The sequence below is a fragment of the Rana temporaria genome, chromosome 11, assembly GCF_905171775.1.
Source record: "Rana temporaria chromosome 11, aRanTem1.1, whole genome shotgun sequence".
NCBI lineage: Eukaryota > Metazoa > Chordata > Amphibia > Anura > Ranidae > Rana > Rana temporaria.
Window position 1 is genome coordinate 113859605 of NC_053499.1, and position 102885 is coordinate 113962489.

General features: G+C 45.5%; 1 protein-coding gene and 1 pseudogene across 1 annotated transcript; both read left to right on the forward strand.

The window, feature by feature from the left end:
- The first annotated feature begins 257 nt into the window (after positions 1–257).
- Positions 258–55646, forward strand: LOC120917512 (transmembrane protein 272-like). Its single transcript, XM_040328857.1, has 5 exons — positions 258–317; positions 1263–1322; positions 3978–4154; positions 19559–19706; positions 55379–55646. Exons 1-5 carry the CDS (start codon positions 278–280, stop codon positions 55386–55388), a joined length of 435 nt encoding a protein of 144 aa, XP_040184791.1. The 5' UTR covers positions 258–277; the 3' UTR covers positions 55389–55646.
- Positions 55647–87683: 32037 nt separating this feature from the next.
- LOC120918016 lies at positions 87684–87834 on the forward strand (annotated as a pseudogene).
- Positions 87835–102885: the final 15051 nt, after the last annotated feature.

Consider the following 102885-nt stretch of genomic DNA (forward strand, 5'->3'; position numbering starts at 1 on the left):
GGAAATGTAACATCTCAATGAAGCAACAAGCATTATTGTTCAAAGAGTGGAAGTCTACTTTGAATCAATATAAGCCCACTTTAATAATTGTCACTTCATAAAGACATCTACCTTTTAAACTATTGGTGCATTCAGTTCAGTATTGTATAAAACTCTATTTTTGATATTTTAATAAATTGTTATAAAATTTAATTATCTTACTACTTATTCTACTCAGCACCGCCAACATGCCATTCCCCCCATTGTTCTCATGCATTCAGTTAATTGTTTTGTTATTATGTTTAGGTGCAAAAAAACAGACTGCACAACTTTTGTATGTAAGTATCAAAAACAACAAATTTACTTCTTGATTGTAAAGTCTTTTTTTTAAGTCTTTTTTTTTTATTATTAAATTAATAAACATGTTATACTTAACTACTCTGTGCAGTGGTTTTGCACAGGGCAGACCGGATTCCCCTCTTCTCGGGTCCCTGGCTGTAGCTCTTGGCCCCTCCCCCCCAAGCAGCTTGCTAAGGGGGGCAACCGAGCAATGTATCCGTGCAGACACAGAACTGACGTTGGTGCCAATGGCACTGCTGCTGTCTAAGCCAATCAGGAGAGAGAGTCCTGTATGGCCAAGGCACTTGCAGACATCGCTGAAAAGAGAGGGGGCTCAGGTAAGTCTTAGAGGGGCTGAGGGGGGCTGCTGCACACAGAAGACTTTTTATATTAATGAATAGAATGCATTAGGCCTCTTGCACACTGCAGCTTGAAAAATCTCAGTACAGCTTTTTTTTCTTTCTGAGCCATTACAGTCCATTAATTGTAATGTGTCTATGCACACAGGCACGTAAATAAGCGTTGTGCATTCTTCGTGCTTTTTTGGTCAGTAATTTATGCCTCATACACACAAATGTGCGCAAATGCCCATTTACATTATGTGCAGAATGAGAAAGCAAGAATACGCTTTTGCTTATTTTTGCAAAAATGCGTAAACGCTTATACGTGAAAAAGAGCATTAAATACACACGAATACATAAAATTAAAAAAAGTCTGAAAAAAGTAGCTGCTCAAACAGCAGTATCATGTGCAATAGGCCTTAAGATAAATAAAAACCTTCTGCCTTTACAACTACTTTAAAGATATAACAATTGTATAACCTGCAATAAATTGCTCTTTATTTGCCTTGTATATTGTTGTATTTTCCCCTAATTTATTTACTATTCTACTTCATTATTAAAAATAATTGTTTCAACATATTTAAATAATGTATTGATTTTCAGATTTTCAGATCACAGGTCTAATATTCTGGTGTGGCATTGGCATAGTTATGATCATTATGGGTAAGTTGTGCACTGAAAATCAAAGAATTTTGAGCTATTTCTCATATTATTTCTCCCTGGTGATTAAATGTGGTAACAAGCACAGTGAGTAAGTGCTCTTATTGTGTCTGATTGTAATTTATCCCAGGAAGTCTTAGCTAGCAGAGCTGGCACTTGCTTGTCTGCAAGTTATTCATATGAGTTTGTAACCCAATTCACCCCAAAAAAATGGCAGATCCAAAAATTGTCAAAACATACATATATAGAAGCCTTTTCAAGCCATTTAGAATTGAATGTGATCAAAAATGAGATTTATATTTTATTCTGCAGTCAGTGTTTGTTAAAGTCATATGTTACTAGGCTAGTTTTCTGTGTGGGCACCAAAACACTTCTGAAAGTTTGGTAGACTGCAGATAGATTTAGCTATTAAAAAAGCATTTAAAGAAAGCTAATGCTGCTGCACTAGAGCATTAAAAAGTTTTGAATACCATTGATTTGGTACAATATTGGATAATTTTCATTCTTAAAATAAAATGAACTTGCATGTTATCACTACCATCACAAATAAAATAATAATAATACATATTTCTACTTCATATGAGTGTAGCACCCTCTAGTATCCTACTAGTGTGAGTGTAGAGAACGCTATATCCTGACTCATGCTTAAAGTGGAGTTCCACCCAAAAGTGGAACTTCCACTAATTTGTTGCCTTCTCCCCCTCCAGTGCCACATTTGACACCTTTCGGGGGGAGGAAGAGCAGATACCTGTCTCTGGTATACTGTCCCCACTTCTGGGTGTCACAGTCGCAGCGCATTACGTCAGCGCTGAGCTCCCTCCTCCTCCCGCAGCCAGGCCAGTGGGAGAGTGCAGTAGGGGGGGCGGTGCTCTGCCTCGGGCCAGCGCTCAGTTGCTGGCCTGAAAGAATTCTAACAGCAGGAAAAACTTGGAAGGAATCTTCCCTGCATGAGCAAGGAGGACAGGGTGAGTACTACAACACGGTGCATGGACTTACAAGGGGACAGACTGCCACATTGCATGTTTCTATAGAAGATAGAGTTGTGCTAGATAGAGGTATGGTGAGAGGAAGATAGGGAAGTACTGACGGTCACTGGCTTTCTGCCAACTGAATACCGACAACTGAGAGTTCAGTGGGTTTTAAACACTCAGTTCTCTATGTAGAGCCAGTGGGGGACAGCTGCAGCTAGGATCAGTTCTGCAGCCATCGAGGAGAGCGTGATTGTTTGTTTATTATTTGTGTATTCACAAACGTCTCTTTTAAGAATAAATTATAGCAAATTATAGCTTTAAAGTTTTGTATGCACAGTAGGGATGAGCCGAACACCCCTCGGTTCGGTTCGCAGCAGAACATGTGACCAGGCAAAAAATTTGTTCGAACACCCGAACACCGTTAAAGTCTATGGGACACAAACATGAAAAATCAAAAGTGCTAATTTTAAAGGTTAATATATGCAAGTTATTGTCAAAAAAAAGTGTTTGGGGACCTGGGTCCTGCCCCAGGGGACATGTATCAATGCAGATTTTTTTGAAAAAAACATCAGTTTTTTCAGGAGCAGTGATTTTAATAATGCTTAAAGTGAAACAATAAGAGTGAAATATTCCTTTAAATTTGGTACCTGAGGAGTGTCTATAGTATGCCTGTAAAGTAGTGCATGTTTCCCGTGTTTATAACAGTCTCTGCACAAAATGACATTTCTAAAAGGAAAAAAAGTCATTTAAAACTACTCGTGGCTATAATGAATTGTCGGGTCCCGGCAATGTGGATCAAAGTCATTGAAAAATAATAAAAAAAAATGCATGGGGGTCCACGTAAATTCCATTACCAGCCCCCAGATCTGGTATGGATATTAAGGGGAACCCTACATCAAATTATAAAAGAAATGGCGTGGGATTCCCCCCCAAAAATCCATACTAGACCCTTATCCGAGCACGCAACCTGGCAGGCACCAGGAAAAGATGGGGGCGAGAGAGTGCCCCCCCTCCTAAACTGTACCAGGCCACATGCACTTAACATGCACCTATGCACCTATAGCGTTAATGAGCATGTCAAATGTCCTGTGAGTTTTTTTTACATGGCCAAAATAGGAAATTATCACTTCTGACGCTTTAGGTGTTTACAGTGCATTTAAGGTGCAGTTGTGGTGCATTACAATAGAAGTGAATAAAGGCAGTTGCAAAACGTCCAACGCATGCCAAACTCTGCAGGCAGTGTTATTTTTGCATCGTCGCAACGCAAAGCAATGCAAACGCTGCAGTGTGAGCACCTCCAACTGCTCCTTATAGTAACAATTTTGCGTGGCATTAAAAACGCAACCGAACCACCTATTTTCAACACCTGTGTGAAAGAGCCCTCTGCCACAATGTATTTTCTGCCCCCTATTTGTTTTTTCTTTTTTTTTTTTTCTTTTTTTGGTTTAAGGAAAAACTTTTAACAATGTTTCTAATATTAGTAGTTTTACTGGTTCACATAATGAGCACACAAGCATTGTACATCGCTGAAATCAAAACAGAACAGTGGAATGATATGATCATGTTGTGCTTAAAATTACATTATTTTACATACAGACACACATATTGCACAGTTATAGTTTTATAGATAATACATTCTGGGGGGGGGAAATATGGTATCTAAATATGATATTTCTTTCATTAACAGGCGGCCTATACAAAGACGACTGTCCTATTCAGCCCATTATACCAGTATTTCTTATAATAACTGGTGTTGCACAAATAGTAGCTTCTGGCATTCTGCTTCTGAGGGTATTAAAGAAGTGTTATACTACCGTTTTGGACACAGCGATATTTTTATTCACATTTGGCTGGTTCATTACTGGTATGTTTCTTTTATGCATATCTAATATATGACAGCTTGTTTTTATTTGATTACTTAGATTTTCTTTAGTGTAATTACGGTATATATTTTAAAACACTTCCTGTTTTAATTATTTTCTAGCTCAATTATACTAATTATTAAATATATTGTAATAGTTTTAAAGCATTATTATTATTATTATTATTTAAACTAAATATAGTTGCAATAATTTTTAAACATTATTTATCTTTGTATTGTATTAAGTTCCATAGTTAGGTTGTTCAAAGTCCATCTAGTTCAACCAAAAGTTCTCTACTCTGCAGTTATTAAAGAAGTTTCAGGCAGCAATGAAATATACTACCCTGTACAAATATGCAATTATAAGTCAAGTATTAAGTCATGGATGCTCTATGGAAAGAAGCATGCAGTTCTGTAAATGTTGGCAGGTCCAGCATCTGTAAGGCCTCATTTACACCAGAAAGCTAATGCTGCTGTACTAGAGCATTAAAAAGTTTTGAATACCATTGATTTGGTACAATATTGGATAATTTTCATTCTTAAAATAAAATGAACTTGCATGTTATCACTACCATCACAAATAAAATAATAATACATATTTCTACTTTATATGAGTGTAGCACCCTCTAGTATCCTACTAGTGTGAGTGTAGAAAACTCTATATCCTGACTCATGCTTAAAGTCCTGGATCTCCTCTTGCCAAGTTTCTAAAAACCACTGAAGTCTTCCCCCACTCAATCAAGCGGGGGGGCACCACTTTTATAAGGAAGCCTTGGGATTCTGCTTTGTGGGCTTCTGACCCCAGGGATTTTTCTGGCTCTGTGCTTGGCCCTGAGGCTTACCCTTTGACCCTGACGGTGCAGGCCATCGTGACTGCCTGGAGGCTGTTGCCTCTGGCACTGGAGAGGAAGCATGTTTGAATGAAGGACGCCTACTCCTCCTCTTAACCGGCAGGAGGGTACTTTTACCACTCTGGATGTATTTATCCAAATCTTCCCCAAACAACCTCTCCCCATGAAAGGGAAAACCAGCCAAGAGCTTATTGCATGGCAACTCGGCTGACCAATTTTTTAGCCACAGAATCCTACGCATATGTACCAACATGAGCCCAAGGCATGATGCCTGATGGATAGAATCCTTGATAGTGTCTACCGCAGAGCATAATGCCCTAGGTAGCTCAGCTAAAACGTGGGTTTCGTCTCCTTAAGCAGGCACCTTCTTGATAACCTGCTTTATTTCGTCCCTGAGGGATTGACAAATGCCTATTGCTGCCACTGCAGACTGTGCTACTGCACCAGCTACAGCAAATGAGGCTTTAAGCAAAGATTCCAGCTTCTTATCGGCTGGATCACTAAACACCTGGACGTTGTCCACTGGACAAGTCAAACTCCTGTTTACAGAGGAGATAGCTGCATTTACTTCTAGCAAACCCACTCTTTTATAAACTTTCCTCCATAGGATAAGGAAGAGAAAATCTCTTAGGAGGAAGCTTATCTGGATGATCCCCCTATTTGCATAAATTAGTTGCTCCAGCAATGGGTGTACAGGCAAAGCATGTGAACCTTGTGGAGGTTTTAGCGAACCCAAAGAGGAGACGGAAACATCATCCACCTCTGCTGGGGGCAACTTGTATCCAGAACGGACCAATTTCCGTAAGGGGATTGAATCAGCAATTTTAGGGATTGCGAGGCTGAAAAAGGTTCCTCAGACGCTGAACCCTCAGAAGAGGAGTCACCTGTATGCCTTTCTGCCTGATCCCCCAAAGGTATTTCAATAACTTCTGCCCATTCTGGTTCTGATACAGGAAGGTCAAGGGCTGGAGACGGGGATCTGCCACGTTTTCTCCCATCCTGGGAGGAAGATGCGAGCATCTAAGCTATTTTCCCTTTCAAACCAGCCAGTGCTGAAGCCAAATCGTTCTTAGTGACATATGCAGAGGCTAAAAAGTTGGACAACACCTGAGAGTCTAGGTAACTCAGATTGACCAGTTGCTTCAGGTCCTTCAGGGGAGGATTGAACTGCGGATGTATGTCTTGGAGCCTCAGACCCTGACCACAGCGACCTTGCGATCCCCCTGCAATATTCCCCCTTTTACGGAAAGACATAATCCTAAGCACAAAAAGCAGAGGTATGAAAATGAATAATATGAATAATATGCCACTATAATTGCTCAGCCTGATGCTGAGTAGACGTGCCTAGGAATGCCTGTATACAACACCTATATAGCTTACATGCCCTTGTATGCTCTGTGTCCCACCGTCAGCTAACCAGACACTTCCAGAGTGAAAAGTTTTTAAAGCCAGTAAGCCTTGCGGCTGCGCTGTGTATCATGTGCACGCCCCCTTTTTTTTCTTTAAAGGTGACACTTCCCGCGCACACGTGGATAGGCTGGTCCCATGGCGGAGATGGCTCGCGGTCACACTAGGGGGATCTTGACCGCTGTGCTGGAGGCGGATGATCCCCCAAACCCCTACTGATTTGGCCTGACCGAGTGAAGAAGAAGCAATACTGTCCACAGAAGCGTTTGCGGACACTGGGCCTAAACACAGGGGAAGCATGGAATGTTAGACACCAGGTATGTTTACATTTGACACCCTCTAGTGGCAAAACACAGACAAGACACTGTCTACTCAAAAAGAAAAAATCCATAAGTGAATCATTATGCATTCCTTAGGACCTTTCTACATACCAGTCCCGCTGTCAGGATTCTTCTGAAAATCACAGACAGACCCAATCTTCACCCATCACGGCAGCCAAGTAATGACAGATCTTCAAGGACCGGGTCCCCTTTGTATATGGAGTCCACTCCCTTGGACCTGTACAGCACCCTGCCAGAGCAACTCTTTGGCATAGTATACACGTGATCCAAGGTGCTGGATCTCAGTGTCCAGCTCTCAAAGAGAACCATTACAGGCCAAAAACCTTGTTCCTCTTCCTTGAGGCTCGGGTACCATCCATTTGGCTCTTTCAGGCATTTTAAATGGATCCGGTTGCATAGCCCCTTGATCCCATCAGGGACTTCTTAGGGAAGCTCTTTTTAGCACAACAACAACCGTGAACCAACACCTTAGGCGCTGGCGAAAAAAACTGAGGTACTCCAAGTATGGGAGGGGTTATATAAAGGGGGACTTCCTGTCTTTTGGGTGTGGGGATACAAAGATGCCACCTAAGGTCTTTCCCCTACAGGACATCAGGTGTGGGCGTTTTTTTAGATGGATAGGAAAAAACTTCAATAGGTGACCTGCCTGGCTACAGTAAAGACACAAGCTTTCCCTCCTCCAGTCAGCATTAGAGCACAGGCAGAAGCATCCTTAAATAGTCTGTGTAGCGCCAACATACATTGTGCATGTGCCCATTTGTGCGTTCGTGTACGCATTTGTGACTTCCTGATAGCCATTCTGTGGAGATTCATGATGACATGCGCAATTCTTTTAGACAAACATCTTCATGCATTCACATTTCTAATAGCCAAATGGCTGGTTGGTATTTTCTAACATGAGCAGTTTGAATCAGGAGCCTCTGTAACACTATGGTAAACCAATACATGCAGAGACAGAAAATGCAGTTAAAATTGTAATTGTAATAGCAAAAATAACAACAGTTCAAAAATGTCATCAAAACCAGAAGTGGATAATCAGACGAGCCAGGATCAGGGAACCAGAAGTCTGCATTGTCAGGAGTCAAAAATCAGTAGCAGGAATAAGAAGAGAAGTCAGCGCAGGCCAAGTCATACACAGGATGGAACACAGTAGGAACACACTGGAGATGTTGACCATGGGAGACCATGGAGGGAATCAGCAAAGCTGTTTAAAAAGCCAAAAGGTACTGGCTGTAGGCTGGACTAATGAGTCAGGTAATGGTAACCAGGTGAGTCACTGTGGAAACTATGAGTGGCTGGTAATTAACTGACAGCTGAGCAGCCTCTGTGCACTGAAGAAAGTGCTGCTAGTAAATAGCAGGAGCCCAGCCCTGACAGGAAGAAATGTTCAGGGTAAAAAATACGCTGAAAACTAAGCATGTGCAATAGCTGCCAACACTGCTCTGCAAAATCCCCAACTGCAGTGGGGACATGGCAGAAGGGGGAGGTTGAGAACAGCAGGATCAAGGGGGGAGGGGGTGGTTGAGAACAGCAGGATCAACCAGATTTTTTGTAAAATACAAAAAGGGAATCCCATAGCGACTGTGTGAGTATGAACAGCATGTCATAGCTTAATGACACTTTAAGTAAAACATTTTTTGTAAATACAGTTGTCCTACTCGGAAATCTATGCTGCAGTCATTCTAAAAATAAGTTATGTCCCCCTTTTTTCATTTTATAAGACAAGTGGCCAGGGCTGTCTTAATGAGAGGGCACACATGGGCACTGCCCAGGGGCCCCAGCTGCATGGGGGGCCCCTGCATTTTCCCAAAAGCAGCTGGTCCTTTAGCCCAAAAGGTGCCTCCTACCTATCTGATGTCTGTTTACCCGCACTCTGTCCATTGTAGGGGCCCCAGAGCATTACTTTGCCCAGGGGCTCATGATGCTATTAAGACGGCCTTGCAAGTGGCTGTCATCCCCTTTTGTTCTTCTTGACCACTGGTCTTATAACTTTCCTTCTGTAGTTTATTTTTCAGTGAGCAGGGACATATTTAAATATTCACTGCTTACTGTAATGTGCAGTTTCTGGCATCTCAGATTCCCAGTCAGACTAATGCTCTCAGATTGCAGGGTTTTAATGAACATTGTAAAAAGGAGAATGAACCGCGCTTAGGACCCACCAAGGCTAGTACAGGTGCAGTGAACTGTAGTGTGGGGCCAATAGGTACCAATGAGATAAATATATAAAAAATGTACGATAAATAAATTAAAATTGTTAGGCTGCAGCCCCCCAAAAACGATTCCCCGAGGGGAAGGGTAGAAGTAAATTGGGAGTGGGATGGGGTAGTGGCGCTGCCCTACTTATAAACTGTGTCAAGTAATAATTGTGGACAGTGACCCTGAGGGGTGCGTAAATAAGTATAGTATTAGTAAAACCAACATAAATAGTGAAACACAACAACTGGATACCAGCTAAATACTAAGTGTAATGACAGTGACCAGATACTGGCATATAAAAACTAAACTAAACCAAATACACGTAATGTGATATAACAAACGGATAAACCAAACTGTGCTGTCACTGGTAGGCTGTGAACTAGCCTGTGTGTGTGTTTCCACTGAGTGAGTGCGGTACACTCGTAGAAACCATAGACATATGGAAAATAATATAATGCAAGAAATTAATAAAGTGCAGTGAGGCAATCAGTCTTCATAGGGTAATAAATAAACAAAAATAAAAATAGTAATAGTCCAATGGTGTAATGCAATAAGGAAAACAGTCTTCATAAAAAATAAATTAACAAAGTACAAAGTCCATCCAAGGAATGGAGGAATCCGTGCTTGCAAAGGTGCACCTAAAAAGGTGAGTGCTCAAATGAACATTGGTGAAAATTCCACGCAGTGATCACGGTGCTCCCCCTTTGGGTCCCCACTCACCAGAGGCACTAACCCCTGCAGGGGTAAAGTGCAAGAAGTATGCCTCCAACGGCTCTGGAATCTCCCACGGCTCCTCTGTTGTCCTTGGGGCCTCCTTTGCTTCTTAATGGTGGTATACCGAATTCAGGGGTGAAGGTTGTATTTATTGGTCCACAGTCCTCCAAAAAAACAAATAAACTGGCATAGCGTGGTATGTTTGATCAAACGCTGGTTTATTGACACTAGCAATACCATGCACAGTGTGTAAAATAATAAAAAATACTGGGCAATAGAGCAAGGGAAATGCTCTATGTGGTGATAAAAACTAAAAACAAAAGTTGCAGGTGGAGTGGCTAACAGCTGCTAGCATAACTCCTATCGCCGCACTGCGTGTACCAGGAAGTGTCGGCAATAGCCTGGAAACGGCGTGCGTTCCACCAACGACCAACTGGAAACCGGAAGTGCGTGCGTGTGTGCGTGTATCCGCTTTACGCACGTTTCGTTCAGATACGTCTTCAGAAGCCGCTTCTGAAGACGTATCTGAACGAAACGTGCGTAAAGCGGATACACGCACACACGCACGCACTTCCGGTTTCCAGTTGGTCGTTGGTGGAACGCACGCCGTTTCCAGGCTATTGCCGACACTTCCTGGTACACGCAGTGCGGCGATAGGAGTTATGCTAGCAGCTGTTAGCCACTCCACCTGCAACTTTTGTTTTTAGTTTTTATCACCACATAGAGCATTTCCCTTGCTCTATTGTTTTTATTGCCCAGTATTTTTTATTATTTTACACACTGTGCATGGTATTGCTAGTGTCAATAAACCAGCGTTTGATCAAACATACCACGCTATGCCAGTTTATTTGTTTTTTTGGAGGACTGTGGACCAATAAATACAACCTTCACCCCTGAATTCGGTATACCACCATTAAGAAGCAAAGGAGGCCCCAAGGACAACAGAGGAGCCGTGGGAGATTCCAGAGCCGTTGGAGGCATACTTCTTGCACTTTACCCCTGCAGGGGTTAGTGCCTCTGGTGAGTGGGGACCCAAAGGGGGAGCACCGTGATCACTGCGTGGAATTTTCACCAATGTTCATTTGAGCACTCACCTTTTTAGGTGCACCTTTGCAAGCACGGATTCCTCCATTCCTTGGATGGACTTTGTACTTTGTTAATTTATTTTTTATGAAGACTGTTTTCCTTATTGCATTACACCATTGGACTATTACTATTTTTATTTTTGTTTATTTATTACCCTATGAAGACTGATTGCCTCACTGCACTTTATTAATTTCTTGCATTATATTATTTTCCATATGTCTATGGTTTCTACGAGTGTACCGCACTCACTCAGTGGAAACACACACACAGGCTAGTTCACAGCCTACCAGTGACAGCACAGTTTGGTTTATCCGTTTGTTATATCACATTACGTGTATTTGGTTTAGTTTAGTTTTTATATGCCAGTATCTGGTCACTGTCATTACACTTAGTATTTAGCTGGTATCCAGTTGTTGTGTTTCACTATTTATGTTGGTTTTACTAATACTATACTTATTTACGCACCCCTCAGGGTCACTGTCCACAATTATTACTTGACACAGTTTATAAGTAGGGCAGCGCCACTACCCCATCCCACTCCCAATTTTAATGAACATTGCCTGCCAATGTCTACAGTACATACTTGTCCACATCCTGCCCATTAGTACAATTTCCATTGCATGATGGGAATTGTATGTTTTTAGTTTCTACTTACGGAGCCTCACCTTTTTATCAATGGAATGATGACGTCACAAGGCATTGTTCATTCCTGTTAAATGGTGAAGCATTGTAAAAAATATAGACACTTTATAATTTACATACATAACAGATCTTCTTTAGCATGTTTATTTTAAAATGACACATTTAATGTAATAGCAAAAATAACAACAGTTCAAAAATTTCATCAAAACCAGAAGACAGAGTGGATAATCAGATGAGCCAGGATCAGGGAACTAGAAGTCAGCATTGTCAGAAGTCAAAAATCAGTAGCAGGAATAAGAAGAGAAGTCAGCGCAGGCCAAGTCATACACAGGAACACAGTAGGAGCACACTGGAGATGTTGGCCATGGGAGACCATGGAGGGAATCAGCAAAGCTGTTTAAAAAGCCAAAAGGTACTGGCTGTAGGCTGGACTAATGAAAACTAAGCATGTGCAATAGCTGCCAACACTTCTCTGCAAAATCCCCAACTGCAGTGGGGACATTGACAGAAGGGGGAGGTTGAGAACAGCAGGATCAACCAGATTTTTTGCAAAATACAAAAAGGGAATCCCATAGCGACTGTGTGAGTATGAACAGCATGTAATAGCTTAATGACACTTTAACCACTTCCCATCCTGCGGCTGACTATTTACGGCCGCAAGATGGCTCTGATCTGCCAGGAGGCCGTCAATATACGGCCTATGGCCGTGCGCCACTGGGGGGCGCGTGCACGCCCGCCGCATCACACAGGTGTCGATGCATGTGCCTGGCGGCCGCGATGTCCACCACGCACCCACGATCGGCAGTCACAGAGCCAGGGATGTGGAGCTCTGTGTGTAAACACAGAGCTCCACGTCCTGTTAGGGAGAGGAGACCAATGGTGCGTCCCCCAGTTAGTCCCCTTCCCCCACAGTAAGAATCACTCCCAGGGCACATATTAAACCCCTTGATGCCCCCTAGTGTTAACCCCTTCCCTGCCAGTCACATACAGGTGTACGTTTAATAAACCGTGATAAGCCGAGATCATGATGATCACGGCTGATCACTGCTTATCACAGAGCATTGCCGGTTTAATAAACTGTGATGAGGAGCAGAGAACACATTCTTCACTTCACATCACATCACATGGATGTTTTGTCACAAACGGCCAGTTTAATAAACCGTGATCTGAAGATTTCACAGCTCTTCACCTGAAATATCTCCCTTCCAGATTCACCAGCTCAGAGGTGGAGAATCTGGGAGAGAAGCTGGTGTGATAAGAGGAAGAAGGCTTATTTCTTCCTAATTTCAACACCAGTGGGTTAAAAATGAATATTAACAACAATATACGTGTGTGTGTGTGTATATGTGTGTGTGTGTGTGTATATATATATATATATATATATATATATATATATATATACACATACAGTATCTATATAACACGTGTGTGTGTGTGTGTGTGTATATATATATATATATATATATATACACACACACACACACACATATATACCGTATTTATCGGCGTATACGCGCACTTTTTTTCCCTTAAAATCAGGGCAAAATTGTGTGTGCGCGATATACGCCGATACTTGCTTCCCGAACTGTGTTTGAACTTTGCCGCCGATCCCTGCTTCCCGCGCTGTGTTTGAACGCTGCCGCAGACATATACCGAGCGCAGTATACTCGGGTACAGTCGGCCAGGCTCGGCTCCCTTCTAGGTTATGCGAGAGGAGCCGAGCGTGCCCAAGTGTACTGTGCTCGGTATATGTCGGCGGCGGCGGCGTTCAAACACAGCGCGGGAAGCAGGGATCGGCTCAGAGACAGCGCAGGAGCAGCGGGGAGGACACCACGAAGGTCGCAGACGGACGCCAGACCAGACAAAGCCGCCGATGGACGCCAGGCAAGACACCAAAACTGTAAGTAATAAAAAATAAATAAAATTCAGTAAATAAATAAAATATATATATACATACACACACATATACACACACACACACACATACATATACATACAGTATTTATATATATATGTAATTTTATATATATATATATATGTTATCACATGTCTGAAAACATTAATTACATGTTCTTTTAAACGTTAGTTTCACTGTTTGAATTCGGCTGCACCATAATCTCACAATATCTCACGAGATTACAGGCAGTCCACCAAGTTTTACACAGATCTCGGCTGTTTTCAGAGAAAAAACTTCACCTCTGTTCACCATCTGAGAACTGAAGTTCTCTGTTTATTAAACCGGCTGCAGAGGAGATAATTCTCCTCATGAGAACTGCTGTGAACTGAACGGAGAAAAAACTTCACAGTTTATTAAACGGACACCTTATACAGGTATCAGTGCATTTTTATAGCACTGTTCACTGTATAAATGTGAATGGTCCCAAAAATGTGTCAAAAGTGTCCGATGTAATATCGCAGTCGTGACAAAAATTGCAGATCTCCGCCATTACTAGTAAAAAAAATAAATAAATAAACAAATAAAAAAGTAATAATTGACAGTGCCGGTGCCGAAAGCTGAAATTTCGCCTGGGCAGGAAGGGGGTATATGTGCCCAGTAGGCAAGTGGTTAAGTAAAAGTCTTTTTTGTAAATACAGTTGTCCTCCTACTCAGAAATCTATGCTGCAGTCATTCTAAAAAGAGGTTATGTCCTCCTTTTTTTTATTTTATAAGACAAGTGGCTGTTATTCCTTTTTGTATGTATTGTATGTTTTTAGTTTCTACTTACGGAGCCTCACCTTTTTATCAATGGAATGATGACGTCACAAGGCACTGTTCATTCCTGTTAAATGGTGAAGCATTGTAAAAATATAGACACTTTATAATGTACATACATAACAGAACTTCTTTAGCATGTTTATTTTGTACCCCCTGATTCAGATTTAAAGTAGATCTAAAGATACATTAAGGGACTTAGGGTGGGTCTGCTAGAAGAGAGGGTGGCCTTATACGCTGACGACATGTTGCTTTTCCTAAACGATGCTGGCCCCTCCCTGCAGGGCGCTCTGTCTGTTCTGGACACATTCGCCCCGGTCACTGGACTCAGAGTGAACTGGTCCAAATCTCTCCTATTCCCGATAGACCAGGCGGCCAGATCTACCTCCCCCCAGGACAACCCCCTTTGCTGGGTGGACACGTTTAAATACTTGGGAGTACATGTTTCTACCTCGGCCTCTGACTTTATCCCCCTTAATCTTTCCCGTTTTGGTAGACGCCCAATCCAAATTCAAGGCATGGGGCAACCTTCCTCTGTCGATATGGGGGAGGGTGAATCTTCTTAAAATGAAAATAGTCCCCAGACTTCTTTACCTCTTCTGCCATTCGCCGCAGTGGGTACCTAAGTCCTTTTTTGCTAAATTAAATCGACTTTTTTCCTCCTTTATCTGGGGGACCTCTGCGCCAAGGTATAAACTATCTACCTTAATAAGGCCGCGAACGCAGGGAGGGATGGCATTTCCTGACTGCTACAAGTACTACCTCGCCACCCAGCTGGTAACGGCGGCCTGGTGGCTGAAGCCGGATGGTACAAACACCTCCACTGCTCTTGAGGCCTCGGTGGTTGGCTCGTTGGAGGCCCTTCAGTTTTTGCTTTTTCGGGGCCCCCGTGCTCCATACTCTCTGACCCCCTCTATGACCACCACCCTGCGGGCGTGGCGAACCGGCCTGGCCATTGAAAAATGTAAGCCCACTGAAATTTCAACCAACGCCCCGATCTGGAAAAACCCTACCTTAGACCATTTTTACAGACTGATAGATCCCTTTGCGTGGTCAAAGTACGGCGTGAAACTGGTATCTCATATTATTTCGCAGAACGCACTGAAACCCTTTACCGAGCTTTCGTCTGAATTTAATCTGCCCTCTCACTATCGTTTTAGGTACCTCCAACTATCGCATGCTTTCTCGGCGCAGTTTCCTTTGTCCTCCTGTATTGTGGCCCAGTTGGAGTTGGAGAGGACGCTTAGATTTGATTGTGGCGTGAAGCAAACCTCACACTTATACTCCTTTCTACTCTTTGTGTCCCTCCCTCCCCTTGACGGGCTGCGAGCCAGGTGGCAAACTGACATCCCCACATTAGATACAGATGACTGGGATGACATATGGGACCTTCCCTTCTCTACGTTGGTGTCAGTTCGTGACAGACTGGTGCAATACAAAATAGTGCATAGGGCATACTTCACCCCCTACAGGTTACACAAAATGAACCCCACACATTCACAGGAGTGCTGGCGATGTCGCGCCTCCCCAGGTGATTTCTCGCACATTTTCTGGCGTTGCCCAGAGGTGGTACATTATTGGGAGGCTGTGTTGGAACTGACCAACAAAATTGCTGGGACTCACTTGCCCTTAACTATGGAGATATGCCTTCTGGGCATCGTAGACAACGTTGTCCGAACCTCAGCCAAATGCACACTAGTAAGCGTACTGCTCTTCTATGCCCGTAAGAATGTGGCCATGCATTGGAAAAAACCCTCACCCCCATCTCTGGTACAGTGGCGGCGCCTGGTGAACACCAGCCTTCCCTTATATAAAGACACATATGCCAATCGCGGATGTCCGCAGAAATATGATAAGATATGGCGGGTTTGGGTGGAGGAACCGGAGACTGCTGGTTAAGGCATGCTTTTTTGATATGACATTTCCGTTCCCCCCCCCCCCCCTCTTTCCTTGAGTATGTCGGTTGTTGCAGACCTCAGCCTGTTACCATGTCTATTTTGCGGAGGTTACTGTCTTTCTGATGTATCAGCTGCCTCTCATGGAGAGTTGTAAGACTTTGAGCTGTCTATGTCTAGTCTTGTCTAAATGTGTTGTGTATTGTGTTTGAAATTCTTCAATAAAAATATATAAAAAAAAAAAAAAAAAGTAGATCTAAAGATGGAAAAAAAAACTGCTGTAAAGAGGAGACTAATTTTTGTTTACAATCTGTTTATTGGAAAAAAATATTAATTCAATACAGAGTCATCATGACAGTGCTAATGTACAGAAATATGAAAATTGAATGAGCATATAAAAATTGTTACAGAATAACAAAGAAGCACAATGAGGATATCAATATAGTGCACAGTAGAACATAGTATCAAAAAACGCAAACAAATACAATAAGCAAGAATATATTGGATCATCATGACCAACCATAGTGGGTAAGGCACTTGCACATAGGGCAAACCTTATGTTATATCAAAAAAGCGTGATGTTTAGAAATCCAGATGTCCTACTTAAAGTGGAAGTAAACCCTCCTATTGTTTTCAGCCAAGGAAGTGGCCATCTTGGCCTCTGTTTAATCTGCAACTGCCACAATGCTGCACATGTGATCAGCTATGAAACCAGCCATTGGATGGTTTGACAGTTTGGTTGAGAGCACAAGCAAATGTGACATCTAGCATTTCCGGCATGCCGGGAATGTTAACTGTTTTTTTAAACTATCAAATAGATGGGTTTACTTCCACTTTAAGCAAAGAACTGCAACATATTATTCTGTAAGGTATAAAAAAATCCTTTCCATTAGTGTAACAGTATCAATCCTCTCCATAAGCAAAGAGAATGGGGTTTATATTGCAAAGCAATAGCCCACAGTGTTGCAACCCAATATAGTATGGATGAGTCTTTCCTCCCAGGATAAAGCACCTGGAATAGGCACACAAAGAAGGCACACAAGCAGTGTTTAGGTAAGTGATTGAACCAAGATTTTGGAGTCTATTGTCGAGATTTTATGCCACACTGAGTCAATTTCTCGCAGTCCCAGAAAATATGTTTTAGAGACCCATAAACTGGGAATCAATGGAAGCACAACTCTGAGACTCCCGTGTATATAACCTGAAGTTTGGAGAGTGCATTAAACCATCTGGTGAGTAGTTTAAGAGCAGTTGTCATGACCTTGCAGTAATATCTTCATGACTTGTCTGTCTCTTACCTTGTCTGTGTATCAGCCTTAGGGCTTGCCTTCTCACACCTGCATGGTTAAGTAATCTAACCTCAGTGTGGCTCCACCCTAGCCTCAACAGGAACCACTATTTAACACTGTGTTCTCCAAGCCTGCCTTGCCGTGCAATATTATGTGTTTGGTTTCCTGTTTTCTGCTTGCCGTGTGCTCTACGTTTGTCTCTGTTACCAATCTTGGCATGTTCCCGACCATCCCTGCTTGCTTGTGACCCTGACCTTTGGCACGTTCTCGACTATCCTTGCCTGCTTTTGACCCTTGACCTTTGGCTTGTTTATCGTTTATCCTTGTCTACTTGTCGCCCCGACCTTTAACTTATCCTCCTATAGCCTACCGTGAGCATGAGCTGGGAGACTCCAGGGGCCACGACCTGGAGTCAGCTGCAGCGAAGTCCATCCTCACCACTAGAGGCTCTGGTGAACACCAACTGGCTCTTAGACTCTGGGGAATCTCACGTTCTAGCTCCCTGTGGGATCCGTGTTGGCACCCCAGTGCACCTGCCTACCTGCACCACCCAGGGTTCCAACTGCAGCAGTCAGCCGTAGGGTCCGCTATCATAGCGGTGCACTCCTGACGTAACAGTGTGCATCTGTCATCTGGCCTCATGTGACCTGACAGCAGTCTCCCTAACCGATAATAACCTTTTGCATTTGCATATATTATCCAACATTGTGTCCCAGTTTTTAGAGGAGAGTTAAGTCGAGTCTACTTGGAAGGAGGAGAGGGTAATAAAGTTATTAGCATGACACCAAGAAAAAGCTTCTGGCAAAGAAAAACCTGAGATAAAAGTTGGTGTTGCCAAAAAAAGAGGTTCTAAGAGGGATGGGAGAGGCAAGGCAAAATTTAGATTTGTAGAGTGACCACAGTTGGTGCGATTGAGCAATCAATTAGTCAAGAGACATAAAGCTACGACTGGATATAGAGTAAGATGCCTGGGAGATAATATGGCCGTATGGGGAAAGTGGAGTAATTTGGCAGAAGATACTTACAAATTATCTTCTTAAAAAAAAAAAAAAAAAGAAGCTTTCTCTTGCTTCTAGCAGTTTTTTATTTGGTGTACACTTAAGCTGGATACACACTATACAATTTTCTGTAGATTTTTTTCCTTCAGATGTACCAAAATCATATAATATGAGTTTCAATTTGTACGCAATCGGGCAGCCCCTTGCACTACATGGTTTTGGAAAATCTAAAGGAAATCAGACAACAAACGTACAGTGTGTATGGAGTGTTACTTTGGCACATGTGCAGGGCAGAGTATACCACATCTGATTCTAATTTTACAGATTCCGGGAACAATGTAAATCATGTGCGCATGCACTGGAATAACATCATTAGCCTTTGTCCATTGTTAAAGTGGTCAAGTTTGCTTTAAATAACGTTTGGAAAAAATTGTTCAGTAAGGATTCTTGGGATTCTGGAAACAGTTGGTGCTCATGGCACTCAGGACCCTCAAAAGAAGATTGGGCACCCAATACCTTTAGAATATTGGGTGATTTAATTTCATCTATTTTTATTTAATTTTTTAGTGATGGGATGATATATGAATTTTATTAAAAATGGCAATAATAATCTTGGTCTCAGATCTTATCCAAAGAGGATTTTTTGTGTAACACCATTTCCAAGTATTCGCTTGTTTGTATATGGCCTAATAAAAAAATGTGCTATGTAAGGTGTAGTGTGATGTGCTTTAGGTGTCATTTGAGCGTTTCCCTTGCTTGGGGCCACTGTCATCACAGAGCACTAGTAGTTCAACTATATAGAAATGCAGCTGGAAAGGGGCCACAGAAAAAAAAAGTTAACACTTGGGGACAAGAAAGAAGTTCACCCACCTTTTCTTATAGAATGTTACAGGCCACATAGTAATTCAGACTAGGTGCCAAGGGGTGTCCCTGGTCTTTTTGGACCCCCCACTCAAAAAAAAAAAAACCTCTGCAAAAAAATTAACTGTAAGTGCATACCATACTGTGAAGTTTTAAGTCACAATGTGCAAAGCTGTAACAATTTTTTTTTTTATTGTATAAAGCTTTGAATGTTGTGTTGTCAGGTGACCATTACCATCAGCACCATGATATTATATACCTAGCTGTATGCAGGAGAAATCAGCAAGGTACAACTTGCAATTAAGAAGGCAAATTTGATTAATGCAGCAAAGAACATTTGCTGCTGTTTGTTTTTCACGTAACATAAACCATTGTAAGCATTATTTAATCTATACCTGTTTAAACTTTTTCCAGGAAGCTTTTGGGTTTTTAGTATGTTTGATCAAAAAGATGGAAAGTGTGCTCAAAACCTTTACTTGTTTGCATATGGCATTATGACATTTGAATGGATTATATTATGGGTGGCATGTATCAATTACTTCTGTTACTCTAACTCCGAAAGGTGAGTACCATATCTATATCTATAGTCTATTTTATACTGGAAATGCTTTATCCGAGAACCTATTTCAATGTTTACTCTGATTCTGACTAAAAAATGTGGGCCAGATCCACAAAGCAGATGCGCCGACTTAACTCGAGATACGCGGCGTAATTGAAATTTGCGTCGCGCGTATATTTGCGCCTGATCCTCAAAATGAGATCCGCCTGAAATTCCGGTATTTCCGTCCTACCTAAAAGAATTACACCGACGCTTCTTCGCACGCAAAATACGCTAGACACGCCGCTGTTTTGATAGGCAAAGATGCAAATGAGCGAGATAGGGCGATCCACAAAATTAAGTGTGTGCGCCGTAGATTACGCCCTGTGCGCTTCTGTTAGTTTCCCGGCGGGAAGTTACACTTTATAAAAGCAGCCCTAATTTTACACCTGCCGTGTAAAGGTCTGCTAAAGCAACACCATTAAGGAAGAGCTGAGCACACACACTTGCAGGACAACAATCTGTATGCCAACATGCCAGGGCCATCCATGATCATAACTGCACTAGTGAATTTAGAGGCGCTAAGAAGGAGGAGGGAACAGAGGAGGAGGAGGGCACAGGAGAGGGTATACCGCAGACGCCTAGATGTGTTTGGCATGACTGCTTCTGAGGCCCCGTACACACGACCAAACATGTATGCTGAAACTGGTCCGCGGACCAGTTTCAGCATACATGTTCGGTCGCGTGTAGGCGCGAGCGGGCCGAATTCCAGCAAACATTTGCCCGCCGGGCCTTTTCCCAGCAGACAAATATTCCTGGACGTGTTTTAAAACCGTCCGCTGGAATCCTGCCCGCTCGGACATGTACGGTCGTCAGTACAGACCTACCGTACATGTCCGAGCGCCCGCCGTCCCTCGCATGCGTCGAATGACTTCGACGCATGCGTGGAAGCCTTTAAATGGCTTTAAATGTCGCCACGTCATCGGCGCATCATCGTCGCGGCGACGACGCGGACACACCCCGCGTATTGTTTACACGCGGACTTCTGTACGATGGTTAGTACAGCCATCGTACAGAAGCCCTCTGGCAGGCATGTACGGTGAAAACGGTCCGACGGACCGGTTTCATCGTACATGTTTGCCCGTGTGTACCGGGCCTGAGATGTATCGCACCTTCAGATTCAACCGTGAAGCCATTCTGGAATTAACCACAATCCTGCACCAGCCCAACACAACGCTCACATGCAGTGTAGCCACTGATCAAGGTAATGGCAACACTCCATTTCCTGGCCACTGGCTCTTTTCAGCGCACAAGTGGACGTGTGGCTGGGATGGCACAATCCTCCATGAGCAGATGTGTGCACCAGGTTGTCCCTGCAATCCTGAGACGCATGGCCAATCAATTCATCAAACCCTCCCAGGAGGTCCAGCGAATGGACACAATGACTGATTTTTTCCAAATTGCTGGATTCCCACGCACCATCGGGGCAATTGATTGCACACATGTGGCACTACAGCCCCCCCATGAGACAGAGCACATGTACCGGAATAGGAAGCACTGGCATTCAATCAATGTACAGGTGATTGTGGATGTCAAATACCTCATATGGCACGTCTGTGCCAAATTCCCAGGATCCAGCCATGACAGCTACATATTCCGTCACAGCAACATCTTCAGAGAATTGGAACAGAACGTGTATGGGGACAGCTGGCTGGTTGGTGAGTGACATGGGTGTCAGGTATGACTGTCCCCCCCATGATGCAGACATCACGAGGGGCACATGCATGACTAACATCCTCCTGTCTTTTCCCTTCCAGGTGACTCTGCATATGCACTGGGACCCCATCTTATGACTCCATACCGGAACCCCCAAACCCCAGGAGAGGAAAACTACAATGCTGCACACATACGCACCCGTGCAGTGGTGGAACGCACATTTGGCCTCCTGAAGTCACGTTTCCGATGCCTGGATAAGTCTGGGGGTACCCTGTTGTATTCCCCAGACTTTGTGTGCCAGATCATCGGTGCATGTTGTATTCTGCACAACTTCGCAGTGAGAAGGGGCCTGGAGATTGACATATGTGATGACCTGACCCCCGAACCAGACAATCCCCCCCCCAACCAACTCTACCCGGTCTGCTGAGGGAACAGCAGCCAGGAGACGCCTCGCAGAAGGCATCTTTGCACAGTAAACACACACATTAATTATGTCACAATGAGAATGCATGCATGCACACCCACTGTGGTCCCTAGCACAGACACATCACATGCACATCTAATTGGATTAGATCCAAGTACCCCCCCAATGGTACTTGGGAGCAGTAACGCCCCGCCACGGCTCCAATTATGTCACTGTGCATTCATACACCATTCAGGGACCTGTGATCACTTCTCCCTGGTCCTGGGGATCCCTACTCCACCAAAACTGAGGGTGACACCCTTATTTCATCAGGAATGCCACCCCCACATTCACACACATTAAACAAATCATAAGTACAGTATACCAAACAAAATCATAAAAATAAAAAAACAAAAGTACCCTGCAAAATTAATGGCGGTGGCGCTTGCTACGCCTGGGCCGCCCACGGGCACGGCCACGGCCAACCAGAGGAGCCTCCTGGGGGGGGGGTGTGAGCAGGGGAAGAGGGATCTTCATGGGGGGGTGTGAGCAGGGGAAGGAGGATCATCCTGGGGGGGTGTGTGAGCAGGGGAAGGAGGATCATCCTGGGGGGGTGGGTGAGCACGGGAAGGAGGAGCCTCCCCTGGTGACTGTCCTCTTGCTGGCCTGCCCTCCAAGGCCACTGCTATCCTGGTCAGACAGTTTGTGAGGGCAGCCGTATTGGCCTGGCCAGCCCGGGTATTGTCCTGGACAGCCTGGGTCAGGGCAGTCACCTCCTGGGCCACGCCTGTTGTGGCGGTCTGCAGGTCACACAAGCATGTGATGACCGCCAAGGAGTTTGTGGCCCTATCAGTGATTGCCTCCCTCATTGCACCCAGGCTGACCTCCATCTGGCTCAGAGTCTCTTTTATCTGAGCCAGATTGCGGGTCTGCCGGGCATTGTCCCTCTGCAGACTGGTCGGCAGACGCTCGGCCACCCCCCTGGTCTCCTGGGTCGCCATCCTGCCTGCCGCTGAGGCTTGTGGCCCTGGAGGAGGGGAGAGAGAGACCCTTGTGGGTTGAGGCTTGTTGGGGGAGGAGTGGGAGGGGCTACCCCTGATGGTGGCCTGACTGCTGCCAGCCTCAGGGTTAGCCTCAGGGGTAAACAAATCAGAGGCCAAAAGGACTTCCTTGCCAATCTGCATATCTTCTTCCTCAGCCTCCACCCCTCATCCTCCTCCCCCTCAACCTCCTCATGAGGGGAGGTGTGGCCACTCCCCTCCCCTGGGGAATCCTGCCCTTCTTGGGACTCCTCAGCAGCCTTTTGTCCTGGGGATGGTGCAGCAGCCTGGCCTGATGGGCATGCAATCTCCTGGCTATTTGTGGAGGACAAAAAACAATCACAGGTTTGAGGATCCACACACTTGGCACATCTTCCCTTCCCCCACCCACACATGCTAATCACCAGATAGAAAAACACAAAAACTTACCTGTCCTCACAGGAACATCTGATTGATAGCCACGCAGGCCCACCACCTGCTGTGGGTGGAAACACCGGGCCACTGCCCATTCCTCCTCAGTCAGCCTGATGGGGCAGGGTCCGCCTCCTCCAGTGCCCGTGGCATGGGCATTGATCCTGGCCATCTTGTCACGGACCAGGCTCCTAAGATCGTTGATCTTCTTTTGTATGCCACTGGTGGTCCTCGTCTCCCCCCCCCCGCCGCATTGATCTGATCCGTTATTTTTTTAATCATCTCCTTCCTCTGGGCCGGGGAGGTGTTCCGGCTCTCAGGGCCATGTAAATAACGCCCATATTGGACGATGGCCCGAGCAAGTATTTGCTTCTCTACCACAGAAAAATTTAACTTTCTGCGCTTGGGTGCCATCACAGCCACCACTCAGCACCAACAAAACACAACAAACAAACAAAAATACTCACACACAAACAAACAAAAAAACTCACAGAAGAAACACACACACAAATCTAAACACACAAGCAGACAGCTACTACAAATTCAAAAACAAACACGCAAAAAACAAACAGAAAATACACTCAGAAAAAAAACAAACAGAAAATACACTCAGAAAAAAAACAATCAGAAAATACACTTAGGAAAAAAAAACACCAACTACACTCTACTACTCCTCCAAAACTTTTATCTCACACACAACTCACCAACACACACCAACAAACGACAGAGCAGAAGCAACTTGCTCTAGGAAAGGGGAACACAGGGATATACTTTTGCAAGGGAAGTGTGTTTGTCTGGGGCTATTTATACACAGGGCGATCCTCAAACTAAGTACACTTGGCCTTTTTCCTATCTCACTGATTGCGCCGAGCAAAGTTCTGCACATGCCCAGTGAGGAGCAGATTCGTGCGCGCATGCGCAGTACGGCCGGCCCTTCATTTGCATGGGGTCACGGCTCATTACAATGAAGCACGCCCACTTCCTTCCCACTTGCAATAACCCCGCCTTACGTCTCGGAATTTAAGTTACACTTGCGCAATTTTGGACGCAAATGCGCTGTGGATACGCCACTTACGACACAAAATTAGGGCGCCTTAACTTAAATGACATAAGTTTTGAGTAACTTAATTTGCGCCGCTGTTTGTGGATCTGGCCCAAAATGTGTATTTGTAAGATAAAAAAGGAAAAAATCTAAAATAAAAAATGAATAAAAATAAACAAAATAACTGTACCGTTCTGAAGTTCGTACCTTTTGTGGCCTGTGAAAGAAGTTGGACCCCTTTGTAGTGTCTGTACCTAGGATCCAAAAGGGCCCGGATTAAGAGCATTATTATTTTCTGTCAGGGCCAGTGTAAACATCATATTATTATCATTATTGCATATATATGTATTAATATATTATTATACAGTGCCTTGCAAAATTATTCACAACCCTTGGCTTTTTACCCATTTTGTTACATTACAGCCTTTAGTTCAATGTTTTTTTTTAATCTGAATTATATGTGATGGATCAGAATGCAATAGTTTATCTTGGTGAAGTAAAATTAGAAAAATATATACATAAAACAATTTTTCAAAAAAACAACAACTGATAATTGGCATGTGTGTATGTATTCACCACCTTTGTTATGAAGCCCATAAAAAGTCACATACTTAGTGAAATGATGTCCACCTGTGTGCAATCTAAGGCCGGGTACTAACGAGCAAACATGTACGATGAAACCGGTCCGTCGGACCGTTTTCACCGTACATGTCTGCCAGAGGGCTTCTGTACGATGGCTGTACTAACCATCGTACAGAAGTCCGCGCGTAAACAATACGCGGGGCGTGTCCGCGTCGTCCACGCGGCGACGTGGGCGGGCCTGCCATTTAAAGGCTTCCACGCATGCGTCAAAGTCATTCAAAGCATGCAAGGGGCGGCGGGCGCTCGGACATGTACGGTAGGTCTGTACTGACGACCGTACATGTCCGAGCGGGCAGGATTCCAGCGGACGGTTTTAAAACACGTCCAGGAATATTTGTCTGCTGGGAAAAGGCCCGGCGGGCAAATGTTTGCTGGAATTCGGCCCGCTCGCGCCTACACACGACCGAACATGTATGCTGAAACTGGTCCGTGGGCCAGTTTCAGCATACATGTTTGGTCGTGTGTACGGGGCCTTAGTGTCACATGATCTGTCATTACATATACACACCTTTTTGAAAGGCCCCAGAGGCTGCAACACCTAAGAGGCACCACTAACCAAACACTGCGATGAAGACCAAGGAACTCTCCAAACAAGTAAGGTACAATGTTGTTGAGAAGTACAAGTCAGGGTTAGGTTATAAAAAAAAAATATCCAAATCTTTGATAATCCCTAGGAGCACCATCAAATCTATCATAACCAAATGGAAAGAACATGGCACAACAGTAAACCGCGAAACCAGGGCCAGACTGGGAGTAAAAACCAGCCCTGGAAAAAAAGTCATACCAGCCCCATAGCATCATTATACCAGCCCAACATAATAACGTCATTATTTTCTTGTTCATGAAAGGGAAAACCATACATTTTAAAGCACATTTGAAGAGTGTATTATATATACTGTATTTATTGGTGTATAACACTCACTTTTTTACCCTGAAAAAAGAGGGTAAACTGTGGCTGCGTCTTATACGCAGGGGGCAGTGAAACTTCCCTCTTAAAGTTAGGATGCGTGTTATACACCTGTGCGTGTTATACGCCGATAAATACGGTAGATAAGACAGATATGAAAGCACATAGGGCTAGGGATAGATAGATAGACAGATATCTCTATCATTCTTTTAGAAAATTCCAGTTAAAACCATGCCAGGGGCTGCGGGCATGGTACAGGAGATGCCAGGGGCTGCAGGCATGGTACAGGAGATGCCAGGGGCTGCGGGCATGGTACAGGAGATGCCAGGGGCTGCAGGCATGGTACAGGAGATACCAGGGGCTGCGGGCATGGTACAGGAGATGGCAGGGGCTGCAGGCATGGTACAGGAGATGCCAGGGGCTGTGGGCATGGTACAGGAGATGCCAGGGGCTGCAGGCATGATACAGGAGATGCCAGGGCCTGTGGGCATGATACAGGAGATGCCAGGGGCTGCGGGCATGGTACAGGAGATGTCAGAGGATTCAGGCATGGTACAGAAGATGTCAGAGGTTGTGGGGATGGTACAGGAGATAGTTAGAGCCTGAGGACATGATACTAAAGATGGTAAGATATGTAGACATGATACATGAGATGGTCAGAGAATGCAGACATGGTACAAGAGATCAATGCAGCTTCAACAGTGCCCATCAAATGTAGCCTCACTGTACCCAGCATTGCAGCCTCACTGTGCCCATCATCGCAGCCTGACCGTGCCCATCTTTGCAGCCTGACCGTGCCCATCATCGCAGCCTGACCGTGCCCATCATCGCAGCCTCACCGTGCCCATAATGCAGTCTCACAGTGCCCATAATCACAGCCTCACAGTGCCCATAATCACAGCCTCACAGTGCCCAAAATCTCAGCCTTACCGTGCCCATAATGCAGTCTCACCCTGCCCATAATGCAGTTTCACCATGCCCATAATCGCAGCCTTACTGCAGTCAATGCCTGTGCCCAGAGGCGTAACTAGAACTCTCAGGGCCCCCAAGAAACCATGAAAAAAACATGAAGGGCCCCTGAGACCTCTGGTCCCGGGGGCCATTTCTAATGATCCTGGTGTCCTTTTCTCCCATCACGTGGGGGCCTTGATCTTGGTCCTGCAGCAGGACCCCTTTTACACATTTGAACTGATTGGACTACCCATTGTTTTGTATGGGGAGGCGGATGTAAACAGACATGTCCATTTATACCTGCCTGCATCCGCTCTAGCAGATTGGATGACAGTCAGACCGGTCCATAGACTAGTCCATAGAGAACAGCAGTCTGTGACCGTGTCAGCGGAGAGTTCCCCCACTGAGCAGGTGGATTTGCTTGGCAGAGTCTGCCCATGTGAAAGGGCTCTAAGGGAGAGCTCTGTGGACTGTAATGTAAAGGGAAACTGATGTAAGGGCCAGTTCACATCAGACGCAGTTCCGTACAGTTTTGTGCGTATTTTTTCTGCGGTAAAAAATGCATGCACAGTGTTTTCCATGTACTCCAATGGCTCTAGTTCACACCATGCAGTCAGTTTATGGTGCAGAAACTGACTGCATGGTGTGAACTAGAGCCAACAAAAGCCATTGGAATACATGGAAAAAACTGTGCATGCATTTTGTGCATGAAAAAAGCAGACTGAACTGCTTCTGGCGTGAACTGGCCTAAAGAGGTACTCTTGGAATCCTGATGTAAGGGGGTCTTTGATCAGCAAAGCCTCCACGTACATCAGAGTCACTCTTTATATCACAGTACACAGAGGTGTGCTCAGAGGCTGGTGAGATGAGAGGAGGGGGGGGGGGCGGGGACATTTCCCTTACCATAGATGAAGGCTTGGGCCCTGGATTGGTCAGCAAACAAGGCCTACTAGTCTGTACTATACATATACATAGGCTGGCAGAGCATGTTGGGGCTTGTAGTGCACCACACTAGGGAAACTCTAGTGGGCTGCTGTGTTGGTTGAGGGACTCTGGAGGTGACAACACACTCTGTTCAGCCCCATCAATGACTGACCCACTTGTGTGCTGCTTTCTTGTCATTCACTGAGAAGTTTCATTAGAAAACAAGGTCGATTGGCTGACCTGGAGAGCTGTGGATCCTCTGTGGAGGGTTGCAGCATCCATAATACAAGCTGGCCTTTCCTCCACTATCTATCTGCAGGCTGCTGGAGTTTCTCTTTGGGAAGCATGGAGGAGCTGCCGAGGATTGGAATGTGGAAGGGGCCATGGGGAAACACAAGAGGGGGGTGAGAGGAGAAGATCCTGCTATCTGTATCCTTTTTTTCTCTCCTGTCCGACGTCCGTGCGAGAAGGAGGGAGGGCGGGCTGTCAGTGCGGGGTCCAAGCATAACTGAAGCCAGCAAAACTGAAGCCACATTACTAGCTTTTGCCGCCCCCACAGCAGACACAAACAGGTCTAGGAGGAGGGGGTGACTTTTCAAACAGCAGCGCGGCCAAAGTTTTCACACAACAGACACAGGCAGCTCGCAGACACACAGCGGTGGATGCCCGCTGACTCTGAGTGTGACGTGTAGTGGAGGAGGAGGAGAGAGCGGATCGCTGCGCTGCAGCCACAGCTTAGCCCAAAGCAGCCTCAGGGCAGGCAGCCTACTGGGAGATCTCCCGGGATCCCGGTAGGCCAGTCCAGCCCTGCGCAAAACTCACGGACCGGGCAAGGAGGGCATTAATCAGAGAGGCAGCACAGAGACCTAAGATAACCCTGGAGGAGCTGCAGAGTTCCACAGCAGAGACTGGAGTATCTTTACACAAGACGACAATAAGCCGTACGCTCCACAGAGTTGGGCTTTATGGTAGAGTGGCCAGAAGAAAGCCATTACTTTCAGCAAAAAACAAAATGGCACGTTTTGAGTTTGCAAAAAGGCATGATGGAGACTCCCAAAATGTATGGAGGAAGGTGCTCTAGTCTGATGAGACTAAAATTGAACCTTTTGGCGCAAACCCAACACACATCACCCAAAGAACACCAACCCAACGGTGAATTGGTTAATTCTTTCCTTTAGAATCACTTTAATTAACTAGTAGCCGACCAGCCACCGTCATTATACGGCGGCAGGTCGGCTCTCCTGGGCGAGAGCCCGTAGCTATACGTCCTATCGTATAGCCGCCACTAGGGGGCGCGTGCGCGCCGCCGACTCCCGCGCGATCGCTCGGTACAGAGCGGGGAACGGGAGCTGTGTGTGTAAACACACAGCTCTCGTTCCTGTCAGCAGGGGAAATGCTGATTTTCTGTTCATACAATGTATGAACAGAAAATCAGTGTTTCCCCTAGTGAGGCCACCCCCCCCCCCACAGTAAGAACACACCCAGGCATACTTAACCCCTTCCCCGCCCCCTAGTGTTAACCCCTTCACTGCCAGTGGCATTTTTATAGTAATCTAATGCATTTTTATAGCACTGATCGCTATAAAAATGCCAATGGTCCCAAAAATGTGTCAAAAATGTCCGAAGTGTCCGCCATAATGTCGCAATACCGAAAAAAAAATCGCTGATCGCCGCCATTACTAGTAAAAAAAATATTAATAAAAATGCCATAAAAATACCCCCTATTTTGTAAACGCTATAACTTTTGCGCAAACCAATCAATAAACGCTTATTGCGATTTTTTTTACGAAAAATATGTAGAAGAATACGTATCGGCCTAAACTGAGGAAAAAAAATGTTTTTTTATATATTTTTGGGGGATATTTATTACAGCAAAAAGTAAAAAATATTCATTTTTTTCAAAATTGTCGCTCTATTTTTGTTTATAGCGCAAAAAATAAAAAACGCAGAGGTGATCAAATACCACCAAAAGAAAGCTCTATTTGTGGGAAAAAAAGGACGCCAATTTTGTTTGGGAGCCACGTCGCACGACCGCGCAATTGTCTGTTAAAGCGACGCAGTCCCGAATCGCAAAAAGTACTCTGGTCTTTAGGCAGCAATATGTTCCGGGGGGTAAGTGGTTAACAATGCTATTAGTAATATGCAGCATGAAGGGCTTAATGTACTGCCACTGGTCACTGATACATTACTGATCAGTGGCAGTTAATTAACCCCTTGTATTAGTGATGCTGCAGCATAAAGGGGTTATTTAACACTGAAACAGGTGAAACTAATGCAGCAAAAAGAGGTTATTTAACTGTCAATGGTCACTAATGCATCAGTGACCAGTGGCAGTACATTAACCCCCTTCATGCTACATAATACTAATAGCTTTGACAATCAAACCCCGCCCCCCCTCCCCCCAAAGAGTTAACCAGTCCACAGGAAAAGACACACATGTTTAAACTGTCAATGTAGTGCGTTTTGCTCAGCTGGGTCAAGTTCAGGACATTTTCATTCCACCTGCACAGTTCATGGACCAGTGGGAAGTCTCTCCTCTCCTGTGATGGGGACACCACTAGTTTGAGGCAGACAGTTCCACTACTGGTTTTGAAAGTTGCCAGTACAGTGGGATACTCAAATAACAGTTTTATTAGTTATCTCCGCACGTAAAAGAACAAAGACAGAAGTTTCGGGTAGTACTAAAACAGGAATATAGCAAGTACAGACATTGTAGCAGTAATTGGTGAAAGATCATTGCTAAATCATACTATGAACTGTTAGATAATAATTGAAATTTGCCATAGGCTAGGTGAGAGCCTATGGAATGTGAGAAAGAAGAAATAGAAAAGAGAGAGGGGGTAAAGAGAGTTGAATGAGTAAGATAAGAAAGGAGAGATGGGAAAGTAAAGTAGTATCACAACCATCGGCTCAGGGCGGATTCTCTTTGCGATGCCACTCATCCCAGACCTTATCGTGCATTTTCAGCCTATCCTGTAATCTAGCTGTATTTTTTTCCATTAGCTCCACATCTTTTATTCTGGCATACTAGGTGTCTTGGGAGGGTGGGGAGCGCCGCTTCAAGTTGAGGACAACCAGACATCGTGCAGCTGTCAGGACATGTCTAAGGATGGTTCTTGGATGGTTTGGCGATTTGTAATGGTGACACACCAAGCAGAAAGAATTTTGGCATCATAGGGACCTGTACCCCAAAGAGGCAGGGCAACAAGTGCTGTGTCGCAGTCCAGAAGAGCACTATCATGGGGCAACTCCAGTAAATATGGTAGAGGGTAGCTTTGTCCCCTTGGCTTTTGCCAGCACCGATCAGAGCTAGAGGGGTAGATAACGTGGAGTACGTCTGGCATCAGGTGCCAAATGTAAAGGATTTTATAAGCATTCTCTTTGTAGAGCGTACAAAAGGAGCTTTTAGCCGCCTGGGACCAGATTGTTTGCCACGTCATCTCTGGGATTTCTTCTCCCAATTACATTTCCCAGCGGAGCATGTAGGCATGTTTACCCTGATATGGTATAGAATAGGAATTAAGTAGCCAGTATATGTCGGACTCGGAGATCAGACCCCGGCGTACGGATCCCTCTAATTTTAAGCTCTCAAAGGGGGATGGAGCTGAGAATTGGAGATTTGGGGCAAACGATTGAGCATAGTGGTGTATTTGCTTATATCCATAAAACACCTGGCATGGTACTGGAGGCACCTATTTATTTGGGGTAACGCCTTTCCACACCTCACCTTTGGACCAATTAGAGTATTTGGGTCTATTTAGACCCAAACAGGGATTCAAGTAGCGCCGAGTCTTTGGAATTGGGCAGGACGTGACCCGGCTAGCTACACACCGGAAGGTTCTGGACGCGCATGCTCAGAATCACGTCTTATTTACGCCCTAAGATACGATGGCTCAATGGCAACGACGTGAATGTAACCTACGCCCAGCCCCATTCACGTACGACTTTCGCCCAGCCCCATTCACGCATGGGTTGCGCCACCTATAGAGGTGTTTTTACTTTACGCCGGACGTACGCTTAACGTAAATGGCGTAGCTTACTGCAACGGGTGCAAGTACGTTTGTGAATCGGCGTATCTAGGTCATTTACATATTCGAAGTGTAAATCAACAGAAGCGCCCCTTGCGGCCAGCGTAAACATGCACCCAAGATACGACGGCGTAGGAGACTTACGTCGGTCGTATCTTGCCACAATTCAGGTGTATCTGATTTAGATAATCAGCGCATAGATACGAGGGCGCACATTTGGACTTACGACGGCGTATCAGTAGATACGTTGGCGTAAGTCTTTGTGAATCCGGGCCATTTTTTTGTATTTGTACACTTGTTGCTTTCACATGCACCGTAGGTGCCTACTGTGTGCTTCAACATCAAGTGCCAGTTTTTGTACGAATTTCCCATCAAAGATAGTTTTTTACCTTTACATTTTGTTTGGCCTTTAAAATCCCACTTAGGGGGAGATACTCTCTTTTTTGTTATATGTGACCAAGGGATGTGGCCACTACAAATGTTACTGGATCAGTGAGTACCTCTTCCTCTATATCTCACCTGGCGAGGTAAGTCATATTCTTCCTGTAGTTCAGTAAATGTCAGTAATTTACGTGATCTAGGGCCTATAAGTGGCCAAAGTGGAATAAGTTCCATGTTGCCATCAAATACTCAGCTGACACCCTCCGCAGCCTAATAAATACCGCCACAACACTAGCAACCACCACCCAAACAATACTACGAAAATAACAACTTCTAAGAACTAAGCTGCAACTAACCACCCAAAACAGGACTGTATCACTTCCAGTACAACACCTATCATGCGCTCTGATCAACACCAGATCAGCAGTCAAGCACAAACACGAAATCCATGACTTCATCACTCAATACAACACAGACTGTCTCTTTATCACGGAAAGCTGGCTAACACCTGACTGTATCCTTGCAGAATTAGTGCCTGAGAACTACTGCATCCTAACTGAGCACAGTCGGTCAAAGAGGAGGCGGCCAAGCAGTGATCTACAAATCTCACCTCACTTTCACCAAACCAACTATGCAGAGCTCATTGCCATTCATGGAAACACTCACACTTCAATTTCAAACAACACCCCAAGGACACCACACACATACTATTATGCTACAGACCAGCGGGACCAAAAACACACATCCTCACACCCTTCACCAAATTCATCTCTACATACACCTTAAAAAACAAAAACCTACTGCTACTCTGGGACTTCAACCTCTGGGCTAACTCCTCCCTGGACCCCATCGCCACTGCATGCATCAACCAATTGGAAGCACTAGGTCTGCAGCAACTGATAAATGCTTCCACGCACGTTTTGGGCCACACCCTCGACCTCATCTTCAAACAAAACATTGACATTAACACACTGGACAACACACCACTGTCATGGACTGACTTCCACGCCATCAAATTCAAAATAACCACCAACACCATTTGCTAAAAACCAACACTGTCAACAGCAACACACTGGACAAGATCAAAGAAGAAACTACACTCTCAACTCTTCAAAACCACACTATCCAACAAAATAGCGATGCTAACTCAAAACTACTTAACTGAAGACACACTCAACTCCCTTAACTACAGACAGCAGACACGGTCGCACCAATACGCAGAGCACCCACCCACAAAAACAATTTGGGATGGTTCAACGACTCTCTTACATTACTGAAACAAGAACGCAGAAGAGTTGAAGGAGCCTGGAGAAGGAATTCAACAACGGAAAACCAAACAAACTATAAATCACTCACCACAAAATACCACAAAGCCATCTTCATAGGAAAAAAAGAACACTTCTCCAACACCATCTCAAAAGCCATAAACCGCCCCCACGGACTCTTCAAACTAGACTACGAACCCCATCTTTCTAGATCCTCCAGCAGACGAAACACAAAAATTCTGAAATGAGCTATCTGATTTTTTTCATTGACAAAATTACAAACATTCGTGAAATAATTCAGCAGAACATAGCAAATAAACCCACTCGGCCAGAGCCAGAAGACAAAGATCATACAAATATTCAACAAACACAGAGACACCACCAAAACCATCATCAGAAGCCTCCGAGACAGCACATCATCAAACGACATTATTCCCACAAAACTTCTGAAAGAATGTACCGACATCTTGGCACCCACCATAACACACCTCATAAACCAATCATTCAAAGAAGGAATCGTTCCAATCTCCCTCAAGCAAGGCATAATTAAACCCCTCCTAAAGAAGCCCAACCTCGACCCCAAAGACCCAAACTACCGCAGACCTGTCACAAGCCATAACACCATCTCCAAGATTGTCGAAAAAGCAGTAGTACAACAGCTACAACCCCATTTGGACACCCACAAACTCTTGAATCCACTACAAACTGGTTTCCGCCCTGGCCACAGGACAGAAACTGCACTTCTCAAAGTCTGGGATGACGCCCTCAAAGCAGCAGATAAAGGAGAATCGTGTCTCCTGGTGCTGCTGGACCTAAGCGCAGACTCAGATCTACTCTGGTTCGCATCCTTCCTAGAGAACCGTAAATGTGGAAAAGCTTTTGCGCTACTAGTGTGTAAAAAGATAATGTGAACGAGGTGAATGATGATATGTTCTAAAGCTGCAGAATCTAGCAGTGTTCACTGTACACATTAAATTGAATAAATAAAAAAGAGTGATTAGCGCTGAAGAAAATCCCTAAAAGGGATACAATATGTGACCATATACACAAAATAATATATGGATGTGATGACACAAAATGCAAAAAAGTGTATGGGCACCGTGTGACCAATAACCAATGTGGGAATGTCTGTGTAAAAAAAGGGGGGATAAACAAACTGATAATATGAAAAAAGGGGGGTGAAAGTCCTAGATGGGGAGAGATCCTCCTATGTGGCTTGTGGTTCTCAAAGTCATGGAGTGATGATAACTAAATGTCTCCCCTGGAGATATCCATGTTTTGAGCGATTTGAGCAATCACACAACTTTATCCATGCCCAGTCTCCCAGAACTCTCACCTTGGTAGCGTAATAGATCGCATGTAGCATAAATTATAAGGGCCTTAAGAAATTATATCTCACATTTCTCTCCAAATCCTTTCGAATGGTGCGTGTAATGTGGCATCCCGTAGTAGTCCCACTGGTCCCAGAGGTTCCTATTTACCTGTCAGGGATTCCAAGTCTTTTCACACTTCTAAAAACCAAGAGAGTATTTGCTACATGACGATAATTAAACCAGAATCGAGAGGTACAGACACTGCCCAGTTATTTGTGTGTCCACTTCTGAAGAAGTGTTCAGCCTTGTTCTCTGCATACTGAGATGTGGCTCCCAATGCCAGAAACACAACACAAAACACCATGCCGGCCGAAATAAAAAAACAATCCTGGCTTCAATCGTAGCGGTGAGTCGGTAGAAGCACCGGAGGGCGGCGGGAGTGGGGGAGTCCCCTCTCGCCTCCCGTAAGAATGATCAAGCGGTGGAACAGTTGCTATGATTGTTCCTATGGTGTAGGGAATCGCTGGCTGAAAAAGCTGATATCTGAATGATGACCCCCCCCCCCAGTAATGAAACAAGATTAGGGAGGAAAGTGAAAAACTCCTCCCTTCCCCCATTTTTCCTGTTCCCCATATGTTCTTCCATTCCCTCCTGTTCCTCTGGTCCCCCCGTGCTCCTCTGGTACCCTCCTGCTCCTCTGGTACCCCCCATGCTCCTATGTTACCACACATGCTCATCTAGTGCCCTGTGCTCCTCTGTTCCCCCCATGCTCTTCTGTATCCCTGTGCTCCTCTGGCCCCCCACGTGCTCCTCTGGTCCCCCTGTGTTCTCTGGTCCCCCACATGCGCCTCTGGTCCCCCACATGTGCCTCTGGTCCCCCCTGTGCTCCTCTGGTCCCCCCATATTCCTGTGGTCCCCCATGCTCCTCTGGTCCCCCCATGCTCTTCTGGTCCCCCACATGCTCCTCTGATCCCCACACACACCTTTGGTCCCCGACATGCTACTCTGGTCCCCCACATGCTCCTATGGTACCCCATGCTCCTCTATTCCCCTATGTGCTCCTCTGGTTCCCTACATGCTCCTCTGGTTCCTCACATACTCCTCCGTTCCCCCACATGCTTCTCTGTTTCCCCCATTCTCCTCTGTTCCCCCACATGCTCCTCTATTCCCCCCATTCTCCTCTGTTTCCCCCACTCTCCTCTATTCCCCACATGCTCCTCTGCCCCCCCCCCCATTCTCCTCCGTTCCCTCACATGCTCCTCTATTCCCCCCCTCCTCTGTTCCCTCACATGCTCCTCTCTTCCTCCCATTCACCTCTGTTCTCCCACATTCTCCTCTGATCCACTGAGCTTTGAGTAACAGTCCTAGCTCAGCAGAGGAATTCCTCTACAATAACTCAAGTTAAGATAATTTGGTTGTAACAGTATATTATATACATGTATGTACAAAGGAATACCACTGGAACATGACCTGCAAGAATAAGCAAGAGTTAAGCATTCATTCTGGCAAAACCCAGGTCGGCCTATATAACCTTGAGGTGGGTCTCTGGCTTCTTTTATAGCTCCTCCCAGCAATCTCTCTGATGGTAGAAAAGATCCCTGGAATATGTAATCCAGGTGTATAGTCATGCAGAGCAATTGCCATTCTGAGTAACTACTAATCCCACAATCCCTTTTGGTTTGGCTCACAAATATGATGTCAATTAGTGATACTGGGCACTAGAGGGACAACACGATATACAGAAACAACAGAGAATCACTGTACTATACAATTGTAGTTCACATTGCTACATCTATGTTTTTTAGACATGTACCTTCAGCTATGACTAAGCACAGTAAGGGGTGTGAAAGGGGTGATTTGTCCACTGTCCTTGATTGTTGTATGGACAGATTTTATTCAATAAATAAATTTTTCACTGGAGTGCGGCTATACAGATTTCCTCTATTGCGTGTGCTCTACACACAGAGCCAGCACTCAGGCTGTGCACGGAAGGTGAAGTCTTGGTATCTGTACCTACAGCGGTTTACATCTTTCTCTATTTCCGGATCTTGTGCCCTTTACATGCTCGGTTACCATACCACCGCCTTGGAATTATTATTGCCACATTTCCAGTTTCCTGCACTTGTTTTTTTATCATGGATGATTCTACATCAGTGACAGCAGCATCAGAGACTGGATTCAGAAGAACATTAATGGGCCGTACACACGACCGAAAATGTCTGCTGAAACTGGTCCGCGGACCAATTCCAGCATCCAGGTCCGATTCCAGCATACATTTGCCCGCCGGGCCTTTTTCCAGCGGGCAAATATTTCTGGACTTGTTTTAAAACAGCCCGCTGAAATCCTGCCCGCTCGGACATGTTCGGTCGTCTGTACAGACCTACCGTACATGTCCGAGCGCCCGCCATCCCTCGCATGCGTCGAATGACTTCGACGCATGCGTGGAAGCATTGAACTGGCAGGGCCGCCCACGTCGCCACGTCGACGGCGCGGACACGCCCCGCGTATTGTTTACGCGCGGATTTCTGTATGATGGTGAGTACAGCCACCATACAGAAATCCCCGGGCAGACATGTACGGTGAAAACGGTCCGGCGGACCGGTTTCATCGTACATGTATGCTCGTCTGTACGCGGCCTTACAGCACCATCAGACAATCCTCTCCAATCAGGCAAACAAGCCCACACCTTGCAATCATTGGACAATGAACATGCAATGTTAACAATGACTTTTTCGGAGATTAGAAAACCTGATGGCTAAAGAAATACAAAGCTTTTTGAAATATGAGTACCTTTTCAAAATATCTTACCTTAGAACACATATCTCATGGCTTAAGGATTAAAAACTTTCCGACATTTGATCTATTTGATGATAATCTTAAAAAGGAATAGACAGATACTCTATCCATCTGTTCATCTAAATTGATGCAGATTATTATCGTTTATAAAAATAAAGAGTTGGAACAACTAGAGGGAGAAATGTCCATTAACCAGAAAGATTTAACCACATTGCAAATTCATAGTGAATCTCTGAGTTGGACAGTCGTTTAAATAAGAAGCTTGATAAATTGGAGAGAGATGTTATTGCTGGAAAGAAAGAAAAAATGACTAAAGACCATATTGACTATGAAAGCAAAAATGTATATACATGGAGAAAACGTTTCTTTCCACGACGTTCCTCTCAACGATACTTTGGCAGTTACAGCATCTGAATCATCCCCTGAGACCACTAGTCAGTCGACCAGCGGTAATCGCACCTTATACATAAACCAAGGTTTAAACAGGAACGCCCGAGGATTCAACAAAAAGAAAAAACAGGCAGCAAAACAAGGAGAGATGGGAGAAGACAAAAACATAGCCAACAGGACTCATTATCAACTGAGGGGTCGCTCCAACTGTAATTGCTAATGTTTTGAATCTATCACAGCGCTCACTTAGCGATGAACAGGTGTCTTTGCTGTCTAAAGGACTGTACTTTTGTCCCACTGCACACTTCGATCTATTTGGCACTATACTTGATGTGAATAAATTTGTACGTTTATTGACTTTAAAGAAACATTATTTTGCTGATAATCAAGATAAGGTAACATCATCTAGTGTTGTGTTTACAGAGGATGAGTCTCCTCCCTCTCCACGTATGTTTTCTGAGGTATGTGCCTTAAATGATCTTGTTGATCTAGCAATTGAGTCCGATCCTTGCCCCGTTGAGCTGCCGGTTGGTTGTATGGGTATACTATTTAAGTTAAGATCAGATTTGTACCGTGCGGCTCACGAGGCAAGGATATGGACATTTTCCAAAAACTTGTTGAGAGGGACTCGACCCATCTTGACCATAGATCACTTAGTATCTCTGCTTCAGACAATCTTACAGCTGCTGAGAAAACGGTGATTAAAACCCTGAGAGATGATGATAGCATTATCATTAAAAATGCTGATAAAGGGGGCTCAGTTGTTGTCTTGAAGCTGAAGCTCTAAGCTGTAACACAGGGGTGGCCAACCAGTGGCCCGGGGGCCACATGTGGCTCACGGAGCCCTCTGATATGGCCCACGACCTCCTGCTCTGGAATGGCGGTTTGGCAAGCCCAGATCGCAGGTTGCCGACTCGCCATACTGCAGCATCAGTGTTGTGAATGAAGCTGGTGGTAGAGGAAGGAAGCGGCTGTGGAGCAGAGCCCCAAAAGGCGATTCTTCCTCTACAGCGCCGGCTTTTGCCACAGGCAGAGGCTATGGCAAAGTTCAGCTACCCCGTAGGATAGACACGGGAGCACTACGCTGTACCCGCAGTGTGGGTAAACTGCAGCACATCAGTGTGAAAGCAGTCTTAGGCCTTTTTCACACGATCAGCCTGACCAAATGGGACCCTCCATTCACCTCAACAGAGCAGCAGATGTACGTTTGCGCTCGCCTACCTCCAATCTGATAAACAGAAGGGACTTCGTCCCCTTCCATCTGGGTGGATCGGAGGGCCTATAGAGTAGCCGTGACCCTTCATCTGTCCACTCCGCTCATTGTAGCCCGCGACTGGTTACCAAGTTGCTTAAGTGGCCCTCGCTCTCCAAAAGGTTGCTGTAACACAAGGTATTTGGTTAACATCATCACTTGTGAATTGTGTCAAATACAGTACTAATACAGTCAGCCATCACATTTAAGAACTAGTAAGGTGCAAAATAATGTTTTAATTTTGGGTTTAATACTGCTTTAAGGCATTGCCAGCTACTGGATTATCTCAAGATGAACTTGGAATTTTATGGTAAAGCAAACAGTGCACTTCTGGAAGACCACATTTTTCCACTAGTGAGCTGCAATTCTTTGGAAGTTAAAACCAGTAGTTATCAATCCATTGTCTACATAAAGCATTGGCTATGATCTTTGTGTTCCTGGTAATTTGGACTGAGTCCCTGTCATATTTGGGGAGACTTGGGAGAACTAGGTTTTCCTGAATTTTTTTCCTGGCCTTTAATTTCTTGCCTTTTTGATTTGTTCTGGGGGTGGGCAGTGGTATTGTAATCTACTTTATTTTACCAGATTTACTGCCACGGGTAAAAAGATCACAAATACTGAAGATCTTTTGAGTAGAATTTATAAAGCTATGTGCTGTGTTACTTACTTTCAGTGCTCTGGATCCAGCTGCTATTCTTCCAGGTGTGTTGGGCAGCAGGTCTCCCATTAGGTACTGTGGTTCCTCCTGCCAACCCCTTGGCTACTACAGGCAGAACATAGTAGTGATGTAGGATTTAATGGGAGGAAGTACAGTGGCTTCTGGGAGACTCTGGCCCAGATTCAAGAAGCACTTGCGCCCGCGCAACCATAGGTTACGCAGCGCAAGTGCTTACTTGCTCCGGTGTAACGAGTGCTCCTGATTCAGGAACCTCGTTACACCGACTGCAGGCTAAAATCTGCGCGGCATAAGGCTCTTATGCCTCGCAGATTTTAGGCTGCATTCTTGCGGGGGCCGCTAGGGGGCGCTCCCATTGTGTATCAGCGTGTAGTATGCAAATTGCATACTACCACTGATTCACAAGCTTGCGCGGGCCCCGCGCAAGCCAGGTACGGAGTTTCCGTACGGCTACTTTTAGCGCAAGGCTGCCCCTTCTAATAGTAGGGGCAGCCAATGCTAAAGTATAGCCGGCCTTCCCGCGCCGTGAAATTTGAATTTCACGGCGTTTGCGTAAGTGAAACGTGAATGGCGCTGCACGCCATTCACGTTCACTTAGAAGCAAATGACGTCCTTGCGACGTCATTTGCCGCAATGCACGTCGGGAAAGTTTCCCGACGGAGCATGCGCTGTACGCTCGGCGCAGGAGCGCGCCTAATTTAAATGATTCCCGCCCCCGGCGGGATCATTTAACTTGCGCGCGCTTACGCCGGGCAAATTTGCCGGCGTGCCCTCGCAATTCACGGAGCTACTGCTCCATGAATCGAGGGCAGCGCAAAATATTTGCGGGGGCGCAGGGCAAAATCGTTGCCCTGCTCCCCCGCAAATATCGCGCAATTCTACTTGAATCTGGGCCTCTGTATCCAATGGCATCAAAGATATACAGGGTCCTTTTCGTTTTTTTTTTTGTTTGTTTTTTTTATCCTTAAAGGGTATCTTTAAAGTTTATTTATTCCACCTTCTTGTCTCCCCTTGCCCTGCCCTTTTCCCTTTCTTTGGACGAATAAATGAAATTTCTACTTAATGGTTATTTGTTTTTGTTTAGGCACTTGATGCAAGTACAGCAGCAGGCGCGAATGTCGAATAAGAGAGATGACCTCATTAAAACCGGCTCTTTCCTGTAACATTGTAGCAATTGTTGAGATGTAAAGTATTTGTTAGGGCAAAAAGGTAAAAAAACAAAAAAATGCAGTACAACTCACTGAAATACATGCACATTTTATAATTTTATCTTTTTTTTTTTTTTTTTACTTTAATAAAAAAATAATTTTCCATATATGAGGTTACAGAATTGAATGCGAAGAAAAACATATTATACTGTCTTCATCAACATCAAAATTGGTGTTCATACAATAGGTGTATCCAAGTTATAATAATAAAAAATAACCGATAGAAGCCAGCAAGTATAGTCAAAATTCTTGATTGAGGTGGCATGTGACTGCCATATTTACCCCTATGGGGTCTTACTGTAAACAGGGCATATAGAAGTGGAGAACATGTATCATATCATATAGGTGAATAGGTAAGTATTCCCACGCTTTCATGAAGATAGTAATAAACAATCTTAACTGCTGCGAACACAGAAAAAAGGGTCAGTCCATACCCATAGGTAAAATAGATTTAAAGGAGTGGTGCTGTGCTGTTAAAAATAAGATCAGACTATAATACTATGATATGATATCAATCAATAACTAAGTGAGAAAGATATGTGAATGTAATAATAACTACATACCTAATGTGAATATATTCTATAAAGAGGTATCAAATAAATTATACCTATAGTGGAACAAATATACAATAGATTGTCCCCGTGAAAATATGTGCGACCTAATTTAAGGCTGCCAAAATATAGACGTGACAAAAAATGTATATAAAATGACAAAATTTCAAAAAAAGGAGGAAAAATATAAAGAATAAATAAAAATAAAATAAAATAAAAATGTGTGCCTGTTAATGCATGTCTGTCAGGCTAGGAGCAGATAACAGTTCAGGTGTGCTAACTATGTAAACAGTTCAAGAACAAGAGCATATACCATGAGCAGGTCTGAGATGAGCAGGTCAGCTGGCACCACTGCAGATGAAGGTGGACGTTTAAAGTGTTTGTTTGTAATTTACCGCTGCAGATGGATGTTTGCTGGTGTTTTTAGTTCACCTCTGCAGATGGATGTACTACAGGAGAATCAGGAAAAGCGTAGTCTAGGCAATAGTGGGTCATACACAGGTAGATCAGAGTTCAAGCGGTACCGAATCAGAAGCGAACAAACAGGGTCAGCCAAATCATACACGAAATACACAGAGCAGAATGTCGGGCTGATTTAAACAGTGGCAAACAAAGTTAACTCTATCACGAGCACTGATTGGATGATGATACAGGTGATTTAAAGGTGAGCTGGCCAATCACTGTTGTTTCCCAGGCAAAGGCTGTGTCAGGTGAGTTGTGCTGGGTCCTAAAGGGATCCTAGTACTGACAGTACCCCCCCTTTCTCGAGGGGTTGCTCCTGCACCCCCAGGCTTACTTGGATAATGAAGATGGAATTAGCATTCGGCTGTAACCCAGCAGCAGCCTTTAACCTCCGGGGGAAGAAGACACTGAAATGGACTCACACAGGATAGAAGTTCCGGGCGCTAGGCTCCTTCCGTGCTCATGCGATCCATAAAATCAAGTAAATGCAGAAAGAAGGGGAACCATAGCGTAACTCCGCAACAAGTAACATTTATTATAAAGGTAAGTTATACTACAACAGTTCAAGTTAAAATCACGTATAAAAAAGAAGATGCCGGCTGGCAAAATGAGCCCTTCCTCCCTTACATCAGCGTGGTGACGTCACTGCGTGTCCTCCCATATGCGTTTTGTCATCAACAGACGTTCTCAATGGGAATAGGGCACCACAGTGACTCACCACTTAAATATAGCCAGACCTCGTTGTGAGATGCGAGAAAACAGTCATCAGGGCCATGTTAACTATGGGCAAAAATGCCAGTACCATAAGCTACAACATCATGGCATATGGTACACTAAATTTGACTAAATAAAAAATGTATTTTTTTAAAAAAACATTTAGACAAAGAAACAAATCTCTGTCTGAGCAAACCACGACCAAATTAAGTGTAAATTATATATGTAATAATTAGTCCCGAATCGCCCACAGCACAGAGCGGCGACCAACCTGGAACTAGTGACAACTACTGGAATCCTTCAGAATTGCCATCCCTCCTATATTCTATAAAGAGGTATCAAATAAATTATACCTATAGTGGAACAAATATATTTAATATTTATTTTTTGTCACGTTTATATTTTGGCAGCCTTAAATTAGGTCGCACATATTTTCACGGGGACAATCTATTAAATATATTTGTTCCACTATAGGTATAATTTGATACCTCTTTATAGAATATATTCACATTAGGTATGTAGTTATTATTACATTCACATATCTTTCTCACTTAGTTATTGATTGATACCAATAACTTCTTAGCATCTGGGTTCATTATCACATTTAATGATTATATTTAATCTATAAATGGATAACTTCCACCTTTCACTTTCCTTCTGGGTCCGTTCGGGATGGCAATTCTGAAGTGTTCCAGTAGTTGTCACTAGTTCCAGGTTGGTTGCCGCTCTGTGCTGTGGGCGATTCGCGACTAAATATTACATATATAATTTACACTTAATTTGGTCGTGGTTTGCTCAGACAGAGATTTGTTTCTTTGTCTAAATGTTTTTTTAAAAGTACATTTTTTATTTAGTCTAATTTAGTGTACCATATGCTGTGATGTTGTATCTTATGGCACTGGCATTTTTGCCTATAGTTAACATGGCGCTGATGGCCGTTTTCTCGCATCTCACAACAAGGTCTGGCTATATTTAAGTGGTGAGTCACTGTGGCGCCCCATTCCCATTGAGAACGTCTGTTGATGATGAAACACGTATGGGAAGACGTGCAGTGACATCACCACGCTGATGTGAGGAGGAAGGGCTCCTTTTCACCTGGAATAGTACGAAAATGAGGCAACTGTGCATTTCCGCACAACGGAGTGTGAGGGGACCAGCCATTGGGTTTCAGAACCTTGGTCCTAACTATCTCCCATACCCTTAGAGTAGTACTCATCGAGGAGGTGATATTGGGATTCGACCTCGGCCCTCGGTGCATTAAGTTCCACAATTCCAAATATGACCCCAGCAACACCACTTCCAATGTTTTTTATATGTGATTTTAACTTGAGCTGTTGTAAATATAACTTACCTTTATAATAAATGTTACCTGTTGCAGAGTTACGCTATGGTTCCCCTTCTTTCTGCATATACATGATTTTATGGATCGCATGAGCACGGAAGGAGTCTAGTGCCCGGAACCTCTATCCTGTGTGAGTCCTTTTCAGTGTCTTCTTTCCCCGGAGGTTAAAGGCCGCTGCTGGGTTACAGCCGAATGCTAATTCGGGCTTACCCTCTGGTAAGCGGCCTCTTTATTCGGTGGTGGGCTTCTCACTTATTTGTGGAGTATCTGTGGATTCACTGCGGTGTTGTTTCAATCAATGCTTATGGAACCATGCTATATATATAGACTGTTGTGTGGCGTCTCACCTTGAGTGTTATTTGCCTGGAGTACATCTATTACAGTTTTTATCCTCTTGTCATCTGAGGACCTTTTGTATACTTAATGTTTGGCGCAGCTTTATTTTTTCCTATAAGTATTATATCATCTGCAAAAAGTGTTGTGTTCTCTTTTACGATCATAATTCCTGTTATACTGCTGTTGGATCTTATTGTTGCCGCTAAAGGTTCAATTTCTAGAGAGAAGATTATTGGTGATAGGGAGCAGCCCTGTCTGTCTAGTTCTGTTTGTTAATTGAAAGTACTTTGATATAGCACATGTGGTAAATACCTTGGCTGATAGGTGGGTGTAGAGGGACATGATAGCCTCGTGGATGAATCCAGAGAAGCCAAATCTACCTAGGGTTTCTAAGAGTAACCCCAGTGAACTCTGTCAAATGCCTTCTCTGCATCCAATGTGAGGAGCAAAGAAGGCATTAAACTGTTCTCTACATGGTTGATCAAACTGACCATTCTACTTGTGCTGTTTGGTGCTTGTCGTTCTTTGACGAATCCATCCTGATCTGAGTTTTGGAATAGTAACGATTACTGCCTCTAGCATTTCTTTGGGAAATTTCTTATTAATTAGTAATCATCTGGCATAGGCTTTATGACTACACCATAAATTTGTAAAGGAAGTAGAGCTATTATCATTCAGTGAAAAAAAAAAAATCTGTAAGCTTTTCCTTTATTGCAGACACGTATCTCTCCTGAGAAAATAGCGATATATTATTCTTCCAGAGGTTAGAATTTGTACATTGTTGTCCTATTACTATCTCTATAGTGATAGGTGCATGATCAGACCAAGTAATGTTATGCATCTGAGCATCTGTAATTTTTTGCAAGAGGAGTCTGTCTGCAATGAAGTATTTAATTCTTGAGTGCCTTTTGTGTACATTATAAAAAAAAAGGTAAAGTTATTTTCAGTAGAATGTAGACATCTCCATTGATCATATAAGTCTTCCTGGAAAAAATATTGTTTAGGCCTAGTCTGACTGTATGGTTCTTTTTCGTAGTGTCCATTGGGGCGTTAAAATACCCAGAGATGACCGATTGTTCTAGGATCTGTAATTGTTTTCACGTTTCCACTTACGTGTATGGGGAGAGGCGGGGTAGTCAGCTCTTTGCAGTGGAGAGTGGTTTGCCAATGTTCTTTCAGACTGTTTTGTATATTATGTTGCGCTTATGTATGCTGAAACTTGCAGATCTTTTGTATTTGCTTTGCTCTGAACTATGTATGTGTGACTACCTTTTGTGCTCAATAAACACGTTTTTTTTGATAAAAAAAAAAAAATATACCCAGAGATGACTATATGTCCTTTCTGTATTTTCCTTCGTTTTTTCAAAATCCTTTTAATGAACTTGTGAAGTTGCTTATTTAGGGCATAGATGTTAGCGATTGTGTAGGTAATATTGTCAATTGTAGCAACCAAAATTATATATCTTCCTTGATTATCTATAACTCCAGGAGTTGGACTTATGCCTCGTACACAAGATCGGAATTTCCGATGGAAAGAGTCAGATGAAAAGTTGGATATTCCGACCATGTGTAAGCCCCATTGGACTTTTTCTGTCGGAAATTCCGATGGAGTTAGAAAGAGAACATCTTTCTATTGGAAATTCCGCTCGTCTGTATGGAACTCCGACAGAGAAAAAAACATGCATGCTCGGAAACAATTCGACACATGCTCGGAGGCATTGAACTTAATTTTTCTAGGCTTGTCGTAGTGTTGTATGTCACTGTGTTTTTGACGGTCGGAATTTGGTGTGTTCGTGTGTATGCAAGACAGCTTGAACAGAGTTCCGTCGGAAAAACCCATCTGAGTTTATTCCGACGGAAACTCCGATCGTGTGTACAGGGCATTACTAGTCCACTAGTTTTTTTTGGGACTATTGGAGCAAAATTCATGGGGAAATTTATGATGTGTAAATCTTGGAGTTTTGTCAGCAGCAAAATGAGATTCTTGTACGAATATTAGGTCACTCTTAAATTTCAGTGGGCTGTTCAACCCTTTTTCATTGAGTGATAGTAGTTTAAGTTAGTGACATGTTCCAAAGAGGCACTGATGGGTAGAAGCTTCATGTGTGGTGGCTTCCAAATGGTAGAATTGATAAATCCACTTTAGAGGTGGGTGATGAGGATGAGAGCATGTTAAACAAAGGGATGTAAAATACAATAAAAATAACTATAAAAAAGAATAATGAGTTGTAGAACAACATGAGTGTGCATCATTTTACACTTTAAACTTGGGGAGAAAATATTCATCGCTGTTCAGAGCAGCAAGTTCCCTGAATAAAGATAACCTGAGAAAATAGTTAATGATTTCCTGCGGGAGGTATAAGGCAATTAACCTGGTTTATGTTGCCATTTTGGGATCTTCTCTGGATGTGTTTTCCCCTGTGGGATATCCTCTTCTATCGGTAACAGCCCCCATATTTCCAGCAACTTTAGACCATCATCAATCATGTATATTAAGTATAATGTGTTATTTCATTTCATAAGTAACTTGGTGGGGAACCCTCATCTGAATGTAGTTTTGTGGTTCCATAGAATCTTTGTAATAGAGTTCAGGTTTTTCCTTGCTAATATTGTCGCTTGAGAGAGGTCCGAATACAGAATGATGCCTGAATACGGGTCAGGGAGTTCTGACGTGCATTTTGCAGTAGGAGATCCTTTACATGGTAGAAGTATATGTTTGCAATGAAGTCTCTAGGGAATCTTTCTTGCATGTGTGAGGGTTTGGGCAGTCTGTGGGCCCTGCCAATCACCAATTTCTGGCGAAAGTATTGTGGATATTAGGTCTGATATAATTTTTTTCAGGAATCGCTTTAGCTCAGAATTTTTGATATTTTTAGGAATTCCTCTAAATTGAACATTATTGCGTCTGGATCTATCCTTGATATCCGACACTTTTTTAATTTTGAGATTTTTTATTTCATCTTCTAGCTCAAAATGGCCATCCACCTGTTCATTGTGACCCTTTGTGAAGTCACCTATTTTATTTTCCACGTAATCCACTCTTTCCCCTAAGGCTTCTATTTCCACATTATTTTTGTTCATGTATGCTTGCATATCCTGTTGTATTGCACCTCTTAGGGACAGCAGCATTTCTTTAATGTCAGTGTCTATTGTGGGTTTTCCTGATGTAGGGAAAGCATTTAGCTTGTCAGCATATGGGTTTTTGGGAAGCATCATATCAGATTCATTAACTAATGATCCACCTACATGTTCCTCGGACAGTAAAATCCTCCTTCTTTGCATCACAGGGCTGTTGATTTCAGCTGAGGAAGATGTGCTGGTGTGTTTGGATGAGTCTGTGTGGCTGCTCTCTCCCCCTCTGGCTCGCGCTGCCTGTCTGCCAGCTTCTGTATACACTGATAATCCGGCACCATCTTGCTTTTCTGGAGTGTCAGCAGGGCTTCTAAATTCACCTAATCTGCAGGGTCCCCCACGCTCCTTGCATTTCCTCATTGTGCCCCACTTGTTCCTCTGTCCCTCCGCTGCAGGTCTGTGTTCTCAGATCTGCTTTGTGTCACTTGTAGTCGCTTCAGGGAGACTTGGTAACACAGAACTCCTTTACACTGTGGCCATTCACCTCTGCTGCCAGCCTCGCCCCCCCATAATGTTATCTTTTTAATCAAATGTATGTACTTGCAGACTCTATCCAAGTACTTCTAAGTTCAGAACACTGCTTATTGATCTGCCAGTAATGTACTCACCCCCTCTTGGTGAGACCGAAGTAGTGGGGAGGCTTCCCTTGCACCTTGGGCCCTTGAAGCCTCTGGAGATGGAGACAGAGACTTGGTGGACACCGAGTGGCATAGGTGCCAGGGGTGCAGTGCACCATATATAGAAAAAATATAACTGCGCTAAACCAAAAATTAGTTAGTGATCTTATCAAAGAAAAACTAAGATGGGCATAAGCCCAGAAGGTGTGTTAATACCTAGATGTGGATATCACAATAATGTGTATACATAAATAAAAATAAATGAATAACCATTGATTTTAAATTTTAAATAGTGTTTGGGCTCCAAAGGCTTGGAAGCCCAATAAAAAGATACTTGTACATAAAACACCTCTAACCATTGCTGGAAGGTGACAATAAATATACTGTATCAGTGTTGCAAAACATACAAGGAAAAAAAACACATAAAAAAGTCCGTATTTCCAAATGTTGGTATCACAAAGGAAAGAAAGAAAAGTCCATATTTGTGTCAGTTTTTAACACCCGTGCATATTCAAGCTATTCGTGATCTATATGAGCCTTGTGTGAGTCCACCACCAGCATTCGCAATCTGCTTACCAGATATGGCGGTCCCAACGGACCAAGCCCAGCATATAACTCCAAAATCAATTGCAATTAATTTCCAGATGCAGCAAACTCCATATTAGTATTCAATAGACCAAGCAGGAAAAAAGAAGAAGAAATGCTTCCATAGCATAAAACCAGGGGTGATTTTATTCAAACAGAAATATACAGGTATAGCACTCACATTTAGGTTGATTCAAAAAAGCATTCAGCCATGCAGCTCCGTCCGGACGCTTGCAGGCAAACAGGACCGCTCGTGGAGAGGTACGGTGAGAGGGGATGACACCAGCGTGTCGCTCGCTCCGCCCGACGCGTTTCGTGAAAGAATCACTTCGTCTCGGGGCAGTGCAGTGCACCATGCAAGCCTTAGTCCGAGATCCGAGCCGAGGTCAAGTCCAATCTGGCAACGAAGTACAAAAGGGGCAAAGAAGTAGTTACAGATCCAAGGTCAAATGGCAAGCAGCAATCAAGAGTAGTCAAATAGGTTTCCAGGTCACAACAAGTTCAGACAGATCACACACTAGCACAGGAACAAGGGGGGACTGAAGATATTCCAGCAATTTGGCAGTGTCGTGGCTGGGCTTATATAGAGAAGTTTGAGGTCACTTCCTGTGCACCACCTGGGTATTTTTCTGCCTTTTTCCATCAGATGTGCTGCGCAGGTGTGGGTTGGCACACTGAGGCGTCTTTGGCACATGCTCAGTTGGCATGGATTTCCTCTTGCAGCAGTGCGCCATTGGACTCTTAAACAGCTTCTTGTGAACTGAATGTCAGTCCTGCTCACTTTTTCTAAATTACCAAATCCCTCTCCCTTTTCTGATCCCATTAAGGAGATTTACCCTGTGTTTTTGTTATGGTCACCAATAGTGTTGAGCAGAATACGCCATATTCGATTTCGCGATATATCTCGAATATATAGTCGAATATTCGAGATATATTCGCTAAATTCGAATATTCGTGATATTTTATCGATATGAAATGATTGCGAAATTTCGCTAATGCGAACATAATTGCGAAATTTCGACAAATGCGGAAGGAGCACTCCGATTGGCTCAGAATATTCGTGATATTTTATCGAAATTTCGCAAAATGCGAATGCGATATTTATTGCGGAATTTCGACAACTGCGGTAGGAGCACTCTGATTGGCTCAGAATATTCGTGATATTTTATCGAAATTTCGCAAAATGCGAATGCGATATTTATTGCGGAATTTCGACAACTGCGGTAGGAGCACTCTGATTGGCTCAGAATATTCGTGATATTTTATCGAAATTTCGCAAAATGCGAATGCGATATTTATTGCCGAATTTCGACAACTGCGGTAGGAGCCCTCTGATTGGCTCAGAATATTCGTGATATTTTATCGAAATTTCGCAAAATGCGAATGCGATATTTATTGCGGAATTTCGACAACTGCGGTAGGAGCACTCTGATTGGCTCTGATGCAAAAGAAGGGCGGAGAAAATAATCGTGCGATATTCCAATTGCCGAATAATCGCATTGCGATTTTTCGGCAAGATAAAATGATCGCTTCAGCTACTCGGCCCAAGGTCTCTAATCATACCAGCAATGCTTTTAGACGTCGATGGAGATCTCTAGGATGTGATCTGTTCTAAAAATAAAATTTAAAAAATTCGAATATTCGGAATAGCGAATATTCACCGCGAAATTCGAAATATATCGCGAATACTCGAATATGCCATATTCGAGCCGAATATTCGCAATACGAATATTCGTGAGCAACACTAGTCACCAATATCATTGAAAGTTACAGTAAAAAAAATGATAATCCCAGAAGAGTAGTAGATGGGAAGTCTTCCAATGAGAACTCTAGTCTGGTGGCCCAGGTGACAACCAGGGATTCACTCAGTTTGGAGGGATCTTCTCTCACATTCTGTTTTGGCTGCAGGAAGTGAATGGGAATCTCCCCAATGGGAGATCCTCAAAAGGCTTTTTCCAAAGTTAGGCAGAAAATCTGACATGTGTAAGACACTTACGCGGTCAGATCTTAGGATGCCACTGGGGGCATTTCTCATTGAAATGCCGCTTTGAGTATGCAAATGAGGACTTAAGCAGATCCACAACGCTTTTCAGCACTGTGATTTCTGCGTAAGTTCCGATTTTGCTTGCGCAAAATTAGGGCTGGTTTTACAATGTGGAAAGTTAGTCACACCTTGTAAAGGCCCATTCAAGCGACGGCATTTGGTATGCATTCCTGAGGGAGAACTCCATGCCAATTTTTAAATTCAAAACCGGCATGGGTTCCCCCCAGGAGCATACCAGGCCCTTAGGTCTGGTATGGGTTGTAAGGAGACCCCCCCTATGCCAAAAATTCGACGTAGGGGGTCCCCCTACAATCCATACCAGACCCGTATCCAAAGCACGCTACCCGGCCGGTCAGGAATGGGAGTGGGGACGAGCGAGCGCCCCCCCCCTCCTGAGTTGTGCCAGGCCGCATGCCCTCAACATGGGGGGGTTGGGTGCTCTGGGGCAGGGGGGCGCACTGCGGGCCCCCCCACCCCAGAGCACCCTGTCCCCATGTTGATGAGGACAGGACCTCTTCCCGACAACCCTTGCCGTTGGTTGTCGGGGTCTGCGGGCGGGGGCTTATCGGAATCTGGGAGTCCCCTCAAATAAGGGGGCCCCCAGATATCGGCCCCCCACCCTAAGTGAATGGATATGGGGTACATCGTACCCCTACCCATTCACCTGGAGGCAAAAAGTTAAAGTTATTAAACACACAACACAAGGGTTTTTAAAATAATTTATTATTCTGCTCCGGAGGCCCCCCTGTCTTCTTTATTAGCTCTAATACCAGGGGGGGCTTCTTCTTCCGCTCTCCGGGGGGCTTCTCCGCTCTCCGGGGGGGGTTTCTTCTCCGCTCTCCGGGGGGGGGCTTCTCCGCTCTCCGGGGGTCTTCTTCCATCTTCGCCGCTCTCCGCTGTTCACTCGGCGAACCCCGGTTCTTCTGCAGCTGTCCGGTGCCTTCTTCTTCAGCGCTGGCTGCCTGCTATCTTCGTGTGTTAGCTCAATTACTAGCAGGCAGCCAACGCGGTCTTCTGTGACGTCAGGTTCTTCTCTTCTGTTCTTCTCCCCTCTTCCGATGTTGACTCGTCGCCTCTTGTCACTGTAATGATGGAAGCGCACCTTGCATCCCATTTATATAGGCATCACCGTCCCATCATGCTCCGGCAGGTACCCACGTGTATATCTCTATAGTGATAGGTGCATGATCAGACCAAGTAATGTTATTTTTGTTCATGTATGCTTGCATATCCTGTTGTATTGCACCTCTTAGGGACAGCAGCATTTCTTTAATGTCAGTGTCTATTGTGGGTTTTCCTGATGTAGGGAAAGCATTTAGCTTGTCAGCATATGGGTTTTTGGGAAGCATCATATCAGATTCATTAACTAATGATCCACCTACATGTTCCTCGGACAGTAAAATCCTCCTTCTTTGCATCACAGGGCTGTTGATTTCAGCTGAGGAAGATGTGCTGGTGTGTTTGGATGAGTCTGTGTGGCTGCTCTCTCCCCCTCTGGCTCGCGCTGCCTGTCTGCCAGCTTCTGTATACACTGATAATCCGGCACCATCTTGCTTTTCTGGAGTGTCAGCAGGGCTTCTAAATTCACCTAATCTGCAGGGTCCCCCACGCTCCTTGCATTTCCTCATTGTGCCCCACTTGTTCCTCTGTCCCTCCGCTGCAGGTCTGTGTTCTCAGATCTGCTTTGTGTCACTTGTAGTCGCTTCAGGGAGACTTGGTAACACAGAACTCCTTTACACTGTGGCCATTCACCTCTGCTGCCAGCCACGCCCCCCCATAATGTTATCTTTTTAATCAAATGTATGTACTTGCAGACTCTATCCAAGTACTTCTAAGTTCAGAACACTGCTTATTGATCTGCCAGTAATGTACTCACCCCCTCTTGGTGAGACCAAAGTAGTGGGGAGGCTTCCCTTGCACCTTGGGCCCTTGAAGCCTCTGGAGATGGAGACAGAGACTTGGTGGACACCGAGTGGCATAGGTGCCAGGGGTGCAGTGCACCATATATAGAAAAAATATAACTGCGCTAAACCAAAAATTAGTTAGTGATCTTATCAAAGAAAAACTAAGATGGGCATAAGCCCAGAAGGTGTGTTAATACCTAGATGTGGATATCACAATAATGTGTATACATAAATAAAAATAAATGAATAACCATTGATTTTAGATTTTAAATAGTGTTTGGGCTCCAAAGGCTTGGAAGCCCAATAAAAAGATACTTGTACATAAAACACCTCTAACCATTGCTGGAAGGTGACAATAAATATACTGTATCAGTGTTGCAAAACATACAAGGAAAAAAAACACATAAAAAAGTCCGTATTTCCAAATGTTGGTATCACAAAGGAAAGAAAGAAAAGTCCATATTTGTGTCAGTTTTTAACACCCGTGCATATTCAAGCTATTCGTGATCTATATGAGCCTTGTGTGAGTCCACCACCAGCATTCGCAATCTGCTTACCAGATATGGCGGTCCCAACGGACCAAGCCCAGCATATAACTCCAAAATCAATTGCAATTAATTTCCAGATGCAGCAAACTCCATATTAGTATTCAATAGACCAAGCAGGAAAAAAGAAGAAGAAATGCTTCCATAGCATAAAACCAGGGGTGATTTTATTCAAACAGAAATATACAGGTATAGCACTCACATTTAGGTTGATTCAAAAAAGCATTCAGCCATGCAGCTCCGTCCGGACGCTTGCAGGCAAACAGGACCGCTCGTGGAGAGGTACGGTGAGAGGGGATGACACCAGCGTGTCGCTCGCTCCGCCCGACGCGTTTCGTGAAAGAATCACTTCGTCTCGGGGCAGTGCAGTGCACCATGCAAGCCTTAGTCCGAGATCCAAGCCGAGGTCAAGTCCAATCTGGCAACGAAGTACAAAAGGGGCAAAGAAGTAGTTACAGATCCAAGGTCAAATGGCAAGCAGCAATCAAGAGTAGTCAAATAGGTTTCCAGGTCACAACAAGTTCAGACAGATCACACACTAGCACAGGAACAAGGGGGGACTGAAGATATTCCAGCAATTTGGCAGTGTCGTGGCTGGGCTTATATAGAGAAGTTTGAGGTCACTTCCTGTGCACCACCTGGGTATTTTTCTGCCTTTTTCCATCAGATGTGCTGCGCAGGTGTGGGTTGGCACACTGAGGCGTCTTTGGCACATGCTCAGTTGGCATGGATTTCCTCTTGCAGCAGTGCGCCATTGGACTCTTAAACAGCTTCTTGTGAACTGAATGTCAGTCCTGCTCACTTTTTCTAAATTACCAAATCCCTCTACCTTTTCTGATCCCATTAAGGAGATTTACCCTGTGTTTTTGTTATGGTCACCAATAGTGTTGAGCAGAATACGCCATATTCGATTTCGCGATATATCTCGAATATATAGTCGAATATTCGAGATATATTCGCTAAATTCGAATATTCGTGATATTTTATCGATATGAAATGATTGCGAAATTTCGCTAATGCGAACATAATTGCGAAATTTCGACAAATGCGGAAGGAGCACTCCGATTGGCTCAGAATATTCGTGATATTTTATCGAAATTTCGCAAAATGCGAATGCGATATTTATTGCGGAATTTCGACAACTGCGGTAGGAGCACTCTGATTGGCTCAGAATATTCGTGATATTTTATCGAAATTTCGCAAAATGCGAATGCGATATTTATTGCGGAATTTCGACAACTGCGGTAGGAGCACTCTGATTGGCTCAGAATATTCGTGATATTTTATCGAAATTTCGCAAAATGCGAATGCGATATTTATTGCCGAATTTCGACAACTGCGGTAGGAGCCCTCTGATTGGCTCAGAATATTCGTGATATTTTATCGAAATTTCGCAAAATGCGAATGCGATATTTATTGCGGAATTTCGACAACTGCGGTAGGAGCACTCTGATTGGCTCTGATGCAAAAGAAGGGCGGAGAAAATAATCGTGCGATATTCCAATTGCCGAATAATCGCATTGCGATTTTTCGGCAAGATAAAATGATCGCTTCAGCTACTCGGCCCAAGGTCTCTAATCATACCAGCAATGCTTTTAGACGTCGATGGAGATCTCTAGGATGTGATCTGTTCTAAAAATAAAATTTAAAAAATTCGAATATTCGGAATAGCGAATATTCACCGCGAAATTCGAAATATATCGCGAATACTCGAATATGCCATATTCGAGCCGAATATTCGCAATACGAATATTCGTGAGCAACACTAGTCACCAATATCATTGAAAGTTACAGTAAAAAAAATGATAATCCCAGAAGAGTAGTAGATGGGAAGTCTTCCAATGAGAACTCTAGTCTGGTGGCCCAGGTGACAACCAGGGATTCACTCAGTTTGGAGGGATCTTCTCTCACATTCTGTTTTGGCTGCAGGAAGTGAATAAGAATCTCCCCAATGGGACACAGATGGCAAAAAAACTGACTGGGGCTATAACCCCCCCCCCCCCCCTTACTGTATCCATGTGATGAAATTCATTGTTTTCCTTTTAGGTCTACTGTAAATGTTTTAAATTTTGTGAGTTTTTTTTGCACTCTTTCTAACCCACACATTCTGTTTTTTCAGAAACAATTGAAGAAGAAATGGTTAACATACAACAGAGATGGTCTTAAATCCCAGAAACGTATTTGATCCTTGTTAATACTGTATGTTTAAGAAGATTTTTGCAAGCCAAATTATTGATGTCATCCAACTGTATTTAACTGCTTTATTTAAGCCCTGGAAGCATTTACCCACTCCCTGAGGCATTTTTTGCGATGCAGCACTGCTTTGTTTTAACTGACAATTGCGACATTGTACCCAAACAAAATTGATGTCCTTTTTTCCTCACAAATAGAGCTTTATTATGGTGGTATTTGATCACCTCTAATGCCGCGTACACACGATCACTTTTTGTGCTGAAAAAAAATGAAATTTTTCCAACTTCATCATTAAAAATGATGTTGCCCACACACCATCGTTTTTGAAAAATTATGAACAAAGTGACGGCACTCTAAAGGGGAAGTTCTATTCGCCTTGAGGCTGCTTTTAGCTGGTTACTTGTTAGCAGAGCTTTTTTTCTCAGAAAATAGGTGCAGGAACTCAACCACGACCCGTCAGATTTCACAAACAGTAGAAGGGTCTTAAAGGGGCTTTAAATACCATAATTGCATTACATACAGTGTGCAGAGTTCAGGGGGTTACAAAGCTGTCACTTGTAAATACAGAAACCAGACTTCTGTGTTTACAAGTGATTGTTGTGAGCAGGCACCAGAGGGTCTGAGCCAGAGGTGGTGGAACTGAGGGCCTGATTCCCAAAAGAGATACGCAGGCGGAACTGCTGTTCAGCCTGCTTATCTCTGTGCCTAACTTTGGAAACGATCCTCAAAAGGCTTTTTCCAAAGTTAGGCAGAAAATCTGACATGTGTAAGACACTTACGCGGTCAGATCTTAGGATGCCACTGGGGGCATTTCTCATTGAAATGCCGCTTTGAGTATGCAAATGAGGACTTAAGCAGATCCACAACGCTTTTCAGCACTGTGATTTCTGCGTAAGTTCCGATTTTGCTTGCGCAAAATTAGGGCTGGTTTTACAATGTGGAAAGTTAGTCACACCTTGTAAAGGCCCATTCAAGCGACGGCATTTGGTATGCATTCCTGAGGGAGAACTCCACGGCAATTTTTAAATTCAAAACCGGCATGGGTTCCCCCCCAGGAGCATACCAGGCCCTTAGGTCTGGTATGGGTTGTAAGGAGACCCCCCCTATGCCGAAAATTCGACGTAGGGGGTCCCCCTACAATCCATACCAGACCCGTATCCAAAGCACGCTACCCGGCCGGTCAGGAATGGGAGTGGGGACGAGCGAGCGCCCCCCCCTCCTGAGTTGTGCCAGGCCGCATGCCCTCAACATGGGGGGGTTGGGTGCTCTGGGGCAGGGGGCGCACTGCGGGCCCCCCCACCCCAGAGCACCCTGTCCCCATGTTGATGAGGACAGGACCTCTTCCCGACAACCCTTGCCGTTGGTTGTCGGGGTCTGCCGGCGGGGGCTTATCGGAATCTGGGAGTCCCCTCAAATAAGGGGGCCCCCAGATATCGGCCCCCCACCCTAAGTGAATGGATATGGGGTACATCGTACCCCTACCCATTCACCTGGAGGCAAAAAGTTAAAGTTATTAAACACACAACACAAGGGTTTTTAAAATAATTTATTATTCTGCTCCGGAGGCCCCCCCTGTCTTCTTTATTAGCTCTAATACCAGGGGGGGCTTCTTCTTCCGCTCTCCGGGGGGCTTCTCCGCTCTCCGGGGGGGGGCTTCTCCGCTCTCCGGGGGTCTTCTTCCATCTTCACCGCTCTCCGCTGTTGACTCGGCGAACCCCGGTTCTTCTGCAGCTGTCCGGTGCCTTCTTCTTCAGCGCTGGCTGCCTGCTATCTTCGTGTGTTAGCTCAATTACTAGCAGGCAGCCAACGCGGTCTTCTGTGACGTCAGGTTCTTCTCTTCTGTTCTTCTCCCCTCTTCCGATGTTGACTCGTCGCCTCTTGTCACTGTAATGATGGAAGCGCACCTTGCATCCCATTTATATAGGCATCACCGTCCCATCATGCTCCGGCAGGTACCCACGTGGTGGGTGCACGTGGGTAGGCACCCACCACGTGGGTACCTGCCGGAGCATGATGGGACGGTGATGCCTATATAAATGTGATGCAAGGCGCGCTTCCATCATTGCAGTGACAAGAGACGACGAGTCAACATCGGAAGAGGGGAGAAGAAGAACCTGACGTCACAGAAGACCGCGTTGGCTGCCTGCTAGTAATTGAGCTAACACACGAAGATAGCAGGCAGCCAGCGCTGAAGAAGAAGGCACCGGACAGCTGGAGAAGAACCGGGGTTCGCCGAGTCAACAGCGGAGAGCGGCGAAGATGGAAGAAGACCCCCGGAGAGCGGAGAAGCCCCCCCCCCGGAGAGCGGAGAAGAAACCCCCCCCGGAGAGCGGAGAAGCCCCCCGGAGAGCGGAAGAAGAAGCCCCCCCTGGTATTAGAGCTAATAAAGAAGACAGGGGGGGCCTCCGGAGCAGAATAATAAATTATTTTAAAAACCCTTGTGTTGTGTGTTTAATAACTTTAACTTTTTGCCTCCAGGTGAATGGGTAGGGGTACGATGTACCCCATATCCATTCACTTAGGGTGGGGGGCCGGTATCTGGGGGCCCCCTTATTAAAGGGGACTCCCAGATTCCGATAAGCCTCCGCCCGCAGACCCCGACAACCAACGGCAAGGGTTGTCGGGAAGAGGTCCTGTCCTCATCAACATGGGGACAGGGTGCTCTGGGGTGGGGGGGCCCGCAGTGCGCCCCCCTGCCCCAGAGCACCCAACCCCCCCATGTTGAGGGCATGCGGCCTGGTACGGCTCAGGAGGGGGGGGGCGCTCGCTCGTCCCCACTCCCATTCCTGACCGGCCGGGTAGCGTGCTTTGGATACGGGTCTGGTATGGATTGTAGGGGGACCCCCTACGTCGATTTTTCGGCGTGGGGGGGGGGTCTCCTTACAACCCATACCAGACCTAAGGGCCTGGTATGCTCCTGGGGGGGGGAACCCATGCCGGTTTTTTCTTTGAAAATTGGCATGGAGTTCTCCCTCTCAGGAATGCATGCTGAGCGACGCTGTCATTTTTTTTTATAATTATTTGTTTTCCCGGCGCGTATTTTTTTTTTCACCCGTCGCAACTTTAGTGTCCCGTCGCAATCCACAAAGCCCGGCGTCAATTACGTTTGCGCGCTGCACGTCGGGAAAATGACGTCACACGCATGCGCAGTACGGCCGGCGCGGGAGCGCGCCTCATCTAAATTTTAAACGCCCCCCGGAGAGGAGGACCGCCTTGCGACGGAGGCACTTAAGTTACACGGCGTGTAATTTCTAGGTAAGTGCTTTGTGGATCAGGCACTTAGGTAGAAATTTTAAGTCAGTGTAACTTAACTGCTGAAAGTTAAGTTAGGCAGCTTTTTTGGGAATCAGGCCCTGAGTTCCCCAAAGTTCCCCCTGAAAAAAAGCCCTGCTTGTTAGTAAAAGACGATTCGTGCTTTTTTGTCTGTTACAGCGTGATGAATGTGCTTACTCCATTATGAATGGTAGTTTTACCTCCCGTCTCATAACTTGCTTCTGGGCATGTGCGGGTTTAAAATGTCATTTTTGCCCACACACGATCATTTTTTACGACACAAAAAATGACATTTTAAAAAATTACATAAAAAATTTAAGCATGTTCGAAATTTTTTTTGGTCGTTTTTCAGAAGACAAAAAATGATGTTTAGCCCACACATGATCATTTTAAATGACGTTTTTAAAAATTTCATTTTTTTTTCATCACAAAAAGTGATCGTGTGTATGGGGCATTATTTTTTGCACTATAAACAAAAAAAGACCGTCAATTTTGAAAAAAATACATTTTTACTTTTCGCTATAATAAATATGCAAAAAAATTATAAATTCGTCATCAGTGTAGACCAATATATATTCTTCTACATATTTTTGTTTAAAAAAACACAATAAGCGTATATTGAATTGTTTGCGCAAAATTTATATTGTCTACAAAATAGGGGATTTATTTATGGCATTTTTATTACAATTTTTTTTTTTACTAGTAATAGTGGTGATCAGCAATTTTTAGTATGACTGCGAAAATTGCAGCGGACAGATATGACACTTTTGACACTTATTTGGGACCACTGACATTTATACAGCGATCAGTGCTAAAAATAGCCACTAATTACTGTATAAATGTCACTGGCAGGGAAGGGGTTAACACTAGGGGCAATCAAGGGGTTAAGTGTTCCCTAGGAAGGTGTTTCTAACTGTGGGGGGAGCGAACTGACGGGAGTAGAGAGAGATTGCTGTTCCTGATCACTAGAAACAGCAGATCTCTCTCTACTTTCCTGACAGAACAGGGATCTGTCTGTTTACATTCACAGATCTCTGTTCCGGCTCTCTGAGGAACGATTGCGGGTTGCCAGCCGTGCAACAATAAAAATGAAAAATTCCTTTAAATATAGTGCCTGAGGGTCTTCTTAGTCTGCCTGTAAAGTGGTGCATCTGTAGCATGTATAGTACATGCTGCAGCAACAATTAAAGAAAAAAAATGCATGAAATGACAGTTAAATTGCCGGCAATACAATACCATTATAAAAAAACAGCATGGCCCCCCCCCCCCCAAATCTATACCAGACCCTTATCCGAGTACGGAGCCTGGCAAGCCAGGAAAGGGGGGGACGAACTAGCACCCTACTTAACCATACCAGGCCACATGCCAATCAACATAGGGGGGTGCTATGGGGGAGGGGGGCTCTAGTCAAGGGTCTCTTCCCCACAACCCTGAGCTGTGGTTGTAAGGGTCTGCACGCAAAGGGCTTATAGGAATCTGTAAGCCCCTTTAAGAAGTTTGCCCCTTGATTCTGCCCCCACTCTTGTGAATGAGGATGGGGTACATAGTACCCCTACCCATTCACCAAAAAAGAAAAATGGTTCAGAAGGGGGTGGGAGCTTACTCGTCCCCCTATTCCCGACCTGCCAGGCTGCATGTTCAGAGAAAGGCTCCGCTGTCAACTAAGGAAAACTGATGAATGCCTGGCTTGCTGTTTGACAGTAATTACCTTCGGAACCATACCCCTACCCCCCTTCTGAACCATACCAGGCCACATGCCCTCAACATTGGGGGGTGCTTTGGGGTGGGATGGCAGTGCCATGTTGAGGGCATGTGGCCTGGTATGGTTTGGGGGGGGGGAACGACGTTTGCTCATTCCCCCTCCTTTCCTGGCTTGTCAGGCTGCATGCTTGGATAAAAGTCTGGTATGGATTTTGAGGGGGGGAACATCGTTTTTTGTTTTTTTTACTTTTTAATTGCTGGCAATGCTTTTTTTCAGCTGTCAGCGGGAAAGACCATTGACAGCTGATGATTTATCGATTGTTAAGGAATTCCCAGCCAGCTTCCCGGCCGGCTCCTTAACCACCAGCTATTCACTGCACCCTGATTGGGCAAAGTTTTGCCCAATCAGGGCTCATAATGCACTGTGCAGCGCAGAACACCCAACGATGCCATGCAAATTTGATTGTCCGATGAACAAGCAATGTTTGGGCCAAACTTTTGCTCGACCCAAACCGTTTGCCAACTCTACTTAACAGATAATAATCAACATTGGTAAAGTAAATTAGCCAAGTTTGTTACCTCTTCTTCTTTTTTTTTTTTATTGTACCTTGTTGCGAATCTGTGTCTGATTTATGAGCTTGTGTTTCTATACCTTGTTTGTACATTATGTTTCTGTGCAAGTCTGTATGTATACAAAGTGTTAAAAAGAATATAATAAAAACATATTAGGAAAAGAAAAGAAAAAGATGTGGAGTTCAAATTTACCTAGCCCAGGCCATCAGGGACTTGAATGCTGAATGTATGTACAAGCACCCTTTGGCGCTTGCATTTTCTGGAACAATTTATTTTTTTATTACAGATTGAAGAAAAAATAACATTATTTTATAAAGAATGTAAACCTTTGTGGCAACACTGTGAAAGTAGAGAACTGAGAAACTATTCAAGCATTTACATTTGCTCAATGCTTGTGCTGTTGTTTCTGTGACTATCCCATTATCCTCATTGAAGAACACACACAGAGGGGACAGAAACAAACCATGCAGATAAGAATTCCTGAGAAACTTCATGGGCTTGGCATTCACGATGGCGCTTAAAAGCTCCACATAGCGACCGCCGCACGCAGACAAATGGACTTACCTGTAACTTTGCCACCCAGCAAGCGGGCGCACCGTGAGTGCGCTCGTGGGTCCTGGGAACTCAATGTTCCCGGGCGGCCTGCGATTGCGGTCGGCAAAGGCAGAACATGGGGATGCCTTTGTAAACAAGGTATTCCCCTGTTCTGCCTAGTGACATGCCACTGATCTATTGTTCCCTGGGATCAGGAACAGTGATCAGTGATGTGTCACTGGTAGCTCCTCCCCCTAACAGTTAGAATCACTCCCTAGGACACACATAACCCCTTCAGCGCCACCTAGTGGTTAACCCCTTCACTACCAGTGTCATTTTCACATCAATCAGTGCACTTTTATACCACTGATCGTTGTAAAAAAGATAATAGTCCCAAAAATGTGTCAAAAGTGTCCGATGTGTCCGCCAAAAAGTCGCAGTCACGATAAAAACTCAGCCTAAACTGAGAACAAAATAGCTTTTTGTGGGGAAAAAAGGACGTCAATTTTGTTTGGGAGCTACGTCACACGACCGTGCAATTGTCAGTTAAAGCGACGCAGTGCCGAATCTCAAAAAGTGGCCTGGTCTTTGGCCAGCCAAATGGGCAGAGTCTTAAGTGGTTAAAATTATATTTGCATAGGCTTGTCTGTATTACCTCCCACAAAAACAAATGTAATGATTTCAGGTGGAGTTCTTCTTTATGTAGCGCTACCCCTAAAGAAGCTGTCAGAATTTGCCCAGGTTCTTTTCCCAGTAGATTGCCAGGCACACAATCACAGTCGCTCTTTCACTCAAAAACGTTTATCTTTGGTGCAGCTGGGATAGGGTTGAGGGCATAATGGGCACTGAGTGGGATACTCCAAAAAGAGAACTCTGTACAGGTTGAGGACAGTAAACTCCGTTCCAAAAAGCTGAAGTCCTTGCAATAGCAAACCGTGGACTTGGCTTGTATTGGCAGTTAAAAGCAGGCTTCTTCTTCCCTTAAAGGGGTTGTAAAGGTAAAAAAAGTTTTACCTTAATGCATTCTATGACAGCACCGCCCCCCCCCCCCCCCCCCCGAGCCCCCGTTTTACTTATCTCACTGTTCGAAAGTCCCGGGCGCGTGCTTGTCATCTTGTTCGGTTCCCAGCCTGGCCGTTGATTGGCTAGGCTGGGCGGATTGATAGCAGCGCAGCCATTGGCTGGCGCTGCTGTCAATCACAGCGGATGACGCGGCGCGCCGGGGGCGGGGCCGAGTGATACAGTCAGCGGCTATGGCCGCCGCTGTATCACGGGAGCGCGCTCGCAAAAGCTTTCCACCATGCTCGCTCGCATGAAGTAGAAAGCTTTTGCGAGGAGGAGCCAAGACAGCCGCCAAGGGACCCCAGAAGACACGGATCCGGGTCACTCTGTGCAAAACGAGCTGCACAGTGGAGGTAAGTATAACATGTTTGTTATTTAAAAAAAAAAAAAATTGTGCCTTTAGTGTTCCTTTAACAAAGAACTACGTAGACTAACCTCTTCGGGTCACCAGCCAATGTCCTCTTTGGTGAAACACACAGCTATCTCTAGCAAAAGAGGTGTGGCAACAGACTAAAAGTCTCTAAGATCTCTATACTCTATACTCACAAATGTCTAGAGAAAGTTGGTTTCCTCCTTCCAACATCCATGCAACACCGTTAACTTGTGATACCAGACTTGATCTTCAGATGACAGTCCCTCGGTCAGCTCTCGTAGCTTCAGCATCCAGGCCCCCATGTTGCCCACCTGACGACTCATGAACAGCAAGCCTATGGCAGCGCTACCCTCTGCAGTCAAAGACCCAGCAGCTCTGTGTCTCAGAGTATTTATACAGGCTCCCAGTAGCCTTTAGGGCCATCCTTCCTGGGATTGGCCAGGACTGTATACAGTAAATATTCATACTGCAATTTACATTGCTCCACACCTACAGAATGTTTCAGAGGATTCTGAAACACTGAGAAGACCTAACTAATCACATGTAGCTGCACTCATTACAGTGGACACAACTAAATTTACCTAACACAGCAATTGTAGCCACACTGATTACAGTGAGGCAAGCTAACTTTACCTAGCACAAAAATGCAGCTTCACTGAACACAGTGAACCAGAACTAAAATCTACCAAATCCTAGCACTTATCTAGGAGGGTGCTACATTTATGATCATGATATACAACTACAGCATTTAAATATCTGAGGTGGTATCCAAGTACCATTAGGTGGATATAAATACTGCCTAAATTATGTAGCGCTACCCCCTCAGGAGCCGCTGGTTAGATTTGGGACGGCATGATTATGTTACCTATGTGATGTGTCTAGGGATGATGATGGAGGAGAGGATGGTGATGAGAGCGAATGATGGAATGTCCAGACAGTAGGGTGACGTTTTCTGTGCTTTTATTACTGGTCCAACATGACCAACAGTCAACTCGAGGTAGATAGAATAGGTTGGTGAAAGGAGAGAAACTTGCAGATTCAGGCCTCTAGATAAGCGAAGCAGTCCTGCTTCAGGATAACAGCTCTTGCTTCGTCGCCACTCCAGCCGGAGTGGGTGTAGTGCCCCTGGACAGGTCCCTCTTACAGGCCTGGCAGCCAAGGCGTCACTTAGAACTTCTGGGAAGGAACAAGTCTCTGCCACCGACTTGGCTCTTGTAAGATTTAGATTTGCAGTGAGACCTCTGCCACAGGCCCAATACTGATGAACATGGACAATAGAGCGAATCCTCCCAGTGAACACAATTCGCCTGAATCTTCCTCAGGTAGACTTGTTAGCTTGGGGTCACCGACTGACAGTTTGCAGCATACAACCTGCCAGTGTCTGGTCACCCAGATCCCCGATGGATCGTCTAAGCCCTATTGGATCACCTGCCTCCGGGTTCACCTCAGACCGACTCCCCACCGAACAGCACAACTCGCTTGGGATCTTCTCAACGAGAGGTGGGGGACCCAGTAAGTCACTTGGCTCCTTGGCAGGATCAGTCGCTCCGGGCCATGAGGGCTAAGAGTCAGGAACTCCGCGTGGCATGTGCGCCCCGGCCTGGTAGGCCATATCGCCGGGGCCCGTCATGTGCGCACACCCTAAAGGTGGGTGCTGCACCTGGAACCAGGAACGGGCAAAGAACCCCACAAAATGGCGTCTGTCACAGAAATACCCTCCCCCAGCATGCCCCACGAGGGAAACACTCCTCTCATTGGCTGCTGGAGAAAGGCGCTCCGCCTGTACCCCTCTGGCGCCACCTGCTATCCAAAGATGGGAAGGTATCTTTGGAACACACTCTGACACCACAGGACAGCCCAGGACTGACAGAAACCCAATTTAACAGATCAACACGGATGAAAGCAAGGTAACCCTCTCATCCCCCAACTAAATTTGACATAGCACCTGTACTGAAAAGTACACAGGCGCTACAATTACAAGATTAAAATAAGTCTTTGATGTAAGTCTTTAATAACATTGTTCAAAACTGGTACATGTGTATAGCAACAATTATACAGTTCAGTAACATAGCAAATCTACCCTTTGCTCCTGAAAATCGATATATTTTCTTAGTTAATTAAAACATACAAATTAAAATCATATCAATGAGACAATTGTACCAGCAATAGGAATGCTGCAGATCAAGCTTCTTCCTATTGACCGGCCATGTTCAACACAAGTTCAACAAGTAACACCTTTGATTTCATCTTTGTTATATGTATGGGGTAAATTTATCACATCGTACAATCTATCTTTACGCCAATGGCCATTGACTCCAATATTGGGTAACCCAGGTTTTCCACCGGAAATGACAGAAAAAAAAGTTTTCTTTGTTGGGAAACACTACATCCCTTGCCTATTTGTCATTCATGTATGGATAGAGGCTTGAAAACCATGGGTGAGATTTGCTCCCTTTCTTGCCCGAAGGCAGGTGAATGGCTTCAATATTTTCAGCTACATGATTTCTATAAATGGCTGAATAGCTTAAGTAATTGTAGGGACTTAACTCAATTTGAGAAGATGTGCCTTTCTAATTCAAAATGTCCTTATGCATTATCTAAAATGTGCGGCATTTTATTATCGCATGCAGTTCCAGATTGGCCTTTCTATGTCCAAGACTGGGAGCTAGAACTAGGTAACAATCTGGCCTATGAAGAATGGGACAAGGTGTTCTACCTTACTTTTAAAATAACTTTGTCTTCCTATTCACTGGAGTGTAATTGTAAGATTATGACGAGATGGTACCGCTGCCCGGTCTTACTAAATAAAATTAATCCAACTATGTCTGACCTATGTTCAAAATGCGGTGAATCGAGGGGCACACTATTACATCTATGGTGGTCTTGTTCGAAAATAAAACCAGTTTGGTCAGCTATATTTAAACTCACCATATGGTCACTGGTAAAAATTGACAGGAAACTCCTGAGGTAGCGCTTCTCTCTTTGATTCTTGGGTCAATTAAATAAATTAAAAGGGGAATATTTTGATTTTTTTGATGGCAGTAAGATCCTTAGGGCCTGATTCCCAAAAGAGATACGCAGACTTAACTCAAGTTTTCTAAATTTACACGGCGCGTATATTTGCGCACGATCTTCAAAACGAGTTAAGCAAAGATTTCCGTATTTTCAGCCGTACTTAAATTAGTTACACCTGCGCATCCCCGGGCGCAAATTACGCTAGTCTCGCCGCTGTTTTTGATAGGCAAAGATGCAAATGAGGGAGTTAGGGCGATTCTCAAAATTAAGTGTGTGCGCCGTATTTTCCGCCCTGTGCGCACCTGTTAGTTTTCCTGACTAAATTTCCACATTATAAAACCAGCCCAAATTTTACACATGCTGTGGAAGGGTTTGCTGTAGATAGTGACTAGAGCTTAGAGCTATAGTTGAGAAGGATCTTTGTTGAAAAATGCCAGGGCCAGCTATGATTCTGACGGCACTTGCTGCCTTACAGGCACAAAGGAGGAGGAGGGCACAGAGGAGGAGGATGAGGGCACAGGCGAGAGTTTATCGTCCACGGCGTGATCTTTTGCAAATGCCAGATTATGAGGTGTATGGCAACTACAGGTTTGATAGGGAGGCCATCCTGGAGATCACCCAACTACTTCATGAGGATCTTATCACCCCAACCAGACGCTCCCATGCCCTGACACCTCTTCATAAAGTGATGGCAACCCTCCATTTTTTATCCAGTGGATCATTCCAGCGTGCATCTGGAGGTCTGGCTGGGATGGTGCAGTCGACAATGAGCAGATGTGTCCATCAGGTGGTCCCTGCCATACTGCGGCGCATGACCAACCAGTTTGTGATGCCCACCCAGGAGGAGCAGCGTCTGCAAGCCATGACAGACTTCTACAGCATTGCTGGCTTCCCAAGGACCATCGGGGCGATAGACTGCACCCATGTGGCACTACAGCCCCCCCATGAAACTGAATACCTGTTCAGAAACAGGAAAGGCTGGCATTCGATCAACGTCCAGGTGATCGTAGATGCCCATGGCCTCATCTGGCACGTTTGTGCCAAGTTTCCAGGGTCGTGCCATGACAGTTACATCCTACGGCAGACCAAGATCTACCAAGACTTGGAGCAGAATGTGTATGGAGACAGCTGGCTGATTGGTGAGTGACATTGGTGTCAGGTATGCCCCCCCCCATGATGCAGACATCACAAGGGGCACATGCATGACTAATATCCTCCTGTCTTTTCCCTTACAGGTGACTCTGGATATGCGTTGGGACCCCACCTGATGACCCCCTTTAGGAACCCCCAAACACCCGGAGAACGCAAATTCAACGAGGTGCACATCCAGACCCGGGCAATAGTAGAGCGGACATTTGGCCTTCTCAAGTCCAGATTCAGATGCCTTGACAAGACTGGGGGTACACTCTTGTATTCCCCAGACTTTGTCTGCCAAATTATTGGGGCATGTTGCATCCTCCATAATTTTGCTGTGAGAAGGGGCCTGCATGTTGAGATATGTCCTGACCTAACCCCCACCCAGGCAATCCCCCCCCCCAAACCCCTCTACCCGGTCTGCTGAGGGCCAGGCAATAAGGAGACAACTGTCTGAAGGCATCTTTGCCCAGTAAATGGACCCTAATTATCTTTATTTTTTGCTTTTCCCAGAAAAAATCACAGAGATTATGTGACCTTTAAACATTTTCTTTGCACATAAAATGCACATTACTTATATGACAATGAGAATGTTTTTTTTTTGGTACAAAACGCACATTAATTATCTCACAATGAGAATGCATGAATGCACGTCACTGTGGTCCCTAGCACAGACACATCACATGCACATCGAATTGGATTAGATCCAAGTACCCCCCCTTTGGTACTTGGGAGCAGTAACGCCCCACCACGGCTCCAATTATGTCACTGTGCATTCATACACCATTCAGGAACCTAGGATGACTTCTCCCTGGTCCTGGGGATCCATACTCCACCAAAACTGAGGGTGACACCCTTATGTTTTCAGGAATGCCACCCCCCCACATTCACACACATAAACCAAATCATAAGTACAGTATCAAAAAAAAAAAAAAAAAAAAATCAAAAGTACCCCTGCAACTTAAGGATGTTGCCGAGTGCTCCTTCTGGGCTGCCCACGGCCACGGGCACGGCCACGGCCGACTGGGGGATCTTCACGGGGGGGGTCTGTGCAGGGGAGGGAGTATTTTCATGGGGGGGGTCTGTGCAGGGGAGGGAGTATTTTCATGGGGGGGGGTCTGTGCAGGGGAAGAAGGAGCCTCCCCTGGTGTCTGTCCTCCTGCTGGCCTTCCCTCCAAGGCAACGGCTATCCTTGTCAGACAGGAAGTAATGTCAGCCGTATTAGCCTGGCCAGCCCGGGTATTGGCCTGCACAGCCCGGGTATTGGCCTGCACAGCCTGGGTGAGGGCAGTCACCTCCTGGGCCACGCCTGTTGTTGCGTTTTTCAGGTCCCACAAACACGTGATGACCCCCACTGAGTTGGTGGCCACCTCACCCAGTGACTCCCTCATTGCACCCAGGCTGTGCTCCACCTTGGTCATTGATTTTTTGATTTCAGACAGACTGCGGGTCTCCCGGACATTGTCCCTCAACAGACTGACCGGCAGACGCACAAACCCCCCCTGGTTTCCGGGGTCGGCCTCCTACTTGCCCCTGAGGCTTGTGGCCTTGGAGGAGGAGTTGGAGTGAGCCATGGGTGCTGCTGCATGTTGGAGGAGGGTTGGAAGGGGCCACCCATGATGGTGGCCTGACTGCTGGGCGCCTGTGGGGTTCCCTCAGGGGATGACTCAAAGGTCATATCTTGGCCCATCATGATTTGCTGCCCAATCTCAATATTGTCATCTTCCTCCCCCTCATCCTCCTCCCACTCAACATCCAAATTAGGGGAGTTGTAGGCACTCCCCTCCCATGGCGAATCCTGCCCTTCTTGGGACTCTGCATCAGCCTGTCTTGGGGGTGGTGCAGCAGCCTGCCCTGATGGGCCAGCAACCTCCTGCCCTGATGGGCCAGCAACCTCCTGCCCTGATGGGGCTGCCACCTCCTGACCTGATGGGGCTGCCACCTCCTGGGCTGATGGGGCTGCCACCTCCTGGTCTGATGGGGCTGCCACCTCCTGGGCTGATGACCCAGCAACCTCCTGGGCTGATGACCCAGCAACCTCCTGGGCTGATGGGGCTGCAACCTCCTGGGCTGATGGGGCTGCAACCTCCTGGCCATCTGGGGAGGACACAAAACAATCACAGGTTGGTGGATCCACACACTTGGCACATCTTCCCTTCCCCCACCCACACATGCTAATCACCAGATAGAAATTCCAAAAAATTACCTGTCCTCATAAGAGGATCATTGTCAAAGCCAGGCAGGCCCACCACCTGCTGTGGGTGGAAACACTGGGCCACTGCCCATTCCTCCTCACTCATCCTGACTGGGCAGGGTCCCCCTCCTCCAGTGCCCCTGGTATGGGCATGCAGCGTTGCCAGCTTGTTCCGGGACACGCTCCTCAAGTCATTGATCTTTTTTTGAACTCCAGCGATGGTCCTGGTCCCCCCCCCCCCCGCCGCATTGATCCGATCGGTAATATTTTTAAGGATCTCCTTCCTCCTGGCCGGGGTGGTGTTGTGGCTCTCAGGGCCATGGAGAAATCGCCCATATTTAATGACGCCCTGAGCAAGTATATGCTTCTCTGCCGGTGTAAAATTTAGCTTCCTGCGCTTGGGAGCCATGACAGACAACACCCAGCAACAGGGAACTCACCCAAAAAACAAACAACAATACACACACACAACAAAGAAAAGAAAAACAAGCCAAAAAAAAATAAAACAGACAGCTACTATAAATTCAAAAACAAACAGGCAAAAAAGGGAAACAAAAAACAATCACACACCAAAAAAGAAACACTTATCAAAAACAAACAGGCAAACAATCAAAACAAAGAACAAATTAGCAAAAACAAACACCAACTATACACTCCAACTCCACAAACACTTTTCTCACAAACAAATCTTACCAACAAACACTGACAAACGTTCAAAGCAGAAGCAACTTGCTTTAGGAAGGGAACACAGGGAAATACTTTTGCAAAAGAAGTGTGTTTGACTGGGGCTATTTAGACACAGGGCGATCCTCAAACTAAGTACGCTTGGCCTTTTACCTATCTCACTGATTGCGATGACCAAAGTTCTGCACATGCGCAGTGAGGTCCAGATTCGTGCGCGCATGCGCAGTACGGCCGGCCCTTCATTTGCATGGGGTCACGGCTCATTACAATGAAGCACGCCCACTTCATTCCCACTTGCCATAACCACGCCTTACGCATTGGAACTTAGGTTAAGGATGGCGCAATTTTGTGCGCAAATGCGCTGTGGATACGGTACTTACGACACCAACTTAGGGCGCCGTAACTTAAATGACATAAGTTAGATAATCCTAAATTTACACAGGTTTTTGGGAATCAGGCCCTTAATTCCAAGACATTGGAAGTCCGAAATAATACTAACAATACGGGAATGGGTAGTAGAGATGAACCATATAATGCGGATGGAAGAGCTGATAGGTATAGCAAATAATGGTGAATGTAACTTCTGGAAAGTCTGGGTCCCCTGGGTGAGTTGTTGGAGTCTCCTCGGATGTTTTCTTTTCTGTCAGGCCCCATACACACCATAGAATCTATCCGCAGATAAATCCCATCGAATGGGTTTCAGCGGATAGATTCTATGGTGTGTACACTCCGGCGGATATTTCCGAATTCCAGCAGATAGATAATTGTCGACATGCACAGAATATCTATCCGCTGGAATCGGATCCCACGGATGGATCCGCTGGTCTGTACAGACTCACCAGATCAATCCGTCCAAAGGGATTCCCCGCACGCGTCGTAATGATTCAACGCATGCGTGGAATTCCTTATATGACAGCGTCGCGCACGTCGCCGCGTCATAATCGCGGCGACGGCGCGACACGTCATCGCCAGAGGATTTCCGCGCGGATTTCAATGCGATGGTGAGTACACTCCATCGCATAGAAATCTGCGGAAATCTTTGAGAGGATTTATCCGCGGAAACGGTCCGCTGGACCGTATCCGCGGATAAATCCTCCCGTGTGTATGGGGCCTAACTGTTGGGATCCTGTCTGTTCGATGCTATATTTAATTTTAGTTTGCTGTGGTTTGTTTTTGTTTGGTGGTGTTGTTTGCTTTTGTCTTGTTTTTTTCCCCCTTTTTTATGTGTCCATACATGTATAGAAAAAATTAGCATTGATAGCGAATATGTCAGCACGTAATATTTAATCAACTTTCAGTTCTTTATATTGTGAAAATGCAAATGGGAATGGGAAATATAAAACTTGGCTAGTTTAAGGATATTTAGGCCATGGACACTAAACAAAAATAATCCCTTTCCTTTCTTTTTCTCTTTGTATTATTGTTGTACAATGCCATTCTTTTCAATAAAAAATATATTAAAATTGTAGCCACACTGTTGACAGTGAGGCATAAAAAACAAACAGAGGAGCGCCAATCTGAGCATGAGAATAACAGACTTTATTCTCAAGTGTTTAAAAAACTCACTAGAAAGTGGTGGGTTTCAGGCACATCATGAGAATGAGCAGTGCTGCCCAGTTAAAAAAGGAGTCCAGTATGGTTCCGTGTAGCGCGGTCTTGTCGAGCTCAGCGGCGCCGGTGGGTTCCGGTGTCCCGGCTAACTGTGTTGGGGCGCAGTGGAGGGCACTGGATGTCACTGGTGTGAAAGGTTGCTGCTGGTAAGCGGTGAGTGATGACGCACGCATTCGGAGTATGCATGCCCCTTCATCAGGCATACCGTCGGCCATCTTTGGTGTGGTTAAATAGGACTGGCACAGTGGGGCAGGTCAGTGACATCACTAAGTCTGCCCCTCGGCCCTAGCAAACACAACAGTATATAAGGGGTCCATATAGTGAACTTGGTGTAGTCTGTCAAACACCCAAGGCAATTGAGTCTTTATCTCCCTGCACTTCAATTTCCATAATGCATTGCTGTAATCATATAAAACCAAACAAGTAGTGGCAATATTTTTAGCTTTTCGGTATGTGATTTTGGGTACACTAGGAAGAGAGGACTAGTAGGGGGTCTTCCAATAATATGTTCCAGTGTCTCTTAAAGATGCCTTCCATCTTTTTATGTTGAACATGATATTGTGTGATGAACCTGATTGTTTGGTTTTTGGTAGGTGAATTTACTTTGGAATGAACGGAATCTTCAAGGTTGGTATTGGGTGTATGGTCTAAGAAGTTTTCAAAGACCTTGTCTACTAAGGTTGGCGGATATCCCTTATTCTCATATTTAGTTTTAAAGAGATTGCCTTGTGTGGTATAGTCTGCATTGTGTGTACAATTGCGTTTCAAATGGTTTAATTGACTTTTTGGAATATTCGAGATCCATCTGGGGTGATGGCAACTATTAAAATGGAGGTATGAATTTCCTGCCATTGGCTTGGTGTAGTTTTTTGCATAGATGGTATTGCTGTTATGATGAAGTTCTAAATCTAAGAAGGCCAAGCTGTAACGGAGGTGAAGTTGTTAGAGTTACAATGGGTGACGAAATCTGTTATGGATGAGACAGATCCGTCCCAGATGATGATTATGTCATCAATATAATGTCCCATGAAAACAATGTGTTTGGAGAAGGGGTTATTTTTCCAGATGTATAGGTCTTCCCATAACCCCATGGCCAGATTCTCATAAATGGGTGCAAAATTTGCACCCATAGCCGTGCCCTGAATTTTCAAAGGAAAAATAGTTGAATGTGTTGAATCGATGATAAAATGTACCTGTTTGGAATTGAGGAGAGGGTCTAATGTTAGACATTGTCATACTGCCCTGAGTCCGACATCATGGAGGATAGATTATATAATGAATTTACGTCCAGAGACACCCAGTTGTAGGCTTGCAGAGTTTCTATGAGGTGGGTACCGTCTCGTATGTAGGTGGGCAGTGTTTGTGCTAGAGGTTGCAGAAAATAGTCGATGTAAATGGAAAATAACCTACTAACATTTTACCCCAGCCCTTAACCCTAACCCTAGTCATTAACCCTAACATGTGACTTCAACCACTTGGTGTTCGTGCTATAGCCGAATGACGAATCACAGATCGAAGTAAGGGGTCGAAACCGACCCCTTACCACATGATCAGCTGTCAACCAATGACAGCTGATCATGTGATGTAAACAGAGCCAATAATCTGCTATTTTTTCTCCTCAGGCTTATAGTGTGAGGAGAAAAAAAAGCTAATCACTGGCAGGTGACAAAGGGACATCGGTCCCGGTCAGGGAGAGCTGCCCAGCTCATCTGTGCCCATGTGTGCCACCTGTCAGTGCCACCTACTAGTGCACAACAGTGCCGCCTACCAGTGCCCACCAGCACCGCCTACCAGTGCCCACCAGTGCCACCTATCAGTGCCCACAGTGCCACCTATCAAAGTCACTAATCATTGCCTCATTAACAGTGCTGCCCATCATTGTCACCCACCAGTGCCACCTATCAGTGCCCATCAGTGGCATCTATCTGTGCCCATCAGTAACACCTATCAGTGCCCATCAGTGCCACCCATCAGGTCCCATCAGTGCTGCCTTATCTGTGCCCATCAGTACCGCCTTAATTGTCCCTATCAGTGCCACCTTATCTGTGCCTATCAGTGCCACCATATCTGTGCCTATCATCGCCCACCAGTGCAGCCTATCAGTGCCGCCTCATCAGCGCATATCAATGAAGGAGAAAAATTACCTGTTTGGTAGAACTGCATGGTCAAGTTGCCAGAAAGAAGCCTTTACTGCACAAGTTCCACAAAAAATCTTGATTACAATATGCCCAACAACACCTTGATATGCCTTTTTTTTGTGGAATTGGCAGAGTAAAGACTTCCTTCTGGCAGTTCAACCATGCAGCTCTTTTTTGTTCAAGTATTGTTGAATTGTGCTCCTTAAAAACAACCACGCCGTCTTTTTGGAGAGCAGCCTGTATTTCTCATGAGGTTACCTGTGGGTTTTTCATTATATCCTGGGCAATTCTCCTGCCAGTTGTCGCTGCAATCTTTCTTGGTCTACCTGACCTTGGCTTGGTATCAAAAGAGCCCCGAATTTTCCATTTCTTAATAAGGGATTAAACAGTACTGACTGGCATATTCAAGCCTTTGTTTTTTTTTGTTTTTTATATCCTTTTCCATCTTTATAAAGTCCCATTGCTTTGTTACGCAGGTGTTTTGACTGTTCTTTTCTACCTCCTCATGGCTCAGTGTCTAGCCTGCTTAGGGCATCCAAGTAAGACCTAACAAACCCATTGACTATTTATACACAGATTAATCAAAAGTTGGAAGTGAAGAAATTTACTTTCTAGGTACCAATAGTAATAGCAAAAACTGTACATTTTATCAATAACAATTAGTACATACGATTAATAAAAACACATTTAACCACTTCAGTACCAGACCATTGTAATATGACGTCCACAGATGGTCACCAGTCATCTCTATGACCGTCGAAGGCCGGGTGTGATGTGATGACGTCACGCCCGGGTACCCGGAAGTAAACAAAGCCGCGATTCCAGCTAGTAAGCATGATATCGGTGAAATTATTTTCACAATCTCATGCTTTCCAGCCTGGAGGAGAGATGTGTGGTCTTATTGGCCCTGCATCTCTCCAATAAGAGGACCTGTCACACACCTTTCCTATTACAAGGGATGTTTACATTCCTTGTAATAGGAATAAAAGTGATAAAAAAATGAAAGAAAGTGTAAAAATAAAAAAAAGAAGTAAAATAATAATAAAAAAAAAAATAATACAAAAAATGCAAAACGCCCCTGTCCCCGGTAGCTCACGCTCAGAAGCGAACGCACACATATGTAAACGCCATTTAAACCACATATGTGAGGTATCGCCACGTGCGTTAGAGCCAGCAACAATTCTAGCACCAGACCTCCTCTGTAACTCTAAACTGGTAACCTGTAAAAAAAAATCAAAGCGTCACCTATTTCGATTTTTAAGTACCGAAGTTTGGCGCCATTCCATGACTGTGCGCAATTTTAAAGCGTGACATGTTAGGTATCTATTTACTCTTCGTAAACATCATCTTTCATATTTTACAAAAAAAATTGGCTAACTTTACTGTTTTGTTATTTTTTCATTCATGAAACCATTTTCTTTTAAAAAAAAAGGTGTTTGAAAAATGATTGCGAAAATACCGTGCAAGATAAAAAGTTGCTATGACCGTCATTTTATTCCCTAGAGCTAAAAAACATATATAATGCTTGGGGGTTCTGAGTAATGATGATTTGCACATGTAGGAGAGAAGTGCCAGAATAGGCCCGGTATTGAGGTCGGTATAAAAGCCCTGTATTGAAGTGGTTAAAAAAACAATGCTGTAGCTTCCTACAGTAAGAAACCATGCCCATCCGATAACAGCAGGAAATCTCAGGAATATCAAGCTTGGGACAGCACAGATATACATGACTAGGCTAAATTGTTATGACAAACTAAGCATGTTTTGCGGGGACCGCTTCTTCAGGAGCTTAAATATAATTTTCTCTGCTGAGACTAAGCGTGGAAAAATAAGGGTAGGATCGCTGTATAGGTAATATATAGTTGAGAAGTTTGTGTGAGAGCTCTAATTGTGCTTACAGGCAAGACAGTTTTTCGGCATGATTAGTCATATTTTCAATATTTATGCCAAAATTTCCCAATTTCTGTCAGGGTATGCAAACTTTTGCGCTCAACTGTAAATACTTGAAATAAATTAACACCATTGCAGTGGATATCCCGCCATACTGCAACTGTTCATTTGCACACCGCGTCACGATTAGGATGATATATTTACCCAGCAGCTATCACTCTTCCTACTAAGTACTGTGTAAGAAGCATTCTTCCCACTAACCACAACGCTAATTTACTGTTAAAGTAGTTGTAAAGTCACTTGTACTACTTGTATGCAAAAGTTTGCATACCCTGACAGAAATTGTGAAATTGTCTTCCGGTGTCTGACACTTCTGAATGTGGGTGAGCCCTCTGTATCCTCTCATACGATCCTTCACTGATGGTCTTGATCAGGGAGTGAAGGAAAGAGGCTCCAGGGGACCAATCACAGAAAGAGGAGGGAGCCTGCAGGAGTGCAAAATAAGGTAAGTACAGTATATATAATTCGAGATTTTCCTAGCTTGTGACGGAAAATATTAATTATATGAAGACAGGAGGCGAGTATCTTATGCATTATCTCTCTTTACTAATGCTCATAGCAGAAATACAGTAAAACATTTATTGTAAGTTAAAAAATTCAAAGAACTACCCTTCCCAGCAGTCCCTGGGCCAACGTAGCCCCTCCCAGACCGTAACCTATATAAGGGACTGTCTGAGGTAACCTATTCCTCTTTCTTCGTGCGAATTAGCGTAAACAGGAACCGAAAGTCCATTTAGACATCTCCGCGGCTGCCGGGAACCTTCCGACTGGAACACGACATCCGAATCTGGAGGGAACAAAAAGGACAAGGCCAACACGGACCAACTTCATCCAGACCAACTTCATCCCAACGGGGGACTGTAGGAAACCCAAACCATTAGGAGCCGACCGGTCAGTCGTCTTCAGGAACATGGACCAACGGATTCAGTCAACGGCATCCCGACTCCGTATCTGGAACGTAGTAGGAGCCTCCATTTTTGGTCTGCGGTGAACTAAACTCATGGGTCGAAACGGAACAGCCATCTCAACTCCCGGGGCGTATCAGCCTCCGACTTGCAGGATGCGTGGTTCAACAGCCTAGAACGAGAGAGAGACAACACCGTGATAGGGTGGGGTCGGGAGGGAAGATACTCGCCTCCTGTCTTCATATAATTAATATTTTCCGTCACAAGCTAGGAAAATCTCGAATTATATATCAGACAGGAGGCTCATATCTTATGCAAGTTCAAAGCTATAACAATGTATATATAAATGATAACAATCGGAACAACTACAAACTGATACAGATATGTGTTCCTCCGGTCTGAAGCAGAATTGGCGGAAGGTGATCGGGACGACCAGTCCGCCGCTAGCCGTAAGTCCTAGAGGGAGTCGTTCGAGGTGACGACCTTAGTGATGGGCACCTAATGGGGTTATGTCAAACCTTATCCTTTCCATGACCGACCGTGCCCCTCTGGTTAGCGTAGCCGCGAAATCCAGAAATTGAGGTTTAACGTGGAAATAAGGGATTGGGAGAATTGCGAAGATCACAGCGGGACCGTCAAGGGCTCGTAAGCCTGTATAGAGCGGAGCACGCATAGTTGTGGATGCGCGGGGAAGAACGGGTAGAAAGCCGATGGAAGACCCGTCGCTGGCCTACACATGATGGAAAAAACCCGACTCACTGAGATGAGACCCAACGCCTGGCTATGTCCCACGTCGTGAAGCCTGACACACGTAAGACGGAGTCAGACACGAGAGGGCAGTAAGCTGGAAGGACAATAACCTCAGGACAGAGTGAGATTGTCCCCCCCAGTCCGAGCGCATGGTCAGGACCTAGGTCACATCCCAAGAGTGCTGATACTTTGGGCGTGGAGTGCGTTGAAACTCAACGCCTGTCAAAGTCGGTACACCCATGGATGTTCACCCACCGGTAGCAAGACTACAAGGGAGCGGTAGGCTAGAGTCGCAGAGCGATAGACGTTAAGGGAGCCATAGGACCTCCCGGATTCAAAAGAGTACGTCAGATAGTTGGTCACTACAGGCAGACGCCTGAACAGGCTAACCTGTCCTTGATCACACCAACTAGAGTCCCCAGTTAGATCGAGATGTCGATCTAGCCTCGGGGACCAGGCCCAAGCAAGGAGACCCCAGCTGAACTTTTAAAGATCGCTGTCCGCGACCGGCACCCCGAAGCCACCCAAGCGGGGCGAGGTAGGATGAGCGCCGTGAGTAGAGGGTGCAGATCCCCGTTCGGACTGGCAAGGAGATGAGGGAGGTGAGTAAACAACCCGGGGAGATCCACCGACATCCCCAGAAGGAGGGGAAGCCTTGGTTACATCGGCCACCGCAGAGTGAACCGCACGACTGATGTTCTCATGTCTGTAATGTGAAGGAGGACCCTGAGGGTCAGACGAATGGGTCCATAGTTTTTAGCAAGGATCCCATAGGTGAGCGAGGGCCAGGAGCATTGACCGGCGAAGCCGCCAGTCGCCGGAATCGGTTGGGTAACGAGAATTCCAATCCGCCATCATATTGGAAGTGCCTGGGGCATATTCCGCAACCGGAACGAAGTTGCGTTCCAGGTATAAGTGCCAGAAGTCTTTGGAAGAGCCGCTAGGATTCTGGATCTGGGACCCCCCAAGCGATTGACGTACTGGACCGCGGTTACGTTGTCCATGCGCAAGAACACACAGTAGTTGGACGTGTGTGGTAGCAGAGTCCTGACGGCAAGAAGGTCGCCAGGAGTTCTACGTGTTGACATGCAGCAGAGACTCCGCTGCGGACCAAGTCCCTCTTGCGGACGAGGGAGCGCACCGAGCACCCCAGCCGAGGCGGATGGCATCCGACTCTATGACGAAGTCCGTCGTGGAATTGAAGATGGTCTTGCCGTCCGATCGCCGGCCTGACACAACCACCACCGTAGGTCCAGCAGCGTGTCCAAAGCGACTTCGTCTGCACAGTGAAGCCCCTAGCGAAGACGCAGGGCCCTGAGTCTCTGGAGGGCTCGATAATGAAGGGGGGGCCGGAAAAATGGTCTGGATTAACGCCGATAACAGGCCGACTAGGCGAGCCAATCCGCGTAAGGAGACCCGTAGTTTGCCCAGTAAGATATTGATCTCTTGCAGATGGCGGTCAATTGGTCATGGGTAGCCGAAGGACCGCTCGGCTGGTGTCCACCAAGAACCCGAAAAACTCTATCCCCTGCGATGGGGAGAGGATAGATCCCCGTGATCTATGGGGAGTTGTCCGGGAGGCGTGTTCGCTCGCCAGGCGAGGAGGACGAGCCGTTAAGAGTAGGTCGTCCAAGTAGATAACCAACCTCACCCCTCTGAACCGCAGAGGTGAGATTTTACAGCAGGGCGATAACCGCCACCCTTACCTGGCCAGGAAGATGGTACTGAGGAAGCCCAGAGCCCTACCGACTTGTAATATCTTTATCCGCGTGATCCCGAGTAGCATGCCCTCGGTGGTATGGCCGGGGTCTGATTCGGCTAGGTAGAACCGCTGGGGATCAAGTCTCATTGAGATTGAGCGACGGTGTCCTGTCGGACACGTAGTGTTCATGCATCCCAGGAGGCAACTGCCCGTTGGGCCCAGCCCCTGGGTTGGGCTGGGTCGAACGTTAGTTCAGCGGTAGTAGTCTGTTTGCTAAGGCGTAGGCTGTGGTGATAGGACCAAAAGGTCTAAGACCCTGGCCTGAATGGTCCGAAAGGACCTCTCTATTCCCTTCTTGGGATACTTCCCGTGTTTGGTGAGATACCTCCAGAGTATGGGGTCCACCCCGGGAGTATGCACAATCTTATTTGGCAATGGAAGGGGGTAGAACGCCCTCAATTTGTTTCGGTGGGGTTTACCGACCGATGTCCGGGTCCAGTATTGATATATTGGGCCACCTCGGGTAGAGGTGCCCAGTCACCGGAGTGAGGATGGCAATCGCCCCCGGATCGACAATGGCTCTCCATGAGAGTCCAATAATGTTCCACCCTGGTACACAGGGTTGGCGTCGTCATGAAGCGCCATGTGCCCACTGCTCAAATAATCATCATCATCCTCATCATCTTCATCCTCAGACTCAAAGGTGTTAGCCGCCTCGGCTGACTCTGGAAGAGTCCACGAATGGGTCTGGCTTAGTCCGTCTAGCAGATCGCTGCCTCTGCCTGTGCATCTCCCCGAGGCTCGGGGGTCGATCGGAGTCTGGGAGAGCAGTGGGTCGGCAGTCCTGGTGGGGTACTGCCTGGGGCATGTTATTTACTTCCCCTGCCGGGGAGTCGCGGGCCACAGAAATGTGGCGGTGTTTTGGAGACACCTAGTCCCTCTTAGGGGCGGTAAACCGTTGCCGGATGGTCCGGACATAGGGGGTGCAGGCGGGTTGGGATAACCGACGCCAGGGCGGCCCGGACGGATCTACCGATCAGATTTTTAGAAAACCTGTGATAAAATTATTTATTGGTATAATTTATTTATTTGTATAATTTATACATTTCTTTGTATATTAAAATATTTATTTATTTATTTATTTGTTTAGTAGAGTACATGCCAGGGAAATAAATTCCCCAGAGACATAAACCGATGATTAGTATAATATTTATTTAATAATATATTCATTTATTAATATAATATGATCTATATTTATAAAATATACATCATATATTTTGTCATATCAAATTAATCATATAATATTATATATAATATATAACCATAAAATACTTATTCACCAATATATGTATTATTATTTATTTATTAAACGTATTCATTTGTTTGTGACAGTACAGTGAGGGGAGTGATTCCCCACAACAATGGAGCCAAGCATGAGGACCCGCGTCCTGTGCCTTGTATCGCACGCCGCACACTGGCGTAGCGATGCAGGGGGAGCGAGGTCCTGGCTCATTTAAATTATGTAATTTATTTATTTATTATATACATTTATTTTATTTAATTATTCATTTAGATTTGAATATTTAAATTATTTAATTAATTTATTTAAATTTTGATTATTTAGAATATTTCATTAAATTATTGGAAACCTGAAGGAAAAGAAATATATATATATTTATTTATATATTTTGATCTCGACTTGGAATGATGTACTGCCATCTAGTGGTCGAAATAAGATCTCTCATCCTCCTGTGAGGTTACACTGCCATCTACTGGCTGCAAATATGAAGGAACAGCAGCAGGTTCCTGACGAGATTTCAGCTCCAGAGGCGAAGTCTCGCGAGACTACTGCCTCTGGAGTCCCTATTGGTCCGAGGGGTGAGGGACGGAGCGGTCGATGAGAATCGCTCTTTCCCGTCCCGCTCGGAGACTGGGGGGGGGGGGGGCGCCTCCCGGTACCGAGAGAGGCACCGTTGTGACGGCGAGGAGCGGCCGCGGCGGAAACTCCGCCCCCCGACCTAAACTGTATGCATTGAAATGGATTGTAGGAGTGAGGCAAGGTTCGTTCCCTCACTCATACAAGATTATCACTGTGAGGGGAGAAACTCCCCACTACAAGACTAGACATGCGGACCCGCATTCCAAGCCCTGCCCCGCACACTGTCGGAGTGATGCAGGGGGGGAGAAGAAGGGAGGTAGGAAAAAGGCGCCAATGTGTTTAAATGGCGCCGTCCTACCTCCAGTCAGAAACTGTGCCGAGTGTGCTAGAGCGCACCGGGAAGGGATGTGCATCGGCCACAGCCCAACCGGGAGGCCGGGAATGGAGTACAAAGCAAGGGGACAAACAAAGAAAAACGAGCAACGGTTTTTCAGAGAATAACCATTAAAAAGCGCAATAATGAGCTCAATAATTGTACAAAAATGTACACAGTAGCGGAGAGCTGCGTCCCCTACAACAGGATGTTACATACCAAACGACATCCATAAAATTACATTTAAAATTAACATTAAATTAAAATGAAATTAAAATTACATTAAAATAAAATTAAAATACAATAAATAAAGGCGCACCGTAGATAGTGAAAAACTATCCACAATGCCACAGCTATATTATACATCAGATATTAAAGAACAAACATATAACACATAGGAATACTTATCTCTGCCATGAGCAGAAAGAAAGAGGAATAGGTTACCTCAGACAGTCCCTTATATAGGTTACGGTCTGGGAGGGGCTACGTTGGCCCAGGGACTGCTGGGAAGGGTAGTTCTTTGAATTTTTTAAGTTACAATAAATGTTTTACTGTATTTCTGCTATGAGCATTAGTAAAGAGAGATAATGCATAAGATATGAGCCTCCTGTCTGATATATAATCATGATTCCCCAGGCAAAATAGGAAGTTAACAAGCAGTGTGGAGGGGACCCCCTTCTGAAGGTTAAAACATTGTTATGCCGCGTACACACGATCGATTAGTCTGAGGAAAACAGTCTGATGGACCGTTTTCATCAGACGAACCGATCGTGTGTGGGCCCCATCGATTTTGTATCCATCGGTGAAGAAACTAGGAACTTGTTTTAAAATTATCTGATGGTTAAAAAACCGATAGAAAAAAACGATCGTCTGTGGGCACGTCCATCGGTTAAAAATCCATGCATGCTCAGAATCAAGTCGACGCATGCTTGGAAGCATTGAACTTAATTTTTCTCAGCACGACGTTGTGTTTTACGTCACCGCGTTCTGACACAATCCATTTTTTTAACCACTTAAGGACCGCCTCCTGCACATATACGTCTGCAGAAAGGCACAGCTGGGCACAAGCACGTACCAGTACGTCCTCTTTAAGTGCCCAGCCGTGGGTAGCGCGCCCGCGACCTGGTCCAAAGCTCCGTGACCGCGGCCGTGGGACCTGCGGACCTGATCGCCGCCGGAGTCCCGCGATCGGTCCCCGGAGCTGAAGAACGGGGAGAGCTGTGTGTAAACACAGCTTCCCCGTTCTTCACTGTGGCGCTGTCATTGATCGTCTGTTCCCTGATGTAGGGAAAGGTGATCAATGACATAACACGTCCAGCCCCGCCCCCCTACAGTTAGAAACACATATGAGGTCACACTTAACCCCTTCAGCGCCCCCTAGTGGTTAACTCCCAAACGGCAATTGTCATTTTCACAGTAAACAATTGGTAAGCATTTTTATAGCATTTTTTGCTGTGAAAATGACAATGGTCCCAAAAAATGTGTCAAAATTGTCCAATGTTTCCGCCATAATCCCGCAGTCACGGAAAAAAACGCTGATCGCCGCCATTAGTAGTAAAAAAAAATTATTAATAAAAATGCAATAAAACTATCCCCTATTTTGTAAACACTATAAATTTTGCGCAAACCAATCGATAAACGCTTATTGCAATTTTTTTTTACCAAAACAATGTACAAGAATGTTTTTTTATATCTTTTTTGGGGGTATTTATTATAGCAAAAAGTAAAAAATATATATATTTTTTTCAAAATTGTCGCACTATTTTTGTTTATAGCGCAAAAAATAAAGACTGCAGAGGTGATCAAATACCACCAAAAGAAAGCTCTATTTGTGGGGAAAAAAGGACGCCAATTTTGTTTGGGAGCCACATTACACGACTGCAATTGTCAGTTAAAGCGACGCAGTGCCGAATCGCAAAAACTGGCCAGGTCCTTTACCTGAGTAATGGTCCGGGTCTTAAGTGGTTAACTGATGGTGTGTAGGCAAGACTGATGAAAGTCGGCTTCATGGGATATCTGATGAAAAAATCCATCAGATCGTTTTCATCGGATGAACCGGTCGTGTGTACAGGGCTTTAGAGTGTTAGTTTTTGTGTGCTAATTATTAATCTGTATATTTGTTTTGTCTTGTCTTGGAGATTTAGGATTTAGCAAAATATCATGCTGTATGTGAAACATACCTGTATTGCATAGACCAACCTTTCTTGAGAAAAGGTTGACCTAAGTTCCATGGAAACCTAACGTTCCTCTAGAGGTTGCTAGGAGTTTCTTGAGAAATTAGCAATTTCAGACTCAGATATGTAACCTGTGACACCAATGATCTATTTAGCTTCCTGTATATTCTTCCTACTAAGTACTGTGTAAGAAGCATTCTTCCCACTAACCACAATGCTAATTTACTGTTAAAGTAGTTGTAAAGTCACTTGTACTACTAACTAGAATCCCCTCTGTTATATCAGATTAAATCGCTCAGTGCCTTTGTTTTAAAAAAATGATGCGGCCCAATACCCTATTTTGCAGCAACGCTGTCAGTTAGCTGATGTCCCGAGACTCTCCTGCCCTGTTCAGAGGACTACAGAGGGAAGGGCTGAGGTTCGCTCTGAGGTCACCAGGAAAAGAGAAGCAGAGCGTCTGGTGGTCACGTGACTGCTCAGCGGCGGTCTTGCATGAGATATTGCGCCACATAATTTTTAAGAAAAAAAAGGCACTGAGCATTTTCAACGGATGTAACAGGGGATTCTAGTTAGTAGTGAAAGTTATTAGACATAGTATGGCAGCAGCAGGGGAGGGGCAGGGAGGAAACGACTCACACACCAGCTGACAGGCAGGGAGGGGAGGGGGGACAGGATGGGGAGAGAGGACAGAACAGGGCTGTGGATGAGTGAGGCACGTAAACTGGCTCAGCAGCCATAATACACTGTGATCAGTTTACAGGGGGAAGGCAGAACCAGGCAGCTTGTTTTTTAGGTGACAGAAGGTCCAAATGACACAGCACAAGCATTGTGCAGCATAACATGCTTTCAAGGAACAGGATCCTATTTTTTTTTTTTTTTTAGGGTTACAAATGCTTTTACTGTAGATATAGTCATTAATATAGTAATTGTCCTAAAAAAAATGTATAATTAACCTAAATACACTAAGTAGTTGTGATGATATCTACTGTTTTACTAACAAATGTCCAAGTTTCAAAACTGTGTTCAGGCACCCCTTGCATGACAGCAAGAATAACTCTTGCTGTGAAAAAAACATCCCCTGGGTGATCAAAGTACATTGTAAGGATTTTAACAAACTTTGTTGCAGAGTCCCACCTGTTGCTGCTCTGAAGTAATCTTGTGCAGAATGGATTCTGAAGGGGAGTGACTCTCATTACTGATCAGCTCATACACTTATTGTTCTCTAATGAGGAAAGCTGCAAGGTCTGCATCCCTTTAGAAGTGATTATCGCTTTTAGGAGCATCACACCAAACATTACATTATTTTTGCAAAGGATGCTTAAAATCTGACTTGTATCTAAGTGCAGACATCTTGGAAAATCAATGAGCCAATCACACATGCAGGAAATTACATATCCGGAGGAGTTCTGTGTACCGAATGCCTACAGGCTACCATATTGCATTGAATTTTACAAAAATTACCGTGCTGCAAACTGAAAAGGAAAGATAATTTTTAATGACACCCCCCAGAACTAGGAGTTTTTCAGCTGTAAAAAAGCTCTAACTCTGAAAAACACTCAAAAACTTGGCTATTTGGCATCTATGAGCATTTTTTGAGCTGTAAGCATTTGTGGGAGTATAGTTTTGCTAAAATATGCTAAAAAACACTGCAAAGATGGCAAAACTCAAGTTTTTTAATGCAGCATTCTACAGCTAAAGCTACTGACATTTTATAACACCCAGTGTGCATGAGACCGTAAATTCACTTATGGCTCGGTTAGGAAATGTTTTCACCTAGGAGTCACACATTTTCCAAATAAATTCAATTGTAAAAACGTATGAATTCTGGGTTAATGTTTTGTAAATCTTGTGTAAAAAAAAATCATAAAAAGACATTTTATTGTTGACTGACGTACAGCCGTTGCTGAAAATCTGTTTCAAGCATCCACTGCTTTTTTTGGGGGGGGGGGGCGGGGGTTTAAAATATTTTTTTCTAATGTTAATTTTGAACATACCTCTTTCTTCTGGGTTGAGGTCATACCTTTGGTGTTTTTTAGTTCAGCTTGTGAGCGGAGCTTAATACGCCCGATCAGGGACACTGTGAAAAGTGTTTGCTAATGCCTACAGGTTGTGAGAATTTAGCATTAACGAGGTACTCCTAACTTAAAACTAGGGTTGCACCAATACCACTTTTTTAAAGACCGAGTACAAATACCGATACTTTTTTCAAGTACTCGCCAATACTGATTATCAATACATTTTTTTTTACCATTTTTTTTTTTTTTACAATTTATATTGTACAATATATTTGTTCAATGCTTTTAGTATTAGACTGTATTATTTGTACAATGCTTTTAGTATTAGACTGGGGAGGCCCTCGCCACTGCCTGGAAGCCGAAGCTCCAGGGCCTGGGGAAAGAGAATGTCTAAATGAGGGACGTTTACTCCGCTTCTTAACCGGTAACAATGTGTATTTGCCCCCGGTAATCTTTTGGATATATTTCCAAACAGGTGTTTCCCATAAAATAGGAACCCCGGCAAGTATTTTTTGCAAGAAACTTCAGTTGCCCAATGCTTAAAGTGGATGTAAACCCACTCTCATCAATTCTAAAGTACTGCCATAGTGGTGATCTATAAGGATGTACATGCCTCCTGCATGTATGCTTACCTGTCAAATGTCCCCCCTTTAGCTGTTTGAAACCACAAAAAAGTCCAGATTCGGTGGGCGGATCTGTTGTTCGGTGCTCGGTGGGCAGAGTCATGATGTCAGCAGACTCCCCGCCCACCTCTACACTCCCCTTGGCCAGAACGTGCACAGGACAGGCAGAGCGCGTTCTGGGTAATAGCAGAGCGTGCTCACGGCCCCCTGTCATTTGAGTAAACACACATTAATGTCCCGTGACAGTCAGGGATGATCGCTGCGACGGGACAGCTGTGAGCACCGACCCCCCCTGCATGGCTTTTCATCATCTGCTTCTCCTCCTCCCTCCCGCGCTTTCACCTGAAAAGCCATGCAGGGGGGGATCGGTGCTCACAGCATACCCTGTCGCACCAATCATCCCAGAGTGTCTTCCTCCTCCTCTAGCACCCTGTCTTCCTCCACCCCAATGTCGTCCCCCTCCGTGTGTCTACACCCCCCCCCCGCCATGTCTTCATCCTCCACCCCCCCTCGTCCTGATCCATGTGTCCACCCCCCTGCGCGTGGCTTCATCCTCCGCCCCCCCCCTCCTCCTGCTCCGTGTGTCCACCTCATCTCCCGCAGCTGTCGCCGGCTTTTCTCTCCTCTCCCCACTACCCCACTGACACCGACCGCTACCCCACTGACACCGTCCACTACTCCACTGACACTACCCCACTGACACCGCCCACTGACACCGACCACTACCCCACTGACACTACCCCACTGACACCGCCCACTGATATCGTCCACTGACACTGACCACTACCCCACTGACACCGTCCACTGACACTGTTCACTACCCCACTGACACCGACCACTACCCCATTGACACTACCCCATTGACATCGTCCACTGACACCGACCACTACCCCACTGACACCGACCACTACCCCATTGACACTACCCCATTGACATCGTCCACTGACACCGACTACTACCCCACTGACACCGTCCACTACCCCACTGACACCATCCACTACCCCACTGACACCGTCCACTGACACCGACTACTACCCCACTGACACCGTCCACTGACACTGACTACTACCTCACTGACACCATCCACTGACACCATCCACTACGCCACTGACATCGTCCATTGACACCGACCACTACCCCACTGACATCGTCCACTGACACCGTCCACTACCCCACTGACATCGTCCACTGACACCGACCACTACCCCACTGACACCGTTCACTACCCCACTGACATCGTCCACTGACACCGACCACTACCCCACTGACATCGTCCACTAACACCAACCACTACCCCACTGACATCGTCCACTGACACTGACCACTACCATCGTCCACTGACACCGACCACTAACCCACTGACACCGACCAATACCCCACTGACATCGTCCACTGACACCGACCACTACCCCACTGACATTGTCCACTGACACCGACCACTACCCCACTGACATTGTCCACTGACACCGACCACTACCCCACTGACATTGTCCACTGACACCGACCACTACCCCACTGACATCGTCCACTGACACTGACCACTACCCCACTGACACTGACCACTGACATCGACATTACCTGGCAGGGGAGACACCATGATCATGAAGGTGGTTCTCCCAGGGTGAGGCACGGCTATTGCACACTCTGGCCGTGCTGATTGTGGTTGTCTTCCCTGCCGCTTCTCGGCCTTTTGGCTAGGACTAGGTGTGGTATCTGTCCTTATCAGTTGAAGGGAGGGTGGATGCAATCCAATGACGTCATTGCACCTGGAAGGATGGTTTCAGCAGGGACTACGCTGTGCTGCCCGACAGATACTGGGGGCCGGCCCATGGTTGAGTCTGAGCCATCTGGAAGGGTGCTCCTGGTGAGGATGGGTGCTGCGCTTGGTCTTGGTCTTTTTGCCGAGTTCTAGTCTGGCCTTCTGGCTGGCTGGTGTAAGTGCTATCTCTGTCAGCGATCCGGTTGGAGGAGCTGGTAATGCCTTGGGGTGAAACAGGGTAGGACCATGCAAATCCGCTGGGTTGACGGAGGGTCTGGAGGGGCTAGTATTGGTGGAGGCTGCTAACTGGCATGGCAGTTCTCCCCAAGAAAACCTTGAAGGGCTCTCTAGCTGGCAGGGGTGGAGGGCTGCACTGGCCGGTCGGGGGGTCGGATATGGAACGAAAAGCCTATGGTGCATGTGCCCCTGGAGTGGCAGTCCAGGGGTATCTGAAGATCACTGTGTGTGAGGGACACATTGATTTAAGATACCACGGTCACTGCACCAGATACACGCTTTTTTTTAGCACCTGCCTCTTGGGCCGGGCCTTTTGGCTAGGACCAGAGGAATTTTTTATTCCTGGCCGGAGGGCCTGGTCATTGTTGATCACAATGACCACTTCTTTCACTCTCCTCTTCACTATCCCTTTCCCCCTCTTTATTTACTTTAAGCCTATGTTTGTCACGTTTTTGTCTTATTTTTGTTTGTGCACATTTTGTTCACTGTGAGATTATTAGGGTGCCGGTCCTCGGGCCAGCCCTGAACGTCTTGGGAGTAGGTGGACATGGCCTTCTGGCTTAGTTCACTTGCTCTCATGGGGTCTCCCTTCGTGGGAGCCCCACCTAGTACTGGGAGGGTTCTGTTTCGGCAGTCCCTCCGAGGAAGTTGGGTCCGTGTCGGCTTCGGTTGCTCGGACCACAGTACCTCAGTCCCCGTCTGGAGCCTAACGCCCCGGGGGATCAGGGTTTGGGTCCCTCTTCACAGGAGGACCACTTGACGTTGCACCCGTCTGCACGTTTTTGTGAACACTCTTTATGTGTGTGCACATTTTTTCTGCACCGGGTGGAGTTTTTTGGGTGTGTTCACATGCCATAGGCTTTTCAAAAAAAAACTAGCCACATCATCTGCCACACGTTGTGGATTGTCCACTTGCCACATCATCTGCCACACGTTGCGGATTGTCCACTTGCCACAAGTTGCAGATTGTCACTTGCCACATCACCTGCCACACGTTGCGCATTGTCCACTTGCCACAAGTGGAGTTTGTCACTTGCCACGTCACCAGCCACACATTGCGGATTGTCCACTTGCCACATCACCTGCCACACATTGCAGATTGTCCACTTGCCACAAGTTGCAGATTTGTCACCTGCCACAAGTTGCAGATTGTCACTTGCCACGTCACCTGCCACACATTGCGGATTGTCCACTTGCCACATCACCTGCCACACATTGCGGATTGTCCACTTGCCACGTCACCTGCCACAGATTGCGGATTGTCCAGTTGCCACGTTACGTGCCACACATTGCGGATTGTCCACTTGCCACGTCACCTGCCACACATTGCGGATTGTCCACTTGCCACGTCACCTGCCACACATTGCGGATTGTCCACTTGCCACGTCACCTGCCACACATTACGGATTGTCCACTTGCCACGTCACCTGCCACACATTGCGGATTGTCACCTTCCTGCTTAGGTGGAGAATGGGGATTGTCACTTCCTGTGTCCCGTAGTCAGGCAGCAGAGAGATGATGTAATCTCTCTGCTGCCTACACAGTGAGTGAGGGAGGAACTGCTGGGATGCAGGGCGGGCACTGGGCAATGAGAGATGTCAACTCTCTGCTCCGCCACCGGCTGATTGGCCAGTCCACTCATCAAGCCTCCCAGCTTCCTGTCTCTCACTCGCCCACCAAGCCGCCTAGTTGCATCCACTGGCACAGTCAGTGTGAGCGCCAACCGCACGAGCAGCCCGGCGGCTCATCCACCGCACTGCCCACACAGTCACTTGCAAGCCGGCTCACCCGCCGGCACACTCACTGTGACCCACCGCCCTGTCCCCCCCCCCTGAAGCCGCGGCCAGCCACATCGTCACGTCGGCTCTGAGACTGAGTCCGAAGTGACTCACTGACCGTGACGTCACTCGTTGCTAGACGCCACGAGGCCCCGGCGAGTGCAGGGAAGGGAAGAGGCTCCACCCACCTCCTCCTCCGCTCCTGGTATCATTGACGAGTCTCTCTCTCTCGGCGGCGGCACCGCTGATCGGGTGATGTGAGAGAGAGACTCGACAGCGGCAGCCAGCCGCAGGCACAGCAAAAAAAGCCTGAAAAAAAACCAAAAAACAGAGCAAGCAAGTGTGAAATGATTGTCTCGGGGGGGGGGGGGGGGGGGAATTTCCCTATTTTCCCCCTGGATCCGCCACTGAGAGGAGGGGGATGTGAATTGTGCACTTTTTACCTGTTGGTTTTTATCTGTAAGTCTGTTTTATTTCACTGAACAATAAAAAGAGGATTGCTCAGAGCTGGATTAACTCTGTGTGGCAAGACTGGGCACAGATGATAGGAAATCTTATTCTCTACATTGTGACATAAAAAAGAAATAAAAATGTTTTGGGTTTACATCCACTTTAAGCCAGAAGGACCTGCGCATGTGAACCAGCAGGAGATTTAGGCGGGATGCTTGCTGAACAGAATCCATAATAGCATCAACCGCAAAACGCAAGGCCGTGGGAAAGTTTGCATAAACCTCAACTTCCTCTGCAGGGAGGAGGTTAACCACCTGTTTCATTTGTTCCTTGAGGAACTGGCACATGCCAATTGCTGCGACTGCAGGTTGGAACACAGCACCACTAAGTAATTATCAAAGGCTCTGTGTCCCGTGATGTATGAACAATAAAAATCACTTGTTGGTTTAACTAATCTTTTTTATATATATATATATATATATATATATATATATATATATATATATATATATATACTTATACTTACCTACACTGTGAAGCTCGTTTTACACATAGTGGCCCCGATCCTGGTCTTCTGGGGTCCCTCTGAGTCTTTCTCGGCTCCTCCCAGCAAGAACTAACCCCCTTCATGGGCGCTCTCTCCCATGAGGATTAGTTCTTGCGGGCGCGCTCCCGTGATAGAGCCGGCAGCTATAGCAGCAGACTGTATCACTCGGCCCTGCCCCGGGCGCGCCGCGCCGCGTCATTGGATATGATTCACAGCAGCACGAGCCAATGGCTGCACTGCTATTAATCCAATCTAGCCAATCAACGGCCAGACTGAGTGGAGAAGAGGACGTTGGGGGCGAGCGCAGCAGGTGAACGGGCTTAGGTAAGTAAAACGGGGGGGCTGGGGGGTCCGTCATCGTCAGTTTTTTTTCACCTTAATGCATAGGATGCATTAAGGCGAAAAAACCGAACCTTTACAACCCCTTTAATAGCTGCTCAAATTCCGTAAACGGTCTATCCAATACCCCTTTTTTTGCTAGTGATTAAATATATGTTCGAAGTTGTTGATATTGTATCCACTTATTTCTGCATTCTGAACCCAGGGAGCCCATCGGGGGAATTTTGCCTTTCACCAGGGTCTGGACCACTCTTGTATACTCATTTCTATGATATTTTAAAAAAGGTCGAGGCCTTCATTGCTGGTGGAAATTCTTGGTTTCCGAACAGAGGTGTCATTGGCCCAATCTGAGTGGACCATTTCTCGTTCTTTAATAATGTGTCCAATGCCTTTAATGTGGAGGATACCAACATCGGCATTTCTCTTTTGGGGGGGCGTAGATTGTAATTTATAGATGGTAATGATTTAAGTTTTATATCAGTGACCATATCAGAGACCTCTTCTTTCACCCATTGCTTGCTTTTTGTACTATGAAACCAGTCCACTATTCTCAACATGAATACCGACCGGAGATATAATGAGAAGTCTGGAAGTGCCAGACCTCAATTTTTTTGTCCCTAATCTCTTTTGTCTCTTTTGATTCAAGGTGTTTTATGTGCCTATATAAATGTCCCAACCACTCTCCGAAGTTGACTCAGTAAGTTAGTTTGGTGTGCTCCTGTACCTTTAAGAAGGAGTGGGCTGCCCTTCAGTCCACCTGCCCTCATCTATTCATCAGAAAGCATGTGCCTCCATTGTGGGGACACTCATAGTTTAGTGTTAGGACCACAGATTCCAGGGTGCCGTGATGTGGCTCTGTGGTTCACGCATGCGTTTGCAAATGCGTGCCGACAAAACCCCTGTTTTTAACGTATACTGTTAGACAGGTTAATTGGTTGTCTGCGAAACTGGTCTTTGTTGTTAGTTGGAAAAAATATTGTAATTGTATGAAATATACAGTAAAAAAGGAAAATTTATATGAAATACTTACCGTAATTTTCCTTTCCTGATGGACTCCATGGCAGCCTACGTGTGGGTTAATCCCGCCTCTCATACCTCATAGGACCCTACTCCCATAAAGCTTTGCTTCCTGGCCATAGACAGTGTTCCGTAATATAGCCTACTCCAGCAAAGGGAGGGAACTCCTGCTGCCATGGAGTCCATCAAGAAAGGAAAATTACGGTAAGTATTTCATATAAATTTTCCTTTTTCCTGACAGACTCCATGGCAGCCTACGTGTGGGAAATGACTAGCCAAACACACCCGGGTGGGCAATTGCTGGTTAAAGAAAAATGTTTTAATTGACATTGTCAACAGATAGTACATTCAAACCAAAATTAACCGACGACAAGGAAGCCGGTTCCACTCAATAGTGCGTCATGAACGTGTTTAAGGACGACCAAGAGGCCGCTTTGCAAATAACTTCAGGGGAAACATGTCGGGCAGCCGCCCATGATGTAGAGACGCTTCGCGTGGAATGAGCGGTTACCGCTTCAGGAGGAGCCAACCCTTTAGCCTTGTAAGCCCTTTGGATAGCTTGGACGATCCATGCGGCGATAGTTCTGGAGGAAGCATGCATGCCTTTGTTTTTCCCATGGAATGACACAAACAAGTGATCAGATTTACGGAAGGAAGCTGTGGCTTCCAGATATTGTTTAAGGATTTTGCCGACATCCAGAGGATGAACCATAGAACCCTCAGAAGATTGAAACGTGGGAAGTACAATTTCCTGGTTTTCATGAAAGATTGACGTGACTTTAAGCTTGGAACCCAGCATCGGAACCAACACAACACGGTCCGGAAAAAAAGTGAGGAACGGTTCTTTGGAGCCTAGAGAGCCAATTTCGGAGACCCTTTTGGCGGATGTTATAGCCACAAGGAAGACAACCTTGAGGGAAAGATCTTTGATAGATTGATTAATTGAATCTTGATTTCCTGAAAAAAAGTCCAAGACTAATGGAAGATCCCACTTAGAAAATCTTGGTTTTCTTAAAGGTCTTAACCTCATGGCTCCTTTGAAGAATTGACGGACAAGGGAATGTCTGGCCCACGAAATACCTGTGAAGGCAGAGATTGCTGATACTTGGACCCTCAAGGAGCTGACTGATAAAGGTAGGTCAAGCCTGGTCTGGAGGAAGCCCAAAATGTCTTGTACTCTGGGGACTTTGGCTGAACTGTTCATGGAGGAGGTGTAATCCGAGAATTTAGACCATATCCTCTGATAGACTTTGTTGGTGCTCACTTTCCTGGCATTTAGTAACGTAGAGATTGCTTGGCTTGGGCAACCTAGCGCTTCCAGTCTTTCCCTCTCAAAAACCAGGCCATCAGGTGCAGATGTGATGGACAAGGGTGAGGGGTCGACCCCTGGAGCAAGAGATCTGGTCTGGTTGGGAGCTGAACTGGATCCCGGAAGCTCAACTGGAATAACAGTGGAAACCATGGTCTGTTGGGCCAGTAAGGAATTATTGCGACCACCTCGACCTCCTCCCATCTGAGTCTCGACAGGAACCGGAGAATGACTGGAGTTGGGGGAAAAGCATAGGCTTTGTGGAACATCCACTGATCTGTTAGAGCATCCACCCCGAACGCTTGAGGACAGCGATTTCTCGTGTAAAATTTCTCCAGTTTGTAGTTGCACGGGGACGCAAATAGGTCCACTTCCGGTGTGAATCCTAGTGACAGGATCCAGATGAAAACCTCGCTGTGGAGAGACCACTCGTTGTTGTCGAGTGTTGTCCTCGATAGGAAATCTGCTTGAATATTCTGAGCTCCGGGGAGATAAACCGCTGTTAGATCTGTCAGATGTGTCTGAGCCCATGACATAATCGGCTCCACTTCCCTCAGAAGGGACAAACTGCGAGTGCCTCCTTGTCTCTTTATGTAAGACACGGCTGTCGTATTGTCCATCCTTAGAAGGACTGATGACCCTTTTACTAGATGGGTGAAGGCTTGAAGGGCACAGAAGGCTGCACGGAGTTCCAGGATATTGGATACTACCTTTCGAGATGGGAAATCCCACTTCCCTTGGGCTACTTCTTTCAGGCAAAGGGCACCCCAGCCGCTGCTGCTGGCGTCGGATGTAACTGTGATCCAGGAGACAGGGGCTATTGAAAGACAATTGAGGAGATTTTTCCGCAGAAGCCACCAGAGGAGGCTGTCCCTCATTGACTGAGTTATCCGGATTAACTGGTCCTGGGGCTTCGGATCCCATTGTTGGAGAAAACCCCTCTGGAAAGGACGCATTCGCCATTGTGCCCATCTGACCATGGGAGTCGTGGACACCATGGTGCCTATAATTTTGAGACAAAGTTGAAGCTTTGAGGAAAGGGAACTCCAATGCAAGACGAACTCTTTCCCGGATGACTGGGATTTTTTCTAAGGGTAGAGAAATTGTACTCTGGATCGTATCGAACTGGGCACCGAGGAAGACTAGAGACTGTGTGGGTTCTAGATGACTCTTTTCCCTGTTCAAAAGCCAGCCGAACTCGGTCAAAGTGAGAATAACTTGAGCCTGATGTATCAATAGCTGTTCCCTGTTCTGTGAAAGTAACAGCAGGTCGTCTAGATAGTGGTGTAGACGGATGCCTTTCATTCTGATTAAGGCCACGACAGCCAGTAAGAGCTTTGAAAACACTTGTGGCGATGTTGTAAGCCCGAATGGGAGACACGTGAACTGAAGGTGAACACTGCCCACTACAAACCGAAGGTATTTCTGAAATTCTGCCACTATGGGCACGTGGAAGTAGGCATCTTTCAAGTCGATTGACACAAGCCAGTCGCCCGGTAGAATGGTCTGACGAATTGTGAGAAGTGACTCCATCTTGAATTTTTCCTTTTTTATAAAGGTGTTCAGATGCGTCAGGTCTATCACTGGCCTCCAAGAGCCGGACTTCTTCAAAACCATGAACAGAGGTGAGTACATTCCCTGAAATCTTTCTGCCGCTGGCACTTGTATAGCGGCGCCCTGGGACAAGAGAGTGCCTGTGTATGTTAGAAGGATATTTCTCTTTTCTTCTGAGTGAGGCAGAGTTGTGGGGACAAACTGAAGTATAGGAGGGTTGACAAAGGTCCAGGAGTGACCTAAGGATACTGTCTTGACCGTCCAAAAGTCTTTTATCAAGGCTGCCCAAACGTGCCGGAATTGCAGAAGCCGAGCTCCAACCCGCTCCGTCTGAGCGAACCCTATATCAAAAGGACTTAGGGGTGTCACGGTTACCCGAAGTTGCCCCTTTTGTGGGTTTTTGACCCGAAGGTTGGTTTCTCCTCCAATTTTTCCTGAACTCTCTACCCGGCTTGTACCGACGAGCCTCTCTAGCACGATCTTGGTCTTGCCTGGGAAAAAATTTCCTTTGGTTGAAGGGACGACGGTCTTGGGGAAGGAACCCCGACTTACCCCCTGTGGCACGGGAGATAGCGCTGTCAAGTTTGTTCCCGAACAGGGAAGATCCCTGAAAGGGAATACGGCACCATGCCTGTTTAGAGGCTGGGTCGGCTACCCAAGGCCGGAGCCATAGGGCGCGTTTAGCTGTAACAGATGAGAGCATGACCCGTGCCACTAAGCGGATAATGTCAAGGGAAGCTTCTCCCATAAAGGCAGCCGCCATTCTTATTTCGTGAACTGGTAGGTCTCTGACCAGGAGACCAGACACATTTGAAAGAGTAGAATCCACCTCATCCGTCCAGGTCTCCATTGCTTTGGAGAGGGCCGCAAGGGCCAGGGCTGGCTTACAAGCCATACCTGCTGTAATATATATGCGCTTAAGGTCAGTATCAATCTTCCTATCCAAAGCATCTTTAAAAGAAACTGTGTCTTCTAAAGGAAGAGTAACATGCTTGACCAGTCTCATTAAAGCGGCATCCACCAAAGGGGCCGACTCTAGGTGTTTCACTTCTTCGCGTTTAAATGGATACATTTTTGATACTTTGGAGATCAAAGAATTCTTTCTTTCAGTGGAGGTCCACTCATCAGTGATCATTTCACTAAGTTCACCCAAAAGGGGAAAGCTAGGACGCTCTTTTTTGAGGTGTTTAAAATATTTTTTCTGTTTATTAGGAGCTTCCACCGGGTCTTCCCATTTTAAAGCGGTTTTAACTGCCTTCACCAGATTTGGGACTAGAGAAAAGTCAAATCCAGTGGAATTGACGACACTCTCCTCCTCACTAAAGGAGGATAAACTTGAGGAGCGATTACGCTGAGATGGACCCGGAACTTCAGAGTCATCTTGTACAAGGACTGGAGCTGGAACTACAGGCGAAAGGATGTCACCACTGGGATCAGGTTTATTCAGAGATTCCAGGACCACTTTCCTGACTAGAGCTTCTACTTGTTGGTCTCCACCTTCTCTTTCTCTTGTAGCCCGAGAAAAACAGGAATCACAGAGGGATTTGTCTTCTGGGACTTGAGCCCTGCACCCCCAGCAAGACCTTCTTCCAGAGCTGCTGGAATGACGGTGGGAATGACGCTCAGAGGTGGATCTATATTTTTCCCCATGATGTCTAGAAGGTGACCTGCTCTTTGGGCGTTTAGAACTTGCTCTGGAATGATGCTGATGTAATCTAGTGACGTCAATATCTTCATGGACTGAAGGCTGACGATCAGACCTAGAAGGGCTGATGGTAACAGAAAAAAAGGAAAATCAGAATTAAATGACCCAAACAGACAGGCAGAGGAAATAAACATTTCCATCCTACCTGCGGTGTAAGGGTTGGCCACCGGGGGGCGGTGAGACATCCATAGTGAAAAAAAAGTTTTATCCACTGCAAACAATCAAAAAAATTAGAAGATAAGGATAGGGCATAGGCAAGTACAATAGCAGCAACATGATGCAGTATAAAGGTACCAAGTGCCACAGGGCACCTTACCTTGTCCAACAGAAATCGTGCCTGGAAGTCAGAAAACGATCCTAGGAGAACCCCCAGGATCAGCTGTCACTGACAGCCTTTTAAACTTGCCGCCCTAATGACGTCACCGCGCCCGCCGCGTCCACCGCGCGTCTGCGCTGTGTCCGGCGTGACCCTGGCTACCGTGTGCGCATGCGCGAAACGGCAAACAGACGCTACTGCGCACGCGCGAGCCGGAGACTCGCGTGCGCGCGCAGGCTCTCACACAAAGGAATCGAGTGGAGGAAGAAGTGGAACGCAGCATGCGTTCCAGCGGCCATTGACCAACAGGTAAGGCTATGCGGCGCAAACGAACAACAAACATAAACAGCTGCCATATGAGATTTAAAACATAAAAGCTTATACTTCACCAGCGATCCGGTCCAGCCTGGAACAGGGAGCATGTATACACCGCCTGGGAATCTTCTTATAGGGGAAAGGGCCTCCTTGCTAATAGCCAGGATAAACGACCAAAGTTGCTTGCCAGCCAATGGCTGGATAGTAAGCTCTACCAGGCATCAGTTTGTACTTTTCACTCCACCCTGCTAATAGCTGGGACATGTTGGATACTAGTACATATAATCTCCCAAAATAAATACCGCCAGGACTGAACCTTTAGATTGAAATTAAATAGGTCCTAGGAGGAGGACAAAAAAGGAACACTGTCTATGGCCAGGAAGCAAAGCTTTATGGGAGTAGGGTCCTATGAGGTATGAGAGGCGGGATTAACCCACACGTAGGCTGCCATGGAGTCTGTCAGGAAACCTTGGTTTGAGAGTAACTTGGTTTGAAAGCGTTTTGCAAGACAAGCAAAATGTTTTCATTAAAGGAACACTAAAGGTTTGTTTCTTATTAGATCAAGTGATTGCTGTAAGCAAGAGCATTTAAATATCACTTACCTCCTTTTTCCTTTTGACCTCCAAAATACAGTAATCCAGGTTTGAAAATGCCATTTCCTGTCTCTCCTCTTCTTGCTTTCCACCAGCATCTGAGCTGTTTTGCATGGTGGAAAGCAGAATATTCTCACCCCCTTCCTATGACTACAGCCCTGCGTGGAGATGCTCTCTTATCCCTCACAGGCATGGAGGCTAAGCCTAATGTGAACTGTAGTTCCCATTAGGCCGTGATGTAGCAAGAATGAATGCGCACCGCAAACCAGGAAGTCAGTGAGAATAATGATTCAGGAGTGACGGAGGTGAATAAAACAGCTCGATTTCAACAGGTATCAAACTAGTTATAATGCAAATTTTGCTTTGATATACAAGCGATGTCTTATACAGTATATAAGAGTAGCGTCACAACTGAGTATAAAAAAGAAGATGTCTTGTACACACGATCGGAAATTGCAGTGTGCAGTTTGCTATGGGGGCACCCAACCTGTGTCCATGTCCATTCAGACATGGAGCCCTGATCCAGCCCCACCCCCTCGCTCCACTGATTGGCTAGCTGCCTTTGATTGACAGCATGGAGCCAATGGCATTCTTCACACATGGGAGGATCCTGGGAATGAATGATTGGAGTAGCTCAAAGAATTCTTGACTTCATCTTGCAGACTCACAAGTCTTTACCACTCACCCTTGATACTTTGTCTACCTTTCTAGCTGAACTGTCTGCCATAGTGAACGCAAGACCTTTAGTGCCGGTATCTTCAGATCCTCCAGTGATCCTTAGGCCAGCTTCGCTTCTTACTCAAACGATCGGGACTGCTGTAATATCCTCAAGTGTGATCGAACTCAACGATATCTACAGGCGTCAATGGAAGCAGGTGCAGCATCTAGCCAATGTGTTTTGGCATCGCTGGAGGAAGGAGTATCTTCATCACCTTCAAGGTCGTAACAAATGGCAAACAACTAAGCCGAATCTTAAGGTTGGAGATCTCATCCTTCTAAAAGACAAGGAAGTTTGTCGGAATAAGTGGCCTATGGGTCTTATTACTAAAGTTATGCTCAGCGATGATAACAAAGTCCGGAAGGTAGAAGTCAAGGTAAACAAGGGAGGATCGACACAAAACTTTAGTCGACCAATTACGGAGTTAGTACTCCTTTTGCCAGGTAAGTGACTTGTGCAAGGACTAGCAATGCTGTTGGCACGGCGGGAAGTACATTTCTGCTATCTACAGGTTCTTCTCTGAACTTTGGAATTCTTTGAAGATATCATACCTTGGACTTCATGTTCTTCAATCCCATTGATTTTAACAGGGTTCTAAAGTTCACACAAACTTTTGGTCTGTTCGCAGGTTCTGGTGCGAACCCAATGGGGGGGGGGGGGGGGGGGGGGTTGTTCGGCTCATCCCTATGCATGATTATAGGAAATTGATGGACACTGTAGAACAAAGAAGCATCTTCTTGACTTGAGTGCAGAACCACTATACTGATATTTGTGGACATTAAAGAAATCAGGAGTGCCAGACCAACAGTAAAAAAATCCAAAGAAATTTTGAAGTGATATTAAAGTCAAATTATTAAAATAAAAAATATGATATACTTACCTGCTCTGTGCAACAGTATTACACAGAGCAGTCCCTCTTTATTGGGGGTCTGCTCCTCCTCTTTTCGGGTGTCCTCATAGCAAGCCATGTGCCTTTGGAGGCACTCGTCTGGATGTGCTCCCAAGCCAAGCTATGTGTGTCGCATGTGTCCGGCACCGGGGGGGGGGGGGGGGTTGCCTACCCGATACGCACTGACCTACCTGATGCACACTCACCTACCTGACACACACTGACCAGTACTCCATGCTCATACTCTAGGACTTACCTGACATACATATTATTTTACATTTTTTGGGGGATTGAAACGTCCAGCTTTCTTCCTAAACCAACACACCAGGTCCAACACCACACTCAATACTTTCATCCTTCAGCCCTGTACCACTGAGGAACTTGCCAAACTCCTTACCATGGCCCACCACACCACCAGTCCCATGTACCCTGTCACCTCACAATAACTGCGACCACCTTCCTGCTCTATCTTAAACTCTCTAACCCACATCTGCAACCTCTCCCTCTCCTCTGGCACCTTTCCATTCTCTGCTCAAACATGCACTGGTTACTAAAATGCTTAAAAAAAAACTCACCGAACTCCACCTGTTTGAATAACACATCTCCCTGCTCCCATTTCTCTCCAAGCTTCTTGAACTCCTTGTGAACCATATGAACGCCTACCTCACTGACAACAACCCTCTCGATCCCCTACAATCTGGCTTCCGTACACAACATTCCACTGAAACTGTCCTACTAAAACTGACCAACGACCTCTAATGGCCAGTACTCCATGCTCATACTCTAGGAACTTTCTGCTGCCTTCGACACAGTTGATCACCCACTCCTCCTCAACAAACTCCACTCCCTTGGTCTCCATGATTCTGCTCTTTCTTGGTTCTCCTACCTACAGTATTTCAGCGCACTTTCAGTGTCACATACAACACCATCTCCTCCGCTCCTCTTCTTCTTTCTGTTGGGGTACCCCAAGGCTCTTGGGCCCCTCCTATTCATTCTTTATACCCCTTCCCTGGGCCAGTTGATAACCTCCTGCCCGATCACCTCCCCATGACTTTAACATTAAGATCAACGGCACAATATTTGGTCCTTCCACACATGCCAAGGTGCTGGGTGTAATCCTAGACTCTAACCCAGGGATGCCCAATCAGTGGCCCAGGGGCCACATGTGACCCACGGAGCCCTCTGATGTGGCCCGCGACCTCCTGCTCTGGGATGGAATAAAATAGAATACTGTTATTCAAGATACGTTTATTACTAAAATCACAGGTATATCTGTTCTGCAGTGGTTACTGGGCTGCTTTCAAACTGATTCGCAGGTGCAGAGAAGTGCACCTGTGGGTTACCTGCACTGAGCCATAGACTTCTGTTACCCGTGAGTTTGGTGTGCTTTCTGAAAGTGCACCACACCTATAGGATATAATAGAAGTCTAAGGTAAAGTGCAGCTAACCTGCAGGAAAGCCACAGGTGAACTGTGCTGCACCCATGATGTTGGTAAACAACAGTGCATCAGTGTGATAGCAGCCTTAGGCCCCTTCCACACAGTCAGTCCGACCCATTTGGACCCTCCATTTACCTCTAAGGAGTGGACGATGTAAATGGACTTGTGTCCATTTAGAAACGCCTACCTCCAAACCAATAGTGAAAAAAAAAGAGTAGAGTGGGCTCTATAGAGCCAAGTGGTCTGCCATCCACCTGCTCCGATCATTATGGCCCACAACCAGTTACCAAGTCGCTTCAGTGGCCCTTTCTTTTCACAAGGTTAGGCACTCCTGCTCTAACCTCTCCTACAGCCCCCACACCCAATCACTGGCTACATTTTGCCGACTTAACCTCCGCAACCTTTCCATATTTTGCCCCTTCATGACTAACGACACCACAAAACAACTTTTTCACTGCTTGGTTATTTCCCACCTTGACTACTGCAACTCCTCACTGGTCTTCCTTTACACAGGCTATTCCCTCTTCAGTCTATTTCTGAATGCTGCTGCTAGACTAATACACCTCACTGACTGCTGCTCCCCTCTGCCAATACCTTCACTGGCTTCCCCTACCCCACCGTATAAAATTCTAAATACTAACCACAACATACAAAGCCATCTGCCACATCACCCCCAGCGACATCACCAACCTCATCTGCAGATATGGCCCAAATCGTCCTCTCTGCTCCTCCCAAGTCCTCCTGCTCTCAAGCTCACTTGTTACCTCTTTCCATATTCACCTCCAGGACTTCTCCAAAGCCTCCATCATTCTCTGGAACTCCCTGCCCCAGTATGTTTGGTCAGCCCCTACCATGTCTGCCTTTAGGCTTTCCTTGAAATCTCACTCAGGGAAGCCTACCCCACCTCCATCTAAGAACTATACATGAGTCACCTCCATCAGATCATACCCCACAGCTATTACCTTTTGTACCACCCCCCCCCCCTTTAGATTGTAAGCTCCATGAGCAGGGCCCTCCTATTCCTTCTGTATTGAATTTGTACTGTCCCTTCTCTACATTGTAAAGCGCTTCGTAAACCGTTGGAGTTCTATAAATCCTGTATAATAATAACAATAGATGCTAGTTTTCCTGATGATCAATGCTTTAAATGTTTATGTGCAAGGGAATTGTTTTTTGATCTTTAATATAAATAGTGGAGCCCCACATGGTCCTAATCAACCACTTGTCCGGTCATACTGCAGCAAGGTGGCTCTGCTACACGAATCGCTGTACCGGTACTAGCTCCTGTGGGTGTGTGCGTGCCGATTGGCCAGCGAGGGAGACAATCAGCGAGTCCGGCGCCCACGATCGTTCCGCGCAGAGACAGAATGGGGATCTGCCAAAGTAAACAAGGCAGATCTCTGTTCTGACAGGGGATTACACTTAGATCTTGTCTTTCTGCTATGCAGGAAGATAATTCTCTGTATTCTCCCAGGCAGCCTATCCCCCATACAGTTAGTAAACACACCCAGGGAACACAATTAACCCCTTGATCACACCTGATGTTAACCCCTTCCCTGCCAGTGTTATTAGTACAATGTCAGTGCATATTTTTAGCACTGATCATAATAATAATGTCACTGGTTCCTAAAAAAGTGTCAAAAATGTCAGTTAGGTGTCTGATCTGTCTGCCACAATGTCGCAGTCCCGCTAAAAATCACTGATCACCGCCATTACTAGTAAAAAATAAATAAATAATAAAAATGACATAAATCTATCCCTTATTTTGTAGATGATATAACTTTTGTGCAAACTAATTAATATACACT

Coding starts and splice junctions, on each gene's coding strand:
- LOC120917512 (XM_040328857.1), top strand. CDS start 278: ATGTTTAGGTGCAAAAAAACAGACTGCACAACTTTTGTAT. Junction 1,323..3,977: donor CATAGTTATGATCATTATGG/GTAAGTTGTGCA, acceptor TTTCATTAACAG/GCGGCCTATACAAAGACGAC. Junction 4,155..19,558: donor ATTTGGCTGGTTCATTACTG/GTATGTTTCTTT, acceptor AACTTTTTCCAG/GAAGCTTTTGGGTTTTTAGT.